This window comes from Oncorhynchus gorbuscha, linkage group LG15, assembly GCF_021184085.1.
Source record: "Oncorhynchus gorbuscha isolate QuinsamMale2020 ecotype Even-year linkage group LG15, OgorEven_v1.0, whole genome shotgun sequence".
NCBI classification, from domain to species: Eukaryota; Metazoa; Chordata; class Actinopteri; order Salmoniformes; family Salmonidae; genus Oncorhynchus; species Oncorhynchus gorbuscha.
In genome coordinates, this window is record NC_060187.1 from 54742079 (window position 1) to 54870795 (window position 128717).

The 128717-nt window shown below is 42.1% G+C and overlaps 1 protein-coding gene across 1 annotated transcript; it reads right to left on the reverse strand.

The window, feature by feature from the left end:
* Positions 1-41696: 41696 nt before the first annotated feature.
* Positions 41697-119940, reverse strand: LOC123997519 (2-oxoisovalerate dehydrogenase subunit beta, mitochondrial-like). The gene is made up of 11 exons (XM_046301851.1): positions 119618-119940; positions 114520-114597; positions 114328-114396; positions 111236-111369; positions 103955-104110; positions 102772-102880; positions 93859-93956; positions 92338-92448; positions 61656-61742; positions 47842-48003; positions 41697-42184 (listed from the first exon to the last, which is right to left on the reverse strand). Exons 1-10 carry the CDS (start codon positions 119811-119813, stop codon positions 47863-47865), a joined length of 1179 nt encoding a protein of 392 aa, XP_046157807.1. The 5' UTR covers positions 119814-119940; the 3' UTR covers positions 41697-42184; positions 47842-47862.
* Between the last annotated feature and the right edge of the window lie 8777 nt (positions 119941-128717).

Below are 128717 nucleotides of genomic sequence, written 5' to 3' on the forward strand. Positions count from 1 at the left end.
TGTGTGTGTGTGTGTGTGTGTGTGTGTGTGTGTGTGTGTGTGTGTGTGTGTGTGTGTGTGTGTGTGTGTGTGTGTGATCATGTAAATATTTGCATGTATGATAGAGTGGAGTGTGGAGAGGGCCTTCATCAAACTAAAATTAATTTTGTGGAATCAACACCACTGTTGGAAGATGACCTGAATAACCCTTTCCTCTCTTTCTCGGTTTCTCTGTTTCTCTTCATTTCTCTCTCTTCATTTTAATATATGACATGTACATTTCCTGAAGGGAAGGAAGATTGAAGAGATACTAACGAGAGGGAGAAAGAGAGTGCGCGAGAGAGAAAAAGAGAGAGCGAGGAGAAAGAGAGAGAGTGAGGCAGAAATAGAATGGTCTAAATGGAAAACCTAACCATTTTGAAAGTCTCTATGCAATAATACCATCAGAAGACCTTACTTTAAACCCTGAAAATAGGCAAGAAAAACTCAGCTCCCTAGAACACACAATTAAATACAACCAGAACCCAATTGACTACCAAATTACACATGCTGAACTTCTAAGAAAATACAAATAAATAAACCTGGAAAGGCATGTGCCCATGACAGCATCAAGAATGAGCTGCAAGTTGCCTTATTACAGTTTTTTTCAATTGCTAATATGCATTGGTCAAAACTGAAGTTACATTATCAAAACTCTTCACACTCTTCTTTTCTAGTTCATACTCCACCACCTGCAACACGATATATTTGCAGCACGTTTTCAAATGCTAACACACTGTTTCCAAAACTGTTAAAAACACATTCAAAACGGAATAATGGTAAAAATGTTGTGCACTTCTGCAGTTATCAGATTGAAACATATAGAAACACAGATGATTGCAATATCAGCTGATAGCCTACCCAAGTTTTCTGTTTTTAGTCTCGTTACCAAACAGACAAAAGAGGACATCTTCGGAATGATTTAGTTTGGAAACATGGATCAAGGAAGACAGGTTGGTGGGGAAAGAAGGGTGGCAGGGAGAGGGAGAATGTGTGGAGGACAAAGGAGAGGAAGACCAAGAGCGGTGGTCTCTGATGAGATAAGGGCCACAATTAGTGACCATGTTGTAAACCATGGTCTCTTTGAGAGAGTCCGGTTTAAGGGTGCAACCAAATCTGCAGCGTTCAACAGTTGCATCAATAGTACACATTTTCCAGCAAAACAACAGTTGAGATGTGCATCCTTCAATGATAAATGAACTACAGATTACAGTGCAATACAGTATGTTAGCATTTGTACATATACTAACATTTTGAAATAATATATTGATTGTGTTTTTCAGTAGGATCCAAGGGTTGCCTCCCAAAAGAGGGCGAGGCAGAATATTATCAGATGCGCAGGAAATTCCCATTGTTGACATGGTAATTGGGACAGGAAATTTGGGACAGAGTGCTGGCAGACAATATCACTTTTGGGAATGTGAATACGGTCAGCACAACGACAATTACCAGAGTCCTAGAGAAACATAAAATAAGGATGAAGCAGTTGTACACTGTACCCTTTGAGAGAAACAGTGAACGTGGGAAAGAACTCCGATATCAATGTCTAGGTAAGATGTCTGTTCAGTAACTTAACAGGGTACATACATAGCTATGCATAATGTAAAGTACTGTAAAACTGTGGATTTACTGTATTTTAATGGCGACGGAAGCCAGGCAAACTGCACGTACATTCATCTTTGTGGAAGAAGCTGGATTCAATCTAGCAAAAACACACCACAGGGGGAAGAAATGAGATTGGACAGAGTGCAACCGTGGTTGTCCCGGCTAGAGAGAAGCTATCATCACAATGTGTGCAGCACTGTCCAATGACGGTTTGCTGTTACACAAACCACTCATTGGCCCCTACAATACAGAGAGGCTCATTTATTTTCTGGATGACCTGCATAATTGACTTGTGCCAGCGGAGGAGAGAGGGGCAAGAAACTGCCATACCTTCATTGTTGGGTTGGATAATGTTGCATTTCACCACTCTGCTTCAGTCACAAACTGGTTTGCTGCACATCCCAGGATGTCAGTACTATTCCTGCCTCCAAACTCCCCCTTGCTAAACCCCATAGAGGAGTTTTTGTTTCCATGGAGGTGGAAGGTTTATGACCACCATCCACATGACTGGATGCCATGAATGTGGGGTGTGGAGATACTTATCCTGAAGGCTGCAATTGTTGGATTAGACATTCCAGAAGATGCTTTTCAAGATGCATCGCCAGAGAAGACATAAGATGTGATGTTGATGAGAACTTGTGGCCAACGCAGGAGAGAGGGATAACTAGAACCCTCACAATACTGTACAGTATGAGTGACTATACTATACATGTTGATGTTTTTTAAAATGATTATTATTTGTTTAATCTTTTTACTTTTCACAAGTAAATTACTATATGCGAAGATATAGAGAAAAATCAAGGCTATTGAAGCAAATTGCTGCATTTCTGATTCATTCTTGTTACATATACTTTAGTACAGTCAATAAAGTGAAAAGGTGTTATACTTATTCTATAATGAACTACTGATATGTGTGAAATCACTCAAACTTCAAAGAGAAGTTCACCATTTATGTAGTGCTCCCTGTTAGTTTTTTTTTAGGTCAGTGTGTTATTAGTGACAATGTATGCTTTCTGAGTGAGAACTGTTGCCAGTGTTATGGTCGAACGAGCTTATTTTGAGACATGTATGAAGTGGTTAGAGTGAATTATGGAGGTGAGATTAACTGTTTGGCCCAGATTCATGTTGGTAATGCAGACTGTGAAGAGTTTTGAAAAAGTGGCTTAAGTATTGAAATGTATTCAAATGCTTGTTAGCAATTGAAACAAAATGTACAACTATTCAACCTGGTTTTGGAGAGTGGCTGCTTTCCTGATTTTTAGAACCAGGGGCCTCATAACCCTATATATAAAAAAAGGTGACAAATTACACCCTGATATCAATATGGGAATGTGTCACCAGTAACATAAGGAAACTGTTCTGCTCTATTCTCAGTGACCAAACACAGACCTTCACACAATGCTCTCAGCAAAAAACGAATTGTCTTTCAACCCAAACACATGCACACATTACACACACTAATAAACCAGCATGTTCATCAGAAAAACAGAGGAAAAGTATTTGCATGTTTTGTTAATTAAGAATGCTTTTGATTACATATGGCATGATGGATTATATTACAAAACCCTCCAAAGCGGCATTGTGGGTAAAGTATACAGTCGTGGCCAAAAGTTTTGAAAATGACACAAATATACATTTTCAGAAAGTCTGCTGCCTATGATGGAAATTTGCATATACTCCAGAATGTTATGAAGAGTGATCAGATGAATTGCAATTAATTGCAAAGTCCCTCTTTGCCATGCAAATTAACTGGATCCCCCAAAAACATTTCCACTGCATTTCATCCCTGCCACAAAAGGACCAGCTCGCATCATGTCAGTGATTCTCTTGTTAACATATGTGTGAGTGTTGACGAGGACAAGGCTGGAGATCACTCTGTCATGCTGATTGAGTTTGAATAACAGACTGGAAGCTTCAAAAGGAGGGTGGTGCTTGGAATCATTGTTCTTCCTCTGTCAACCATGGAAACATGTGCCGTCATCATTCCTTTGCACAAAAAGGGCTTCACGGGCAAGGATATTGCTGCCAGTATGATTGCACCTAAATCAACCATTTATCGGATCATCAAGAATTTCAAGGAGAGCGGTTCAATTGTTGTGAAGAAGGCTTCAGGGCGCCCAAGAAAGTCTAGCAAGCGCCAGGACCGTCTCCTAAAGTTGATTTAGCTGTGGGATCGGGGCACCACCAGTACAGAGTTTGCTCAGGAATGGCAGCATGCAGGTGTGAGTGCATCTGCACGCACAGTGAGGGGAAGACTTTTGGCAGATGGCTTGGTGTCAAGAAGGGCATCAAAGAAGCCACTTCTCTCCAGGAAAAACATCAGGGACAGACTGATATTCTGCAAAAGGTACGGTGACTGGACTGCTGAGGACTGGGGTACAATCATTTTCTCTGATGAATCCACTTTCCGATTGTTTGGGGCCACCGGAAAAAAGCTTGTCTGGAGAAGACAAGGTGAGCGCTACCATCCTGTGTCATGCCAACAGTAAAGCATCCCGAGACCATTCATGTGTGGGGTTGCTTCTCATCCAAGGCAGTGGGCTCACTCACAATTTTGCCTAAGAACACAGCCATGAACAAAGAATGGTACCAACACTTCTCCCAACCAACCAGGAACAGTTTGGTGATGAACAATGCCATTTACACCATGATGGAGCACCTTGCCATAAGCCAAAAGTGATAAATAAGTGGCTCGGGGAACAAAACATCGATATTTTGGGTCCATGGCCAGGAAACTCCCCAGACCTTAATCCCATTGAGAACTTGTGGTCAATCCTCAAGAGACGGGTGGACGAACAAAAACCCACAAATTCTGACTAACTCCAAGCATTCATTATGCAAGAATGCGCTGCCATCAGTCAGGATGTGGCCCAGAAGTTAATTGACAGCATGCCAGGGCGGATTGCAGAGGTCTTGAAAAAGAAATGTCAACACTGCAAATATTGATTCTTTTCATCAACTTCATGTAATTGTTAATTCAAGCCTTTGACACTTATGGAATGCTTGTCATTATACGTCAGTATTCCATAGTAACATCTGACAAAAATATCAAAAGACACTGAAGCAGCAAACTTTGTGGAAATTAATGTGTTTGGCTATGACTGAACAACAAATACATTTCCTCAACAAAATAACACAGTTTTTTGCACAATGGCGAGGGGTGAGACAAGGGTGCAGTTTAAGTCCAACCCTGTTCAACGTCTACATCAATGAAGTAGCAGTGTTGTTGGATCGATCTGCAGCCCCTGAACTCACCCTCAAAGATGAGGATGCCAGATTCCTGCTCTACTCAGATGGTCTTGTCCTACAGAGCAAGGTCTTCAGGAACAACTTAACATTCTTTGTGAATACATGATCAACTAGGTAATCAACATTAACTTCCAGGAATCAAAGCAGCAGACACTCCTTCAAATGAGGAAATACCATGCTTAAACATGCCCAATGGGTTGAACATGCCCAACTACCTGGGACAAAAAACATTGTGCATCGGTTGGATTTGGCCTGGCAGTGAATGCACTAAAAGAAAAAGCCACAAAGCATTTATAGAAATACAATTCTAAATAATAATTCCCATGTAAAGGTTTTCCTCCTCTACTTCTGAAGAGGTGTAGCAAGGATCGGACCAAGATGCGGTGTGGTAAGTGTCCATGGTGTTTAATATGAAAAACTCAACATAAACACAAATACAAAACAATAAACGTGAATAAAACCAAAACAGTACCATGTGGCGAACAGACACGGAAACAATCACCCACAAAACAACAGTGAAACCCAGGCTACCTAAGTATGATTCTCAATCAGAGACAACTAACGACACCTGCCTCTGATTGAGAACCATACTAGGCCTAACACAGAAAAACAACCTAGAAACACAAAACATAGAATACCCACCCAACTAACGTCCTGACCAACTAAAACAAACAAATAACACAAGAACTAGGGTCAGAACGTGACATCCTCTCCAAATCTTGTGCATAATAGTCAATATTTTACCAATTGCACTACATGGACGCGAGGTATACAACCTGTAATTAAGATTATAAGCACATACAGAATTCTACAGAATTATCCTAAATTTCTAAAATAATGTATCAAATAATGCATGTCGAGCAGAACTCGGAAGATTCCCTTTAATTGTAAATATAAAGAAAAGGACACACAATTTGGAACCATTTGAAATGAATGGCCTGTCAAGTTCTTCCACACTGATCTCAACAAACCATTTCTGTACGGACCTCACTTTGTGCACAGGAGCATTGTCATGATGAAACAGGCAAGGACCTTCCCCAAACTGTTTCCACAAAGTTGGAAGCACAAAATTGTCTAGAATGTCATTGAATGCTGTAGCATTAAGATTTCCCTTCACTAAAACCAAGGGGCCTACCTTGAACCATGATAAACAGCCCCAGACCATTATTGCTCCTCCACCAAACTTTACAATTGGAACTATGCATTCGAGCAGGTAGCATTCTCCTGGCATCCGCCAAACCGAGATTCATCTGTCAGACTACCATTTACATTTACATTTAAGTCATTTAGCAGACGCTCTTATCCAGAGCGACTTACAAATTGGTGCATTCACCTTATGACATCCAGTGGAACAACCACTTTACAATAGTGCATCTAAATATTTTAAGGGGGGAGGGGGTGAGAAGGATTACTTTATCCTATCCTAGGTATTCCTTAAAGAGGTGAGGTTTCAGGTGTCTCCGGAAGGTGGTGATTGACTCCGCTGTCCTGGCGTCGTGAGGGAGTTTGTTCCACCATTGGGGAGCCAGAGCAGCGAACAGTTTTGACTGAGCTGAGCGGGAACTGTACTTCCTCAGTGGTAGGGAGGCGAGCAGGCCAGAGGTGGATGAACGCAGTGCCCTTATTTGGGTGTAGGGCCTGATCAGAGCCTGGAGGTACTGAGGTGCCGTTCCCCTCACAGCTCCGTAGGCAAGCACCATGGTCTTGTAGCGGATGCGAGCTTCAACTGGAAGCCAGTGGAGAGAGCGGAGGAGCGGGGTGACGTGAGAGAACTTGGGAAGGTTGAACACTAGACGGGCTGCGGCGTTCTGGATGAGTTGTAGGGGTTTAATGGCACAGGCAGGGAGCCCAGCCAACAGCGAGTTGCAGTAATCCAGACGGGAGATGACAAGTGCCTGGATTAGGACCTGCGCCGCTTCCTGTGTGAGGCAGGGTCGTACTCTGCAGATGTTGTAGAGCATGAACCTACAGGAACGGGCCACCGCCTTGATGTTAGTTGAGAACGACAGTTTGTTGTCCAGGATCACGCCAAGGTTCTTAGCGCTCTGGGAGGAGGACACAATGGAGTTGTCAACCGTGATGGCGAGATCATGGAATGGGCAGTCCTTCCCCGGGAGGAAGAGCAGCTCCGTCTTGCCGAAGTTCAGCTTGAGGTGGTGATCCGTCATCCACACTGATATGTCTGCCAGACATGCAGAGATGCGATTCGCCACCTGGTCATCAGAAGGGGGAAAGGAGAAGATTAATTGTGTGTCGTCTGCATAGCAATGATAGGAGAGACCATGTGAGGTTATGACAGAGCCAAGTGACTTGGTGTATAGCGAGAATAGGAGAGGGCCTAGAACAGAGCCCTGGGGGACACCAGTGGTGAGAGCGCGTGGTGAGGAGACAGATTCTCGCCACGCCACCTGGTAGGAGCGACCTGTCAGGTAGGACGCAATCCAAGCGTGGGCCGCGCCGGAGATGCCCAACTCGGAGAGGCTGGAGAGGAGGATCTGATGGTTCACAGTATCGAAGGCAGCCGATAGGTCTAGAAGGATGAGAGCAGAGGAGAGAGAGTTAGCTTTAGCGGTGCGGAGCGCCTCCGTGATACAGAGAAGAGCAGTCTCAGTTGAATGCCTAGTCTTGAAACCTGACTGATTTGGATCAAGAAGGTCATTCTGAGAGAGATAGCGGGAGAGCTGACCAAGGACGGCACGTTCAAGAGTTTTGGAGAGAAAAGAAAGAAGGGATACTGGTCTGTAGTTGTTGACATCGGAGGGATCGAGTGTAGGTTTTTTCAGAAGGGGTGCAACTCTCGCTCTCTTGAAGACGGAAGGGACGTAGCCAGCGGTCAGGGATAAGTTGATGAGCGAGGTGAGGTAAGGGAGAAGGTCTCCGGAAATGGTCTGGAGAAGAGAGGAGGGGATAGGGTCGAGCGGGCAGGTTGTTGGGCGGCCGGCCGTCACAAGACGCGAGATTTCATCTGGAGAGAGAGGGGAGAAAGAGGTCAGAGCACAGGGTAGGGCAGTGTGAGCAGAACCAGCGGTGTTGTTTGACTTAGCAAACGAGGATCGGATGTCGTCGATCTTCTTTTCAAAATGGTTGACGAAGTCATCTGCAGAGAGGGAGGAGGGGGGGGGGGATGAGGATTCAGGAGGGAGGAGAAGGTGGCAAAGAGGTTCCTAGGGTTAGAGGCAGATGCTTGGAATTTAGAGTGGTAGAAAGTGGCTTTAGCAGCAGAGACAGAGGAGGAAAATGTAGAGAGGAGGGAGTGAAAGGATGCCAGGTCCGCAGGGAGGCGAGTTTTCCTCCATTTCCGCTCGGCCTTCCGGATGGAAGACTGGTGAAGACTGCCACATGGTAAAGCGGGATTCATCACTCCAGAGAATGCGTTCCGACTGCTCCAGAGTCCAATGGCAGTGAGCTTTACACCACTCCAGCCGATGCTTAGCATTGCCCATTGTTAACCTAGGCTTGTGTGGTGCTGCTCGGCCATGGAAACCCATTTCATGAAGCTCCCGATGAACAGTTATTGTGCTACCGTTGCAACCGAGGACAGACGATTTGTACGCGCTACGCGCTTCAGCAATCGGCGGTGCCATTCTGTGAGCTTGTGTGGCCTACCACTTCGCGCCTGAGCTGCTCCTAGACGTTTTCACTTCACAATAACAGCACTTACATGTTACAGGGTCAGCTCTAGCAGGACAGAAATTTGGAGAACTGACTTGTTGGATAGGTGGCATCCTATGACGGTGCCACATTGAAAGTCACTGAGCTCTTCAGTAAGGCCAATCTACTGCCAATGTTTGTCTATGGAGATTGCATGGCTGTTTGCTCAATTTTATACACCTGTCAGCAACGAGTGTGGCTGAAATGGCTATTATTCCTACTCCTATTATTAATGTACTATTATTACTACTTCTGAATTAACTGTATTTCATTATCCTCATTGCATTGTAGTGCATTTACTAAAATGCTGTACCACTCTACTGCTTTGGTAATATCTACCAATTGTATTTCATGCCAACAAAGCAATCTGAATTTAATTTCAGTGAGAGAGAGAGAGAGAATAATGGACAGTGGCACAGCTGTATTGAGTAGCGTATCATACAAGGTAGGTTGAGATGGGGAGATGCTTTCTGATCTTGAAACAGTGCAGAGATAAGCATCAAACAAAGACAAACATGATGGACAATAGGGGCTTAAGAAGAGATAGCATGCAGCAGTGAAATAACATAAAAAGAATGAGACGAAGGTAGCCTACAGTATGGACAAGATTGAGCATAGCCTAGTCCTGGACTAAGACACATTTTTAGTCTAACCCTAACCCTAAACTTAACCCTAACCATGACCTAATCAAGCGATTACATATCAACCAGAGTTGCAGTGGATCGTTTGTTGATCGTGTGATCATGTGTATATCATCTATACGGGGCCATTCAACTAAAGTTACCAGCATTTTCCACACAAAATCTCGGTGAAACGTCCCTAAATGTATACTGCATACATGTGTGAGAGAGAAGTTTGTCTGCTCCCTCAATACCTGGAACGTAGCAGCAGTTGTTTCTCCCCTATCCAGGATTTCTTACAATCTCCTAACAGCCACTCTGACTTCTGAGTTGGCATTGCTGGTTAGGGAGGAAGGCTGTAATGTCCAGTAATTGAGTGTTATTAGGAACTAAGTGGTTAGCTAACACCCCTCACAGCTGCATTCTCCAGAATGCCACATTGCTTCCTAGAAGCACAGCATTCTTTGAATAATTCCTCAGGGAAAAGGGGAAATAAGCCATTCCCCCTAAATATTCACCCTGCTGGGAGATGGCTGGTCCGGGCTAGGCTCCGGGGGTCAAGGGGTGTTAGACCAGGGTGTGAGGGGCTACGTGAAGAGGGTGTGAGGGGCGTGATATTCCAGTGTCTATGCCTAGGGTAAATAGCAGGGTGAGTTCAGAGCCCTAATTACCAGCATGTTTATCCCTAAACATCTGGGCTGCCACGCTGTGTGTTGAGCGATGGCTTACATTACATTTTCATGATGGAAACTGTCGCCACCAAACCAGGGGGGGAAGCAAATGCAACCAAGCTGTATGGCAAGGGCCCCACTTCACATGACAATGTTAGTGGGTGAACGTGATCAGACCAAACAATGTTTTAAGAAGGGAAATTAAAGAACGTGTCTCAGCTAAGGTATCATTTAACTGCGTCTCTGCGTCTTATAGGAAATGAAAACTAAGTGTAGGCGAGTCACATCCCCACTGCAATTGCTTTATAATCTTGATATAGATCCACCTCAGTCTGAAAGTGGAGACATCTATCACCATCAGGGCTTTTGCTTTCAAAGGAGTCTGCCAAGTGAGCCAAGGGAAATGTCTCTCGGGCTCACCCACACTTCCTGTACAAGCCTGCCTTGACGGAGATAACGCTAAAACCAAATCGCTATCAGGATGAAGACATGGCTTTCTCACATCAACACCACCATAGATGGATTCTTATTGCCTGTTTATGTTCCAGAGCTGCTATTATTACACTGTAAATCACCATGATCATGTTACAAATGAGGGAGAGGGAGTTTCACTTGGTAAATGAAGAGTCTTGATTACAAACGGACACTATTCATAAAAAAATGTTCAATAGATTTAATTTGGAGAGGATTTGACTTATCTGATTCAGGCGTCTAGATATGAAAGTGTGTGGTAAGTCTGGAAGCTGATAGATAATTAACAATAAACATAAAACAGCAATCAGTTTCTTTCTCCAATGAGAGGTTGATAGCCTACATTAGACCTCAGATCTAGTATGCTGAGCAGGTCTGAATGTATCGACACCGTAGGCTAAATTAAAAAATCTCTTCCACAGGCATCGTTCCTCCATTGTTCTCCCCTCAGACTTAAATAAAGAGTCTCCCAAAAGCCACATGTCTCTAAGTATGTATTTCTGCTGTTCTAATTAGAGGCTCTCTCTCAGCCGGGCAACGGCCCAGCAACAGGAAGAGTTACATACACCCAAATTAAAACAAAACTCAACAAATTAAAATTATAAACATTTTGACAAAATAAATCACAGGCGAAACCCCAAATAAAACAAGATGGGGATTCTTTAAAACATGTGTGTCTGTAAGACAATGTGTGAGTTGCATTTTGGTTACTGAATTTGTTTGACTTAAGGCGGTGGAGGTGTCCTGTGCTATGTCCTCAACTGATCTATAGGTTCTAAAAACCACACTACTCTTTCTACAGTCCATTGGAGCCACAGACAATGTCTCCAATCTATTTCTATCTCTTGTTTTACTGACATTCGGATCTAATGAACTGAACGAACTCGGCTGATATGCCTTTCCTCTATTGTGATTGTCAGAATGCAAATAAGTGAGCCTATAATGTTTTTACTGAACTGAATTTTATTGGCAAACAGATCTAATGAACTGAACAAAATGGTCTGATATGCCTTTCTTTTGTTGTGATTGACAACTGCCAACTTGCAAAGTGAGCTGATAATGAGCAGCTTGTATAAGAATATCTGGACATTACGTTTCTTGCGTTTGGCTACTACAGTTTTTCAGATGATGACAGTAATGAGGACGATGATTGCATTGTTGTTGATATTATTATTATTATATCTATCATTAAACCTAATTATATTATCGTATTTATGAGTAATACCAATATTAGTATTAGTATTAATATTATTATTATTAATTGGTAAAGAACACAAGGGAATAATTGTTAGGATCTTGGTAGTGATTGGCTAAAATGTAAACTTTACAAAGTTTACATGCACCTTAGCCAAATACATTTAAACTCAGTTTTTCACAATTCCTGACATTTAATCCTAATAAAACATCCCTGTCCAAGGTCAGTTAGGATCACATTATTTTAAGAATGTGAAATGATAGTAGAGAATAATAGTAGAGAGAATGATTTATTTCAGGGAAAAAATCCAGGGATTGATGGAATACCAGTTGAGTTATATCAAACCTTTTTTGATGTACTCAAAAATACACGATTAGCATGTGTTAACTACTCCTATAAAAAGTAAAGATACACAGCAAGGTCTGACTTCAAAATTACTGAAATATTACTGAAATTGGACCCAGGTGGTACAGTTTTACTTCCTGTTAAAGTTGCGTCATACTGCAGCCCACCTTGCGGGCTGCTGCAGAATTCTATTGCACATTATTTAATTGTCAGTCATTGTTGCCGTTAATGCTAGTTAGTGCTAGTTTGACCACCAGAGGGGATCTTTGAGAAACATTTGATATTCTTTAATATTGGCTGTACTAGAGAATTTAAAACCTTTTTTGCAAGAACATAATACAGTGGGGAGAACAAGTATTTGATACACTGCCGATTTAGCAGGTTTTCCTACTTACAAAGCCTGTAGAGGTCTGTAATTTTTATCAAAGGTACATTTCAACTGTGTGAGACGGAATCTAAAACAAAAATCCAGAAAATCACATTGTATGATTTTTAAGTAATTCATTGTGTGTTACTGTATCAAATACTTGTTCTCCCCACTGTATATGGGATTGATTTTAAGAGATTTTGCTTAGTTAATTTGATAAATATTATGGTGTTTCTATTCCCCAAAAAATTAAAAACAAAACCCTAGGTTTTCCGTTTGGAAAATATGGTGCTGTACAACGTGACTGTCAGAAGTAGGGTACAGTACTAAGAGCATAACATTTCCACACCAATACCCAAACGGAGATTCAGTGAAAATAGAAATCTCATTGATTCATCAAGACCAGTCCCCATGCTTGTCTCAGAGCAGTGCGAAACTGTGCTGAAATAGTTGACCACACGCGGGTAGGCTATTGCTTCAAATCCTCATGCTTCTAACTTCAATATGTTTTTTTGAAATAAATAAGACCTACACCACTTTTAAAAGCACATTACTCAACACTAGTGAGACTCATGTCGCCTATAGTAGGCCTACAGTATATCTAAAAAAATACATTTAGATGATTGGAGTATTTTACATTAATATCTAATTGTTATGTTTTGTTAGGGCAAATCTGATCTGTGAGAATATCTGATGGGCTTTTATATTATTCGAAATTAATTAATAATAATAAAAATTGCTTTGTTTAAAAATAACTATATTTTGGAGATTATTTCATTTTCAAATAACCAAAAGTGAGTGATTGTACTCTGAATAAAGACCAAAATATATATTTTTGTTTTTAGAGGGAGAGTAACCAAATGCCCATGTGCCTATTCTTTTGGACAAGGACATCCCCGGCCAGCCAAACCCTCCCATAACCCGGACTCCCAATCACAGCCGGATGTGATACAGTCTGGATTCTTGCATTGAGATTCTGTGCCTTAGACCACTGCGCCAGTCAGGAGCCATGACCAATATATATTGTCCTGCTAATAGTCCAAACTAGAAATGATGTTTGCAGAATTCACAGCCTGTGATGTTTTTGAAAAACAGGATCAATAATAATAAGAATACTTTTCTCCCCTTCTACATGTTAAAGGGTCCAATTGATATTTTTAATCAATTAGTATATTTGAGTTTAACCACAATATTTGTTGTATTATTTGTTCTGTCTTTTCTGGTGGATTACACTGTAAAATTGCAACCAACTTCATATGGCTTGTTTAAAAAATAATGATATGTTGGAGATGATTTAACTTACAAACTGCTATGTGTTCCACAAATAATTCACTGTTGCCTCCTTTTTCAGCTATCGTGGCTTGAGATTTCTTTGATGAAGAAATCATCAAGAGATATACTGGACTCAGAGAGGTGTTTCTGGGACCAGATTGTTTCTTTCAAGGTAGGATTATAGCAATATTTTGTTATGTTTAGGCCTATTTACATGTATATTTCTAGTATAGTACCTAATGTTAGCTGTTAGTCTAAATGTATTTTTTTATTCCCCAAATGCAGACAATGACCCAAACCAAATTGGGTGATTTTCACACTTACAGCAGCTGGGTAATGAAGAGTTGCGTGTCAATTCATAAACCATGTGCCATGGAATCTCTTCCCAACTATTTTGCCATCTAAATGGCTCTCCGGCATTTTGCGGTTGCATGAGGTCTTGAGTTAGAAATGTAACACTTAAGCATCGAATACATTGCAAATTGGGGGATTGTCACGTCTACAGTAGCCAAGCTATGAAGAGTCTACTGAAAACATTGTTTGCATGATGGGCTACACCTGTTACAGTACTACAGTACACTCGTGTAAATCCATTTTCAAAATGCTTTCAGCTGTCCATCACTACTGTAAATAAAAACATAGCATCCTGTTAGCATTCTTTATTGTAACCACAATGTCACAAATCATTTGAATCTACCTTTCCAATTACATTTAGAGTTTGGGATTTACAAAAACCTTAGTGTAACAACAGTTTAGTAAGTAATATGCTACAGTCCAGTTACAGCTTGTTCTGATCAAGTAGAAACAAAAAAACAAGTGTATTATTTCATTGTTTATTTAGTGGCACCACAAATGTGAATTCATATTTACAAAACAATTTACGAAACAAAAAACATTATAAAATTGCAAAAAATAAAATATTTTAACCTTTATTTAACTAGGCAAGTCAGTTAAAGAACAAATTCTTATTTACAATGATGGCCTATCCGTGCAAAACCCAGATGATGATGGGCCAATTTTGCACCGCCCTATGTGACTCACAATCACAGCCGGATGTGATACAGCCTGGATTCAAACCAGGGACTATAGTGATGCCTCTTGCACTGAGATGCAGTGCCTTAGAACGCTGCGCCAATTGGGAGCAATAAGACCAATATATATATATATATTTTTTCTTCTCATTCTCGGACTGGAAACATTGTTTGCAGAGTTCACAATCTCATTTTCAGGCCCTTGTTTAAAAAATAACAATATTTTGGAGATTATTTCATTTAACTGAAAGTGAATGAGAAAAAGGCCATTCTTGAACATGGGGTGAGACATTCTTACTCATTTGTAACTAAAGCCAGTTTGTTATTACGAATGATTATTTTCTGTTTTTAGAGAGTGAGGCTGGCATGGGTATCGAACAAGCATTTGTAGCAACGCAGTTTGCACTGCGATGCAGTGTCTTTGACCGCTACGCCACTCGGGAGGCCCCATCCATTTTTTATGCTGATCAATTGCCTTGCACAAAGTATCTATTGCCCTTCTATTAGCCCATAATGACAGTGAACAACATGACCGGTTGAGAGTAGGCTACAGTACTACAGTAAGAGCAAAATAACCCTAGCATTTCCACACCCTAATTGTAGTCTAACCAATAACCAAACTGAGATTCAGTGAAAATAAAAATCCCATTGATTTTTCAAGAGCAGTCCCATGTTTGTCTTAGAGCAGCGCTGTCTTTGATCTCTGAATGCTGTTTTTTTCCACACGTCCATTAATTTTGAAAGAGTATTTTCCAGGAAGCATAATCAGTGCTCTACCTCCCCCTTGCGCTGGTCTGGAGCAGTAATGCAGTGATGCAGGGCACCGTACTAAACCACAAATTACCTCTAAATCCTGCAGCATAATCTCAAAACTTTTAGTTGAGCAACCACTGTAAGTATAAAGATCCAGTCCATTTAAAAAATGGAGGCCCTTCACACTTTAATGTTGTGATGCAGAAATCCTGGCAAAATGAAAAAGGTTTTACTGGATATTATTCATCCTGATCAGACAGGTTTTTTATATGGACGATACTTTGGAGATAATATAAGATAATTACTTGAAACAATAGAATACTATGAAACATCGAAGAACCAAGTCTGGTCTTCAAGGCTAATTTTTGAATGTTGAAAAGGCCTTTGATAAAGTACAATTTCTTTATAAATGCCTGGACTATTTTAATTTTGGAGAATCTCTTATACAGTGGGTAAAAGTTATGTATAGGTACCCCATGTGTAAAATAGTAAAAATGGTTACTTCTCAGAAAGTATTGAACTGTCAAGAGGAGTAAAACAAGGGTGTCCATTGTCTCCATATCAATTTGTTTTGGCCATCAAAATATTCAAATCAGATCCAACAATAATGTCAAGGAGTTAAAAACGAAGGGCTTACAAACAAAAGTGTCAATGTATGCTGATGACTCAAATTCTCTTTTAAGTCTGCAATCTGGATCACTGCGCAGTCTCATTGATGATCTAGATAATTTCTCTAGCTTCTCTGGACCAAAACCTAAATATGATAAGTGTACTATATTACATATTGGATCACTAAAAGACACAACATGTACATTACCCTATAGTTTGCCAATAAAATGGTCTGATGGTGTAGTAAACATAATTGGTATTCATATCCCTAAAAAATTGAATGAACTCACTATAACAAATTGCAATAGAAAGTTGGCTTACTTATTTACTTATGGCGTTGCCTACTCCAGACAAATTGTTTTTGAATTATATGAGCAAAGAATATTTCACTTTATTTGGAAAGGTAAGCCAGACAATTAAATGTGCATATTTATATAATTAATATGAGCTTGGGGGGGCTACAATTATTAAATATCAAAGCATCAAACCTCTTGCGAATAGCTTCAGTCATGCAAAAGTTATACTTAAACCAAAACTGGTTCTCCAGTAGATTAATAAAAAAATGCCTTTTTGCCTTTATCCAGATTACAACCTCTCACTTTCAGTTAATTGAAAATTCAACTTTTTTCAATGCACAGTTTCTTCAGAAAGTATTCATACCTCTTGAGTTATTTCACATTTGGTTGTGTTACAGCCTCAATTCAAAATGGATTAAATAGATGTTATTTTCTCACTCATCTACACACAATACCCCATAATGACAAAGAGGCCGATTCCGATTTAGAAATTTAAACCAACACACTTCTCAATATTTGGTATTCAGACCTTATTCAGTCACGTAATGGGTTTGCAGGCGTGGTTCCCTTGAGCTGAGCTGAGTACATTTAATTAAACTGCTGAAAACCCTCCCACTTGCTGGCCAACAGATTTTCACATGAATTTTCATTCAATAGTATTTTCAGTACAATTATCTTAAGCCATCGCTTTAAATATGGTGTATGTTTAATTAGAATTTTGACAAACAAACTAAAATACATAGAGAGAATGGGTTCAGAAAATTGGAATCAGTGAAAGAATACCATCTATGCAGCTTCGTCTCTGTTTCAGCACAGACTGGTATATTAAAACACTCTAATCTTGTAGATTATTTTGGCAAATTTTAGGTTTAGTATGTATGAATCATTAAAAAAACAGGTTTGGAGAGCCAACACATGCTAAGTATATTGATGAATAAAGATACAGTGGTTTGATTCATCCTGAAAGTTGTCATATTCAAGTTCAATCCATTAAATAATGGATGGTGGGAAAAAAAAGTAGAATAGGGCTGGAACAGTGGTCATAAATCTACCTTCACTAATCATGGAAATGTATGACGTTCCTGTCGTCGTGAACCGTGCGCCAGGCTCCAGGTTTATCCTGCTACGTGTGGAGTCCCATGATGATTCAGAGGTTCCATGTCCCAAATTATTTGAACAACATTAGCCTAATATGATGATTTGAACAACATTAGCCTAATATGATCCACTAATGCTAGTGACCCTCAGGAACTACTTTACACGGAGGCAACAGAGGAAAGGTAAACGGAAGAGAATGATTCAAAATGTAAGCTACAGTTTAAAGAGAAGCGCTAAAGTGACCGTTACAAATGTATGTGGGTGTTATTGACGGTGGCTCCCATTAATGGATAATATTTAAGATGATACAAATTGTCAAATAAAACTGAGAAAATCCGGGGCATAGGCTATAATTAAAACATTCTAAGGTGTATACTTCAACTGGGCAGGTTAAGCCCTACAGAAGCCTAGCTTGGGAGTTCATATTTCATCCACGCAAATTATGAGGGCACACAATAACAATTCTGAATAACGGCACAGCTATTTATAGCATATTCTATTGTGGAAAAGGAGGCACAGTACATGTCACATTGATATGATTTTCTGTATGCTTCATTATGGCTGGTTTCACATTCGTCTCCAGGGATCATAAAGATTTTTTTTTATAGTTAACAATTACTATGTGTATTTTACAATCCCCTTCTCCAAATAAATTACTCATTTACCTATCTCTTATCAGTAGCTATTATGCATTTATAAATGACAGTGCATGGAGAATGGGAAAAAAAATAAAGATGCTTTTAAACATTTTTTCTTTTTTTGTGGGTGGGGGTGGGTAGATCAGCTTTGATATTGCATATAGATTGTCTTCCATCAATGTAACTATCTGCATAATTTCCATGCCATTATATATATATAAATAACAATCCTTCGTAACAACTGTTGAACATCTGAGCTTGTGGTTGTTTGTGGAGGAAGGGTGTGTGTGTGTGTGTGTGTGTGTGTGTGTGTGTGTGTGTGTGTGTGTGTGTGTGTGTGTGTGTGTGTGTGTGTGTGTGTGTGTGTGTGTGTGTGTGTGTGTGTGTGTGTGTGTGTGTGGGCAAAAAAGTATTTAGTCAGCTAGCAATTGTGCAAGTTCTCCCACTTAAAAAGATGAGAGAGGCCTGTCATTTTCATCATAGGTACACTTCAACTATGACAGACAAAATGACGAAACAAAATCCAGAAAATCACATTGTAGGATTTTTTATGAATTTATTTGCAAATTATGGTGGAAAATAAGTACTACTAATAAATACTGTATGGACAGTACCAAGTTTTATAATTCAGCGTCATTTTGTGTATCAGTTCATAACCATGTGCCATGGAATCGATACATTAAAAATCACTTCCAAACTATTTTGCAATCTATATGGCACAGCTGTAAATTTTTGGTATAGTTTTTCCATTCATCACCATTTTCTTTAACCAATTTTGGTCTTTAATCAAATCAAATCCAATTTTATTGGTCACATACACATGGTTAGCAGATGTTAATGTGAGTGTAGCGAAATGCTTGTGCTTCTAGTTCCGACCGTGCAGTAATATCAAACATAAAATATAATCATTTCACAACAACTGCCTTATGCACACAAGTGTAAAGGAATGACTAAGAATATGTACATATAAATATATGGATGAGCGATGATGCAGTAGATGGCAAGATGCACCCAAATGTATATTTCTCTCGTGTACTTTCTCTGTTTCTCTCTCTTTGAAATCCCCATTTTGGGTAACACGCGTCATAGGGTGTTGGCCCGTTATACTAAGTTCTAATCAATAGCCTAGACTATGTTTTTGTGTATGTGTATGTTTTATTATAATTTTAGCTTTCTAGTAAATAAATAATTAACTAAAATTATTGTGCAGATTCCCAGATTATGAGCAGATTCCCAGATTCAGAATGAGACTGTAGAGGAAATTGATTCATTAGCGACTGTTGTAAAATTGATATTCTGATATTCTTTGAGTTAATTTGGGAAATAGAAACTCAATAAAACAAAATTTCCCATGGTGCCCCAGGTTAATGAGTTAATAATTGCCTGATTCATTATAAACCCTTAATCATTCAATGAGCAGCAGTCGTCACATTAACTAATACAACGTCACGACAATGCTGAGCTGTAATCGATGAACAGCATTCTTACATAGGTATTCCTCTTGTCCAGATGGGTTAGAGCAGTGTGATTGCGTCTTCTGTGGACCTTTTGGGGCAGTAAGCAAATTGGAGTGGGTCTAGGGTGTCAGGTAGGGTGGAGGTGATATGATCCTCGACTAATCTCTCAAGGATCATATCACCTCCACCCTACCTGACACCCTAGACCCCAATGCAGGGCCGACAGACAAGTTCCTTTCTTTCTCCCCATTCCACTTGCCTCCTCCATTTTTGTGGTAATGCTGCAATTAGTTGGTTGCAGTGTTCAGTAGAGCAGACTTTTCAATAAATGTTTCTTAGCTGCATGTGTGACATAACCCCACCAGTCCTTATTTATGATATAATTTACAAAGATTATACAATTTTTTGTTTGTTTTATTTTTATATATTTTTTTCAATTAGTATAGTTGAGTTGAACCATAATGTTTGCTGTAATATTTCTTTGTATTTTCTGGTGGATTAAACTGAAATGGCAATAAACTTTCAATGGCTTATTTTAAAAAAAGCAATATTTTGGAGATGATTTCATATTGAAATGACCGAAAGTGAGATGTTGTAAAAAGAAAAAGTACCATAATGATTGAGTGTCCATATAGCTGTACCATGGCATTTGCACAGTTACTGACTAAACCTCCAATTGCGTTCCACTATTCCACCCGCTAAAACCTCCCCCCATCCCAAGTTATAGACTGTCGTCTCAGTGACTGGCAGACCATCCCTGTCCCTCCTAGGTCCTCTTTTAAAAGAGCACACAGCGCCACTCAAAGAACAGAAACAGATAAACTGCCAAAAGCATTTCCAATGCCTTCACTTCAAATGTATGGTAACAATTAATTAAAAATATATATATATGCCTAAGAAAATCTTGCATATCTTAATTTAGTTCCACAATTATCAAATCATATGCATAACAATGTAAGCAGTTCATACGAAGGATTGTTATCTGTAACCAGGATTCGCATGACAAAAAAAATATTTTTGGCAAACAGTTATTGGGATTCATCCTTTATTATTGGGATTCATTGGGATTCATCCTTTGTCCCTAACATCATTACTCCATAGCAACAGATGTGGGATACACACACACATACGCACGCACGTTTGCACGCACGCACGCACGCACGCACGCACGCACGCACGCACGCACGCACGCACGCACGCACACACACACACACACACACACACACACACACACACACACACACACACACACACACACACACACACACACACACACACACACACACACACACACACACACACACCCTTCCTCCACAAACAACCACAAGCTCAGATGTTCAACAGTTGTTCCATCCTCGAGCCCAACTCAAGAGAAGACTTGATGAACAAATTCATATACCAGTGGAGACTGCTGTGGGGAGGACGGCTTATAATAATGGCTGGATTGGAGCAAATGGAATGACATTAAACACATGGAAACAATGTGTTTGAAGTATTTGATGCCATCCCACTTATTCTGCTCCAGCCATTACCACGAGCCCGTCCTACCCAATTTAGGTGCCACCAACCTCCTGTGGCATATACATTTGAAGCTGTTTGAGAAGGCATACAAAATTGAGCAAGAATGGGAAGATTTCATTAACCAATGTCAAGTCCTAGCTGATGGAGCTCAGATGCACCACACACGCTGGTCATCTGTTGTGAACATTTTACCACTCATCTCTGTGCAGTCAGAACTTTTGATTATTTTGTGCTTGTAGGGACAAAGGGTTCTGATAGTCCGAGCGTGACCTCCTCCCCATGGGTTACTGCAGCTAGTGTTGCCAGCACTGCCACCACCTGGGTTGGCCATCTCGTTGACATGTGTGACATTATTCGAAGGACAATGTCCCTGACGTAATGTTCTACACATACTGTACTAGTGTGTTGCATTCCTGTCTCATACTGCCACTGAGTTCTTTAGTAAGAGCGTAGTCCCATGCACACATGCATTGTGTCTTCATTTCCATTTGTATGTGAAAGATCTTTGCAATGCGTTGAATCTAGATCTCTGTATAAACCCGTCAATACTGTGAGAATCTTTGTCAAAGAAAACATGTTGATAGTATTATGACCATTCAGTGCGTTATAATGTTATACTGTCATACAGATGGATCTGTATTTTGAGGGTTGTCCAGCTGGCATTGATTACTTTAACTGATTTCCACACAGTCTACTGACAGACCTCTCCCTGACCTTGATTTGATGACTTTGTCAAATCTTGGATGATCCCTTACGTAGGGCAACAAACATGTATATGTCTTATCAACCAAACAACAGCTGTATTTGTCTCCCTGAAAATATGTCATATTTACTCACTATCTTTGCCTTCGCAGAGTTGACATAATCCTCTAAAGTGTTTCTGAAAGAAGTTCCCTGTGTGGATATTAGCAGGGGGTAATAATGTCATTCTTCTGTCCATCACAAATCTCCAGTCTGCTCTTGGGTCAATCAGTTCCCATCATTCCCAGCTGTATTTGGTAACTCTGTGTCTGCCCGTCTTCTGATTCGAGTGTCTGTGTTTCAGTCACCAGGAAAGTGGAATGTTTATCATGTACATACATTTCTCCCCTTCGCTGAACTCTGATAACTCATCCCTCTATGTTTTCCAAGCAGAAATCACATTCCTTTGGATCCTTCAGCACCATGACCAGTAAGTTACATCTGACAGAACTGTGGATCGGGAGTAGATCAAGGGGTCTGTCTCTACAAGGGTGTTTGAAAAGTGAAAGTACATAAGCGAGTGATAGGAGAATACAAGCCTCATGCCACAAGACCTAGACTGGCAATGTTCTGCAAGCAGTGGAAATATGAGACACAAGAGTAGAAGCAGAATGAGAACAGAGAAATACTTTTTTGAATGCAGTAGAATGCATATGTAGGGTGATTTGGTATAGTGTTAAATGGAATACAAAGTACAGTGCCTTCGAGAAAGTATTCAAAGCCTTGAACACAATACCCCATCATGACAAAGTGAATACAGTTTTTTAGAATTTTTGCACATTTATTACAAATAAAAAACAGAAATAGCTTATTAACATAAATATTCAGACCCTTTGCTAAGAGACTCGAAATTGAGCTCAGGTGCATCCTGCTTTGATTGATCCTCCTTGGGATGTTTCCAAAACTTGATTGGAGTCCACCTGTGGAAAGTTCAATTGATTGGACATGATTTGGAAAGGCACACTCCTGTCTATATAAGGTCCCACAGTTGAAGGTGCATGTCAGAGCAAAAACCAAGCCATGAGGTCGAAGGAATTGTCCGTAGAGCTCAGAGACAGGATTGTGTCGAGGTACAGATCTGGGGAAGGGTACCAAAGAAATTCTGCGGCATTGAAGGTCCCCAAGAAAACAGTGGCCTCTATCATTCTTAAATGGAAGAAGTTTGGAACCACCAAGACTCTTCCTAGAGCTGGTCACCCGGCAAAACTGAGCAATCCGGGGGAGAAGGGCCTTGGTCAGGGAGGTGACCAACAACCCGATGGTCACTCTGACAGAGCTCCAGATTTGCTCTGTGGAGATGGGAGAACCTTCCAGAAGGACAACCATCTCTGCAGCACTTCACCAAACAGGCCTTTTTGGTATAGTGGCCTGACGGAAGCCACTCCTCAGTAAAATACAAATGACAGCCCACTAAAGGACTCTCTGGTCTGATGAAACCAACTCTTTGCGTCACGCATTGAGGAAACCTGGCACCATCCCTACTATGAAGCATGGCGGTGGCAGAATCATGCTGTGTTTATTTTCAGGGGCAAGGACTGGGAGAAAATTCAGGACCGAGGCAAAGATGAACAGAGCAAAGTACAGAGAGATCCTTGATGAAAACCTGCCCCAGAGTGCTCAGGACCTCAGACAGGGGTGAAGGTTCACCTTTCAACATGACACAGCCAAGACAATGCACGATAGGCTTTGGCACATTTTAGAGAGGCCTTCTATTGTCACAAGCACAAGGTACATCTGTATATTGTTCATGCTGTTTAATCAGCTTCTTGATAAGCCACACCTGTCAGGTGGATGGATTATCTTGGCAAAGGAGGAAAGCTCACTAACAAGGATGTAAACACATTTGTGCACCAACATTTGAGAGAAATACGCTGATTGGGTATATGGTATGTTTCTGAGATCTTTTAATTTCAGGTCATGAAACATGGAACCAACGCTTCACATGTTGCGTTTATATTTTTGTTCAATTTACATCTGTGCATATAAATCATACTCAGATGACTTTGGGTTCAAATTAAAACAAACCCAGTGAGATCAAAGCTTGGAAGGAGATGAGATAGTCCTCCTCCTCCATTTCATCATCAACATCTCACAACATCCGACTGCTTCACTTGACCTCTAACCTCCCCTTGGCCACCCTTAAAACCTCTGACTCAGACTGCTGGAATGCATCAACGCTGTCCATATGCTGGACACTGATGCTCTGGCTACACAATACACACACTACACACACTTAGCAAGGTTTGCTCTGAACATACACTGTATACACTCTGGACAGCTGGAGAGGGATCGACATTGACTGTACACTAAACATACCACTCCGATCAAGAACCTAAAACACAAGCTGCAGGTCTTAGTCAACTCCTGCCTCAGACAAATCTTGCACATATGGTGGCCTGAGTGGATCTCTAATATAGACCTGTGGAAGAAGCCTGCCTCGAGCACCATTAAGGAGCGGAAGTGGAGATGGGTTGGTCAACAAGGACCTGGCGCAGGTGTAGAATCAGAACTGAAGAAGATCCACTTGTCATAGCCTGAGGCAAAGAATGCATCCCAAGACAGGCAACAATAGACAACTTTAGTACAGGCCTTATGTCCCTCCAGGAATGAGATGGATTCATAAGTAAGTAAGTAAACACCGCTAGTCTGAACACAAACTCCACACACAATACACACACCAGCTATGACCACACTCCACACACTACACAGGGATGTCATAGAAATGTACACTGTAATGCCTCACTCCTAGTCCTAGGTCTATGGTGTGAGGTGTATTTATTATCATAGGCCATAGAGAGTAATGCTGCTCAGTCGGACTTTATTATGACCAGTTTCCCAAAACTTCTTGAAAATGTTGTTTACTCACTAAATGCAATGAGTTGCTGTATACACGGTCAAACCAGTGCTTATGCTTCTGGCTAAACCTTTTCAAATGCTATGTTGCCTTTTCAGTCCTGCACAGATGGTAGGCATTTCTATTGTGTCAGCTGTCATACACAATGCTAGCTCCAGGCAAAGCGAAACATTTGAAAGCTTGTCCGTGGTGTAGAAAGATGTCACAAACTCTCTCTCCTCACTACCTCAGAGCCACTGGTGGAAACCTCACATTTTGTTGTTTGCCATTGGGCTTAACCCTTTGTGTGGTGTTCGGGTCTGTCTGACCCATTTTCAATGTTTGCTAAAAAATGATACTGCAAAGACCATTGCTGTAACGCACAGCTGTAACTATATATGTGAGTGAGTAAAATTTCTGAACTAAGTGTTTTCATCATTCTAGATGGCAGCCGGTAGCAACAAGAAGAGGTGATACGATGTGTGTGGACCGAAGAAAGACAGGAAGACACAATACACATGCATCAAGTGCAAGAAATATGTTTGCAACACTCACACAGTAAAACACTGTCCCTCATGTTGTGTGTAGACCGGCCTTAATTTGTGTTCAATGCGGCTCGTATCATTTCCATAAAATACTGTATGCAAAATTTGTCTATCCAATTTGTTCGGTTCAAAGCAATAAACATCAACAATGATGAAAACCTTGTTTCATTGATATTTGTTCAAGGTAAACGTGATTAATTCCACACGTCTTGAAAAATCAAATGTTATTTAAATAAAATTAATAGCACTTTTATTGATAAATGTGATCTAGCAGAGGTATTTTAAAGAAAATTGTTATGGCTGTATTGTTTAAAAAAAATCTATAATGTTGTGGGTCCATCAGATCGGCGAACATTGGGTGAATAACAAAAACATGAACACCACACAAGGGTTAAGTGGGCAAGTGTGGAGCATGACATGCATGGGTGCCTCAATTAGAGTTGGAAATACTTAATTGACACACAAATTAGTGCCACTTACGTCATGAGACTGACCTGCCCTCGGTCTCAAAGAGCACGTCATCGTTAGAAAAACAATCACCCAGTCAAACGGTCAGCCAAGCCAAATGAACTCCGCTGACAGTGTTTTTGAGTCCCCCTAGCAACCATTCATTAGGCCCGTCAGCCGGCATCACAGGACGACACACAAACGGACTATAGCTCAAGAAAGGAAGAACACAGCAGTGGTGGAAAAAGTACCCGATTGTCACATAGTGGCAAGAAAAAGTATGCGAACCCTTTGGAAATACCTGGATTTCTGCATAAATTTGTTTACATTTACATTACATTTAAGTCATTTAGCAGACGCTCTTATCCAGAGCGACTTACAAATTGGTGCATTCACCTTATGACATCCAGTGGAACAGTCACATTACAATAGTGCATCTAAATCTTAAAGGGGGGGGGGTGAGAGGGAATACTTATCCTATCCTAGGTATTCCTTAAAGAGGTGGGGTTTCAGGTGTCTCCGGAAGGTGGTGATTGACTCCGCTGTCCTGGCGTCGTGAGGGAGTTTGTTCCACCATTGGGGGGCCAGAGCAGTGAACAGTTTTGACTGGGCTGAGCGGGAGCTGTACTTCCTCAGTGGTAGGGAGGCGAGCAGGCCAGAGGTGGATGAACGCAGTGCCCTTGTTTGGGTGTAGGGCCTGATCAGAGCCTGTAGGTACTGAGGTGCCGTTCCCCTCACAGCTTCGTAGGCAAGCACCATGGTCTTGTAGCGGATGCGAGCTTCAACTGGAAGCCAGTGGAGAGAACGGAGGAGCGGGGTAACGTGAGAGAACTTGGGAAGGTTGAACACCAGACGGGCTGCGGCGTTCTGGATGAGTTGAAGGGGTTTAATGGCACAGGCAGGGAGCCCAGCCAACAGCGAGTTGCAGTAATCCAGACGGGAGATGACAAGTGCCTGGATTAGGACCTGCGCCGCTTCCTGTGTGAGGCAGGGTCGTACTCTGCGGATGTTGTAGAGCATGAACCTACAGGAACGGGCCACCGCCTTGATGTTGGTTGAGAACGACAGGGTGTTGTCCAGGATCACGCCAAGGTTCTTCTTAGCGCTTTGGGAGGAGGACACAATGGAGTTGTCAACCGTGATGGCGAGATCATGGAACGGGCAGTCCTTCCCCGGGAGGAAGTGCAGCTCCGTCTTGCCGAGGTTCAGCTTGAGGTGGTGATCCATCATCCACACTGATATGTCTGCCAGACATGCAGAGATGCGATTCGCCACCTGGTCATCAGAAGGGGGAAAGGAGAAGATTAATTGTGTGTCGTCTGCATAGCAATGATAGGAGAGACCATGTGAGGTTATGACAGAGCCAAGTGACTTGGTGTATAGCGAGAATAGGAGAGGGCCTAGAACAGAGCCCTGGGGGACACCAGTGGTGAGAGTGTGTGGTGAGGAGACAGATTTGTCATAACATTTAATATGATCTTCATCTAGGTCACAACAATAGACAAACACAGTCTGCTTAAACTCACAAACAATTATACGTTTTCATGTATTTATTGAACACACCGTGTAAACATTCACAGTCCAGGGGGTGAAAATGTTTGTGAACCCTTGGATTTAATAACTGGTTGACCCTCCTTTGGCAGCAATAACCTCAACCAAATGTTTTTTGTAGTTGCGGATCAGACCTGCACGATGGTCAGGAGGAATTTTGGATCATTCCTCTTTACAAAACTGTTTCAGTTCAGCAATATTCTTGGAATGTCTTGTGTGAACTGCTCTCTTGAGCTCATGCCACAGCATCTCAATCGGGTTGAGGTCAGGATTCTGACTGGGCCACTCCAGAGGGTGCATTGTATTCCGTTGAAGCCATTCTGTTGTTGATTTACTTGTGTTTTGGGTCATTACCTTGTTCCATTACCCAACTTCTGTTGAGCTTCAATTGGCAGACTAAAAGACTAACATTCTCCTGCAAAATGTCTTGATAAACTTGGGAATTCATTTTTCAGTAGATGATAGCAAGCTGACCAGGCCCTGAGGCAGCAAAGCAGCCCCAAACCATGATGCTCCCTCCACCATACTTTACAGTTGGGATGAGGTTTTGTTGTTAGTGTGTTGTGCCTTTTTTTCTCCACACGTAGTGTTGTGTGTTCCTTCCAAACAACTCAACTGTAGTTTCATCTGTCCACAGAATATTTTGCCAGTAGCGCTGGGGAACATCCAGGTGCACTTTAAAAAAACTTCAGATGTGCAGCAATGTTTTTTTTTGGACTTCTTCTGTGGTGTCCTCCCATGAACACCATTCTTGTTTAGTGTTTTACGTATTGTAGACTTGTCAACAGACGTTAACATGTTCCAGAGATTTCTGTAAGTCTTTAGCTGACACTCTAGGATTCTTCTTAACCCCATTGAGCATTCTGCACGGTGCTCTTGCAGTCATCTTTGCAGGATGGCTACTCCTAGGGAGAGTAGCAACAGTGCTGAACTTTCTCCATTTATAGACAATTTGTCTTACCCTGGACTGATGAATGTCAAGGCTTTTAGAGACAGTTTTGTAACCCTTTCCAGCTTTATGCAAGTCAACAACTATTCATCTTAGGTCTTCTGAGATCTCTTTTGTTCAAGGCATGTTTCATATCGGGCAATGCTTCTTGTGAATCGCAAACTCACATTTTGTGAGAGTTTTTTATAGGGTAAGCAGCTGTAACCAACATCTCCAATCGCGTCTCATTGATTAGACTCCAGGTTAGCGGACTCCTGACTCCAATTAGCTTCTGGAGAAGTTATTAGCCTAGGGGTTCACATACTTTTCCCAACCTAGACTGTGAATGTTTAAATGATGTATTCAATATAGACAAGAAAAACACAATAATTGATATGTTATTAGTTTAATCACACTTTGTTTGTCTATTGTTGTGACTCAGAAGATCAGATCAGAATTGATGACCAATTTATGCATTTATCCAGGTAATTCCAAAGGGTTCACATACTTTTTCCTGCCACTGTACATGAGTAAAAGTAAAGATACCTTACTAGAAAATTACTAAAGTAAAAGTGAAAGCCACCGAATAAAATACTGCTTGAGTAAATTTAAATATACTTAAGTATCACAAGTAAATGTAATTGCTAAAATATACTTAAGTATCAAAAGTAAAAGTATCAATTATTTCAAATTCCATATATTAAGCAAACCAGACAACACAATTTAAAAAATATGTTTTTATTAACAGATAGCCTTGGGCCCACTCCAACACTCAGTCATGTATAAACAAAGCAAGTGTGTTAATTGAGTCCACTAGATCAAAGGCAGTAGGGATGACCAGGGATGTTCACTTGATAAGTGCGTGAATTGCACAATTTTCCCGAGTACTTTTGGGTCAAGGAAAATGTATGGAGTAAAATGTACATCATTTTCTTTAGGAATGTAGCGAAGTAAAAGTAAAAGTTGTCAAAAATATAAATCAGTAAATTAAAGTACAGATACCCCTCAAAAAACAACTTAAGTATTTTTACTCAAGTACTTTACACCACTAAAACACAGTAAAGAGAGAAAGACCGAGATAGAAAGACAGAGACGGACCATTACGTGTATAATGTATGTATTATGAGAGTGTGTGTATTCAGTAGGGGTTTGATGCTGCTAGGAGACCTGTGTGCCCACTGAACCTCTTCTGTTGCTCTGCTCTGCCAGCAGTGTCCTAATGGGCTGAGAGCACAAAGTGTAGGTGTGTGTGTGTCCGATTTCAGGTAAATGTTTGATGAAGTAATGGAAGTTTTAATAATCAGGATAAGGACACACAATAAGTCCTCTGTGACTCCAGTCAACAAACGTAGAATGAGTGTGTGTGTGTGTGTCTATGTCTGTGTCTGGAGGGGAACAGATGAACAGCTGGTTAGTGGGTTTTCTCCTGTCAATGCTCATTTCACTGAGTTGAAAAGTATTTGCAATACCTTCAACTCCAAGAGGTTTCAGTCTTGGATCAACATCATAAGCCTATTTGTATCTCCTTAGGGGATGTAATGCCTCCATGTACATTGGAGACTGGCATGTGGATTTAACGCTGGAGTTTAAATGGTTGACCTCAAGAAAATATCTTAGCGTTCCAATTCTTTACTATTATATATTAGTGATTGAATAGGATATCGATGTCCACCACATTCTTTGCTTGATCCCAAGGAAACAATAAAACAATTCTTTTTTAAAAGGGGGAGAAAAAAAAACGTTTTCCGTTATTACATTGGAAAGATTGAACGAATCATGGGATGGATGGGAATGCGGAAGCTGAAGAACGTCTGTGTTGAACGTCTGAGAGCTTTGACCAATCAGAACAAGAAATGACTGGAATCTGAGTTTCCTTAAAGTTCAGCTGTAGTCTGTCTGAATGCACCAACAGGGATGGGGAAAGGGAACATCTAGTCACTATTGAATGCATTTAAATGAAATATGTCTTCCACATTTAACCAAACCCCTCTGATTCAGAGAGGTGCGGAGGGGCTGCCTTAATAGAAATCATCAGTGCCCGGGGAGCAATTGTTGTTGGGGGTTAAGTGCCTTGCTCAATGGCAGAACGGCAGATTTCTCCACCTTGCTTGCTCAGGGATTCGAACCATTGACCTTTCGGTTACTGGCCTAACACTCTTAATGCTGGGCTACCTGCCCACAGTCACAGAGGCATCTTACTAAGGCAGAGAAATAGGGAATTAATCAACGTCACAAAGATGCCAATGGTACATGATGTGATCATCACATCGTATCTTGAGAACACTTTGAATATTGGACAAATTGTGGACAGATATTGTGACAAATTGGCTTCTAGTTAATTATAAATAATACACAGGAGGGACTATAATGCCATTTTGTTATATCAAGTGCAAAGATTTTAACATGTTTCTTGAGGATGAGTTCACCAAATTCAATTAAAGTGGTAATGCAAGACTGACCTCACGACTGACCATGAGCATGTCTTCAGTGCTTTTTCATTAGAATCTGTTGCAACATGCAAATAAATGCACTATTTTATTGACTTTCTCAGTCAATTCAACATTTCTACTATATGCATTTGAAACACTCAGCATATTATAAAATATTACAGTGGTCCTTTGACTTTGAATAGGGGTGGTGAAGGCAGAGAGGAAATATGTGACAGTAAACATTTCGCAGAATTTTGTCATAAGCAATATTTTTTATTTTCAATGACACAGCAGTCATATAACACTGTACATGAAAAGCTTGATTTTTCCCCCGCAATAAACACAAGTTATAGTTGAAAAGGGACCACAGTGGATCCTTTCCCCCTTGCAGAGGAGGGATACACTGAACGGTGACCAGCCAGCCCACCGTGTGGTTTCGTGTTTCATGTAAATATAGTGCCTAATGACAGTGTCAGAGCATAGATTCTATTATACCCTTCAAACCAGAGGTCATCTCTGCTGCCTGCCACACCCTAGGGTGGGACCACCTCACCACCGCGGTTACAGGCCCAGCTTTTGCCCTAACCAAAATGACAGACATTTTATCATTACATTTTCTCTGGGGTTTCGTAGTCGGGGAGTGATGCGAATTCTCAGCGAAGCGAACATGAGGTTGGCCGAGACTGGGTGATTAGTGGCATTGTCTTATTTTTATTTTTTTACCTTTAACTAATAAAAGGTTCAACTTAATAGTTCAACGTTTGTTACTTTCTCAGTTTATTTGGTCGCCTTTGAAGACCAAAACCGCAGCTTCCTGTTGATGTGAACCGCAAGAACTTTAGGATAGTTGGTGTTGAACGATTGCGCAAGGCATTCATCTTACTTTGTAGTAACGTGAGAGACATCGTCATTAGAGGATAGATATATTTATCTCGGCAAAGCCCTGCTCAGAATCAGTCCAAGCCACTACAATACATCAACTAACGTTTAGAGTTCAACCTGCTTTTGTTTGATGTCTTCTAGAATTCTTCACCAAATAAATTGAGGAACGGCAGGCAAAGAAACAATTGCTCTCAACAACACGTCATTCCAATGTGTGGCCTACACCGTTGCAGTCAAGATGACATCCATAGAACACAGAAAGCGCCAAAAGTGCACATTGACTAGCGGTCACAGCCCTCTCAGAACAAAGTCCAACACATGTTGTGTTCCTGATTAAGCCCACAAGACACTTCCCCGGTGTCCAGATCTCCTCAGCCCAGCTGTCCTGGGCATCATCTGGACAAGGCAGACCAGCTCTGTCCTCTTTATTTGATCTCATATGGCGCTGGCCATGAGGAAAGAATTACTGTACGCTCAGTTCTTGTTAGTGCTGCTTTGATGTACGATCTACCTTTCTCCTCCAAAGCGTGCAGGTGGTTTGAGTTTTACACTTGGAGAGCAAATGAATCCTCGGGGATGAGACCTCGTACTGTATATTTGGCCGCGGCCACAACAGGCCACTCCTTTCATGCACTTAGTCCCTGTGTGTGGCTCTTAGTCCCTGTGTGAGGTTCCATCGTTGCAAAGTGTTTCAGATGATTAATCCTAACACACATACATACTTTTACACCCTGAAAATGTCAATCTTACATCATCTCAGGATGTTTCATGCATTCTATCCATTAATCTTTCCAAAGGCTCATACTTTACCTGTAGGGGGAAGTTGGCCCTGTTATTGGGGCCATATGTTTCATACTGTTGGTTAAAGGGATAGTTTGGGATTTTGTCAATGAGGCCTTTCATCTACTTCCCATACCATTTTTACGTATCGGTGTCCAGTATGAAGGAAGTTAGAGGTAGTTTTGCAAGCCAATACTAACTGGTGTTAACGCAATGACTGGAAGTCCACTGTTCCCATAGAATTCCAGTCAGTAAACAATCACTCGTTAGCAATTGCACAATCGCTAGAAAGCAAGTTCCTTCAAACTACACGCAGTGACAAAAGAAAATGGTATCCTCGAGTTCATTGGACTCTGGGTAAGTAGATAGCGGGCCTCATTGCCGAAATCCCAAACAATTCCTTTACTTAATCCAGGGCCGGCCAGAACAAATCAGTTGGACGGGCATATGATTTCCATAGAAGGGCACGTTTTTTTCCCCACAGGCTCCTACATTTAAATGGGTTTGAGAGTAAAGGTATGTAATTTAACTGTAAAAATGTTTTACCTTTTAAAGTGGCATGAACACAACCAGTCAAGATGTTTTCACCTCACTGTCAAAAAAAATCACTTCAAATAGTAGGTTACCTTTGCACGTTCGTCCAAAATAATTCTAGCATCCGAACAGCGCACTGTGCACCTGCCAACTTTCCTTCAATTCACAAGTGGCTGAAACAAATCTCACTGGAGAAAGCATCCGAGAGAGCGAAACAGCACCTCTCTGCCTCACTATATGTAGCAGATGTAAACTGCCAGAAGGGCACTGAGTTTCTCACTCTAATACTTTATCTAAGATTGATGAGTCTTTCTGTCGCTGTGCATCTTGGTCAAAACAATATTCAAATATTTTATTTGGATTGGCAAGGGAGGTACGGTAGGTTGGGCCAGGCCTCCTGAGGCCCAACCATAACTCTGGCTCTGAGCCTAGCCAACATCCAATAGACAGAGTGACATATTGAATAGCCGTGATCACTGACCGGTAGTACAGATTTTACTGCTCTCAACTAAACATATACAGTGCCTTCGGAAGGTATTCAGACCCCTTGACCTTTTCCACATTTTGTTCCGTTACAGCGTTATTCTAAAATGTACTACACAGTTTTTCCGCGTAAATCAATTTACACACAATACCCCATAATGACAAAGCAAAAACGTGTTTGTAGAAATTTGCTAATTTATTTTAAAAATGAGAACTGAAATATCACAATTACATACAGTTGAAATTGGAAGTTTACACACACCTTAGCCAAATGCATTTAAACTCAGGTTTTCACAATTCCTGACATTTAATCTGAGTAGAAATTCCCTGTCCTAGATCAGTCAGGATCACCACTGTATTTTAAGAATGTGAAATGTCAGAATAATAGTAGAGAGAATGATTTATTTTAGCTTTTGTTTCTTTCATCACATTCCCAGTGGGTCAGAAGTTAACATACACTCAATTAGTATTTGGTAGCATTGCCTTTACATTGTTTAACTTGGGTCAAACGTTTCGGGTAGCCTTCCACAAGCTTCCCACAATAAGTTGGGTGAATTTTGGCCCAGTCCTCCTGACAGAGCTGGTGTAACTGAGTCAGGTGTGTAGGCTTCCTCGCTCACACATGCATTTACATTTACATTTAAGTCATTTAGCAGACGCTCTTATCCAGAGCGACTTACAAATTGGTGCATTCACCTTATGACATCCAGTGGAACAGTCACTTTACAATAGTGCATCTAAATCTTAAGGGGGGGTGAGAGGGATTACTTATCCTATCCTAGGTATTCCTTAAAGAGGTGGGGTTTCAGGTGTCTCCGGAAGGTGGTGATTGACTCCGCTGTCCTGGCGTCGTGAGGGAGTTTGTTCCACCATTGGGGGGCCAGGGCAGCGAACAGTTTTGACTGGGCTGAGCGGGAGCTGTACTTCCTCAGTGGTAGGGAGGCGAGCAGGCCAGAGGTGGATGAACGCAGTGCCCTTGTTTGGGTGTAGGGCCTGATCAGAGCCTGGAGGTACTGAGGTGCCGGTCCCCTCAGAGCTCCGTAGGCAAGCACCATGGTCTTGTAGCGGATGCGAGCTTCAACTGGAAGCCAGTGGAGAGAACGGAGGAGCGGGGTGACGTGAGAGAACTTGGGAAGGTTGAACACCAGACGGGCTGCGGCGTTCTGGATGAGTTGAAGGGGTTTAATGGCACAGGCAGGGAGCCCAGCCAACAGCGAGTTGCAGTAATCCAGACGGGAGATGACAAGTGCCTGGATTAGGACCTGCGCCGCTTCCTGTGTGAGGCAGGGTCGTACTCTGCGGATGTTGTAGAGCATGAACCTACAGGAACGGGCCACCGCCTTGATGTTGGTTGAGAACGACAGGGTGTTGTCCAGGATCACGCCAAGGTTCTTGGTGCTCTGGGAGGAGGACACAATGGAGTTGTCAACCGTGATGGCGAGATCATGGAATGGGCAGTCCTTCCCCGGGAGGAAGAGCAGCTCCGTCTTGCCGAGGTTCAGCTTGAGGTGGTGATCCACACTGATATGTCTGCCAGACATGCAGAGATGCGATTCGCCACCTGGTCATCAGAAGGGGGAAAGGAGAAGATTAATTGTGTGTCGTCTGCATAGCAATGATAAGAGAGACCATGTGAGGTTATGACAGAGCCAAGTGACTTGGTGTATAGCGAGAATAGGAGAGGGCCAAGAACAGAGCCCTGGGGGACACCAGTGGTGAGAGCGCGTGGTGAGGAGACAGATTCTCGCCACGCCACCTGGTAGGAGCGACCTGTCAGGTAGGACGCAATCCAAGCGTGGGCCGCGCCGGAGATGCCCAACTCGGAGAGGGTGGAGAGGAGGATCTGATGGTTCACAGTATCGAAGGCAGCCGATAGATCTAGAAGGATGAGAGCAGAGGAGAGAGAGTTAGCTTTAGCAGTGCGGAGCGCCTCCGTGATACAGAGGAGAGCAGTCTCAGTTGAATGACTAGTCTTGAAACCTGACTGATTTGGATCAAGAAGGTCATTCAGAGAGATATAGCGGGAGAGCTGGCCAAGGACGGCACGTTCAAGAGTTTTGGAGAGAAAAGAAAGAAGGGATACTGGTCTGTAATTGTTGACATCGGAGGGATCGAGTGTAGGTTTTTTCAGAAGGGGTGCAACTCTCGCTCTCTTGAAGACGGAAGGGACGTAGCCAGCGGTCAGGGATGAGTTGATGAGCGAGGTGAGGTAAGGGAGAAGGTCTCCGGAAATGGTCTGGAGAAGAGAGGAGGGGATAGGGTCAAGCGGGCAGGTTGTTGGGCGGCCGGCCGTCACAAGACGCGAGATTTCATCTGGAGAGAGAGGGGAGAAAGAGGTCAGAGCACAGGGTAGGGCAGTGTGAGCAGAACCAGCGGTGTCGTTTGACTTAGCAAACGAGGATCGGATGTCGTCGACCTTCTTTTCAAAATGGTTGACGAAGTCATCTGCAGAGAGGGAGGAGGGGGGGAGGGGGAGGAGGATTCAGGAGGGAGGAGAAGGTGGCAAAGAGCTTCCTAGGGTTAGAGGCAGATGCTTGGAATTTAGCGTGGTAGAAAGTTGCTTTAGCAGCAGAGACAGAGGAGGAAAATGTAGAGAGGAGGGAGTGAAAGGATGCCAGGTCCGCAGGGAGGCGAGTTTTCCTCCATTTCCGCTCGGCTGCCCGGAGCCCTGTTCTGTGAGCTCGCAATGAGTCATCGAGCCACGGAGCGGGAGGGAGGACCGAGCCGGCCTGGAGGATAGAGGACATAGAGAGTCAAGGGATGCAGAGAGGGAGGAGAGGAGGGTTGAGGAGGCAGAATCAGGAGATAGGTGGGAGAAGGTTTGAGCGGAGGGAAGAGATGATAGGATGGAAGAGGAGAGAGTAGCGGGGGAGAGAGAGCGAAGGTTGGGACGGCGCGATACCATCCGAGTAGGGGCAGTGTGGGAGGTGTTGGATGAGAGCGAGAGGGAAAAGGATACAAGGTAGTGGTCGGAGACTTGGAGGGGAGTTGCAATGAGGTTAGTGGAAGAACAGCATCTAGTAAAGATGAGGTCGAGCGTATTGCCTGCCTTGTGAGTAGGGGGAAGGTGAGAGGGTGAGGTCAAAAGAGGAGAGGAGTGGAAAGAAGGAGGCAGAGAGGAAAGAGTCAAAGGTAGACGTGGGGAGGTTAAAGTCGCCCAGAACTGTGAGAGGTGAGCCGTCCTCACGAAAGGAGCTTATCAAGGCATCAAGCTCATTGATGAACTCTCCGAGGGAACCTGGAGGGCGATAAATGATAAGGATGTTAAGCTTGAAAGGGCTAGTAACTGTGACAGCATGGAATTCAAAGGAGGCGATAGACAGATGGGTAAGGGGAGAAAGAGAGAATGACCACTTGGGAGAGATGAGGATCCCGGTGCCACCACCCCGCTGACCAGAAGCTCTCGGGGTGTGCGAGAACACGTGGGCGGACGAAGAGAGAGCAGTAGGAGTATCAGTGTTGTCTGTGGTGATCCATGTTTCCGTCAGTGCCAAGAAGTCGAGGGACTGGAGGGAGGCATAGGCTGAGATGAACTCTGCCTTGTTGACCGCAGATTGGCAGTTCCAGAGGCTACCGGAGACCTGGAACTCCACGTGGGTCGTGCGCGCTGGGACCACCAGAGTAGGGTGGCCGCGGCCACGCGGTGTGGAGCGTTTGTATGGTCTGTGCAGAGAGGAGAGAACAGGGATAAACAGACACATAGTTGACAGGCTACAGAAGAGGCTACGCTAATGCAAAGGAGATTGGAATGACAAGTGGACTACACGTCTCGAATGTTCAGAAAGTTAAGCTACGTAGCAAGAATCTTATTGACTAAAATGATTAAAATGATACAGTACTGCTGAAGTAGGCCAGCTGGCAGTGGGTGCGTTGTTGACACTACACTAATCAAGTCGTTCCGTTGAGTGTAATAGTTTCTGCAGTGTTGCTATTCGGGGCTAGCTGGCTAGCTAGCAGTGTTGTTTACGTTACGTTGCGTTAAAAGAACGACAATAGCTGGCTAGCGAACCTAGAAAATCGCTCTAGACTACACAATTATCTTTGATACAAAGACGGCTATGTAGCTAGCTATGTAGCTAGCTACGATCAAACAAATCAAACCGTTGTACTGTAATGAAATGAAGTGAAAATGTGATACTACCTGTGAATGCGACCGGGTTGTTGAGTTCTATTCAGAAGACGTTGGCTAGCGTTGGCTAGCTAGCAGAGTCTCCTACGTTAAGGACGACAAATAGCTGGCTAGCTAACCTCGGTAAATTAAGATAATCACTCTAAGACTACACATTCTAAACCTAAACAACACAATTATCTTGGATACGATGATACGAAGACAGCAAAGACAGCTATGTAGCTAGCTAACACTACACTAATCAAGTCGTTCAGTTGAGTGTAATAGTTTCTCCAGTGCAGCTAATCAGTGGATGTTAGCTAGCTGGCTAGTGAAGACTACGTTAGGACGGCGAAATACGATAATTACGCAATTATCTTTGATACAAAGACGGCTATGTAGCTAGCTGAGAAGAAATTGCTAAGATTAGACAAATCAAACCGTTGTGCTATAATGAAATATAATGAAAAAGTTATACTACCCGCGGGAGTGAAGTGCAGATGCGACCACTCGCTCCAACCGGAAGTACCGGAATGCTTTTTCAGTTCTGCCCACAAATGTTCTATGGGATTGAGGTCAATACATTGACCTTAAGCCATTTTGCCACAACTTTGGAAGTATGCTTGTGGTCATTGTCCATTTGGAAGACCCATTTGCAACCAAGCTTTAACTTCCTGACTGATGTCTTGAGATGTTGCTTCAATGTATCCACATAATTGTCTTTCTCATGATGCAATCTATTTTAAAGGCACAGTCAACTTAGTATATGTAAACTTCTGACCCACTGGAATTGTGATACAGTGAAGTGAAATCATCTGTCCGTAAACATTTGTTGGAAAAATTGCTTGTGCCATGCACAAAGTAGATGTCCTAACAGACTTGCCAAAACTATAGTTTGTTCACAAGAAACTTGTGGAGTGGTTGAAAAACGAGTTTTAATGAGTCCAACCTAAGTGTATGTAAACTTCCGACTTCAACTGGAAGTATTCAGACTTGTTACTCTACTTTGTTACTCTACTTTGTTGAGGCACCTTCGGCAGCAATTACAGCATCGAGTCTTCTTGGGTATGAAGTTACAAGCTTGGCACACCTGTATTTGGGGAGTTTCTCCCATTCTTCTCTGCAGATTCCCTCAAGCTCTGTCATGTTGGATGGGGAGCGTTGCTGCACAGCTATTTTCAGGTTTCTCCAGAGATATTCGATCGAACTCCAAGCGGGCTGTCGTGTGTCTTTTACTGCAGAGCGTCTGGCCAATCCACCATAATTGATTGGTGCAGTGCTGCAGAGATGGTTGTCCTTCTGGAAGGTTCTCCCATCTCCACAGAGCAAATCTAGAGCTCTGTCAGACCATTGGGTTGTTGGTCACCTCACTGACAAGGACCCTTCTCCCCCGAATGCTCAGTTTGGCTGGCCGGCCAGCTCTAGGAAGAGTATTGGTAGTTCCAAACTGTATTTGGGGAATTTCTCTCTGTTCTTTGCTACTGTACGTTCATCTTTCCCTCAAGCCTGACTAATCTCCTAGTCCCTGCCACTGAAAAACATCCCCACTGCCTGATGCTGCCACCACCATGCGTCATTGTAGGGATGGCGCCAGGTTTCCTCCAGACGTGACTCTTCACATTCAGGCCAAAGAGTTCAATCTTGCTTTCATCAGACCAGAGAATATGGTTTCTCATGGTCAGAGTCCTTTAGGTGCCTTTTAGAAAACTCCCAGCGGGCTGTCATGAAGGGGCTTCCGTCTAGCCACTCTACCATAAAGGCCTGATTGGTGGAGTGCTGCAGAGATGGTTGTCCTTCTGGAATGTTCTCCCATGTCCACAGAGGAACTCTGGAGTTCTGTCAGAGTGACCATAGCGTTCTTGGTCACCTCCTTGACAAAGACTCTTCTCCCCTAATTGCTCAGTTTGGCTGGGCGGCCAGATCTAGGAAGAGTCTTGGTAACCTTCCCCAGATCTGTTTCTCGACACAATCCTGTCTCGGAGCCCTACAGACAATTCCTTCGACCTCATGGCCTGATTTTTGCTCTGACAGGCAATGTCAACTGTGGACCTTATATAGACAGGTGCGTGCCTTTCCAAATCATGTCCAATCAATTGAATTTTCCATAGGTGGACTCCAATCAAGTTGTAGAAACATCTCAAGGATGATCAATAGAAACAGGATGCAAAGGGTCTGAATACTTAAATAAATAAGGTATCTGTTTTGAATTTTTATAAATGTGCAACAATTTCAAAAAACCTGTTTTCGCTTTGTCATGATGGGTTAGTGTGTAGATTGCTGAGGAATTTTATTTAATCCTTTTTTGAATAAGGCTGGAACGTAACAAAATGTGGAAAAGGTCAAGGGGTCTGAATACTTCCCAAAGGCACTGTACAACCATTGCTATGCAATTTGTAAACATAGTATCTACTGCACTCTGAATTACTATTTTCTACTGAATATTTTGAACAATATAAACCTAAGAGTAAAAATCAAAGTATAAATACAAATTGTCTTGTGTATTTACATATTTAAAATTTCATATCAAATTTAAGATTTATGAATCAGTTTTGGCATGAACTTTATTGTATGCATAATTTAAAATACAATCTGTGCATATTACTGTATTAAACAAAAATATAAACGCAAATCCTCCCGGGGAAGGACTGCCCGTTCCATGATCTCGCCATCACGGTTGACAACTCCATTGTGTCCTCCTCCCAGAGCGCTAAGAACCTTGGCGTGATCCTGGACAACAAACTGTCGTTCTCAACTAACATCAAGGCGGTGGCCCGTTCCTGTAGGTTCATGCTCTACAACATCCGCAGAGTATGACCCTGCCTCACACAGGAAGCGGCGCAGGTCCTAATCCAGGCACTTGTCATCTCCCGTCTGGATTACTGCAACTTGCTGTTGGCTGGGCTCCCTGCCTGTGCCATTAAACCCCTACAACTCATCCAGAACGCCGCAGCCCGTCTAGTGTTCAACCTTCCCAAGTTCTCTCACGTCACCCCGCTCCTCCGCTCTCTCCACTGGCTTCCAGTTGAAGCTCGCATCCGCTACAAGACCATGGTGCTTGCCTACGGAGCTGTGAGGGGAACGGCACCTCAGTACCTCCAGGCTCTGATCAGGCCCTACACCCAAATAAGGGCACTGCGTTCATCCACCTCTGGCCTGCTCGCCTCCCTACCACTGAGGAAGTACAGTTCCCGCTCAGCTCAGTCAAAACTGTTCGCTGCTCTGGCTCCCCAATGGTGGAACAAACTCCCTCACGACGCCAGGACAGCGGAGTCAATCACCACCTTCCGGAGACACCTGAAACCCCACCTCTTTAAGGAATACCTAGGATAGGATAAAGTAATGCTTCTCACCCCCCCCCCCCCCTTAAAATATTTAGATGCACTATTGTAAAGTGGTTGTTCCACTGGATGTCATAAGGTGAATGCACCAATTTGTAAGTCGCTCTGGATAAGAGCGTCTGCTAAATGACTTAAATGTAAATGTTATCTCTAGTCTCCAGGTCAGAGCTGTGGTTAGACATGTTGATTAAAGTGAGTCAGGCTGTCTACGCGCCCCAGGAGTCTTAAGGAATTTTCTCATGTGTGCATCTAGCTGAGGGTTGGGACATCAGAGAGAAAGATTGATAGTGTACTTGAAGGCATTGGAGAGCTGATTCAGTCAGCCATTTCTGTGCTCAATCCGCCACACTCATGTTTACTGTCATTTATCAGTGTCGTGTTCATTAGGCAACCAAGTTTAAGGAAGTGAATTGAAACAGGGAGGGACTATTTGGACTTGTCCTATTAGAAACTAATTTGGGTTTTAAAACATTTTCCTTTTAGTGCCCTAATTGAGCACAAACCAGACTTATTTAACTAGGCAAGTCAGTTAAAATAACAAATTCTTATTTACAATGACGGCCTACCCCGGCCAAACCCTAACCAGGACGACGCTGGGCCAATTTTGCGCTGCTCTATGGGACTCCCAATCACGGCCGGTTGTGATACAGCTTGGAATCGAACCAGGGTCTGCAGTGACACCCCTAGCACAGATTCAGTGCCTTAGGCCTCTGCGCTACTCGAGAGCCCATGGAGGTATTCCACGACAGATTCAGTAGATCTTACTCAAATATTCTCAAAGGTCACCTCCATAGCTTCATCATACAAGTGAATGACCAGTATAAAAACTGCTATCTCAGCTATGAAAACCATCAAGACATTAAAGTGGCAATCAGCAGTCGAAACAATAAAGTGTACTCCCCGCCACTGTTTCGCCAAAAAGCTAACCACTCAATTTCATAGATAGAGCTATGGATGCAAGGACTGACCATCCATGATATAAAAATGATAGTAATCATATTTTGAGGCTATACAGAGTTTGTATACATTGACTGTGTTTGCAAACATTGGAGTAATACAAGCTTATATTGTGGGTTTTGATGGGTTACGACAGTTGAACTCATGAGACATTTCTAAGTTATATTCTTCAAGAATCAATGGGTACCTAATTATTAATTTCTAAGTAAAAAAATGGATGTAGTTACTTCAGATTGTCCCTTTAAAGAACTGTCAAACATAATGAGGCTGATGTACCACTAAGGTCAATTACTTTATTTTCATAAAAAAAACAGGTCCATTATTTTTAGTACAGTCAACGTGATGTGAAACAAAACTAAAATTAGAAAAGGCATAGAGTCATTCGAAGAGTAAAATTAAACAGGGAAGACTGAGGCAGAGACACATTCAACAATCGTAACAGTCAGAGTTCCTATAGAATAGCCCTTACTGGTACTCACATTAGTGTTTGTGAAATTGTCTGTGTGGATCTGATTTACCATGGAAGTTAGAAAGCGTACAGTAGTAAGAGAGACGACCAAGAGGACACCTATTCCCCATTTACAGAAAAGGTTCACTAAACCAGAAGTAACAGTCTGTGCTTGCACATGGAGGACCAAAAGAACAGTCTGGATTATGCTTCCTGATTGGATGGCCGACAAAGTGTATTTTTCTGGATAATGTCCATTGGTGAGAACAATGGCGAGTGGAAGCTCTGAGTCCAGGTCCCCCGAGACGTGGCTCTGGGAAGAATAAGGAGAAGGGAAAGGTTCAGTACGTCAGTCCAGATATCATATTTGAAATTGCAGAGGGAGAGCGAGAGAAAGGCAGGGGTTGACTCATGTGGAATTCAATTTACCATGCCTTTGGTGACTTCTTCCCAGGCTTGTTTTTACAACATGGTGCTCAAAACGACACAGGCAATTAAAAACACAGCCGATCGAGGCGAATGACGACGTCGCTCTCCAATTCACAGTGAATTACTCATCAACGCCGCCACAAATAAAAGATAATCATTTGCACAAACTATAAAAAAACAGCATGGAGCTACACAAGTTCAATTGGAGACATGAAGCATAATCATTAAATCTAGACGTCTTGTCAGTCAGCAGCACAGAGATCAGGATTGCGTTCAGTGGGTTGTAAATGTTTGATTTTTCAGATAGGAATATATCATCCAGAACTGGTCCTCAGTCATGTCAAATCATGTCAGCTCTACAAAATACAGTGGGAAGAAAATGTATGTGAGAACCCTTTGGAATTACCTGGACTTTTGCATAAAATGGTAATACAATTTTATCTGATCTTCATCTAGGTCATAACAATAGACAAACTATTGCTTAACTACTGCTTAAACTAATAACAAACAACTATACATTTTCATGTATTTATTGAACACATCGTGTAAACAGTGCAAGGTGGAAAAAGTATGCAAACCCTTGGATTTAATAACTGGTTGACCCTTCTTTGGCAGCAATAACCTCAACCAAATGTTTTCAGTAGTTGCGGATCAGACCTGCACAATGGTTAGGAGGAATTTGCAAAACTGAAACAGTTTTGCAATATTCTTGGGGTGTCTTGCAGAGTTCGACCGATTAATAAGAATGTGTTCTTAACTGACTTTCCTAGTTAAATAAAGGTCTAAAAAATATATATATTTTTTTTTAAATCAGCAAATCGGTGCCCAAAAATACAGATTTCCGATTGTTATGAAAATTTGAAATCTGTATTTTTGGGCGCCAATTTGCTGATTAAATTTGTATAGATTTTTTTAGACCTTTATTTAACTAGGAAAGTCCGTTAAGAACACATTCTGATTTTCAATGACGGCCTAGGAACGGTGGGTTAACTGCCTTGTTCAGGGGCAGCATGACAGATTTTCACCTTGTCAGCTCGGGGGATCCCAATCTTGCAACCTTACAGTTAACTAGACCAACGCAATAACGACCTGCCTCTCTCTCTCGTTGCACTCCACAAGGAGACTGCCTGTTACGCGAATGCAGTAAGCCAAGGTAAGTTGCTAGCTAGCATTAAACTTATCTAATAAAAACAATCAATCATAATCACTAGTTAACTACACATGGTTGATGATATTACCTAGCATGTCCTGCGTTGCATATAATCTGACTGAGCATACAAGTATCTGACTGAGCGGTGGTAGGCAGAAGCAGGCGAGTAAACATTCATTCAAACAGCACTTTCGTGCATTGAGCTGTTTATGACTTCAAGCCTATCAACTCCCGAGAGGAGGCTCGTGTAACCGAAGTGAAATGGCTAGCTAGTTAGCACGCGCTAATTGTCGTTGTGTTGCTGATTCCAGCCCAGGGAGGAGCGAGGAGAGGGACGGAAGCAATACTTTTACACTGGCAATACTAAAGTCCCTATAAGAACATTCAATAGTCAAACGTTAATGAAATACAAATGGTATAGAGGGAAATAGTCATATAATTCCTGTAATAACTACAACCTAAAACTTCTTACCTGGGAATATTATAGACTCACGTTAAAAGGAACCACCAGCTTTCATATGTTCTCATGTTCTGAGCAAGGAACTGAAACGTTAGCTTTCTTACATAGCACATATTGCACTTTTATTTTTTTCTCCAACACTTTGTTTTTGCATTATTTAAACCAAATTGAACATGTTTCATTTACTTGAGGCTAAATTGATTGTATTGATGTATTATATTAAGTTAAAATAAGTGTTCATTCAGTATTGTTGTAATTGTCATTATTAAGTCTCCAACTTCCGGCGCCGACAGAGATGGCCGCCTCGCTTCGCGTTCCTAGGAAACTACTTTTTTTACGTGTTATGTTTCATTACATACAGTCGAGAAGATCTACTGAATATAAGAGCAGCGTCAACTCACCATCAGTACGACCAAGAATATGACTTTTGCGAAGCGGATCCTGTGTTCTGCCTTTCACCCAGGACAACGGAATGGATCCCAGCCTGCGACCCAAAAAAACGACTTCGTAAAAGAGGGAAACGAAGCGGTCTTCTGGTCAGGCTCCGGAGATGGGCACATCGCGCACCACTCCCTAGCATACTTCTCTCCGATGTCCAGTCTCTTGACAACAAGGTTGATGAAATCCGAGCAAGGGTAGCATTCCAGAGGGACATTAGGGACTGTAACGTTCTTTGCTTCACGGAAACATGGCTCACTGGAGAGACGCTATCGGAGTCGGTGCAGCCAGCTGGTTTCTCCACGCATCGTGCCGACAGAAACAAACATCTTTCTGCTAAGAAGAGGGGCGGGGGCGGGGGCGTTTGCTTTATGGTTAACGAGACGTGGTGTGGTCACAACAACATACAGGAACTCAAGTCCTTCTGTTCACCTGATTTAGAATTTCTCAAATGTCAAATGTCGACCGCATTATCTACCAAGGGAATTCTCTTCGATTATAATCACAGGCGTATATATTCCCCCCCAAGCAGACACATCGATGGCTCTGAACAAACTTTATTTGACTCTTGGCAAACTGGATTCCACATATCCTGAGGCTGCATTCATTGTAGCTGGGGATTTTAACAATGCTAATCTGAAAACAAGACTCCCTAAATTGTATCAGCATATCGATTGGGCAACCAGGGCTGGCAAAACCTTGGATCATTGCTATTCTAACGTCCGCAACGCATATAAGGCCCTCCCCCGCTCTCCTTTTGGGAAAAGCTGACCATGACTCCATTCTGTTGCTCCCTGCCTACAGACAGACGCTAAAACAAGAAGCTCCCGCGCTGAGGTCTGTTCAACGCTGGTCCGACCAATCTGACTCCACACTCCCATGACTGCTTCCATCAGGTGGACTGGGATATGTTTCATATTGCGTCAAACAACAACATTGACGAATACGCTGATTCGGTGAGCGAGTTCATTAGAACGTGCGTTGAAGATGTCATTCCCATAGCAACGATTAAAACATTCCCAAACCAGAAACCGTGGATTGATGGCAGAATTTGCGTGAAACTGAAAGCGCGAACCACTGCTTTTAATCAGGGCAAGGTGACCGGAAACATGACCGAATACAAACAGTGCAGCTATTCCCTCCGCAAGGCAATCAAACAAGCTAAGCGTCAGTATAGAGACAAAGTAGAATCGCAATTCAACAGCTCAGACACAAGAGGTATGTGGCAGGGTCTACAGTCAATCACGGATTACAAGAAGAAAACCAGCCCAGTCACGGACCAGGATGTCTTGCTCCCAGGCAGACTAAATAACTTTTTTGCCCGCTTTGAGGACAATACAGTGCCACTGACACGGCCCGCAACCAAAACATGCGGACTCTCCTTCACTGCAGCCGAGGTGAGTAAAACATTTACGTGTTAACCCTCGCAAGGCTGCAGGCCCAGACGGCATCCCCAGCCGCACCCTCAGAGCATGCGCAGACCATCTGGCTGGTGTGTTTACGGACATATTCAATCAATCCCTATCCCAGTCTGCTGTTCCCACATGCTTCAAGAGGGCCACCATTGTTCCTGTTCCCAAGAAAGCTAAGGTAACTGAGCTAAACGACTACCTCCCCGTAGCACTCACTTCCGTCATCATGAAGTGCTTTGAGAGACTAGTCAAGAACCATATCACCTCCACCCTACCTGACACCCTAGACCCACTCCAATTTGCTTACCGCCCAAATAGGTCCACAGACGATGCAATCTCAACCACACTGCACACTGCCCTAACCCAACTGGACAAGAGGAATACCTATGTGAGAATGCTGTTCATCGACTACAGCTCAGCATTTAACACCATAGTACCCTCCAAACTCGTCATCAAACTCGAGACCCTGGGTCTCGACCCCGCCCTGTGCAACTGGGTACTGGACTTCCAGACGGGCCGCCCCCAGGTGGTGAGGGTAGGTAACAACATCTCCATCCCGCTGATCCTCAACACTGGGGCCCCACAAGGGTGCGTTCTGAGCCCTCTCCTGTACTCCCTGTTCACCAACTCAATCATGAAGTTTGCGGTCGACACAACAGTGGTAGGCTTGATTACCAACAAGGACGAGACTTTACAGTTGGGATGAGGTTTTGATGTTCGTGTCCTGTGCCTTTTTTTCTCCAAACATAGTGTTGTGTGTTCTTTCCAAACAACTCAACTGTAGTTCTGTAGCTCAGTTGGTAGAGCATGGCGCTTGTAACGCCAGGGTAGTGGGTTCGATTCCCGGGACCACCCATACGTAGAATGTATGCACACATGACTGTAAGTCGCTTTGGATAAAAGCGTCTGCTAAATGGCATATATATAAATGGCATATATATATATATATATATATATATATATATATATATATATATATATATATATATATATATATATATATATATATATATATATAGTTCCATCTGTCCACATAATATTTTGCCAGTAGCGCTGGGGAACATCCTGGTGCACTTTTGCAAACTTCAGATGTGCAGCAATGTTTTTTTTTTGGACAGCAATGGCTTCTTCTGTGGTGTCCTCCCATGAACACCATTCTTGTTTAATGTTTTACATATTGTAGACTTGTCAGACGTTAACATGTACCAGAGATTTCTGTAAGTCTTTAGCTGACACTAGGATTCTTCTTAACCCCATTGAGCATTCTGCACGGTGCTCTTGCAGTCATCTTTGGAGGGTGGCCACTCCTAGGGAGAGTTGCAACAGTGCTGAACTTTCTCCATTTATAGACAATTTGTCTTACCGTGGACTGATGAACATCAAGGCGTTTAGAGATACATTTGTAACCCTTTCCAGCTTCACGCAAGTCAACAATAATTCATCTTAGGTCTTCTGAGATCTCTTTTGTTCAAGGCATGGTTCATATCAGGCAATGCTTCTTGTGAATAGCAAACTCACATTTTGTGAGTGTTTTATAGGGCAAGGCAGCTGTAACCAACATCTCCAATCTCGTCTCATTGATTGGACTCCAAGTTAGCGGACTCCTGACTCCAATTAGCTTTTGGAGAAGTTATTAGCCTAGGGGTTCATATACTTTTCCCAACCTAGACTGTGAATGTTTAAATAATATATTCAATATAGACAAGAAAAATACAATAATTTATGTTTTATTAGTTTAATAAGCACACTTTGTCTATTGTTGTGATTTGGATGAAAATCAGATCAAAATTGATGACCAATTTATGCATTTATCCAGGTAATTCCAAAGGGTTCACATAATTTTTCCTGCCACTGTACATTTCTATTGTCAACGTTCCAGAACATTGCGACTCCTGAACGCATACCTGATAGAAGACTCCTGATATAATCTATATTGTTCTTTATGAATCATTGTTAAAAAGTGGTTGGAGGTGATTTTTGATTGGATAGAAAAATAAAATAATGGGGGGTTCAAAAAGGTGCACAGTTAAAAACTACAAACCCCAGAGAACAGACACATCTATTTCCAATGTGGTACTCACCTGGGGATCAATAGTTTGAGATTAGTAGCTGATCAACTTCTTGATGGCGTCAAAGCACTTCCACTTGTCTGGGATGTAGAAGGGTTCGAAGATGTGGGGGAAGGGAGTGTCGTAGCCGCAGACTCTAGCGATGGGCGCCTCTAGGTTGAGGAAGCATTCCTCCTGTGGACACACAACAGGTACGTGGTCAGTCTCATCACATCCCTCTGGACATGGATGACAGGCTCTGCGGGTGTCCTCACGGCAAAACGCCTCTCCGCTATTTGACCTAGAGAGTTTGTGTGTATGGTATTGATATGTAGGCTACGTGTGCCTTAAACATTTTTGATGTAGTTCTGTCCATGATCTGTTCTTGTCTATTAATGTTCAGTATTATGTCATGTTTCATGTTTTGTGTGGTCCCCAGGAAGAGTAGCTGCTGCTTTTTCAACAGCTAAATGGGTATCCTAATGCAATACCAAATACCAGAATAAACTCCAGGCCCCTGTTCTGTGCTAGACACTGAGCCAGTGGAATGGAATCAGCTTCACTGTCATGGCTGTAGCCACAGTAACACTAGAAGTGCTTCACTGAAACATTGCCAACAGGTTCAGTGAATTCACTACCACTACCCTTAAAAGTTGGGAGACAAATGGCATATTTAAAATCACAGCTCTGAGCTGGCCAACGCACAGCTTGTGTTTTGGCAGCACTGGAAAACAAGCCATCACTTGTCTCTATTGGCTTTTGACCTCCTCCCACAGCATCTGAATGCGATGAAGGGGCCAATAGCTTCCACAGGAGAGAAAAGCCATCGCTGAGCCAAATTAACCATAAGGTCTTAGCAACTAGCATTCACACACACAGACAGACAGGCTAGCCCTACTCTGTAGACATTGTGTTGTATTTGCATGTTTCTGCAGTAATATGTTTTTCATCTCCTCAAAAACATCTGGCAGTGTTCAGAAGAACGTCAGGCTCCATGAGAAAGCCTTTGTGCGTCTCCTTATTTCACGGACTGTAAAAACACAATAGAGAGCCTGCAGATGCGTGTCGGCTCCACGTCCCCAGTACCATGCCAGGCCCGCGGAGTCTAATTCACAGCTATAGCTTCAGCATTGCCAGCAGCGGCATGTCTCAGGATCCTTTGATATGTTAAAAGGGAATTAGCAGACAGACTAAATGGTCCTCTGGGCCATAAGGGTTTACTGTACCACGAGACGGGAATACATATGCAGTATACACTATTACCACTGTGGTTACAACAGAGGTCATAAATCGGTGTTAAAAGCAATTCATTTGTTTCTCTCCAGGTGTTAGGTTCTAAATGACCCTATTACCTCACGGAGGATTAGGAAAGCTTAAACCAAGTTAATCCACCCATTGGGTCAATACAGCTGCACAGACAAAGACATGTTTCCACCAGTGGTAGTATATATATATATATATACACCCCAATATATATATATATATACACCGCCTCTTTAAATATTACATCTTTATTGCTAGGCAAGAAGTTAAATGATTACGGGCCACAAACTGTTCCTTCCCCCTTAAGGTGACCTGACCTCGACCCGCTTCCTCACTAATTCACAGCTCTCCACCCTTATCAGTGCCTGCCAACATCTGATCGATTTCACTGCACTCAGCACATTCCAAATGTAATTGCCTCCACCATATACATTCCTCCTACAGATAACCATTAACTTCTGGTGTAGACCCTCGCTACCATAGCGTTCAATATTTCAATAGTATACCTGATCATTAACACTTTTCCAAGTTTAGGAGTCAGAACCCAGAATCCATCACAAGTTTACAGTGTGCTCATGTGTATGGCTCATGGCCCATTGCAGTGTATCAAAGGGGGGGTGGGGGTGTCATTACTCAGCCCACAACAGGCATCCCCACTCTGCCTCACCACTCTGCCCCACTCTGCAGTTAGTGCCAGCCAGCATCCCCTCCCATCCCTCGCTCCCCATCCAATCCTACCCCTCCTTGGCCATGTGGGCCAAACGGTTTCCGTGGATGAGTCCTTCTGTCCTCTCAAACAGTCTAGGGCAGAGCTGGGAAACTGGGCATGATGCATTGTATGTATAAGACCATAAGTTCACATTCTATAGTCAAATACATCGATTCACCTATTGCACCTAGTTGAGGCAAGAACATTAATCAATTTAGCCTCTGTAAGGTTAAAATCTTATAAGTCCAAAATTAGTTTTCACAGTCTTGAAGAACTTTAATAGCTCTTCAACACTTGGAAGGTGAAGATTGTCTTGATGCAGAACTCTCAGAAAGGACGCTCACAATGTCTGGCAATGGCATGTATGCCACTAAGGAAAATAAAAACATTTGAGCTGCTAATTATAATCTTTGACCAGTTTTCCTTGCCATGTTGCTCAGTGGAAAGCTATTCCTGGTCATGGGGGCTAGGAGTGTAACAGTGTAAAAAGGCAGACACGTGTGTGACAGCTGGAGGGGGCCTGCAGTGGACTTCAGTGACAGATTGACAGCACACTTAATCATGAAGATGAAGCTTAAAACTTAAGATGAGTCTGGTCAGGCCTGCATTTTTGTAGAGTTACATCAGAAGTGTGATAAATCCTGTCAGACTTTTTTTTAAAGAATGAAAACATGTAGCATAGGCCATGTAGCCTAGTCCATCTCTCCTAATTTACTGTCATGATTGAGGACCATCCATGTCTCTAGAGTGCAGAGCATTAAGGGAGAACGTCTCATGAGACAGTCTATGATCCACAGGCAGACAAAGACAGTACTAAAGGCTTTTTCCTGTCAGATTCCAAACTGTAATCTCCTCTAAATACACTTACTTACTGGAAGCAGCAGGAAGGAACAGCCTGGTTGCTTGTCACCACAGCTAAATGGTGATGTGCCACAGAACTCCGATTTCACTCAAATCGCTGTTTATCTTTGGAGAAAACACATCATTATATGCAATCTGACTTAAATGTCTGCATATAAATATGACAAAATGGCGGACTGCATCTCTCGAAGGAGGCAATATTGAAAAATGTAAAAAATACCAACTGGCGGGGGTTTAGATTTGCAGTTGTGCGTTTTGCCTCCAGTCACACGGAAAAAGTGTGTCAGCGACAGCCACAGATTGGGTGATTCAGTCACTCCCGGGTTATACCAATATTACCAAATGGGACTGCCAACAACAACAAATCACACACTGCCCCCTGGGCACACACTAGCTGAATCCGTATTGTGACTAGGAATCAATGTAGAAAATACATTGGATTTGAAATAAGTAATCAACCAGTTGTATGTTTTGATCTAATTTGAACCAGCATTTGTAAACATTGAAATTAGAGTAAAATGTTCACTTAAATACATTGACTTAACCTCTAACAGGTTGTCACAATCTAATTTCAACATAATCATCAGAACTATTTCATGTTGAAATGTCATTGAAAATGTCATAGAGAAACAAAAAATATATTTTTCATCCTACATTCAATTGGGTGGTTGAATTTAAAAAAAAAATTATGTCATTTTTAGGACTGACCCCATTTAGTCAACTATTCGATACTTTTTTATATTTAATCCCAAATATATTGCCTTTGTAAAGTACTCAGACCCCTTGATTTTTTCCACATTTTGTTAAGTTACAGCCTTATTCTAAAATGGCTAAAATAAATACAAATGTATCAGCAATCTAAAACAATACTCCATATTGACAAAAGCGAAAAACAGGTTTTTAGAAACGTTTGCTTATTTCTAAAAAATAAAACAGAAATACCTTATTTACATAAGCATTGAGACTCGACATTGAGCTCAGGTGCATCCTGTTTCCATTGATCATCCTTGAGATTGGACATGATTTGGAAAAGCACACACCTGTCTATATAAAAAGGTCCCATAGTTGACAGCGCATGTCTAGGCAAAAACCAAGCCATGTGGTCGAAGGAATTGTCCGTAGAGCTCAGAGACAGGATTGTGTCGGGGCACAGATCTGGGGACAAAAACATTTCTACAGCATTAAATGTCCACAAGAACAGAGTGGCCTCCATCATCAAGAAGTTTGGAACCACCAAGACTCTTCGTAGAGCCTTCTCGGGGGAGAAGGGGTTTGGTCATGGAGGTGACCAAGAACCTGACAGTCACTCTGACAGAGCTCTTAGAGTTCCTCTGTGGAGATGGGAGAACCTTCCAGAAAGACAATCATCTCTGCTGCACTCCACCAATCAGGCCTTTACGGTAGACTGTCCAGACTGAAGCAACTCCTCAGTAAAAGGCCAATGACAGCCCACTTGTAGTTCACCAAAAGACACTTAAAGACTCTCAGACCATGAGAAACAAGATTCTCTGGTCTGATGAAAGCAAGATTGAACTCTTTGGCCTGAATGCCAAGCATCACGTCCGGAGGAAACCTGGCACCATCCTTACGGTGAAGGATGGTGGTGGCAGCATCATGCTGTGGGGATGTTTTTCAGTGGCAGGACTGGGAGACTAGTCAGGATCCAGGCAAAGATGAAGAGAGCAAAGGACAGAGAGATCCCTGACGAAAACCTGCTCCAGAGTGCTTAGGACCTCAGACTAGGGTGAAGGTTCACCTTCCAACAGGACAACAACCCTATGCATACAGCCAAGACAATGCAGGAGTGGCTTCGGGACAAGTCTCTGAATATCTTTGAGTAGCCCAGCCAGAGCCCGGACTTGAACCCAAACAATCATTTCTGGACAGACCTGAAAATAGCTGTGCAGCAACGCTCCCCATCCAAAGTAACAGAGCTTGAGAGGAGAGGAATGGAAGAAACTCCAAATACAGTGCCAAGCTTGTAGCGTTATACTGGCTGTAATTGCTGCCAAAGGCGCTTCAACAAAGTACTGAGTAAAGGGTCTGAATACTTATGTAAAAGGTGACATTTCAGTTTACATTTTTTATACATTTGCAAAAATAAAAAACTTTTTGATTGTCATTATGGGGTATTGTGTGTAGATTGATGAGGATTTTTGAATAAGGCTGTTAGGTAACAAAATGTGGAAAAAGTTAAGGGGTTTGAATACTTTCCGAAATGCACTGTATATATATATATATATATATATATATATATATATATATATTTTTTTTTTTAAATAGCACATAAGACATCCATCATTCACACCTGACTAAGTGGACTAATCCATTGCAGAGGCTGTGGCAAATGGCACACCGGTAGTAAGTCTACATTTATAGTAAATTCCCATAATTTCTAATCTATGTTGGTTTGGTTACGGTCATTTCTGTTAATACATTCAATATATTATGACAGTCTTACCTTTCTCATTGTAGGAGTGGAAACCGTTTGCAGAACGCACAACCTAGGCTACACTTTCATTCCATTTACGAGTTGTCAATTTATAAATGATCTTTTGTTTGGAGCGCTCCTGTCAGTCTTGAGAAAGGAAACACACCTGATTACGTATAGAAGTAGGCCTAGGATTCCTGGCCTGCGAGCAAATGTAGGCCTATAAATGTGCCCAGATCTGTGGATCTGATTCTATTTCTGACTGTCTTAACTCACCACCACTGTGGAGCCTCTCAAAGTATGTTTTTCTTCTCCTCTAACAGCACGTAAACAAAGTCTGTTTATACATCCATTGAGAATGACAATAGTTCCTCAACACAGCCTATTTGAAAAATCTTTCCAGCTCGCTCTCCTTCCATAACCACTCAGCATGAAAGGGGAAGAAAATGTCATGCTCCATAAAATAGGCCTACCTGATTACTTCTTAACCCTTGCGCAAATAGCCTACAGCTGTGTGTCAGGAGATCACTGGTGTGGGAAACTGAGGGCCCAGAATATTTTATTTAATGTTGTAAGTTAGCTAGCACTAGCGTCAGGCTGGACCAAGTTGATAGTTGATACTAATGTTTCAGGTTCCTTGCAAACAGGCCATGTGTAGCCAATATGACTTATAGGATATTTATTTTTATCAGGATATTGGCTACCTGCAGGATGCTGTAAAAATCATAACCGGCACGCAGATCCGTAGAAATGGTACGATAACTTGGCACTCCAATTTGAAAAGCTTGCAGACCGCTGGTGTAGCCCTTCACCAGCAACCTCAGGAGCTTAACAGAAACAGTGGCAGCTGGAGGAGGTGGTTAGGAACAGGTTATTGTCTTCTAGTTAGGATATATTGAGGTCTGGCTCCCTCTTTGGTAATTTGTGTCTCCATTTTTAATTACAATGCTTAAAGCATCAGACAAGCTCAGTAGCCTACATATAGTTTATTAAAACATATAAAAATATTCACATTTAAAACTTTTGACTTGATCGATTGGCTGAAAGAACAGACGACTCTCGGTCGACTAAGATTTTTTTTTTAAAGTCAGGGACAGCCCGAGACATTTTATTTGAACTTGTTTCAATGTTGATAGTAAAATGGTATGGTTGAATCAACATCGTTTTAGTGTCATGCCTCATGAACCTAAATATAGAGGTATATTGAAATAAAATGTGAATCCAAATTCCAACGATTCCTGCCTGAACATTGACTCCTACTGGTATACAAGGCAATGCACTTCAGAGAGAACAAGTCTACCGTCCAGATGATTACTTCTATGTACCCTGCATAGATGATTTGGAAACAAGCTGTGTTCAATTCAGCGGACCTACCCTGTCAACACATTTAGACATCGATAAGCTTCCATACTAATTTGAGTAGACTACCAAAAATACACTGAATAGTTGAAAATAACTAACTTTTCTTACATAAGTTGTATGTGAAAGTCAATTTGGAGTAAGGTTGAGTTTATGTAGGCTACATTGACATCGGATTTGCTCAATAAAGGACACCATCATTTCAACATTTAGCTAGGTATACACTCATTCATCCATCTTAGTAAATTTAGAAATAGCTACCATTAGCCCTGTAAATAGGATGCCAAATTCACTACCAAACCATGAAAAACAGCCCCAGACCATTATTCCACCTCCACTAAACTTTACAGTTGGCACTATACATTGGGGCAGGTAGCGTTCGCCTGGCATCCGCCAAGCCCAGATTTGTCCGCCAGATGGTAAAGAGTGATTCATTGCTCCAGAAAACACATTTCAGTGCTCCAGAGTCCAATGGCCACGAGCTTTACGCCACTCCAGCCAACGCTTGCCATTGCGCATGATCTTAGGCTTGTGTTTGGCTGCTGGGCCATGGAAACCCATTTCATGAAGCTCCCAACGAAGTTATTGTGCTGGCGTTGCTTCCAGAGGCAGTTTGAAACTCGGTAGTGAGTGTTGCAACCGAGGACAAAGGTCTGAATACTTATGTAAATAAGATATTTCAGTTAAGTATTTTGTTTATACATGTGTGTACTTTCCTCTGCATAGTCTCTCAGCACCGATTAATCTGTACCTTTATCAGACGTACATAGGCTCTCCAATGACTGATTATCAACAAACATAGGACATTTAAACACCGCTCCGAGGTTGACAGCAGTCCATCAATTGTTTTTATCAGAGTTCTTATTTTACTGGGTTTACAAATAATATATGGTGTGGTCATTTAAAAAAAAGACATGGAAAATCCATTTTCATCTTTAAAGTATTTGTTTACTTCCATGGTTCCCATATGAACAATGGTTTCAGAGGGTTCAAAGACAGCCGCAGATAGTGTGTTCATAAAGACTGGAAGCTTTTAGAGACTGATTAGAGGAGTTAAAGACTTCCTGTGTACTAGTACTTACATATAATACTTACTAAGCAACTTCCTGGAAGGAAAAATGAGTCACACATTCTCTGATCATCCTATTGAAGGTCAAATTTAGGGAAATTCCTTGCAATTTAGATTAAAATCTACCTCTACGGGTAAAGGATGGACCACTATGGATGAATTAACACCCAAACTGGCCAAATAGTGGTTCATGCTAGGCTGTGGCCATTCAACCCACCAATTGTCAAAAAAGAGAACATGGAGCTTGGAGCGATACCTCATGTCCATACTCTACCACAGCCTGCAGGCTATCCAATTTCACTTTCCTCAGTGTGTGTGTAGCCTAACAGCCCTCTTCCATAAACACATCCCTTTGAAGGAGATTGGTGTATCCTGTGAGGGAGAGAGATGGGGCATCCAGCCATGGTTTTACAGTGGAAGGCGCAGGAAAACAGCGCCTGAGGAAAAAACCCAGCTTTCTTTAAAACAGCCTGACAGCCAAACAAGGGCTCTGCTTCTGATTCGGAAGGCATTTATGGCAGAAAAACACAGGCCTTCATCTTTGACCAACCCTAACTGGGCCGGAATGGAAGACGGCCATCCTTGATGTGAGGCCCGGACTAGTAATCCGGGCCTGACCACAGCTCAGTGATAACCACAGCTCAGCGATAAGCGTTGGGTTGGAGTTTGATGCTGGACTCCGCACCATTCCCATTACACACAAATAAAAGGAAGGAACTCGGCAGAGCAACCAGAGTGAATGATTCCAACGTGTCTAAAAGCTGTGGTAGGGCTACAGCAAAGGTTACGGGACCAAAGGCTGTGTATAATTAAGCATTAAGGCCCGAGGGCTTGTGGTATATGGCCGAAATACCACGACTAATGGCTGGTCTTAGGCACGACAAAACTATTGCTATTATAGATGGGTTACCAACTTAATTAGAGCAGTAAAAACATGTTTTGTCATACCCGTGGAATACGGTCTGATATACCACAGCTGTCAGCCAATCAGCATTCAGGACTCAAACCACCCAGTTTATAATCTGGGATTGGTGTTTGCAGTGACTGGGGAGATGCAGCATGAACTGTTCTGCTTCATCCCTAAGTGTACTTCCATGTATAGCGTGAAACAGACTTAAAGCCACAGTGTGGCTTGTAAACACAGCTTCTACTGTACAATCCAATACCAGGGGTCTAGCCTATAAATAGCCTATACAGTACCAGTCTTTTACACATCTACTCATTCAGGGACTTTCTTTATTTTCACTACTTTCTACATTGTAGAATAATAGTGAAGACATCAAAACTATGAAATAACACATATGGAATCATGTAGTAACCAAAAAAAAAAGTTATATCAAAGTAGCCACTCTTTGCCTTGACAGCTTTCCACACTCTTGGCATTCTCTCAAGCAGCTTCATGAGGTAGTCACCTGTAATGCATTTTTCCTTCTTAATGCGTTTGAGCCCATCAGTTGTGTTGTGACAAGGAATAGCTCAAATCAGAAAAGAGAAACGACAGCCCATGGGGCGGCAGGGTAGCCTAGTGGTTAGAGCATTGGACTAGTAACCGACTGAAAGGTTGCAAGTTCAAATCCCCGAGCTGACAAGGTACAAAATCTGTCGTTCTGCCCCTGAACAGGCAGTTAACCCACTGTTCCTAGGCCGTCATTGAAAATAAGAATTTGTTCTTAACTGACTTGCCTAGTTAAATAAAGGTCAAATTAAAAAATTAAAAACATTAAAATTACTTTAAACATGAAGGTCAGTCAATGCAGAACATTCAAGAAAGTTTCTTCAAGTGCAGTCAAAAAACCATCAAGAGCTATGATGAAACTGGCTCTCATGAGGACCGCCACAGGAAAGGAAGACGTTACCTCTGCTGCAGAGGAGTCATTAGAGTTACCAGCCTCAGATTGCAGCCCAAATAAATGTTTTAGAGTTCAAGTAACAGACACATCTCAACATCAACTGTTCAGAGGAGACGCGAATCAGCTCTTCGTGGTAGAATTGCCAAAATCAGTCAAATCAGCCAACAAGTGCTCAGCAGATGTGGGAACTCCTTACAAGACTTTTGGAAAACATTCCAGGTGAAGCTGGTTGAGAGAATGCAAAGAGTGCACAAAGCTGTCATCAAGGCAAAGGGTGGCTACATTGAATTTTTTAAAACAAAATATTGAATTGCTTTACACTTTTTGGGGTACTACATGATTCCATGAGTTTTATTTCATAGTTTTGATGTCTTCAGTTTTATCCTCCAATGTAGAAAATAGTAAAAATAAAGAAAAATCCTTGAATGAGTGGAGGTGTCCAAGTTTTTGACTGGTACTGTATGTAGCACAGCAAGGTCCATGTGTAATTGTCACAAAGCTGAACGCACAGTAGTATGGGAGAGGCTGCTCAACTTTACCATGGCACTCTTTGTATCCCTGAGGTCCAGTGTAAGTCAGCAGAGAAGCTCTGATATGAGTAGAGGTCAGCCAATGACAACGCCGTTTGTGAGGTGCAGCTAATCCACCGAATGGAAACTTTCATCCATCAACTCTGCAGTTCCAAATTTTAAAGAAAGTAAAACTAATCCATAATTGGACCGTGCTTACACTGCCCTGAGGCAGTTGGCTTTGACCCGATTATCCTTTAGTTTCACCCTCCTGTCCAGACATAATACATTGACAAAAGCATTATATATAGCCACTCCTGGAGTCACTTTAAAACATGGAAAGGGGTGGAAAGAGTTTTGCACATGCCTCAAAGCCAGATAACAAAACTGCTGAACATTGGGATAAGCCTACTGACGGCCTGATTTCAATTATTTATTCAACAACAATCCAAATTAAACAACAAGCTCCAGGGTGGGTAAATCAAGGCATTCTCTCAGCCCTGTCACTTCTAAGAAAATCTATTTGCACATTGTTCAAAGTATATTTCACACAAAGAATAGAATAAAAGTTGAGTCCAGGACTCTGACAGCTGAGCATGCACTTTGTCAATTGTAACAGTAACCCATACAAGAGTATAAGCCATTTGTATCACAAGCCTTCATTCCCACCATGTGCCCCTAAATAGGATATTCCAGGTCGAGTCTTGCTTTTGACTCTGGTGGTGAGGTGTGATACAGGGTCTCCCTCTCTGCTTTTGACTGGTGGTGAGGTGTGGTGCAGATCTCCCTCTCTGCTCTAAGCTCTGGTGCTGCAGGTCTTCCTCTCTGCTCTTGACTCTTGTTAAGTAGTGGTTTAGGTCTCCCTTTCTGGACGTTCCCTTGAGAGCACTTGATATGTTGTTGTTATGGTAGTTCCCAGAGGTTTGACCCAGGTCCGATAGCTCAACACCTTTCTGCTAAAAGCCCTATTTTTAGAGCCTTTTCCGTTTCATTGCGTTATCAGTGCAGAACCCACACCACATCCTCGTTAATAGCGGGTGAGTCAACACAGTCCGGCGAGTTGCAGTACTGACCATCACCCTTGGGCCATCTGGACAGGGGGCAAGTGGGCCCTCCAGAGCCAGTGCTGTCACGTTGCCAAGGGACCTTGGCCACGAGAGTGTGTGTGCCCTACTCTTGAGGGGGGACAACGTGGCACATGGCCGCAACACCTGGATACACTTAGACATTAGACATGAGGTGCAAGTGCGTGTGATCATGTATTCTGTCAGTAGTGGTTGAGGATTAATTTGGCGCGAGATGAAAGCAGTCTCAACAATACCTCATCATACACAAAGCTCATAAAGCTAATGGCTATACACAATAAAATCAAGGTATTAAACGCTACAAACAGTTAAATTCACCATATGCTATCTCACATTCAACAATGGTTACTTCGGGACACAAAACATGTGAAAACATGGGTATGACTCAGACCATTAATCCTACCAGTAAGCAGGTCTGGGGAAAACAACATGAGTGACAGCCAGGGAGATGAGAAGGACCAATTCCAGGGCTCTCATCTCAGCGCTAGACCAGCTAGGCATCATCCACTTGAGGTAATGCCTACACGGAATAGCATGCCATTATCCAGATACCTTTGAGTGTGGTCTAGGAAGAAAAAACAAAGCGATTGGCGGCACTGCCGACAAGGGTCATAATCATAACTCAGGAATAGCTCATGGAGTTGAAACTGTGGCTTATGCCCTCTCACATTCTCCCTGAACGGAACACAGCACATACTTTGATCATGCCCTCACCAGGCCAGAGCAGTCTTCACTAGACAGAGGGGAGAGGGAGGTATGGAGGGAAACATGGAGTGGGGGAGAGGGGATACATCTCCAGTCCAGTCAGTACAGTACAGTCCAAGGTTTGAGTATTAGTTTCAACTGTCTACTAATTTCAACTGACAAAGTCTACCAAGTTTGAGTATGACATATCTGACACACAGTTGAGGTCAGAAGTTTACATACACCTTAGCCAAATACATTTAAACTCAGTTTTTCACAATTCCGTCTTAGGTCAGTTAGAATCAACACTTTATTTTAAGAATGTGAAATGTCTATTTATTTCATGACATTCCCAGTGGGTCAGAAGATTACATGAACTCAATTAGTATTTGGTAGCATTGCCTTTAAATTGTTTAACTTGGGTCAAACATTTGGGTAGCCTTCCACAAACTTCCCACAAAAAGTTGGGTGAATTTTGGCCCATTCCTCCAGACAGAGCTAGTGTACCTGAATCAGGTTTTTAGGACTCCTTGCTCACACACGCTTTTTCAGTTTTGCCCACAAATGTTCGATAGGACTGGAGGTCAGGGCTTTGTGTTGGCCACTCCAATGCCTTGACTTTGTTGTCCTTAAGCCATTTTGCCACAACTGTGGAAGTATGCTTGGGATCATTGTCTATTTGGAAGACCCATTTGCGACCAAGATTTAACTTCCTGACTGATGTCTTGAGATATCTACCGATGTCTTCAATATATCCACATCATTTTCCTACCTCATGATGCCATTTATTTTGTGAAGTGCACCAGTCCTTCCTGCAGCAAAACACCCCCACAACATGATGCTGACACCCCCGTGCTTCACGGTTGGGATGGAGTTCTTCGGCTTGCAAGCCTCCCCCTTCTTTCTCCAATCATAACAATGGTCACTATGGACAAACCGTTCTATTTTTGTTTCATCAGACCAGAGGACATTTCTCCAAAAAGTACGATCTTGGTCCCCATGTGCAGTTGCAAACCGTAGTCTGGCTTTTTTATGACGGTTTAGGAGCAGTGGCTTCTTCCTTGCTGAGCGTCCTTTCAGGTTATGTCGATATAGGACTTGTTTTACTGTGGATATAGATACTTTTTGTTTCCTCCATCATCTTCACAAGGTCTTTTGCTGTTGTTCTGGGATTGATTTGCAATTTTTGCACCAAAGTACGTTCATCTCTAGGAGACAGAACATGTCGCCTTCCTGAGCGTTATGACGGCTGCGTGTTCCCATGGTGTTTATACTTGTTCAACTGTACAAACAATAGTACGCGTGGTACCTTCAGTTGTTTTGAAATTGCGCCCAAAGATGAACCAGACTTGTGGAGGTCTACAATTTTATTTTCAGAGGTCTTGGCTGATTTCTTTTGATTTTCCCATTATGTCAAGCAAAGAGGCACTGGGTTTGAAGGTAGGCCTTGAAATACATCCACAGGTACACCTCCAGTTGACTCAAATGATGTCAATTGGCATATCAGAAGCTTCTAAAGCCATGACATTTTCTGGAATTTTCCAAGCTGTTTAAAGGCAGTCAATTTAGTGTATGTAAACTTCTGACCCACTGCAATTGTGATACAGTGAATTATAAGTGAAATAATCTATCTTTAAACAATTGTTGGAAAAATTACTTGTGTCATGCCCAAAGTAGATGTCCTAACCAACTTGCCAAAACTATAGTTTGCTAACAAGAAATTTGTGGAGTGGTTGAAAAATGAGTTAATGACCCTACCCTAAGTGTAGGTAAACTTCCAACTTCAACTGTATCAGTCAGTGCCTCTTAAACTCAGATTTATTGCCTGACCGAGGACACCCACTGACAGATATTTGAATTTCATTTCACATTTCAAACAGAGAAAGTACAACCCCATACCCCAATCCACACAGATATAGATACCCTACTGTCTATCTGCAATCCATCCCACATCTCACCTCTGAAGGCCCCTATGGATTCCAATAGAACCCTCTGCATGCATGACCACACACACAAAACAAACTTACTTGCACTGTGGAGCTGATCTCGGCAGCAAAGCCTCCGGTGATTGGAGCCTCGTGACTGATAAGCAACCGTCCGGTCTTGGCCACCGACTGAAAAACACAACACACACAGTCTGATCCATACAGTGTGACATCAGCCATAGACAAAATCTATGGTTACTGTACACATAATATCTCTCCCCAGCCTGCCTGTGGTGTCTAAGGCAAGCATGTGGCAGGCAACGAGACAAGCATCGTATTATGGTATCATGACAAATGTATAATGAGGTAGAGGGTGAACATGATTTGAGTATGCAAACAGTTTGTAGCATGTTCTAACACAACCTTTAACCCAGAGGGACCCCTATTTCACATTTGATACATTTTAGTACAGTTAGTGCAGTCAGCCCATGAGTAACAATTCATCACACAATAGCTCCCCGGAGATAATAAATACTCCAACACACACACACACACACACACACACACACACACACACACACACACACACACACACACACACACACACACACACACACACACACACACACACACACACACACACACACACACACACACACACACACACACACACACACACACAAGCGCTGGCTTTTGCTTAAAATAGCCTCAGACTCATAGTTAGCTGGATACTTTTCCACTTAATTTACCAGGCTTTTTCTAATTTAAAAGTTTCAATTCGATAGCCAGAAAAGTCTATATAGCCTTCTCCCAATATAATGAACGACATGCATCTTCTAGTGATAGGACAGGCACCTGTCAGTCATGACAGGGACACTGCTGGTTTGTCAGTGTGCTGTCCGTCCCCCTCTCAGTATCTGTGTTATTTTTGTGCGTTCTGGTTGGCTGCAGTTGAATTTATTTTCACGGAGGAGGGAGATCCCATGGGACGTCCCATGTAATGTAAGTGGTAATGATGAGTTGAAATCCACGAAATTGTTCTGTGGCCCATTCATTTATTTTCTTTCGGATTGAAAACTATGTAACCATTTTAAAGTCACCATTGGCCTCATGGTGAAATCCCTGAGCGGTTTCCTTCCTCTCCGGCAACTGAGTTAGTCATCCTTCCTATCTTTGTTGTGACTGAATGTATTGATATACCATCCAAATTGTAATGAATAACTTCAATGTCTGCTTTTATTATTCTTACCCATCTACCAATTGGTACCTTTCTTTGCAAGGCATTGGAAAACGTTGCTGGTATTTGTGGTTGAATCTGTGTTTGAAATTCAATGCTCGACTGAGGGACCTTACAGGTAATTGATTACCTTACAGGTAATTAATTAATGTGTGGGGTACAGAGATGAGAGTGTTTAACATGATTTTTGAATGACTATTATTGCACACACAGTCAATTTATTATGTGACTTTTGAAGCACATTTTTACTACTGAATGTATTTAGCCTTGCCATAGCTGACATTTCAGCTTCCATTTTTTATTCATTTGTAAACATTTCAAAAAGCATAATTCCACTTTGACATTATGGGCTATTGTGTGTAGGCCAGTGACACAAAACCTCAATTTAATCAATTTTAAATGCAGGCTGTAACACAACAAAATGTGAAAAAGTTGAGGGGTGTGAATACTTTCTAAAGGCACTGTATATGGTATTATTTAATATATTGATGTAGGCCTAAAGATTTGAGTAAAGTGTAGAAACTGGAGTAGTCAACTGTTGCATTCGGTCTAGCAAAGCCCATTCATACCTGTAGGTCTATTCCAGTGGAGGCTGACGTGAGGAGCTATAAAAGGATGGGCTCATTGTAATGGCTGGAATGGAATTAATGGAACTGAGTCAAACGTGATTTCCAAATGTTTGATGTGTTGTATAGATTTCCATTGACTCCATTCCAGCCATGACAATGAGTCAGTCCTCCTATAGCTCCTCCCACCAGCCTCTGGTCTATTCATGGTTGCCTGACTTTGTATAAAACTGGGAGTGCACAACCTGGCAGGGCGTTTGGTGGTCCTTCGACTTTTTAAAACTTTTATAGCATTTTCTTGCAATTCTATATTATTTCTCAACATAGAACCATATTTGCTAGACGGAAGGAAAACCTTTATTCTCAGTTATTTTGCCACAAACTAAATTAAAAGAGTAGACTAGATTTAGTATTTTCCACAGTAAATTACATTTGTACGACTAGTTTTTCTAACTAGATCACTCATCTACCGCCTTTCCTCAAAGTCCCACCCACAGTGATTGATTGACAGGTCTGGAACCCTACCAACTGACTCACAAACATCCTTCCCTGACAATCCTACCCACAGTGATCGATTGACAGGCCAAACTGCTAAAGGGATAGTTCACCCAAATTACAAAAAGATACTTTGGTTTCCTTACACTGAATGTCCACAGCAGTAGAGCCAATACTATACATATTTTTTTTGTTTATTTTGGATGGAATCAAGGCATTATAACGTACCAGAGGCCACCAAAATAGAACTCGTACTGCAAAAGAAATTCCCCAGCCCAGAACTCCCTTGCTACGCCATGCACTTAGGGAAAACACTACGTGTGTGTGGGGTTAGCGGTGAAGTGCTGGAGGTGCTCTGTAAGGGGAGTGGGCGTATCACACACCACTGCTCTGCAATATCACTGTTCACAAGGGGGAATGAGACGGGGGTCTTATGTTATACTTATGTTATTGTGGGTGACATCACTGTGTAGGGTAGTGTGAAACTCTATGCTATGGAAACATACAGGCTAGCTAAGCGGAGCTTTCATACTCCTAATTTTAAGTCTCTTGTGCTTCCTTTCAGGGTCTCTTGTCAATTGTTCCCATAAATTCATCAACCAAATAATTACTTCTCATCAGAAACTGGGTCAGATCATATTTGGATTACAATTTCATGATCCAATTGACTAAATAAGATACAACCTTTGAAAAACACACAGCTCAAAGTATTGTGCAAATCACACAAAGCTCAACAGAGGACAATATCAAGGGTTGGAACATTTTCAGGGAGCAGGAGCAAAAAACTGAAAATATATATATTTTTTTCAAGGAACAGAATCAGAACCTGGAACAAAGGTGAACCATACTGTTCCGGAACAGAACCGTTACTTTAAAAGCTTGGGAACCGCGTAATAAAAGTTCTCACGTGCCACAACAATGTTTCCAGTCCCACAAAAAAACCCCACAACAAAGCACCTATTCAAAGCCCTCACCCTGTCACTCAGAACATCATTCAAGTGTCTGCCTACAAGCTGAAAATCTTTGCCAGTGTGTGTGCCGTGTGTTTAGGCTACCTGACACTCCGAAGCATAGGCTACTGTACTGTTGTACAAGCATGATTCAGAAGATAGGGAGAGAGATTTGAAATTAGTTAGAGAAGGATAAACTTTTTCAATGCTAGTTAGGGATACTATAGGCTATATCACGTTTCACATTGGATTTATTAACTACAAAAAGGTAAGATGTGTTTTTAATTCTGGTGCCGCTCTGCACACACAAGCTTCTTAGCTAGCTCGCAAGCTTGCTTAAGCTTGTTAGCTAGCTAGCTCAAAAAGACATTCAGAGTTCCTCCATAGAAGACACTCCTCCTAGATAGAATTCTGTGGGCCTAATTCAAATAATGCATGTCATAAGATGCCCAGTGCTTCAAGCCTCGTCTCAACACTCTCCCCCTCTTTCACCACCCGCAAAATTGCTATCGCATCTTGCACCATAGTATTAATTTGTCTGTCCATCACGCATGTAAACAACTAGCTTGCCTGCTCTATCCGTACTGACTGGTTAAGTAATTTAATTAGTTAAACTGTTTTAAAAAATATATGTAAAAAAAATCTAGTTAAAAAAGGAATGATATAAACAGAACTACTTTGTGGTCGAACCGGTTCAGAACTTTATTTTGCTGGTTGGAACAGAACGAAATGTATGTTTGCATGGCCAGGCTTTGTTTGCATGGCCAGGCTTTGTGTGGTATGGATGTTGGAGAGCAGTAGGATGTGTTCTTTTGAAATGCTACTTGGGTTTGATTTAAGCTGGTAGGTATAACGAGCTGGATGACATGCGGAGAGGCTCTTCATCTGGCTTTACTGTAAACCCTACTTTACTGCAGCAGCAGGACGAAGAATAGGTTGCGGTGGAAGAGGAAGATGCAACAGCGCACAACAGACCACAGCGTATAACTAACACTATCGTATAGTCTGATCTCATCCAAACCTCGTCCGTCTCTCCTTAACTCCATCGTCTCCAAATCACATCGCTCTATCCTCAATAGATTATATCCCAGACTCTTGATTAGGAGACAAATACCGGTATAGCAATTATAATTGACGGAAGTACAGTTAGCCTCCATCAATCCAGGCTGTAAAAACCTGCTAGTGTTGTGTGGTAGTAATGGACTGGTTCAGCTGGACTGTTTCTATTGGATCATGCAGCCCTGAGCTATAGCTATGAGTGAAGCGAAATTCCTTCTCCGGTTTGGAATGAGAATATTGTTTCCACAGAGATAATGGACTACACAGACAAAGCTGTGATTCCCTCATTCCCCTATACAAGAGGGTCTACTGCAGGCATGTGACACACTGCAGCTAGAACAGACAGGAGGAAAATTATCGCCTGGCTCCTCCACCTTCTAAACCACTTGGCAAGTGAACGCCCAATGTAATCACAACATGCCCTATCTACAATACCTTTTTGAGTAAGCACCGCAGCTTATATACAGCTTTATTTTCCATTTGGTATGGAGACTCCTGACATCACTCAAAACATACCATAGAAATATGCAACACATGGATATAGAATGATACAAAACTATAGCTTCATTTGCTTTCCACAAAAGAACCACAGATACAGTATCAGAACCAAAAGCGTTCTGGGTGTCGCTGATATTAAAGAGGCTGGTTGAGTGTTTGTTTACGTCGCTGGGGTCCCTGGTTTGGTTGCGGCACAGTGCTTCGTTGTGTGATCAGGAATACATTTTTGTCCCATCCCTTTAAAATAATAATTTCAATTATATTTGTATCCTTGTCTACTGAGCTTGAGTAACTGACTACCAGGTGAAATACCTTACAAATACCTTGATCACGTAAAACAAAAACAGCACCACAGGCTATATCATTTTGCTTTAAAGGGTTGGAAAGTGGGAGAACCAGAGGGTAACGGTGCCTGGCTAAAATGTAACGCAGATTGCAAATCAGGCAAGGGGTGAGAGAGGGCACCAATATCATGGTGTGACATGTTACGGAATATGACTCACAGGTAGATAAATAAGTGAGGCTTCCGCCCAATTCCCTGCAGCTAAATTGACCCCAGTCCTCCTGCTTGTTGTCAGAGAGAGAGAGAGATTGTGTTTAAATAAGCGTTTCACTTTACCTCTAAACACTAGGGGCTGCCTCTACCTCAGTGCCAGGAGTGGAGCTGCATACCATACTCCCAACACAAGCACATTCTTCAGATGCTTCTGTCAAAGGCACCAGCGCTGTTATTCTCAATATCATGAGAAAGAATTTCACCCCCCGGGGGCCAGGGAATCGAATGACCCATTTAGTAATCACACTCCAAATGCCTTCTGGATTTCTGCACTAATAGGTGGGATGGTGGTTTGGGAAAGCCTGTCCCTTGCCGACGGGTATTCTGATGTGTGATTGTGACTGTGATTCCAGTGCATGCTGTGACAATAAATGGACAAGACAAAATGGAGCTATTCACATCTGGCCCACACCGCAGGAGTATTGCTGAATGTAAAGCAGGGGTGCCCAAAATGTTGGACTATGTGGGCTAAATAAGAATTTGAGAACCAGGTGAGGCTTAGGCCAAGATTATGTGAGATCACACTCTTAATAATAGTCACAAATGTAATGTAATAAACACTATCAGATTCAAACTGAGGAGTAATTCCAGCTCCCAGATCTCTTGCCTCAAATGCTAGATCATACCCAGCAATCTTTTGTTATGAAGCAACTGACATTTCATTGTGAGCTCGACCGTTTAAAGCTATAATCACTGCTTACGTGTTTGGATAAAGATTTTGTGGGACAGACAAAAAAAACTACGGAGAAGAAACGGCTCTTACGTCCATCTGATCTCTACTTTTCCCTCAACCTCTCAAATATGTCCGTTTGTCTTTCAGTCTGTCCATTTTCCTGCTACCCGTTTTCTGTCTTGTGTCTCCTACTCGCCCGCCCACGTTTTCAGTCCGCATCTTCTGTCCGTCCGTCTGCCAGCCCCCCCCCCCCCGGTCGGTCCCCTGCCTGTCTGTCTGCGTCTTCCGCCTGTCCCACGCCTTCCACCCTGCAGGTCCCCCGCCTTTTCTTCGTATTCCATTTATCAGTGTCCCGTCTGTCTCGCTCTCTCAGTGTCTGGCAAACAACACTTTAAAAAAAGGGCAAATACCATGGCGGCCGCGGTCAGACCTCAGCTTATTTTAATTTTATTTAACCTTTATTTAACAAGGCAAGTCAGTTAAGAACAAATTCTTATTTACAATGACGGCCTAGGAACAGTGGCTTAACTGCCTTGTTCAGGGGCAGAACGACAGATTTCTACCTTGTCAGCTCGGGGATTCAATCTAGCAACCTTTCAGTTACTAGTCCAACGCTCTAACCACTAGGCCACCGGCCGCCCCAAATACTGCTGGCCGCAACACTGGCACTGTCCTACTCACTCATCTCAAATCACTGCCTCACCCAGGGGACAGGGATGGGCCAGACACTTTTCTTGGACACACACACAATGACAGTAGTGTACTCATTTACTCAAACATAGTAATTGTGGCCCCGACCTTTAACCCTGACTCTTCCTCTTCAGAGGAGCCAGTGACCCTTTCTCAGTAGCACACTACCGATTTATTTCACTCATCAAAACCAGTCTTTCATGTTGGTGAACATGGACCCAATGTCGTAATGTCAAGTTGCCTTATATAGACAGTGGTGGAGCCACAGCAGAGAGGGCCCAAATATGAGCAGTAGGCATTTTCCACATGAGAATTATACGCTTGGAGCAATGAGAGCACACGGACATGCCATGAATATCACTGTACACTCCAGCCTGACAAAAACAGGCATGCATATTGACAGGAGGATTTTATTGCTACGATTTAACTACTTGGACAGTGGCCTGATGAGTCAATGTGTGTGTGTGAGAGAGAGAAGACAGAAGGAGAGGGAGATGAGGAGGAGAGGAAGAGTGGATTGCGTGTAATCAAGACTCAAGTAGAGCTTTCAAAAACCTCTGAAACAATGAGTACGGAGCTAGGAGGCTGCACGATAAATCACTGCTCCACCTCCCATATGAAAGAGTAACGAGAGAGAAGAGCAAGACCAGAAGGTAATGGGGGAAATATGGAGATTGAAATAAGATAAGAGGAAAGAAAGCATGAAAGAGGAGAGGGCAATCTGAGAAAAGTGATGAAAGGCAGAAATGGATGGAGGAGTGTAGAAGGTAGGCAGAGTTGGGTGAATGGTGAGAACCCAGAGTCAGTCGGTGGATGGGGGGGGGGTGAGCAGAAAAGAGGAGCGGAGAGTCAGAGTGGTGTATGGTGGGAAAGAGGTTAATGTCCTCTCTGGAAAATATGGAAGACTTAAAAGAAAGGGATAAAAGGGGAGAGAGGAGAGGGAAGGAAGGGAAGGCAGAAAGAAGAGTTGACAGAAAGAGGGTGTCAAGAGAGCGTGAGAAAAAAAATGGATTTGAATGGATGTCCATTGTAGTCATTCTATTTCAATGGGTGTGACAGTGGGGTTAATGTCCACTCTGGGTCTGTCGCGTCGCAGTCCTGGCCTGGGAGTAGGAAGGTCCTGGCCATCGGGTGGCGACAGTGGTGGCTGCACTCTACTGCTCATTGTGCTGCAGGGCTGTCATTAACCCAGGCCCGCTCGCTGGAGAGGGAATGTCATGTTTACAGGCGTTCCCATACACACCCAACATAATGAGAAGCGCTCAGCTTCACTCTACTCTGCCTTGGAGTCCCAGGCCATGCAGCCTACGCTCGTCCCAACCGCACTACCACCAACCAACATGCAGCCAGCTAACCCAGTAGCACAGCCTTCAGGCCTGTGCCCATCCAGTCCAACTCTGCCTCTGACTCAGGGTCACTGGGTCCACTCATATAGACACGGTTGCAGGCTAAAATTCCTCTTTCGAATAGAAACTTTGTTGCAGTTGAACCTCGACTGACTGACAGTTCTATTATTGCCCAAGACCTGCCAATATTGCAACTCCACACGCTACACCTTTTCTGATTTCAGTTCAATTGATTTCCTGGCTGCTTTGAAAATCTTCAGAAGCCGATATTGATGTCTGCAGGAAAGCAGAATGAAAGAGACACAAAGTACAACCCCAAACTGATCATGGACTCTCCCTCTGTAGGACTATGTGCAGTCAGAGAAGCGAACAAACACTGCGGTTGAGTGGTACAGAAGAAATCAATGTTTTTCATATTGCCAAAAGTCCAACACAATAAGTTGTATATATTAGGAGAAACATTTTAGAAAATGTACAGGTGAGATCTAGCCTATACTTCACATGGCTAAGAAAGTACATAAATAGCAGGGTTGACAACAAAATCCAGCACACACGCTACACACACAAAAAAACATCCCGGGAGAGTCGCCAGAGCACCTGCAAGAAGCTCCCAGCGTTTTCCCCCAACCCTTCTCATCCACAGGGCACTCCGTCAAAACCCTGGGACAAGAAGTGAAGATGGTGAACCCTGCAACCAGCGAGGAGATGTGGCCCCTTTGGGCTTTGAGTCGCCCGGCCCACCCTGTAATCACCGCCGCCGGGTCCTAACTCACACCGCCGCCTTGAGATCGCAATGGCAAATGGTAGTCGCGGAGCAGCTTGACTCGTTACTCAGTCCTTTTAAGTGGCGCTGCACGATTAGCGAGAGGGGTGAGTGAGAGGCCAGTTAAAGCACAGAGAGTGGGAGGAAAATGTTTCAGGCACTGGGCCCTTGTCCAAGCCTGCCTACAGAGAGAGGAGTTAGGACACTGGGGGAGACCTCAGACAGAAATAACTCCCGACATTCCATAAAATTACACTACCTTTCTGCCCTTAAACCATAACGACTGGGAGCACAGACCATAGGACCTGACGAACAGCTCTGATAGGGCATGAGCAGTGGTCTGTAGACGTTGGGAAATGGATCAAAGGGGGAGTTTAACTTGTGTCATATGATCACGTTCTCTGTAGCCGATGTGAGTAAGACCTTTAAACAGGTTAACATTCAAGACAGCAGGGCCAGACCGATTACCAGGACACGTGCTCAGAGCATGCGCTGACCAGCTGGACAGTGTCTTCACTAACAGCTTCTACCCCCTCTAGCTATGAGACTCCTTAACAGCTAATCAAATGGCTACCTGGACTATTTGCATTGTCCCCCACCCCCATTTTTACACTGCTGCTACTCTCTGTTTATTATCTATGCATAATCACTTTACCTCTACCTACATACCACCTCAATTACCTCAACTAACCTGTGCCCCCTGCACCGGTACCCCCTGTATATATATATTTTTTTTAACCTTTATTTTACTAGGCAAGTCAGTTAAGAACAAATTATTATTTTCAATGACAGCCTAGGAACAGTGGGTTAACTGCCTGTTCAGGGGCAGAACGACAGATTTTGTACCTTGCACCTTCAAATCCCCGAGCTTGACAACCTTTCGGTTACTAGTCCAATGCTTTTAACCACTAGGCTACCCTGCCGCCCTATAGCCTCGCTACTGCTAATTTTATTGCTGCCCTTTAATCATTTGCTATTTCTCCATGTTCTCGTTTATTTTAGTAAATAGTTGAACAATTAAGGGCTTGTAAGTAAGCATTTCACTGGTCTATGTACCGGTTGTATTTGGCGCATGTGACAAATACTATTTTATTTGAACGTCCCCTGTTAAACAGAGCATTCCCTCCCTGTCTCTCACTCTCTCTGAGGCCGTGCTGCACCCTGGATCCCAGTACCATCCTCATGACTAACAGCCCGGTCTCTCGCTCACTATTTTTTCCACTCAGGCCTGCTGCTACCAGTCCATGCTCCAAGCTGACCTTAATGATCTTAATCTGTCCAGACCCTTATCCAATAGTTTCCTGTCGCCGACCCAGCAGCCCATCAAATGTTAAGTGGCTTACGCTTTCACAGGTTCAATCTCAAGAGAACACCATCAGCCCCTGCTGTAAGTGTCGGTTGTGCCAATTTATGAAAACAAAAACAGGGAAAACGCATCAGTGCAGTGGGGAATTGGTGGCTCATTATTGACCAGGCCTATTCTCCATCACTGTGTGTGTGCGCATCATTCCCAATGTGATGCCTCTGTAAGGTGCCAATGGCTGTGCATCACTCACTTGTACACAGTAGGGTTGTCTCACAGCACCCACACTGACTGTATGTCATGTCAACCCTGACCGTAAGCTTCCTCAGTGGCCAGTTAGACCACTTTAGATTCAATCTGCACCACATCCCTGAACTCCTCTAGGAAAAAGTGCCTCCAAAAAAGGATAAAGAGCCCCTTGTTACTCTCACCCTTTTTTTAATGCCTCTGTGTGGATTTAGCAAATGTAAGCCTGGCCTCCGCTAGAAGGTGACACAGGAGAGGAATTCTAGAAATCTCCATTGCCGAGGAATGTAGAACGCTGGCTGCAGCCTGGAAAGTCAATGGGAAAGCATTGTGAGAGTGATAGAGAGAGGAGGAAAAGGTGATGAGAGAGCCTGAATGAAGAGATATGCAGATCAAGAGACACCATATTAATCTCACAAACAGTGTTGAAACAAAGGCACTAAAAAAAAAACTTTTAAAAAAAATCAACAATGGGCTTAATATAACACTATGGATAAAACTTTATTTCACCTGAGTAAGTCCCTGTCGTCTGAAAAACTACTCACCAGTCCACCACAGGCTATGCCACTGGCAGTGTCGGGTCACGCCATAATTTCACCAGGCAGCGAGCGAAAGCCACCACCGAAAAACAACCATGAGTCATTTTCCACTGATATAACCGCCGAAACATCACCACAGTAAGGACACATGACAAGGTTATGACGTACTTGCCAATAAGCACACAACCCCACTAGGCCAGACCAGAGCATGTGTTAATATTGTAATTACAGACATTGGCTTCAACAATAAATATGTAGGGAGCCAGCCCCAAAAACCACAAGGCTCTTTCTTCGTGTGACATTTTCTCTAGTGATTGTTTCCAGGGCCTTTCGGCTTACGACGGACCAAAGATATTATAGAATAAGTGCGACCCAGTAAGCAGATACAGGCTCTAACCTTGGGCCTGCCAGGGGAGAGCGTCTGCTAATCATTAGCTACCAGCTGGATTAGCAAAACAAACTAAAAGCTGGTCACATAACCGGATATCCCAGATCCGCTCAATGTACGTGCATCATGCTATTACTGGACACTGGGCATTTCAACTCAGCTGCTCTTCAGAAGCAAAAAGGACGCAAAATGGGAAATAACTCAAAAAGCTAAAAGACCTGTAGGACATAGCGATGAAGGCTCCATCAGATTGACCCTCTCAAGGGCCGGACCCATAGGAACCAAATATCTTGCCTGAGCGCCAGATATGATAGGAGCTTTAGGTAATTCATACGCAGTGTACTCCGTTCCACTGTCCATAACCCCCGAATCGAGTTGCCATCTAACAGTAAAACCCATCGGGGAGCGGAGTGTTGACGTGATCACACTGCAGGGTACAACTGAACCCACGGGAGCACACTGACAATACATTGGCCTGACGTGGACACCCAAAAAGAATGGTTTAAGCTGTGAGATGAGACTAGGTGAGCAACTAGCACTCAGCACAGGAAAGGCTACAACAATAGCCCTAGGGGGGGGGAGCTTCTATCACAGAAGCCATCATCCCCAGTAGGCGTAGGCACTGCCAAAAAAGCACTGCGTGAGGCAGCTGAAATATGGCTAATCAGAGCCAGAATCTGGACACACCCAATGGAGAGAAAAGTGTCATTTGTGTGTGAGTCTCATTGGAGAATGGAATGCGGTGAGATTAAGTCTGACAGCTTTTTTCTGGTTTCCTATCAAGCCTAGAGAGACCAGTTTGTCCAGTACCAGTGAAAAGTTGACACCTACTCATTCCAGGGTTTTTCTTAGTTTTTTACTATTTTCTACATTTTAGACATAAAAACTATGAAATAACACACGGAATGATGTAGTACCCCCCAAAAAAGTGTTAAACAAATCAAAATATATTTTATATTTGACATTCAAAGATTCTTCAAAGCCACCCTTTCCCTCGATGACCGCTTTGCACACTCCTGGAATTCTCTCAACCAGCTTCATGAGGTAGTCACCTGGAATGCATTTCAATTAACAGGTGTGTCTTGATTTGTGGAATTTCTCTCCTTCTTAATAAGTTTGAGCCAAATCAGTTGTGTTGTGACATGGTAGGGGTGGTATACAGAAGGTAGTCCTATTTGGACCAAGTCCATATTATGGCAACAAGTTTTTGTCTTCACTATTATTCTACAATGTAGAAAATAGTACAAATAAAAAGAAAAACCCTTGAATGAGTAGCTGTTCTAAAACTTTTGACCGGTAGTGTACCTCTGCTGCAGAGGATAAATTCATTAGAGTTAACTGCACCTCCCATTGCAGCCCAAATAAATGCTTCAGAGTTCAAGTAACAGACATCTCAAATATCAACTGTTCAGAGGAGACCACGTGAATTAGGTCTTCATGGTCGAATTGCTGCTAAGAAACCACTTTGTTTAACACTTTTTTGGCTACTACATCATTCCATGTGTTATTTCATAGTGTTGATGTCTTCACTATTATTCTACAATGTAAATAATTGTGCAAATTAAGGAAAACCCTTGAATGAGTAAATGTGTCCAAACTTTTGACTGGTACTGTATGTGTGTGTGTAACACTGCTTGCCCCCAGCCAGTCGACTGTAATAATCGGTGGCTTGTGAGTATTCTGAATTCATAGACTGAGTGCCTTCAGAATGTATAAATACCCCTTGACTTATTCCACTTTGTGTAACAGCCTGAAATTAAAATATATTAAATACATACACACCCCGCCCCCCATAATGACAAAGTGAAAACATGTTTTTAGAAATAAATAATTTACATGCATGCACACACGTAATAAATGACAATTAAAACAATACTGAATGAACAAATGAACACTTATTTCAACTTAATATAATACATAAATAAAATCAATTGGTCTCAAATAAATAATGAAACATGTTCAATTTGTTTAAATAACGCAAAAACACAGTGTTGAAGAAGAAAGCAAAAGTGCAATATGTGCCATGTAAAAAAGCTAACGTTTAATTCCTTGCTCAGAACATGAGAACATATGAAAGCCGGTGGTTCCTTTTAACATGAGTCTTCAATATTCCCAGTTTTAAGTTGTAGTTATAAGATTTATGACGTGTCGACTATGTGTGTGTATTGATTTTTTAAGAAAGGCATGGATGTTTATAGCTAGGTACATTTGTGCAACAATTGTGCTTTTGTCACGAATGCGCTTTTGTTAAAATCACCACCCGTTTGGTGAAGTAGGTTGTGATTCGATGAGAAATTAACAGGCACCGCATTGATTATATGCAACATAGGACACGCTAGTTAACCTGGTAATATCATTAACCATGTGTAGTTAACTAGTGATTATGTGAAGATTGATTGTTTTTTACAAGATAAGTTTAATGCTAGCTAGCAACTTACCTTGGCTCCTTGCAGCCACAAGATCCTTTTGACGCTGCACTCGAGTAACAGGTGGTCAGCCTGCCACAGTCTCCTCGTGGATTGCAATGTAAATTGGCCATAAATCAACATCCAAAAAGGCTGATTACTGATCGTCATGAAAACTTGAAATCGGCCATGCCGATTAAAATCGGTCGACCTCTAACCTGGATTGTGCAAAATGTGGCCATTATTCTTTTCAAAATTCTTCAAGCTCTGTCAAATTGGTTGTAGTTCATTGCTCGACAACTATTTTCAGGTCTTGCCATAGATTTAAGATAAAACTGTAACTCGGTCACTCAGGAACATTCAGTCTTTTTGGTAAGCATCTATGGTGTAGATTTGGCCTTGTGTTTTAGCTTATTGTCCTGCTGAAAAGGAGAGTTTCCTCTAGGATTTTGCCTGTGTTTAGCTCCATTCGGTTAATTTTTTCTCCTGAAAAACTCCAATCCTTAACGATCACGAGCATACCGATAACATGATCCAGCCACCACTATGCTTAAAACATATGGAGAGTGGTATTCAGTAATGTGCTGTATTGGATTTTCCCCAAACATAGCACTTTGTATTCAGGACAAAAAGTGAATCGCTTTGGCACATACTGTCGCAAACAGGATGCATGTTTTGGAATATTTATTTATGTACACACTTCTTTTCACTCAGTCAATTAGGTTCGTATCGTGTAGTAACTACAATGTTGTTGATACATCCTCAGTTAATGGGGGTGAGAAGGGAAAACTATGTAATTGAAATCTCTGAGCAGTTTCCTTCCTCTCCGGCAACTGAGTTAGGAAGGACGCCAGTATCTGTAGTGACTGGATGTATTAATACACCATCCAAAGTGCAATTAATAACTTCCCCATACTCAAAGGGATATTCAATGTCTGCTCTTAAATTTGTATTTAATTTTGAATCTACCAAAAGGTGCCCTTCTTTGCAAGGCATTGGAAAACCCTGTTATTTGTGGTTGAATCTGTGCCTGAAATTCACTGCTCGACTGAGGTACCTTACAGATAATTGTATGTCTGGGGTACAGAGAAGAGGTAGTCATTCAAAAAAATCATGTTAAACACTATTATGCAACCTGTAACTTATGCATATTTTTCTGCTGAAATTATTTATGCTTGCCATAACCAAGGAGTTGAATAATTGACAAGACATTTTAGCTTTTCATTTTTAATTAACTTGTAAAACTGTTAAAAAAAATAAGAATATGTAATTCCACTTTTACATTATGTGTTATTGTGTGTAGACCAGTGACAACATATCAATTCAACCTATTTTAAATTCAGGCTGTAATGTGGAAAAAGGCCAGGGGTGTGAATACATTCTGAAGGCACTGTATATGGTATTATTAAATATAATTTAATCAAATCAGTAGGCCTAATATAAGTGACGAAATTGGAGTAGTCAACTGTTGTGGTCAGTGTAACATAGCCCATCGCAATTTAATACATTTTAAATTCTAGCGGTAACAACAAAATGTGGAAAATGTCAACGGGTATGAATACTTTCTGAACGCACTGTAAGTACAGAACAGGGGTAAAGTCTTGAATGCATTTCGGAACCAGGAAAGACCAGCTGCACCAGCCGTCCTGGATCCGACATAAAAAAACACTGATTGCCCACGCCTGGAGGCGAGAGGATATTATATCTCCCTCAAAAACAGGCACTGAATCCACGGGAACAGTTGGGGTGATGACCCTGCAGAAGCGTGGGGGGTGCGCAACAAATTGTAGCCTGTAACCAAAATCAAAGTTTAGTCACGTACAAAAAAATATTTTTATATGCTATCGCAAGGGAAGCGAAATGCTTGCGTTTCTAGCTCCAAAATTTCAGTAATACAATACACACATAATCCAAAAAGCTAAAAAGAAATAAATTAAGAAATATCAGAATGAGCAATGTCCGGAATATAAATATATGATGTTATCCTGGGTAGAATATAATTATGTTTGTAAATTGGTTTCCAATTTAGTTTGACTGAGAAACCAATAAAAACTCCTCATCCAGAACATTCCCTATTGATCCCCCACCTTCCCAATGCCTCCCACTCACATCACTTTGAGGAAGATTTTAACTCGCTTAACCACAAAAGTTTTCACCATCATTGTAAAGCCCTAGTTATATAATTGCTTTGACAAAGTCCTTTCTGAAGATTATTACATATTTTGTGTAATATTTTAATATGGTGAAAATATTCCTTGTTAAAATATTTTTTTTCAGAAGAAACATTGAACATTAATAGTCAAATCATAGTGTGAAAGCAGGTGAGCTGGTTTTACTCTTTTCTTTATTTTTTATTTTTTTCTGGTGTTTTGTGGTATAGAGCATAACACATCGACCCTGTAACCTATATAGATAGATAGGTGGACTAGGCATGTTTTAACAAGTAACTTTCTTGTTAAGCTTGCATGCAATTGCCCCTCCCTGTTGCACATTCCCTGTCACTAGGGGAGTTATGGCTGATTTAAGATATAATCGTCAACCCTTTTTTGGCACTTTTCTTATATTTGAGCTCTTGAGATGGAAAAATATGACTTATGAAATGGAACGTGCTCTTTACAACAGCATATTAAAATGAGGTGATATGCACACACACACACACACACACACACACACACACACACACACACACACACACACACACACACACACACACACACACACACACACACACACACACACACACACACCCTCACCCCGGTGAGACAAAACCGTGACGAGTCAGTGAAGAGCACTTTTTGCCAGTTCTGTCTGGTCCAGTGATGGTAGGTTTGTGCCCATAGTCGACATTGCTGCCAGTGATGTCTGGTGAGGACCTGCCTTACAACAGGCCAACAAGCCCTCAGTCCAGCCTCTCTCAGCCTATTGCGGACAGTCTGAGCACTGATGGAGTGATTGTGTGTTCCTGGTGTAACTCGAGCAGTTGTTGTTGCCATCCTGTACCGGACCCGCAGGTGTGATGTTACCAATCCTGTGCAGGTGTTGTTACACATGGTCTGCCACTGCGAGGACAATCAGCTGTCCTTCCTGTCTCCCCGAAGCGCTGACTTTAGCATCTCATAGTACTGACAATGCAATTTGTTGCCCTGGCAACATCCTCAGTTCTCATGCCTCCTTGCAGCATGCCTAAGGCACATTTACGCAGATGAGCAGGGACCCAGTAGAACGGCCTCTTTAGTGTCCTAAGTTTTCATAACTGTAACTGCCTACCGCCTGTAAGCTGTTAGTGTCTTAACGACTGTTCCACAGGTGCATGTTTATTAATTGATTATGGTTCATTGAACAAGCATGGGAAACAGTGTTTAAACGCTTTACAATGAAGATCTGAAGTTATTTGGATTTTTAGGAAGTACCTTTGAGTTTATATATCTCACACACAGTTGAAGTCAGAAGTATACATACACCTTAGCCAAATACATTTAAACTCAGTTTTTCACAATTCCTGAAATTTAATCAGAGTAAAATTCCGTCTTCAGTCAGTTAGGATCACCACTTTATTTTAAGAATGTCAGAATAATAGTAGAGAGAATGATTTATTTCAGCTTTTGTTTTTCATCACATTCCCAGTGGGTCAGAAGTTTACATACACTCAATTAGTATTTGGTAGCATTGCCTTTAAATTGCACAACTTAGGTCAAAACGTTTCAGGTAGCCTTCCACAAGCTTCCCAGAATAAGTTGGGTGAATTTTGGCCAATTCCCCCTGACAGAGCTGGTGTAACTGAGTCAGGTTTGTAGGCCTCCTTGCTTGCACACACTTTTTAAGTTCTGCCCAAAAATGTTCTATAGGACTGAGGTCAGGGCTTTGTGATGGCAACTCCAGTAACTTGACTTTGTTGTCCTTAAGCAATTTTGCCACAACTTTAAAAGTATGCTTGGGGTCATTGTCCATTTGCGAACAAGCGTTAACCTGACTGATGTCTTGAGTTGCTTCAATATATCCACATCATTTTACTACCTCATGATGCCATCTATTTTGTGAAGTGCACCAGTCCCTCCTGCAGCAAAGCACCCCCACAACATGATTCTGCCACCCCTGTGCTTCACGGTTGGGATGGTGTTCTTCAGCTTGCAAGCCAAACAGTTCCATTTTTGTTTCATCAGACCAGAGGACATTTCTCCAAAAAGTATGATCTTTGTCCCCATGTGCAGTTGCAAACCGTAGTCTGGATTTTTTTATAGCAGTTTTGGAGCTGTGGCTTCTTCCTTGCTGAGCGGCCTTGTGTCGATATAGAACTCATTTTACTGTGGATATAGATACTTTTGTACCAGTTTCCTCCAGTATCTTCACAAGGTCTTTCGCTGTTGTTCTGGGATTGATTTGCACACCAAAGTATGTTCATCTCTAGGAGACAGAACGTGTCTCCTTCCTGAGCGGTATGACGGCTGCATGGTACCATGGTGTTTATACTTACAAACAATAGTACACACAGATGAACGTGGTACCTTCAGGCGTTTGAAAATTGCTCCCAAGGATGAACCAGACTTGTGGAGTTCTTGGCTGATTTCTTCTGATTTCCCCATGATGTCAAGCAACGAGGCACTGAGGTTGAAGGTAGGCCTTGAAATACATCCACAGGTACACCTCCAGTTGACTCAAATGATGTCAATTAGCCTATCAGAAGCTCCTAAAGACATCACATTTTCTGAAATTTTCCAAGCTGTTTAAAGGCAGTCAACTTAGTGTAAACTTCTGACCCACTGAAATTGTGATAGTGAATTATAAGTGAAATAATATGTCTGTAAACAATTGTTGGAAAAATGACTTGTGTCATGCACAAAGTAGATGTCCTAACAGACTTGCCAAAACTATAGTTTGTTAACAAGAATTTGTGGAGTTTTTGAAAAACGAGTTAACTGTATACAGATTTCAACTGTATACACATATACACACACACACACACCATTCAAAAGTTAGGGGTCACTTAGAAATGTCCTCATTTTGGAAAGAAAAACACATTTTTTTGTCCATTAAAATAACATGAAATTGATCACAAATACAGTGTAGACATTGTTAATGCTGTAAATGACTATTGTAGCTGGAAACTGCAGATCATGGAATATCTACATAGGCGTACAGAGGACCATTATATGCAAACCATCACTCCTGTGTTCCAATGGCACATTGTGTTAGTTAATCCAAGTTTATCATTTAAAAAAGAATAATTGATCATTAAATTCTAACCAGAATTGAAAGAGGAGTGGGAGGCCGCAGTGCACAACTGAGCAAGAGGAAAAGTACATTAGAGCGCCTAGTTTGAGAAACAGACGCCTCCCCAAGTCCTCAACTGGCAGCTTCATTAAATAGTACCCACAAAACACCAGTCTGAACAGCAACAGTGAAGAGGCGACTCTGGGATGTTGGCCTTCTATGCAGAGTTCCTATGTCCAGTGGCTGTGTTATTTTGCCCATCTTAATCTTTAATTTTTATTGGCCAGTCTGAGATATGGCTTTTTCTTTGCAACTTTGCCTAGAAAATTAGTGGATTTGGCTAGTTCAGCCACACCCATTGCTGACAGGTGTATAAAATCGAGCAAACCGGTGTGCAATCTCCATAGACAAACATTGGCAGTAGAATGGCCTTACGAAAGAACTCTGTGACTTCCAACGTGGCACCGACATCGAATGCCATATTAAAAACTCAGTTTGTCAATTTTTTCCCCACTAGAGCTGCACTGGTCAATTGTTAGTGCTGTTATTGTGAAGTAGAAAAGTCTAAGAACGATAACGGCTCAACCGCGATGTGGTAGGGCACACAAGCTCACAGAACGGGACTGCCGAGTGCTGAAGCGTGTAACAATCACAACCGAGTTCCAAAGTCCCTCTGGAAGCAACGTCACCGCAAGAACGGTTCATCGGGAGCTTCATGAAATGTGTTTCCATGGCCGAGCCTATGATCACCATGTGTAATGCCAAGGCATCGGCTGGAGTGGTGTAAAGATCACTGCCATTGGACTCTGGAGCAGTGGAAACGCATTCTCTGAAGTGACGAATCACCATCTGGCAGTCCGATGGACAAACCTGGGTTTGGCAGATGCCAGGAGAATGCTACCTGCCCAAATGCATAGTGCCAACTGTATAGTTTGGTGGAAGAGGAATAATGGTCTGGGGCTGTTTTTCATGGTTCGGGCTAGGCCCCTTGTTCCAGTGAAGGGAAATCTTAATGTTACAGCATTCAATGACATTCTAGACGATTCTGTGCTTCCCCAAACTGTTGCCACAAAGTTGGAAGGCCCTTTCCTGTTTCAGCATGACCATTCCCATGTGCACAAAGCGAGGTCCATACAGTAATGGTTTGTCAAGATCGGTGTGGAAGAACTTGACTGCCCTGCACAGAGCCCTGACCTCAACCCCATCGAACACATCTTGGATGAATTGGAATGCAGACTGCAAGCTAGGCCTAATCGCCCAAGGTCAGTGCCCGACCTCACTAATGCTCTTGTGGCTGAATGGAATCAAGTCCAGCAGTAATGATCCTACATCAGTGGAAAGCCTCCCCAGAACAGTGGAGCCTGTTAGACAGCTTCAAGTTCCTCCAAAATCACTAAACTTAAAATGGTCCAAAGACAGACACACAGTCTTGAAGGCGCGACAGTGCCTCTCCCCTCAGGAGGTTGCAAAAGTTATAACACATTGTTATTGAATATTGTATTGTTGGGTTTAGAGTTTGCAATAAAGGCATTTTACTGTACTTGTGCATGTGACATTAAAAGCACATTTTGAAGGACAAGCCAAGTAAAAATGTATTCAAAAGTTTAAAAATGTACTACCAAAAAACTACAGTACCACCACAGCAATGAGGAAAAGCCTGTTACTTGTGACATTGTATCCAAAAAACTCCACCAATCCTAAAAAGTGTTTGCATTTCGCATTGCTTCCAACCCAGTTCATGACAAACAAACAAAGTCTGAACACTCCGTTCCACTGCCGGTACAGTATATTTGCTAGCTTTCTTTGAGTAAGACAGCACTTAGTGTGTGAGGCACTTAGCGGGTGAGGTGGGCCAGGTTGGTAAGTGGTAAGGCTTATCTAAAGCAAGTGAACAGGCTCCAGAGCTCCCTATACAGTCAGCAGCACCACTTCCCAGAAACACAGTGCAGGCCACGCTACCGAGATTGCATCTGTGCCCCCCCAATTCTCATACCATCATCTATTTCTCTCTCACAACAGACACATCTTCATTTAGCAGAGAGATTGGCGTGTGCAAAAACACAAAGACTCTTGCCTCTTACGGGTTAAGCAAATGGGTTGCGTCACCACGAGGGCAGAGGCCCAACACTTTGAGTCAGTCTAACTGAAGGAAACACAATTATATTAAGAGGAACCATTTTCTAGGAAGTATACATATTAAATCAAAAAAGGAGCATTATGAGCTTTTCACACTATCGCACCAAAAAGGGTAGCCCCTACCCGTGTCACCAGCGGGCCTATAGGCAGACAGACCTCTCCACTGATAATTTATATGCTTCATTAAATAGTACCCTCAAATCACCAGACTCAACGTCAACAGTGAAGAGTTGACTCCGGGATGCTGGCCTTCTAGGCAGGGTTCCTCTGTCCAGTGTCTGTGTTCTTTTGCCCATCTTTTCTTTTTATTGGCCAATCTGAGAAATGGCTTTTTCTTTGCAACTTTGACTAGAAGGCCAGCATCCTGGAGACGCCTCTTCACTGTTGACGTTAAGACTGGTGTTTTGCGGGTACTATTTAATGAAGCTGCCAGTTGAGGACTTGTGAGGCGTCGGTTTCTCAAACTAGACACTAATCAACTTTTTTTTTGATCTTCAGTTTCTTTGCAACTTCTCACATGGAATAGCCTTCATTTCTCAGAACAAGAATACACTGATGAGCTGCAGAAGAGAGTTGCTTGTTTCGAGCCATTTTGAGCCTGTAATCGAACCCACAAATGCTGATGCTCCAGATACTCAACTCGTCTAAAGGCCAGATTTATTGCTTTTTAAAAATCAGCACAACAGTTTTCAGCTGTGCTAACATAATTGCCAAAGGGTTTTCTAATGATTAATTGGCCTTTTAAAATGCTAAACTTGGATTTGCCAACAGAACGTGCCATTGGAACACAGGAGTGATGGTTGCTGATAATGGACCTCTGTACGCCTATGTAGATATTCCATTATAAAATCAGCCGTTTCCAGCTACAAAAGTCATTTACAACATTAATGTCTACACTGCATTTCTGATCCATTTCATTTTATTTTAATGGACAAGAAACATGCTTTTCTTTAAAAAACAAGGACATTTCTAAGTGACCCCAAACTTTTGAACGGTAGTGAAAATTCTAGGCCGATACGGATATTTGCTTGGTCAAGATATGGCCAAAAACCGTACACACAGTCTAACGTCTTCCATTCACTGCTACAAATTAATCTATTGACAAATGGAGTGACTGATGGTAATCCACTATGGATAATATACAGCTTCTGTAGTGACAATCACACCTTTTATATCCACGTCTTGAAGTACCCATGCAACCCTGGGGCTTTTCAAATTAAAATGTTCCACTTCCGGTGAACTTTGAATAAACTAATGAAACAGGGTACGGCCAGCCAGCACCTGCCAACACATCTCTGTTACCATGGCAGGTGTTAGCCCTCAGTGTGAAGTGCCGACTGCCGGGAACACCAGACCCTCGGGTAACCAAGTTCAGAAAACACGCTATGCCCACACCACTCAGAGCAGACAGGGAGAACATATCACTGGCTGTTTCATGTTTACACATCCCTTTCTACTTGTCAAATAGGACACACCAGCAGCTATCTGTGGCAGCGGTGCTCTGAGGTAGCAGAAGGGTGAAGGAGTGGAGTTTCCTCCATGCTGCGGAGAGTCAGTGGTCTCGGTTAAGTCTTCGCTATCCTTTACTTTTTGCTCTATTATAGTGGGTGTTCTGGCTTTTCTTTGGCAAAGTTCTACATATTTCTGGAGAGGAGGAGGGAGAAGTGAGCACACACACACACACACACACACACACACACACACACACACTTCCAGGGGTCATTAAGGGACACCACATGATGTGGAATGTGTGCCAAGTATGGGGCTGGGGAAATGGGAACGGTGTGTTTTATGGGAGCAGATAGGACTTGCAGACTCCCAAACCAGCATGGACTTGCTGCCTGAGAGGAGGACAAATGCCAAAAAGAAGAAATATTGTGTGCGATAACAATAGCGATGTTGAGAGAGGGGAGAGTAAGCAAGTGAGGCCAAGAGAGGTAAAAGAAGTCAAGTAAAAGGGGATATTAATGACCAAGAGAGAGTTAACAGACCATGACCAAGTGTGAAGAGAGATGGGAGACAAGGAGATTTCTAAAATAGCATTTCCCAGCCGTGACCGAAGGGATATGCCATCTTATTATAAATGTCAGCTCCATGCCCCTCTGCTGTGAGAACAATCCCAGGTGAAATAAGCTAATCTTGGTCGTTCATAGTGGAACAACTTATTTCCTCAGCGCTTTAGTGACCTTAAAATGAGCCTGAGAAGAAGTCTTTAAAAAAAAAATCTTTCAACCCACTGACTTAAGGCAATGAGGACACCACTAAATTAAACAGTACATGAACTCTGCCGTCTGGATACTAAAGAATTGAGCATGACCCCTCCAGATGCCTAGCGCACAGACTAGGGCCGGGGTACAAAACACCTTCCCAAGTCTCACTGTAAAATCAAACAAATGCATACGTTTACCGTGAATTTCCTCAGATGCATTTTATAGTGGACCTGCGCGCATGGAGCTTGGAACCTCAAAGCATGAGCCCGAGCCACATCTTGATCATGTTAGCTAGTTTCTTTGCTTTGGAAAGACCCAGTCTGGAAGGGTATTGTGTGTCATGAGGACGAAGCAGTCAAAATAGCTATATTTCAATGGAGAGAGCTGAAGGTATGGGTGGAAAGTATTAAGAGGTTCATTGTAGGGAGAGGGCCTGAGCTCTTCAAGGTCTTCCAGCTCCCAGGCCTTTTGGCTGACGGGTCTGGTTTGTGCGGCATGGGAAGAGACATCTCCAAATCACTGCTAACTGAGCCACCACTCTATTACTGACTGCACACCCTCAAAAGGCGGTTTCACACTGACCAGAGCGGAGTCTGACCAGGCCTGGAAAATGGCTCTGAATCACTGACTAGGCACTAATACGAATCTGGGCTAAGTATTGAATATGGACAATGAGCTGTACAATGTGGTAGAAATGTCGGATCAAAATTAGATTGCACAAAAGCCAGCTCAAGAGCACTTTAGATGTAGGCAACTCAAAACAACAAGACTGAAGGTCTGTCAAAGAGGATGATATGGGTTTTTAAATAAATTACCACACTGGCTTTTGACCCAGGAGCAAGAGAGAGGGAGACTTTCCACATTATATCATTTGAGCCTGTGGGTCTGGCAGGGCCAAACCAGTCATTTTGTTTATCCCTTAAATGAACGACTATTACATTTACTGGACTGCCGCAGACAGCGGGACAAAATACAGTTTCTCTCCATTTCTACAGCAATTTCTGTCTATTCCTTTTGTCAACAAGAGACTTGACTGTATATTTAGATCCCTGTGTCGCCGCCGGTTACCACCGGGGTGGATGGCTCCGGATGGAGGGAACAGGAAACCCAGAGCTATCGTGTTAATGATCACATGTACTAAGAGACACACACGGACACTGCTCTATAAAGACCCACCAGGCTCAAAGAGATAAGAACTGATTGAACTGACTCATATGGACATCGTGGTCAATCTGGGCATGGATGTCCGCTGTTGAAAGACTGAGGAGAGACGCAGGAGCCGACTGTGACTCATAGATGTATATGCAGTCCTAATTGAATGTGCGTCCGTGTTTGGATGTGCGTCCATAGACCAACAACCTGAGCGTGTGTGTACACACACTCCGTCTGCTCATGAGCCCATCACCCATTTACTGCAAGCCGATGTGAAAGCACGTAGGTATTCCTGGAAACGCTGGAGATCAAGCGAACAACCACTGAATTAAAAAGCAGACTGAATTCTTTCTGACATGTACTTGAAACCAAGAACAGCACTGACAATCAAAAGCAATGGATCAGAGAATAATACTATTTACTAGCCTCTGATGGTTCCAATTGTACCATTTCCCCCCCTTACCTCAGCATATAGACTGGCACATAATGAATCCTAGGAAGTCACAACGGAGAAAGCCAACTCAGACGGAACAGGATGAAGGTCACAATGCTCTGAGAGTGATTCCTCGGAGCAATCCTTTCATGAAATGTCACATCGCCCCTTTAGTAGCAAAAGATCTAAGGCGAGAGAGGGCTGTGTGACTTGTGTAATTCTGGCCACAGTCGTCCCCTGTAAATCTAAAATAGCTGGTCTGTCAGAGAGTTCAGTAGTAGGGCGAGTCAAGAGAAGGAGAGAAGAGGTTTGTGACAATTGTGCCCCAAACAAACACTTGTAGGGCCGGCTGACCCTGAAACAATATACAAAAAAATGCTAAATGTAAATGCATGTGGACATTCCTGCCATAGCTGCCTTGTGTGAATGCCCCAGTGTCTGTAAAAGGCTCAGCATCAGCAGTAGTTCTGGGCAGGCAGGCAGGGCTCACTCAGGGCTAGCCTTCTGTCAGTCTGCAGTCAGTCACGGTGACCAGGGGCACCAAGGTTTGACCTCACTCTCCACCTAACCTTTGAATATAGGATTGGAAGTGGAGGATTCTGGGTAGTCAGAGTTGACAGAAAGAGTAGCGTAAGCACACATAAGGGGTCTGTTTCACAGAGATTAAGCAGGGACCTGGACTAGATTGCATTTTTAGGTAGGATGAATGATAATTTAGTTTTGTAGACATATTCCTGGACAGCAGTCCATATGATTTAAAAAGGTTCCACTCAGACTCGATAGTCCTGGCCTGATGTCTGAAATCACAGTTACGTCAATGCTAATGAAATAACATTTTTAGTTCTCCGTTACTCTTGGATCTATTCAATATGGGTTAGTAAAACCAACCATAAAAGTGAAATATTTTCCCTATCGTCAGGCAGCTATGCCCCCCTAAATTGCTATGCAATGAGAGTACAATCAGCTTGCTCTTCAAATGCAGATATGGAAAGGGAGACTCGTTTCAAAAGGCAACCTTCATGTGCTATACATTGTAGCGCTCAAGGGAACCTACACTGGTCAAAACCTGTAATTCAACCGCTCAGCACCAGCACTTCCCAACGAAGACGACAGGAGTATATAACAAAAAGAATCCATTATTTCACTCAGTGGATGAATACTTGTGTCTAGTCTTCACACCAAGACACACAATCATTGTAGAGGCAGACCATTGGCCACAGGTGGGAAATTAAGTATACACTCAGTTAGGGGTGACCATTTGCAATGATGATACTGAAACATGGGCCATTTGTTTTATTGTGCGTTGTGACAAAAACAGGCACTGCTAAGACGGACAACATTTTAAAAACACAGTACTTCAGCATAGCCATGTCTGGGTAACGGAACCCCATTTCCCTGTCCACTAACCCACCTTTCGTGCAAAAAAGGAGACAATATTCTATTTCATGTCAGGGTTGTTTTCATTAGCTGGCCCCAATGTCTGAAAACATCATTTTTACAGAGACTCGCATTTGTTCCTAATTTGACATCTGGAACATAAAGTTCTTTATGCTTCAGATTTATTAAAAGATAAAACAAAATATTTTAACGTTGCATTCATGACAAAAATCGGGTACAAAGAACATGGGGATTATTTTGCCTGTGGTTAATTCATCCTCTCCAGTAAATTGCACGATTAAAAGGTTCTCTACTCAACCACAACCTTCAAATAATGCCACATGGGTCACATAGGGCAAGACGCCGAGGATGAGAGACAACAACACATTCCCAGGCAGTGTTGTCGGCATTTGAATTGTATGGCTATAGGACTGAGTGAGGACATCATTCAAGAGAAAAACAGAAGAATACGTAATAAGAGAATGAGGAGATTGGAGGCTATAAACGGACAAGGAAAGGGGAAATGTAAAAAAAAGGTGTGAGGACAGATAATCCACAACACGTTTAGCTAAAGGAGAGGAGAGAAAACAGTGGAGAGGAAGACAAGTGTTGTTGGCAAGGTGGAGACGGCGGCCTTGCCCCCGAGAACCATAAGCGGTATATAAACACACTATTCAATTTCATAGAGCCGGTTTAATGGAGCGGCCAATGCTGAAAATCACCCCGTTTATTTGAGAAAATTGTCTCTGAACAAACAGCCCATAACAGACTGTTGCTCACTTCATTTGAAGCGCCCCTGGTGCCAAGAAAATAATAATATATGCCACTGATTCCAATTGGGCTCCCTATTAAATTACCGGCCTGTGACCACAATTTTCATCTTGTGCCTTAACTGTCAGTTGTAAGATTTACTTGGCAGCGCCAGGCTTCGCAGAGCTTACCAACTGTGTCATGTGCTTCACCAGAGGGACTTTCAAATTGCATGATAAAACAGGCAATATAAAAATCAATCCGGTATCGAGTCACCAGTGGCTTGCCACGTCCACAACAAAACAGTATGTGGCACGTTTGAAGTGGGCCATTTTAAATGAATGGCATTGGCACATCTCGGGAGGTGACAAAATACAGTGCCTTCAGAAAGTATTCATACTGCTCGACTTAATCCACATTTTGTTGTGTTAGATATCTCTATCTATAGACATTATTATTTATTTCCGCCCCTCACCCATCTGCACACAATGCCCCCTAACGACAGTGAAAACATGTTGTTTTCAGACATTTTTGCAAAGGTATTAAAGATGAAATACAGAAATCTCATTTACATAAGTATTCACACCCCTGAGTCAATACTTTGTCTAAGCACCTTTGGCAGTGATTACAGCTGTAAGTCTTTCTAGGTAAGACTCAAAGCTTTTCACACCTGGATTGTGCAACATTTGCCCATTATTGGTTGTTGATCATTGCTAGAGAGACATTTTCAGGTCTTGCCATTGATTTTTTTTTTACCCTCTAGGATTTTGCCAGTGCTCGGCTCTATTCCGTACATTTCTTCTCCTGAAAAACTCCCCAGTCCTTAACGATTACAGGCATACCCATAACATGATGCAGCCACCACTGTACTTGAAAATATGGAGAGTGGTACTCAGTAATTTTTTATATTGGATTTACCCCAAACACAACACTTTGTATACAGGACAAAAAGTGAATTGCATTGCCACATTTTTTTGCAGTATTATAGTAGTGCCTTGTTGCAAACAGGATGCATGTTCTGGAATATTTGTATTCTGTACAGGCATTCTTTTCCCTCTGCCAATTAGGTTAGTATTGTGGAGTAACTACAATGTTGTTGAGTCATCTTTATTTTTCTCCTATCACAGCCATTAAACTCCTTAACTGTTTTAAAGTCATCATTGGCCTTATTGTGAAATCCCTGAATGGTTTCCTTCCTCTCAGGCAACTGAGTAAGGAAGGAGGCCTGTACATTTGTAGTGACTGGGTGTATTAATATGCCATCCAAAGTGTAATTAATAACTTCACCCTGCTCAAAGGGATATTCAATGTCTGCTTCTTTTTTTACCCATATACCAACAGGTGCCCTTCTTTGCAAGGCATTGGAAAACCTCCCTAGTCTGTGGTTGAATCTGTGCTTGAAATTCACTGCTCGACTGAGGGACCTTACAGATAATTGTATGTGTGGGGTACAGAGATGAGGTAGTCATTAAAAAAAATGTTTAATGTCCATGCAACTTATCAAGGGACTTGTTAGCAAATCTTTACTCCTGAAATGATTTAGGCTTGCAATAACAAATGGGATGAATATTTATTGACTGAATACATTTCAGCTTTCATTGTTTTATTAATTTGTTAATTTTTTAAATGTTTTTATTAACTTAATTCTACTTTAACATTATGGGCTATTGTGTGTAGGCCATTGACAAAAAATAAAATAAATTCAGACTGTAACAACAAAATATGGAAAAGGTCAAGGGGTGTAAATACTTTCTGAAGGCACTGTATGTGGACAAAATACAGGCCTCGTTTACCTCCTTTCCCCCCATTCCTCTAGGCTTGAATGGACCATAACTTTAAACTCAAGACATCATTAGAATACTTTGAAAGGCTAACAAAACAGTTTCTCTCCTCCATTACATAATAACACGAGTGAGTGCTACGGTTACTTTAATCGCACAGCAAAGTAGAAATACAGCCCTAATGAAATCATACCAGCTGTGGGAGAATAAAGTTGGAATTCAATCAATCAGGAACGGCAGAAACTGCACTATAGAGAGAAATAACATGGTTTCTGTGCCACATTGAAGGGAAATTTATGTGCTAAATTACACAGTCTACTGCAGGGATCATCAACTATACTGAACAAAAATAAAACGCAACATGCAACAATTTCAAAGATTTTACAGAGTTACAGTTCAAATATGGAAATCAGTCAATTGAAATACATGAATTATGTCCTAATCTATGGCTTTCACATGACTGGGCAAGGGTACAGCCACCTGGGAGGGGATATCAATCAACAAGAGTTTTATTAGACAGAAATAATCCTCAGCCATGTTTTTTATTCCGCCTGAGGAAGTCTGACCTGAGACCACTATGATGACACACCAAATGTGTTTGAGGGATCGCGGGAAAAGAGCAGGAATAAGATTTTGTAGCCTACTGTCCAAGCCATGTCTTCCAATAGTGCAACCGCTGTCGGCATCCAAAGATTATCCAAACAAAATAAAAACGCTACGGGCAAGGACAACAGCAGTGATGTAGCCTACGGGCTACATATGATTGATATCTACATAACGCATTGATGTAAACCACACTGCTGCCCTCTCATTTAGCCATTTGCGCCTTCCTTATTGTGGCAATTGTGGATGGCTGTTCACAATTGGATATGTATAACTCAAAATGGTTGAATTGAAGACGTTTAAGCTGCATATCAATAATTTGAGGCCAGTGGACATCCTGTGAAAAATGCGCTCTTGCCTCAGCTGCATAGTGCGGATCCCAGCCTATGGGATAAAAAAGTTGAAAAGATTTGGCATGGGATCTCAGATCCACAAAACCTTGTACAGCTGCACCACTGAGAGCATCTTGACTGGCTTCATTACCGCTTGGTATGGCAACTGCTTGGCATCCGACCGCAAGAGGGTAGTGCGTATGACCCAGTACATCACTGGGGCCAGGCTCCCTGCCATCCAGGACCTCTATAGCAGGCGGTGTGAGAAGAAGGCCCTATACATTTACAAAGACTCCAGCTGCTCAAGACAGACTTTTCTCTCTGCTACAGCATGGCAAGTGGCACCAAGTCTGGAACCAACAGGACCCTAAACAATTCTACACCAAGCCAGAATACTAATCACTAGTTAACCAAACGGCTGCACGGACCCTAATTGACAATCTTTTGTACTCTTTTGACTCGTTACATATGCTGCTGCTACCAGCGTTTATTAATTATCCTGCTGCCTAGACACTTTACCTCTACCTATATGTACATATTTACCTTGGAACCCCTGCACATCTACTCGGTACTGTTACCCTGTTTATATAAGTTATTATTACTCATTGTGCATTTATTCCTTGTGCTATAATCGTTTCTATATATTTCTCTGCATTGTTGGGAAGGGCCTGTAAGTAAGCATTTCACAGTTAGTCTACAAAGGTTGTTTACAAAGCATGTGACAAATACAATTTTATTTTGATGTTTGAGGGAGTCATGTCTAATGTCTTAAGGGGAAAGCAATCTAAAAGTAACTGAAAGTAATCAGATTACCTTACTTAAGTTACTGCTAATAAATTGGACAAGTAACTAAAGTATTACATTTAGAAAGTAACCCACCCAGCCCTGAGTGTGTGTGTGTGTGTGTGTGTGTGTGTGTGTGTGTGTGTGTGTGTGTGTGTGTGTGTGTGTGTGTGTGTGTGTGTGTGTGTGTGTGTGTGTGTGTGTGTGTGTGTGTGTGTGTGTGTGTGTGTGTGTGTGTGTGTGTGTGTGTGTGTGTGTGTGTGTGTGTGTGTACGCAATTTTACATAGCCTATCATGCGTCTTACCTTGCAAACAGTCTCGGTGTCCCAAGGCAAAATGGTCTGTAGATCTATGAGTTCGCAGGACACACCCAGCTTCTCCTGAGCCATGTTGGCCACTTCCCTCAGCACATGGATCTGCAAGGCAGGAGTCAGCGATCAAGGCCATGTATTCCATTCTAATCCAGAATGGATTTTAGAACACTTCATAATACCATCAAGAACCCCCTTTTAGAGTCAGTAGAAAACCACTGCACAGCACCCCTTATTAACTTTTCAAGTCAGTTTGGACTAACAGAGAAAGTTGCTTGGATAGACTCCATGTTTATTGGCAGATTAGACTGCTGTGCCTGTGAATCACCGGCAATCTAACAGCAGGACATACTGGCTCCATCGTTATCCCTAAACTGTGCATCAGGGCTTTGAGTTAGTCTATGAATGTGTGTGAGGGTTAATGAATAAAATCTATTAAAGTTTGGATCTTGTGTGATAGTCATGAGTCATAAATCAGACAGGCAATTGATAAAAGAAAAGAACACAGCAATCTACAGGCTTCTAGCCCATATAGACACGAGTCTACAATAAGCAAATTAAAAAGATAAATATTCTATTCTGGTGTTAGTCAACCTTGCTAGAGATGACTAATATACTGAATATTGCTGAAGCAATGATATAGCCTAGTACTTCTGTCAAGATATGAACAGGTTTAAAGTGTGCAATAAAATGCCAACGGTCCTCTGAAACTTCACAATATAAACAGTAGGGATTTTCAGGACTGGCAAAATGAACCCCTCTGTTACGCTCATTAGCAGGCCTTCACGGCAGGATCTAGGCGCGGTTCTGACCGCTCCACTTGCTGGGAGTTATTTTCTTTTCACTCGTCCATGGAGGGCTGATGGATTACCGGAGTAATGGGGTGGCATTTTAAAAAGCCCCGATTTCCACTACTTGGGTGGATTTTTCATCTTTGCAAAATGACCGCTTTGAAGGAGTTGATTTCCCAGTTATTCCAGGCCCTCAGGCTTAGACCCCCTCTGCTCTTCAGCTGTACCTACATTAGTCTCCTTCTCTGGGTGGGTTAAGCCCATTAAGTGGGCTAGCGTAATCTTTGTAAGGGGCAACGACACCAAGAGCGCTATAGAGACCATAATCCTCTCCTGAGGAAAATAAATCAGGGGGACAGGAGTTGAAGACAATGGAAGGCCTTGTGTAGACGTGGACTGTTAACACTGTGGAGCAGCATCGGTCCAACGGAGTCGTCAGTGTAGACGCGATAAACCACCAACCCCTGGTGAGAAAGCCCCTGTTGAGAGGCGTGGGCTTGTGATGGAGCTAGGAGGTAATCCATAGCTCATCCGTGTCGGCTTAAAATTGTCAAAGACCCAAGATGTAATGCGGATGTCCCTACTCTGCCCGCCTCCATACCATAAACAATGACTTCTGGCTAAGGTCATGACTCATGCACAGTCATAAATAGATATATAGCTCCATCTCCTCTATGGCTCGAGTACGTAGAATCAACCCATGGCTCCTTCTTCCACGTCTCACCTGTGTTCCCCAGGCGACCAGAGTGACGTCACTTCCTTCCTGTATTACCTCGGCCTTCGAAAGTGGGATGGTGTAGGCCTCTGTAGGGACCTGCTCCACTGCAAAGCAAACAAAGAAAAAAACAAAACACGACCTCTGTCTCAATTGTTTCAAAACCTGTACTCTCATCTCCTCCCTTTCATCCGCACTGATTGTAAATTAGTTGACAGGTGAAACCGTATGATTGGAAGCTAATCTTACAGATCAGTGCAGTGAAGGAGAATATATGTATTTTTTTAGAAAGAGCCCAAGTATCTTATCAGTACGGCCAGCATGACCTGGTGCACATACGCAACTACAGTACTACACACGCTAGGAATATAATTGGGGGTCAAAATCCGAACACACATTAATCACTGTTATGGCCAACTGTGGTTGCTCTGTCAAACGATGGTCCATAACCACCCGTAGAGCTCAATGATGGAGTGGATGACAAAAAGGGAAATAACCGGCACACTCACAAATGAAAGCCTAAAATCTGTGCTTCCAGTTAGGAACAAAGTCTCTGGCCCATTTGAGATGCTTTTCCCAGACCTCATCAATCACAAGGAGCCTTGTGTGCGCGCGCCTCTCTATGGTCCTCTGCTGCTATGTTTGTAGAGCATGACGCTTGCAACACCAGGGGTAGTGGGTTCGATTCCCGGGACCACAAATACCTAACATTTATGCACGCATGACTAAGTCGCTTTGGATAACAACGTCTGCCGAATGGCATATAATTATTAATAAGAAAATAAATCTATGCGCTAACAATATCTAGTGAACAACTATAGGTCAGTCACCCTGATCAATGTGGACAACAAAACATGTGCGGGACAGGATATAGTTCAAAATGTGTTCCACACACAAGGGACATTATATTCATGCATCTGACCCTTTGGCACCCTATTTGTAGTAATCTTGGAGTTCCTAAACACGTGGTGACAAAAAAAAAAAAAAACTGAGGCACCAACATAGCCTATTATGTAGTTATTTGGTAACAACATTACACACGTCTTTGGCGCTCATCATACACAGCTTTGACAAGCAAGATAAGACCTTCAGAAGGTGTGTGTGGGTGTTCAGTGGGGAGACTGGTGCTCTTTAAATAAAAGTCTCTTGCAAGGTAACATGAACTGCAACAGCCACTGGGCGTATTATTGATACTCGAGGGAGACATTACGGTTTCCGACTCTACTCTTCCTGGAACAGTCGGGATGACTTCCACCCATTCCCCCTTTAGAGGTTAAGAAACAGGCTGCCGACATCAATTTCAAACGAGTCAAAAGAGCTACCTCTGGCAAGCCTTTTCCCAACCCAATCCTGAAGTCAGTGTGTGTGCTGGTACATGGTTCAAATGAATCATAGATTCACCTATAGGCCACATGGGACATTTATTTACAATTAAATGGCTTCCAAATTTAAGTGATGTCAGAGATGAGAGGCTGCTTATTTTGGTTAATCAGTATCTCTCAGAGCAAGTCATCTAATCCTCAGGGTTATTTAGAAAGACGTGGAATTGGAAAAATAAAATGCAATCTCTCTCGGAACATCTTGAGATACTTCTAATACGTAAGCATACAGTAAACTACTAAGTTAACCTTACACAGAAAGCCACAACAGGCATCAAGTAAAAAACCCACCCCTGCCACCAACGAACAAAACAGTAAACTACTGTTGACTGGATTCAGGGATCTTTATATAGTGTAATTTCATCAACCTCCTCTGGTGTACATAGCTTCCCCGTTTCAGACCGTGACACAGCAGTCATTTTATAGTAGTAGTGACCGATCTTACTCAAGAAGACCAATATCAGGCGGTGAGTGCCTTTTTTCAGTCCCCAACTCACTTAAAGGAAGTCCAGCTGTGAGATCATAAGCTCACGTGAAAATGGTGATGTATAACAGTCTTCATAAAAAAATATTCTCGTAATATTGGGAATCTATCACTAACTAGCCTACATTTAACTACGGTCCTGATAAAGCCAGCGCTTGTGGTTCCATCTCCTTTGGCTTGGTAAGAAAAGAAAATGACTGTTTCAATGAAAAACATTACATGACATCATCTAAACAAGCATCGCTCAGGGGGATTAGGACCCGGCACGAGGTAGTGCTTTCTGCGCTTTTCGGAAATTAAAGTAATTCCCTAACTGCTACCAGTTCTGAGAGCCCTGTGGGAAACAGACGAGGGATTGTTGACACAAAGTTCGGGGGGAAAAGGAACAAAATTGAGCCATTTCGCTATGGGGAAACATAGCTAGGAGATATTTTCAGAAAAGGAATGGAGAGAAATATCCATTGGGTGGTATGCCATGGAACTATTTCAGTCAGACAAGAGTTACTTCTCAAAGAGACGCACCGAATCTCTCCCTCTCTGACGTGGTTTCATTAAGTCATAGACACTGTACACAATTTGGACCTGCATATCCCACTGTACTTCCAAGTAACTGGGTTTAGTCCATCTGAAAATGAAACAAACCTCACAGAAAGACCTAGGGTTTTGTTGAGGGATATATAAAATGGAGGTGCTATTCCATTCACATTTTGAGAGACAGACAGTAAGTGTCATGGCTCATATGATTTTTACTCTGCAGTGGGATAAAAAGGCTGCTCTTGACTTCCTGAGAAGCATCAAACACAATTTGACATCCAAAATAAAGATAAGGAGTGGAAAAATACATGTGGCAACTGCTTTTCTGTGCCAAGAACATTGCAAACCTGAAACATATCCTTGCAGGCCCTAAAGAGGCAGAATTCAACTTGATTGTTAAACTATATTACTGTGACTAACAGTTCACCTCACTATATTACTGTCAGACTAGAGCTGGGTTATCCCAAAAGGCTGCCCACAGGCCAAATTCGGCCAGCGGGTGATTTTATTTGTCCCCTCCCTAAAGTCCTTATAGCATAAAATCTGTAAATAAAAATCACCAGGAAAATCAGCTAAAAGTTATTTTAATTTAAGAAGTTCACTACTATTCCCACCCATAAATAGAAAGGCATATGTGATATCGCAATGTAATCAAGGTTTGAAATTATTGTTTTTGTCAAATACTATATCTGTTTGGGATTCTTGCGGTCAATAGGCAGTGTATACATTATTTATAAGTATGTTCCCTCTCTCCGACCATCCGCTCAAGGAAAAATCAACCCAGGGTTGAATGTAAATGGAGACACCTGCAGTTTATGCAATAATACACTTCAGACATGCATAGAAATGGCAGAGGTGCACAAAAAAAACACAAAAAAAGTCAACACTGCCACATATCCTATATTCTGCCATTTGGAAGCATACACTCACGCTAAGTTAATGACTACATTATAAACTGCACACTGATGACAGCATAGCTTTCCACATTTAGCAGAATGTTGCATAGTGTCACGAATTCCCTGACATTGCCTCTTACTAGCACCTCACAACCCTTTCAAGTTGCACACTCCACTCCCCATCCAACCAGGAGTGGTGCCTGAAAGTCTATGGGTACCATAAACTGACCTCTCAAACTCTCTCGGACCTGTGTGACCTGGCTCTTATTGGTTGCCAAGGAAGTAGCTATGGCAGTTGCTAGGGGGCCAAACACCCTTCTGACTCTCCAGGTCTCAAACTACACAGTCTCCAAGCAATTGCAGAAAGGGGAGCAAGCTCCTACACCTCAGCCCTGCCCAACAACTGGACTCCTCCATATCTCTGTGGACTTGTGAGATGGTGTGAGTGCACCAAGTGAGTTGTGACATCTGTACGTTGTTCTTCATAGTTAGTCGTATAACTGCTGCCTATTATGCGTTGCTTCTCTGTTTACTTTGTTACGTAATCTAGGGTTGGCCGATGTCAACCTTTGTCCTATCGTGACTATGTAAATGATATACGATGGTATTGCTCCCCATTGCCCCCCCCGCAATTAAAAAATAACTCAGCTAAAACAACCATTGGGCTATGGCGCCAAATCACATGCTAAAACTGGACGAATCATGACGAAAGATAATATTGTTGAAAACCTGGGCAGAGAAATCAGGGAAATCTTTTCTAATATTAATTTATGGTGGAGCTTCATCGAGGAACCGGTTTGTTTATGTGTGTGTGTGGCGCTTACCATGATGGAGCACAATTCCCCGAGCTGACAAGGTAAAAATCTCTCATTCTGCCCCTGACCAGTTAACCCACTGTTCCTAGGCCGTCATTGAAAATAAGAATTTGTTCTTAACCGACTTGCCTAGTTACATAAAAAGGTCAAATACATTTTTTTTGAAAGTGTCAGTCACACAGGCTGTCTTGCCATATTAATTCTGTGAGCTGCTCCACACAACTACAAGTTGAGCACTGCATGCTCTTACTACCAGACAGATTATTCCGCTAGGCTGTGTGTGGCATGCATGTCATAAATAATCTACATAATGACCATACAGCTTCGGGAATTTGACAGTTGTTTGTTTTTTCATCAAATACATAGATTGAAAATAGCATTATTACTACAATATTACCCTCCAAGCTAAATCATTAAGCTCGAGGCCCTGGGTCTGAACCCCGCCCTGTGCAACTGGGTCCTGGACTTCCTGATGGGCCACCCCCAGGTGGCGAAAGTAGGAAACATCACCTCCACTCCGCTGATCCTCAACACTGGGGCCCCACAAGGGCGCATACTCAGCCCCTTCCTGAACTACCTCTTCACCCATGAATGCGTGGCCAAGCACGCCTCCAACTCAATCATCAAGTTATCAGACGACACAACAGTAGTGGGCTTGATTACCAGCTATGACGAGACAGCCTGCAGGGAGGTGGTGAGGGCTCTGGGAGTGTGGTACCTGGAAAACAACCTCTCGCTCGACGTCAACAAAACAAAGGAGATGATCGTGGACTACTTCTGGAAACAGCAGAGGGTGCACCCCCCTGTCTACATCAACAGGACCACAGCAGAGAAGTTGGAATTCTTCAAGTTCCTTGGCATACACATCACAGACAAACTGAACTGGACCACCCACACAGACGGTGTGGTGAAGACGTCGCAACAGAGCCTCTTCAACCTCAGGAGGCTAAAGAAATTTGGCTTGTCACCTAAAACCCTCAAACTTTTACAGACACACGATTGAAAGCATCCTGTCGGGCTGTATCACCGCAAGGTTCTCCAGAGGGTAGTGCGGTCAGCCCAATGCATTACCTGGGGCAAACTACCCTACCCGCTATCATCCAGAAGGCAAGGTCAGTACAGGTGCATCAAAGCTGGGACAGAGAGAGAAGCTGTTTTTCAATCTCAAGGCCGTCAGACTGTTAAACAGCCACCATTAGCACATGAGAGGCAGCTGCCAATAGGCATAGACTAGGAATCACTTGCCACTTTAAGGAATGGAACGCTAGTCACTTTAATAATATTTACATATCTGGCATTACTCATCTCATATGCATATACGGTTTCCTATACTATTCTACGGTCTATCATTCACTTAATGTTTACATATCTTGCATTACTCATCTCATATGTATATACTGTTTTCTATACTATTTTACAGTATCTTAGTCCGTTCCTCTCTGATATCGCTCGTCCATAAAGTCTTAATTCCTTCCTACTTAGATTTGTTTGCATTGGGTTGAAGACGGAAGTTTACATACACCTTAGCCAACTACATTTAAACACAGTTTTTCACAATTCCTGACATTTAATCCTATTAAAAATTCCCTGTCTTAGGTCAGTTAGGATCACCACCTTATTTTAAGAATGTGAAATATCAGAATAATAGGAGAGAGAATGATTTATTTCAGCTTTTGTTTCTTTGCATACACACAATTAGTATTTGGTAGCATTGCCTTTAAATTGCTTAACTTCGGTCAAAACGTTTCAGGTAGCCTTCCACAAGCTTCCCAGAATAAGTTGGGTGAATTTTAGCCAATTCCTCCTGACAGAGCTGGTGTAACTGAGTCAGGTTTGTAGGCCTCCTTGCTTGCACACACTTTTTAAGTTCTGCCTACAAATATTCTATAGGATTGAGGTCAGGGCTTTGTGATGGACACTCCAATACCTTGACTTTGTTGTCCCTAAGCCATTTTGCCACAACTTTGGAAGTATGCTTGGGGTCATTGTCCCTTTGGAAGACCCATTTGCGACCAAACTTTAACTTTCTGACAGATGTCTTGAGATGTTGCTTCAATTTATCCAAATAAATTCCATCCTCATGAAGCCATCTATTTTGTGAAGTGCACCAGTCCCTCCTGCAGCAAAGCACCCCAACAACATGATGCTGCCACCCCCGTGCTTCAAGGTTGGGATGGTGTTCTTCTGCTTGCAAGCGTCCCCCTTTTTCCTCCAAACATAACAATGGTCATTATGGGCAGTTCTATTTTTGATTCATCAGACCAGAGGACATTTCTCCAAAAAGTATGATCTTTGACCCCATGTGCAAACCGTAGTCTTGCTTTTTTATGTCGGTCTTGGAGAAGTGACTTCTTCCTTGCTGAGGGGCCTTTCAGGTTATGTCGATACAGGACTCGTTTTACTGTGGATATAGATACTGTTGTACCAGTTTCCTCCAGCATCTTCAAAAGGTCCTTTGCTGTTGTTCTGGGATTGATTTGCACTTTTCGCACCAAAGTACGTTCATCTCTAGGAGAGAGAATGCGCCTCCTTTCTGAGCGGTATGACGGCTGCATGGTCCCATGGTGTTTATACTTGCGTACTATTGCTTGTACAGATGACCGTGGTACCTTCAGGCATTTGGAAATTGCTCCCAAGGATGAACCAGACTTGGAGGTCTACAATTTTGGGCTGATTTCTTTTGTGTCTCATGATGTCAAGGTAGGCCTTGAAATACATCCAAAGGTACACCTCCAATTGACTGAAATTATGTCAATTTGCCCATCAGAAGACTCTAAAGCCATGACATAATTTTCTGGAATTTTCCAAGCTGTTTAAAGGCACAGTCAACTTCGTGTATGCAAACTTCTGACCCACTGGAATTGTGATACAGTGAATTATAAGTGAAAAAAATCTGTCTGTAAACAATTCTTGGAAAAATTATATATGTGTCATCATGCACAAAGTAGATGTCCTAACGGACTTGCCAAAACCTAGGGTTTAAACCTAGTTTAACCTCTAGGGTAGGGGGCAGCATTCGGAATTTTGGATGAAAAGCATGCCCAAATTAAACAGCCTTCTACTCGGGCCCAGAAGATATGATATGCATATAACTGGTAGATTTGGATAGAAAACACTAACGTTTCCAAAACTGTTAAAATAGTGTCTGAGTATAACAGAACTGATTTAGCAGGCGAAAATCTGAGAAAAATCCAAGTAGGTTTTTTTTGGTTTTGTAGTTTTCTATTCAATGCCATTACAGTATCCATTGATTTAGGACTCCAGTTGCAGTTCCTATGCCTTCCACTAGATGTCAACAGTCTTTAGAAATCGTTTCAGGCTTGTCTTCTTATAAATGAGGGAGTAAGACCAGTCTGAACGAGTGGAACCTAACGTGACGCAGAGTTTTTTCAGGCGCATGTGCATTTCTTGTTTACCTTTTATATTGACAACGTTATTGTCCGGTTGAAATATTATAGATCATTTAGGCTAAAAAAAACAACCTGAGGATTGAATATAAACATCGGTTGACATGTTTCTATGAACTTTACGGATACAATTTGGATTTTTTGTCTGATTGTTTTGACTGAGTTTGAGCCTGTGGATTACTGAAGAAAACACGCTAACAAAACGGAGGTTTTTGGATATAAAGAGACTTAATCGAACAAAAGGAACATTTATTGAGTAAATTAATGTCTTCTGATTGCCACCATATGAAGATCATCAAAGGTAAGGGAATAATTTTATCTCTATTTCTGAGTTTTATAACGTTTCTGCTTGGCTGGTTACGGTTTGTAATAATTTGTCAACTGGGCTATGTTCTGGGCTAGGTATGCTTTCGCCGAAAAGCATTTTATAAATATGACACTGTGGTTGGTTTAACAAGAAGTTCATCTTTAAACCTATGTAAAATATATTTTGTTTTCTGAATTTTTATAACGAGCATTTCTGTAATTGAATTTGGCACTCTGCAACCTTACTGGATGTTGGCCAGATGGGACGCTAGCGTCCCCTATACCCTAGAGAGGTTAACAAGAAATTTGTGAGGGGTTGAAAAACAAGTTTTAATGACTCCAACCTAAGTGTATGTAAACTTCCGACTTCAACTTTGTTAGATATTACTGCACTGTCGGAGCTAGAAGCGCAAGAATTTCGCTACACCCACAATAACATCTTCTAATCACGTGTATGTGACCAATAAAATTTGATTTGAACACAATCCCAGAAGAGACAAGAGGGAAAAAACGGACATAAGGATGGTTTGGATCGAGTGGTTTTAATACCTGAGAAGAAAAAGAATGTTCTGGGCATGACAACTTTCTAATGCCTTAATCAAAACAATCTCACAACTAAATTGAATAGACTTATCACCCAAAGCTGTGTGTGGAAATTATAGGCTTTGTTGAAAGGGATAATAAGAGGTCATTCTGTCGTGAAGGCCGTCGATCCCTGCTCTAATAGCCAAAAACGATGTAGGCCTGAGGCAGGCACCCGAGCCAGCATGCTGCCAGTCCTGCCAGAGCTAGAGTGGACAGCCAGCCAGAGGACAGGACACAGGCCAGGCCAGAGGCTGTCAGCACTTTACGGCCCATTTGGACCAGCTGGTTCACACTTGCGATTGAATCTGTTGAACTCACTCACACTCAGTCCAGAGCCAAGCAGCCAGGACATAGTTTGTTTGCTGTTCTGTTCTGGCACAACAATAACAAGCCATCTGTCACCAAGGAGACAAAAAGGCTGACAGAAGGTCATTGAGAATGCTTGAGGAAACTTGTTGTAAACACACCTCGTCTACAAACACACATCACCTGGGTCAGATGGGCTCTTTAACTCACCCGCTGCTCTGTAGAGGATCTTGGGCTCGAAGAATATGCAGGGGTTCTGATCTGCGATGCACGACAGCAGCAGTCCCTTACACTGGACCGGACCTCTGGGTATTACAACCTGGAGTGATATACATAGTACAATATTACCTTTTCCACACTATATATCGTGCCAACCTGAACTGTACTGGCTCGGACATTTTCTTATAACGTTGTCCTTTTTCAGCACGGTTACAGCAACTATTAAGGCAGTGTACCCAGGACAACAGTACAGCCTTGACTTAGTAGTGCAAACAGGGTGTATCTGTAACAGAACAGACCATACTTATTCAACTGATACGCACACAAACAACCCAGATCCAAACAATGTGCAATTGGGTGGAAAGCAGAAGCCGGCTTCCTCTATATCTGAACAAGACATTTGAGCCTTCTCTCACCCCTTGCAGTGTTTATTACCTTGACCTTTGAAAAAGACAACAGAGGATGTTTACTGAATTGACTATGGCTGTAAAGCGCTAACTGGTGCCGTGGTGCTTGGCTGCGTAGGAGAACTTTAGACTTTTATTCCTTTCATGATGGTGTGTGGTGAGGGGAGGGGGAGGGGGGGGTGAATCATATTTGACATTTTTAGCACGCACTCGTTTCCCTCCGAGCGTACGTGCCTTAAATGCCAGCTTAAATCACACACGCTCACAGATCAGCCGGTTGAACCCCAGGTGACAGCACACGGCGTACAGCGAGTCAGGTATTTATTTGAGAGTCTGTGCTTAATTTCCCTTTCATTTCTATGGATGTAAAGCACTATGCAGCAGCCAGCGAGGTTTGGAAATGAAGGGAGTGGGTGCATGAATAGGTCAACAGCAATTTGAGGTAGATATTTTTCTACCCTCATCAAATCAACAATCCAAACAGTCCAGTAGGTGTTTTAGCAAGGTATATACACAGAGATCAACTGCACCAAAATATGTGTAATAAGTGCAGTGAAGTGAAGGGAGAGGTTGGCTAACTGATACAAAGAGAAAGATGTGTGTGTGCCTTAGACCATAAAGACAGGCTCATTAAGGAAGGGTCAAGCAGTGCAGAAGTAAATAGGTTATAAGGTGCTTTAAACGTACATGTGAGGTGGAGAAGTGAGTGAGTGGAGGATGGGATGGAGGGAGGGAGGGAAGGAAGGAAATAGGGATGACTGTCTAACCTTGATGCCTGGGCAGTGGGCGAAGAAGGCCTCTGGACTCTGGGAATGGTAGAGCGAGCCGTGGCCCACGCAGCCCCACGGCGCCCGGATGGTGAGGTTCCCGCAGTCAAATAGGTTTCCGGAGCGATAGCGGTACTTTGCGGCTTCATTTACAATCTGAGGGCAGACAGACCGAGATACATAAATAGTAACATCACCACTCATCAAGTTGGTCAGTCACAGCTAGACATTCATAACAATACCTCAGTCCCCCATAAGAGAAAGGCTTGGACCTGACACGATTTTGTAGGCTCGGCCCTAATTTATGCCCAAGGACCAGTACGCCCTTCCCACCTCCGAGGGGCCAAAACTCTCCAACAGAAACCAGAGAATCGACTACTGAAATGTGTGTAAGAAACCAAACATGGCTGACAGACAACAACAAAAAAAGTGTCTTCAGAATAGAACGCTATATGTATGATCTCTATGGTTACTTGCAGTTGTTCAGAGTCTGTCGACACTGTATAAAATTGTACTACCCAGCTGTCGTGTCTTTACTATCATTAAACTGAAGATTTCGTTTTTAATCAAAGATTCTCTGTAATTAGTTACTCGATTAAACTGAATAATAATGTAACTGTAATTAACTAGGAAGTTGGGGCACCAAGGAAAGTATTCAGATTAAAGTTATAATTTCCCAATATAACCATTCAGATATTTTCATATCTGATCAATAGTCTGATGAATGATTTATTTTACCTCACGTTAGTCTCATTTCAAACGTCGTAAATTGTTGGTTATCTGCACGAACCCAGTCTTCACTATGAGTCATCCATACATCAATTGTCTTAAATCATTTATTTTTTACTAACTAAGTAATTCACAGAAATGTATAAACAAACAGTAAATATGGTTACATGAAATGATGGAATGTGCCCTCGTGGGCTGACCCGGCATGGTGGCTTGTTTGACAAAAGGGGAGTGGGGGTTTTACCAAGAAGTCACTACAGAGTTAATTATAACAATTAAAGTGCTAATCCTTTACACATGAACGCTCACTCGTTCGGGAACAATTGCAATCAATATATATTTACGCTCAGTGTGTCGTCTTGATCGCTGGTGAAAAGTCTTTCTTTTGTAGAATTGTCCGTCTCTCTCCTTGTCTTGGTTAGAGGGGATAGTTCAAAGTGACATTCGTTATAGAATGGATGTTTCGGCGGTTGTCGTTCTTCGCGTTCAATCATACCGAATTCCTCGCTGCAGACTAGTAATTAATATCAAGACTTGTTCTTATTGTGTCGGTATCGAAAGACTTGTTCTTATTCTGTCGGTATCGATAATCTAAGAGTTTAACCACGTGGTATGGTTAAAAGATTCTACAACCTTTAGCCATCTCGTAATTGAGGTAAGCTTGGTCCCGTGATAATTTCTCAAAGTTGGGTTTTTATTTGGAATGGCAGAAAAGGGCTGGACCAGGATGTCTGACCCTAACTGGGCTCAGGGGCGGTCCTCTGATTTAGTTCAAACCAAAAGGGAATGGTATTTTTCTTCATTAAACAGTCCACAATCATACAAACCGTATCATCAATCATTCATCTTATACAACAATTAGATGTAAACCTCATATTATATAAACAGCGTTATGGTAATGTGGCCACACCGTCACTCTTGAGCTTCCCAAGTTGTGCCAAACAGACCAGTTCGTAGCTGGATTCTTCACCGTTCTTTTACACTTTCTCTGGAACATGAAATGTGTTCTCTGTGAGGTGGAAGGATTTTCTTTGTCTCCATGAAAAACTACTCTGTGTGTCCATGAGGAAAGGTTTTCTTTAGGAATTTACAACCTCACTCTGCCCACAGCAGTCTGGTTGTAGAAGCAGAGAGGGGGGGGGGGTGGTGCTCGCTGTACTCAGAGGGCAACATCATGACACAGCCCACCCACTCAGGTCCTCACACATAGAAATGACCCGCTTCCTAGAGGATTTTGGCTGGTTAGTTTTACTACCTTTGGTTTAGACAGTGGATTGGGCAACAACTGAATTTTGAATATATCTGGTATAAATGGGATGAAGGTCTGTTCTCGCTCTTCTCCTGTATCCTGCCCATGGAATAAGGTTGTAGAGACAAGTCAGTTAAGTACAAATTCTGATTTACAATGACAGCCTACCGGGGAACAGTGGGTTAACTGCCTTGTTCAGGGGCAGAATGACAGATTTTTACCTTGTCAGCTCGGGGATTCGATCTAGCATGGTTACTGGCCCAACGCTCTAACCACTAGGCTACCTGCCACCCCGGTATTGCCTTGTAATGTAAGTTTTATGCCTTGTATGTGAATCCATTCATTTTTTTTTTACCTTTATTTAACCAGGCAAGTCAGTTAAGAACATATTCTTATTTTCAATGACGGCCTGGGAACAGTGGGTTAACTGCCTGTTCAGGGGCAGAACGACAGATTTGTACCTTGTCAGCTCGGGGGTTTGAACTCGCAACCTTCCGGTTACTAGTCCAACGCTCTAACCACTAGGCTACGCTGCCGCTGCTACACAGTTATTAAATAGTTATTAAATAATACTTGCTTTGATATTCATTTATGACAATTCCATAATACTTGATTCCACATCATTTAACATTCTAGTAAAACTGAGTCAGATAAAACATTTGAATTAGGCCAATTGCATTGTCTTATTACAGGTCGCATGTGTGCACAAAATAGAGAACACCTGCTCTTTCCATGACAGACTGACAAAGTGAATCCAGGTGATGTCACTTGTTACATCCACTTAAAAATCAGTGTAGATGAAGGGGACAAGTAAAAAAAATATTTTTAAGCATGGATTGTTTATGAGTGCCATTCAGCGGGTGAATGGGAAATACAAAATATTTAAACAGTTTGGGATAGGTGGCGGTATTTTCACGTCCGGATGAAAAGCGTGCCTGCTACTCAGGCCCAGAAGCTAGGATATGCAGATTTGGATAGAAAACACTACATTTTCAAAAAAAACTGTTAAAATAATTTATGTGAGTATAACATAATTTATTTGGACAAACCATCCAGGAAAAAAAATAGAGGTCTTTTGGGTTTGGGGTTTCTATGGGAAACTAGATTTATGAGGCACCTGGTTGCAGTTCCGATGGCTTCCACTAGATGTCAACAGTCATTAGAAATTGGTTGATGTTTCTCCTTTGAGAAATGAAGTAGGGCTATTCAGTCTGAGTGTCAAGCCAAGTGGACTCGTTTGGTGCGTGGAACCTGGAGCTCGCTCAACTTTTTATCCGCTATTGAACACAGTATATAGTCTTAAATTTGATCGTTTATTTACGTTTTAGGATACCTAAAGTTTGATTAGGAAAGTTGTTTGAAATGTTTGGACCAAGTTTACAGGTAATTTATTAGATTATTTGTAGTCATGTTGGGCGAGTTGGAACACGTGTATTTCCATAATCAAACGCGCCAAAGAAATGGACATTGTGGGGATATAAAGAAGGATTTTATCTAACAAAAGGACCATTTGTGATGTTTCTGGGACATATTGGAGTGCCAACAGAAGAAGATCTTCAAAGGTAAGGAATTAATTATTTAGTTATTTCTGACTTTCGTGTCGCACCTGCTTGGTTGAAATATGATTTTCATGTGTTTGTATTTTTACTTTAATTTAACCTTTATTTAACCAGGCAAGTCAGTTAAGAACATATTCTTATTTTCAATGACAGCCTGTTCAGGGGCAGAACGACAGATTTATACCTAGTCAGCTCAGGGGTTTGAACTCGCAACCTTCCGGTTACTAGTCCAACGCTCTAACCACTAGGCTACGCTGCCACCCCAGTGTTTGTATGATGGGGTGCAGGTTTGCTTTCATCGCCAGAGGAACGTCTAGACGTAACAGGTTTTAAGTGCCTCTGAACGGGGTATGGTAGTAATTGCCAGGTGCATCGGTTTATGTCAAGACCTGCAATGCTGCTGGGTTTTTCATGCTCAACAGCTTCCCGTGTGCATCAAGAATAGTCCACCACCCAAAGTACATCTAGCCAACTTGACAACTGTGGGAAGCATTGGAGTCAACATGGGCCAGCATCCCTATGGAACGCTTTTGACACCTTGTAGATTCCATGCCCCAACAAATGTAGTTTGCCGAGGGCAACTCAATATAAAAAATGTGTTTTTAATGAGTATATACACACACACACAGGATTCAGAAAGTGTTCAGACCAATTTACTTTCTCTACATTTTTCCCCCTCATCAATCTTAAAATCTAATTTTATTTGTCACATGCACTGAAGATAACCTTACAGTGAAATGCTTACCTACAAGCCAACAATGTAGTTCAAAAATAGCTAAGAAAATACTTAAAGTAAAAAATAAAAACAAAATAACAATAATGAGGCTATATACAGGGGGTACCGGTACTAAGTCAATGTGCGGAGTACAGGCTAGTTGAGGTAATTTGTACATGTAGGTAGGGGTAAAGTGACTATTTATAGATAATAAACAGCGAGTAGCAGCAGTGTAAAAACAAAGGGGTTGTCAATGTAAATAGTCCAGGTGGCTATTTGACACACACAATACCCCATAATGACAAAGCAAAAAGGAGGTAATTTGTTTTGTAAATGTTTTAGAAATAAAAAATTGACATATGACATTTACATAAGTATTCAGACCCTTTACTCAGTACTTTGTTGAAGCACCCTTGTAGCGATTACAGCCTCAAGTCTTCTTTGGTATAACGCTACAAGCTTGGCAAACCTGTATTTGGGGATATTTCTTCTCTGCAGATCCTCTTAAGCTCTGTCAGGTTGGATGGGGAGCGTTGCTGCACAGTTATTTTCAGGTCTCTGTAGCGATGTTCAATCGGGTTCAAGTCTGGGCTCTGGCTAGGCCACTCAAGGACATTCAGAGACCTGTTCTGAAGCAACTCCTGTGCTTTTTGGTTGTGTACTTAGGGTTGTTGTCCTGTTAGAAGGTGAACCTTAACCTGCTCAGGAACTCAGACTGAGGTGTTCATCAAGGTTCTCTCTGTACTTTGCTCAGTTCATCTTTCCCTTGATCCTGAATTGTCTCCTATTCACATGCCGCTGAAAAACATAACCACAGCATGATGCTGCCACCGCCATGCTTTACCATAGGGATGTTGTCAGGTTTCCAACAGACGTGATGCTTGGCATTCAGCCCAAAGAGTTCAATCTTGGTTTCATCAGACCGAAGAACCTTGTTTCTCATGGTCGGAGTCCTTTAGGTGCCTTTTGGCAAACTGCAAGTGGGCTGTCATTTGTCTTTTCTGAGGAGTGGCTTCCATCTGGCCACTCTACCATAAAGGCTTGATTGGTGGAGTGCTGCAGAGATGGTTGTCCTTCTGGAAGGTTCTCCCATCTCAACAGAGGAACTCTGGAGTGTTGTCAGTGACCATCGAGTTCTTGGTCACCTCCCTGACCAAGGCCCTTCTCCCACGATTGCTCAGTTTGGCCGGGTGGCCAGCTCTTGGAAGAGTCTTGGTGGTTCCAAACTTCTTCCATTTAAGAATGATGAAGGCTACTGTGTTCTTAGGGACCTTCAAGGCTACAGAACGTGTTTGGTACCCTTTCCCAGAAAGCTCGGAGCTCTACGGACATTTCCTTCGACCTCATGGCTTGGTTATTGCTCTGACATATACTGTAAACTGTGGGACCTGATATAGATGGGTGTGTGCCTTTCCAAATCATGTCCAATCTATTGAATTTAACACAGGTGGCCTCCAATCAAGTTGATAAAATATCTCAAGGATGATCAATGGAAACAGGGTGCATTTGAGCACTTTTGAGTCTCACAGCAAAAGGGTCTGAATACTTGTAAATAAGGTATGCTTTTTTGAAATATACATTTGCAAAAATTTCTAAACCTGTTTTCTCTTTGTCATTATGGGTTAGTGTGTGTAGATTGATGAGGGGGAAAAAATAGTTGATCAATTTCATAATAAGGCTGTAACGTAACAAAATGTTCAAAAAGTGAAGGGGTCTGAACTTTCAGAATGCACAGTAAATACTTTATATAGAATATTACCACGCTACAATTGACCTTTAACACCACAAAACAACTATTGAACACCACAGCTTCTGAGGGGTCTTTTAAGTCTGTGGTTAATATATTCAAGCATACTTCATTCTTGTCAATACATTCTGACTATCATATAAACAGGTGAATAACTCCAAGTCCCTAGGAACCTGATTTCAGAACCATTTCCCCCCCTACGTATTCACGGTTGACAGAACCTGACCCTTCCACTGGTGGTGTCCAAGGCTCTATTTCATCTAATATTCAGGTAGACAATTCTTTCTTGATTTTATGCATCTCTGGGGGCCATGTTGGATTCCCTCATTTTAATTGAGAGTACAGAGAGAGTAGCGTGTGTGTGTGTGTGTGTGTGTGTGTGTGTGTGTGTGTGTGTGTGTGTGTGTGTGTGTGTGTGTGTGTGTGTGTGTGTGTGTGTGTGTGTGTGTGTGTGTGTGTGTGTGTGTGTGTGTGTGTGTGTGTGTGTGTGTGTGTGTGTGTGTGTGTGTGTGTGTGATTCATGTGTATGCCATTTTGCTCTGTAGCAATATGGCAGCAGTCTGAAATATCTCATCATTATCAACATTCAGCAGTTTTTCGGTTGCCTTGACAAGGGAGGGAAACTCATTGGTCTTTGGGATGCGGATATGCTGCCTGGAAACGAGTGCCAGCATAACAGACAAGGCCGGATAGTGAACCCGCGCACGATTTCCAGGTCAGTGCATTAAAGCCCCATTGCTATCTTCTGAGGTAGACTCACTACCCTAGTGTTATCATTGAGCAAATTTTTACAGTGAGGGAGGCATAGTTCGGGCAGATTTCCGGTGTCAATTTCCTGTCTTTCAAACACCAGCTGTGCTATTTAGAGTGGAAATGCGTCAGCAGATCGTGTTAAAAGCTAGTGTGTGGTTGGCATCTGGCCAAATTGCACCTCAATTATAATGTTTTGCTTTTTTGACATCGTTTGATTACAACTTGATTGTGTGGAAGCCAAATCACTTATGAGCAGAGAACTCACTAGGGGAAATATTATATTTACACTAATTACACAAGATTGACATGGATGCAGATGAGGCAGGTGTTTGTTGGTAGGTGAAAACATATGCACGAGGTGAAGCAAAAGTGGGAAATGGATCCCAGTAGTCCCTGATCAAATCTGTTCCCGTCACACAAGAGGCTGGGCTATGACAATAACAAATAAAACCATTGGCGTAAGTTAACAGGCAAAACAAGTGACTGAGAAATTACACTTCATGCACAGCGCGCAGTCAGACTGGCTCACCTGGTCGAAGGCAGGGTAAATGTAGTCGGCAAACTGGATCTCAGCGATGGCCGTGGCACCGGCAACTGCCGCACCGATTCCAAATCCCACAATGCCTTGCTCACACAGAGGAGTGTTGAAGACACGGTCTTTACCTGGAGAGAGAAAGAGGGGGAGAGGGTTACTCTTTTTTTTCTTCTTTAAAAAAAAAAATTATTAACATCAAATCAATACATAAAGCACATGAGGGAACACAAGCATACATAGATTACAAACAATGGACAATCGAGCTAGGGGGGTACAATATCACATTACAATTACACAAGGACCTTAAGGGACATGCATATACTTACAATTCTAACAGCTTTTTTGTTAGTAGAGCATTTAACAGTCTTAAAATACAGTTCAATTTATTTTTGTAGGATACGAAAATGTGGTTTTCTGTTTGTAAATTTACATTTGTGTATATGAAATTTGGCCAAAAGAATAATGAAATTAATTACATAAAAATGTTTCCGCTTATTTCTATTGTATGTAAAGAATCCAAACAGTACATCTCTCCACAATAGTGTAAAATCTTCATAAATGTGTTCAATTATAAACCTACTGATGTCTTGCCACAGTTTTCTTACATGCATACAATGCCAAAAAAGATGCACAACTGTTTCTGGGTGGTAGGGGAGAGGGTTACTCAGTTATCTACCAAGGGGGCTGATGACGACAAATAACAGCACACCCATATCAACCAAAGGAAAGAGTTAATGCTGTGCATTGCTGACTAATCACTTCAAAAACATCCACTCATTCCTTTTCAATTAGGGATGAAATCCAAGCAAAATACAGTGTAATAGGACAATGATGGATGACAAGGTTTGTCAGTCACTCCCCTACCCAACACTTGCTTCATAAGTGTGTTAATTCATTGCAGTGTCTCCTTAAAATAGCATCCGGACTTAAAATAAGTGACATTCAGAGAGAGAGAGATGACTCCACCTCAACTGGAGCAAATTAGGCTGTGATGCGCTAAAAAGCCCTAGTCTGAATAATAAACAAAAACTATTTTTCCATCCTGCACTCTATAATCTTCACCGGGAGCCGCAGGACTGGGGCTCTACATTTTGGGAGGAATGTTATTTTTGTTCCTTTGCTTTGTTTAATTGCCAAGAAGCAAGTATTTTCTTTCATTGGTCCCTCCAAACCTCTTTTCTGTCCTTACCACAAGTGCCCACTTCTCACCAAAAACCGGACACCATTAGAGCCCTACAAGCCCTCAGAAATGAAGAATTAGGCCAACCTGTCAGTCAAATCAGAATCCTGTGTACTTGTTGTATACTCTGGCTGTATTTTACAAATAAATCTGGTGGTCAATGAGTGACACAGTGAGCTCCAAATGTGTTGGGGAGTGAGAATGCTTTGTCGTCGTTTTGGCTCTGTAATCCAGAACTTTGTATTTGAAATGATACAATGACTATGGTGTTACCGTCTGCACTTTATCTTCATCCATATCAGGTGAACTGTTTAGAAATGACAGTGCTTTTTACAGTCTCCCTATTTTAGGGGCCCACAAGTTCACTTGTGTATTAAAGTCGTCAAAAGTTTAGTATTTGATCCTATATTCCAAGCATGCAATGATTACATCACAGCGTGACTCTACAAACTTGATGGATGCATTTTCTGTTTGTGTTTGGTTGTGTTACAGATGATGTATCGTGTCATTTTGGAGTCACTTCTACATGAATGTGGATGCTACCATGATTACAGATAGTCCTGAATGAATCGTGAATAATGAGTGACAATGTTAGACGCACAAATATCATACCCTCAAGACACGCTAACCTCTGACCATTACGAAAAGAGGGGAGGTTTTTGTCACTTAATGTGGAAGTGTTCATAAACATTCTATTCTTATTTACAATAAAAGTGACTCCAAAATGACACAATACATTACTTACCATTCATTTCGTTTGGGCACAAACTAATCTGAAACACGATCAAAACATACAGCAAATGCATCCAACAAGTTTGTAGAGTCACAGGCCTGATTTAAACATTGCGTGCTAGGAATATGGGATCAAATACTAAACTTTTGACGACTTTAATATACATAAGTGAATTCGCCCCAATACTTTTGGTTACATAAGTATTGTGTCACTGTCCAAACACTTTTGGAGCTCACATTTGATGAATATGCACTGCACTTGCACATGTTTCAGGCATCTATTAGCTAGTCATTCATGATACTCATTTTCATGTAGGAGAAATAGAAAGACCGAGGTCGAAGTGGCTAGTCGTTTCCAGGTGAACGGCGCAGGAGACACTTCCTGTGCGCACGCTACGCAGTGGAGGAGTAATGCATCACTGGGGTGAATGAGTCAGTCAGCCACACAAATAGAGATCAGGATACTGCCCATAAACCTGCATGTAGTATAATGGTAGAGAGAGGGGGATAATAAAAAATAAAAAAATCCCTTTCCGCCATCTACCTCCCTCAGACGAGATTAAAAATAATGATCCCTAGCAGAAGGTCAACACATCTGACGTCAATGACAACAAAAGACAGCAGAGAGGGAGACGTGCATTGGCTTTTCCAAAACCTAATCATACATTTCCACCTAGCCAGGGGTGAACCACGACTGGTTTCCACATTATGGAGTTGAGGGTAAAGAATTCTACATTATGAGGAGGCAGCACACAAAAGATATAATGGCCATTTCAAAACCCGCACATTTGTAGCAGCAGTACACCCGCACAAGTCAATCCATCATTTCATATTAGGATAATAAGAGAAGGAATGCATGGGCATAGCTGACAAAAATGATTACTACTATATGAAAAAAATAGTTTCTGTAGAAATGAGTCTCCTTGCCATCAACAATTGTAAGCAAGCACAGCTATGTCAGGACTATCACACACACATGCAAAGTAACACACACAATGTTAGAGTTTTGGCCAATAGGTGTAAGCACACACACACTAGGAGTTTTGACCAACAAGGGCATGAAAACGATCCTCAGCTGCCATCTGGTGGCATCACAATGTCATTAAAATTAATCAGCACAAGCATACTGATTTATTTGTCTAAAATGGTAAGGGGAAAGGATTCAGCCTCTTACCATATTTGTCTCGGAGACCCACGGTACAACGAAATACTCCACCAAAGGCGACATCCTCCCCAAAGATGACTGAAGCACAGATAAAGCTCATACTGATTGACACGGTAATACATAAACCTAATATTTCTAAATTGCATGTCTTCCAAGATATTGATGAATACATGAAATGACTACCCAGACCAGTTTAATTACCTGCAGTGGGGTCGCTGGCGAGAGTGTTGTCCAAGGCACTGGTCACAGACTGAAATAAGTTCATCTTTGTAGTGGGGCCTAGAAGAAGTTGGGAGAATTTTATTGAACGATTAAAGTGCAAACAGAAACGATTTGAATGCCATATTTTTTAAATATACATACACACAGTATATATATGAGATAGAGAGAATTTGTAATGGAATCGTTTAATTCATAAATTTAACTTGTATTTAATTTGAAACTGAATGAATATTGCATTCAGATTTCAAATTAGGTTAGTATTAAAATTCTATATTTATATAATCAGTTTCAATATGGTAAATATCACATTCATTGTATGTGTACCAAGTTACAACTATAATTTCCAATTTTACCAAAGGTTTATATATTCATCTTCTCAGACACATTTCAAGATTCTACTCTGACCTTTTTACAAGGAACACATGAGTGCCTAAGTTGACAAATGTAGGCACACAAAAAGGTATTTAGGAGAACAATGAAAAATACATTCTAGCCGCACTGGCACTCCCTAAATTTTTACATCAGGATGCACAGCAAAATATTTGGCACATATGCGAGTAACCATGTCGCACTTCAGCATTCAGATTGGTTATTTTAAATTAATTTGGAGAACTGAATTTACAGAGACAACATTCTGGTACTTTGCCAGCAAAGAATGCTAGAAGAGAACAGACAGAATCAAACGCTGTGTTAAACAGGTTTCTGGCAGTTTCTGAAGCCAATGTTGCCAATTATTTGAATGATTACTTAATTGGCAAAGTGAGCAAACTTAGGCAGGAAATGCCAACAACAAACAGTGAGCCATCATACTCATACATAAAAATAAATATTGAAAGAAAAGCAATGTAAGTCGGAATTTTAGTAAAGTCAGTGTGGGAGAGGTGGAGACAATATTGTTATCGATCAATAATGACAAACCTGGCATTGACAACTTTGATGGAAATATGCAGAGGATGGTAGCACACTCTACGGCCACTTCTGTGTCATATCTTTAAATCGAAACCAAGAGGAAAGTCTTTGTCCTCAGGCCTGGAGGGAAGCCAAAGTCATTCCGCAATCTAAGAGTGTTAAAGCAGCCTTTTCTGGTTAACAGCAGCCCTATCAGCTTGCTACCAACTCTCAGCAAACTGGTGGAAAACATTGTGTTTGACCAAATACAATTCCACTTAACAACAGACTTTCAGCATGCTTATAGAGAAAGGCACTCAACATGTGCTGCACTGACGAATGACTGAAGATTGGTTTGTTTGAAAGAAATGTACAATAGGAAGATTGTGGGAGCTGTACTGTTAGATACATTTGTGGTCCTTCTGTAGCTCAGTTGGTAGAGCATGGCGCTTGTAACGCCAGGGTTCGATCCCCGGGACCACCGGGGATCGACCACCCATACGACCACCCATACGTAGAATGTATGCACACATGACTGTAAGTCGCTTTGGATAAAAGCGTCTGCTAAATGGCATATATTATATTATTATTATAAAGTCAGAATTTACATACATCTTAGCCAACTACATTTAAACACAGTTTTTCACAATTCCTGACATTTAATCCTAGTAAAAAGTCCCTGTCTTAGGTCAGTTAGGATCACCACTTTATTTTAAGAATGTGAAAATTATATATTTCAGCTTTTATTCCTTTCATCACATTCCCAGTTGGTCAGAAGTTTACATACACACAATTAGTATTTGGTAGCATTGCCTTTAAATTGTTTAACTTAGGTCAAACGTTTCGGGTAGCCTTCCACAAGCTTCCCCCAATAAGTTGGGTGAATTTTGGCCCATTCCGCCTGACAGAGCTGGTGTAACTGAGTCAGGTTTGTAGGCCTTGCTAGCACACGCTTTTTCAGTTCTGCCCACATATTTTCTATAGGAGTGAGGTCAGGGCTTTGTGATGGCCACTCCAATACCTTGACTTTGTTGTCCTTAAGCCATTTTGCCACAACTTTGGAAGTATGCTTGGGGTCATTGTCCATTTGGAAGACCCATTTACGACCAAGATTTAACTTCATGACTGATGTCTTGAGATGTTGCTTCAATATATTCACATAATTTCCCTTCCTCATGATGCCATCTATTTTGTGAAGTGCACCAGTCCCTACAGTAGCAAAGCAACCCCACAACATGATGCTAACACCCCCGTGCTTCACGGTTGGGATGGTGTTATTCGGCTTGCCAGCGTCCCCCTTTTTCCTCCAAACATAACGATGGTCATTATGGCCAAACAGTTCTATTTTTGTTTCATCAGACCAGAGGACATTTCTCCAAGAAGTACAATCTTTGTCCCCATGTGCAGTTGAAAATCGTAGTCTGGCTTTTTTATGGCGGTTTTAGAACAGTGGCTTCTTCCTTGCTGAGCTGCCTTTCAGGTTATGTCGACATAGGACTCGTTTTACTGTGGATATAGATACTTTTGTACCCGTTTCCCGTAATCTCTAGGAGACACAACACGTTTCCTTCTTGAGAGGGAAGACAGCTGTGTGGTCCCATGGTGTTTATACTTGCATACTATTGTTTGTACAGATGAACGTGGTACCTTCAGGCGTTTGGAAATTGCTCCCAAGGATGAACCAGACTTGTGGAGGTCCAATTTTTTTCTGAGCTCTTGCCTGATTTCTTTTGATTTTCCCATGATGTCAGGCAAAGAGGAACTGCGTTTGAAGGTAGGCCTTGAAATACATCCACAGGTACACCTGCAAATGACTCAAATTATGTAAATAAGAAGCTTCTAAAGCTGGGACATCATTTTCTGGAATTTTCCAAGCTGTTTAAAGGCACAGTCAACTTAGTCTATGTAAACTTCTGACCACTTGAATTGTGGTAGTGAATTATAAGTGAAATAATCTGTCTTAAACAACTGGTGGAAAAATTACTTGTCATACACACACTCTTTTTGGTTACTACATGATTCCATGTGTTATTTCATAGTTTTGATGTCTTGAATATTATTCCACAATGTAGAAAAGAGTAAAAATAAAGAAAAACCCTTGAATGAATAGGTGTGTCCCAACTTTTAACTTGTACTGTATGTGTTATGGCTTTTCAGAGCTTTTTTCAAATGGAAGCTTCTCTAATGTCAAACATGTAAAGTGTGGTGTACCGTAGGGCAGCACTCGAGGCCCTCTACACTTTCTATTTTTAGCAATGACCTGCCACTGGCATTAATCAAAGCATGTGTGTCCAAGTATGCTGCTGACTCAACCATATACGCATCAGCAACCCCAGCTAATGAAGCCACTGAAACCCTTAAAGAGTTACAGTCTGTTTTGGAATGGGTGGCCAGAAATAAAACTGGTCCTGAACAGCTCTAAAATTAAGAGCATTATATCATTCCCTAAGTTCTAAACCTCAGCTGAATCTGGTAATGAATGGTGTGACTGTTGAACAAGTTGAGGAGACTAAATTACTTGGCGTTACCTTCGATTGTAAACTGTAATGTAAAGAATCAAATCATGGACAGTCTTACTGACAGTTGTGGATGCTTCTCGCCATGTGTGTTTTGTCCTATATTTTAATACCAGCCCCCGTCTGCGCAGGAGGCCTTTTGACTTTTGTTAGGCCGTCATTGAAAATAAAAATGTGTTCTTAACTGACTAGCCTAGTTAAAAAAAAAAAAATGTTTTTATTTAAGGGTGACCTACTTTGAAAGGACAGGAAGTGTTGGCTGTGCACTTGACCAGGCATTCCACATTTAACCATCTAAATATCAAGTTGTTTTTTTTGGTTTTATATTCTCAAACTAATAACAGGCCGTTTTAACTCTGAAATCAAACAATCAAAACGTACACGAACCCTAATCTTTACCTCAGGAATCTTGATTTAATGTTGTCCACGTAGTAGGCTAATTATCTTGACCGCCCCAGACACAAATGTTCTGTCAATCCTTGAGATGAACATTAATTCCCGCACTTTGGCTTTTGTTAAATTGTGTGCAGTATCACACAAGGTCTTTATCACTTGTCATTCAAAAAAATCCTTTCCTGAATCAGCTGATGTTGTGCAATAATGTCTCCACTTAACAAAAACAATTATGAGTAATTATTGAAAAACCCTGTTAATGACAGTATCAATTAGTTTTTTATTAATCATATTAAAGTACATCTTTATGGTTTGAAGGATATAATTTTTTGCAATCACATAAACTTCATGTATGTGAGCCTTTGAAAACTTCACACTGTAACATTGGGAGATACGAAATGTTACAGTACACTTCTGAGGTCTCCACACAAAAAAAAGTGAGTCACAGCAATATCCAGGAATTTCCCAGGATCAATGTCAATGTATAATTCAATTGTAAAATGCATATTATATGATAACAACAAACAGTATCAAAATCACATTTTATGTCACATGCAGCTTAGTGAAATGCTTACTTACAAGCCCTTAAACAACAATGCAATTTTAAGAAAAAAATATAAGTAAAAAATAAGAAACAAAAGTAACAAATAACTAAAGAGCAGCAGTAAAACTGTGAGGCTATATACAGGGAGTACCGTTACAGAGTCAATGTGTGGGGCGCCGGTTAGTCGAGGTAAATATGTGCATGTTGGTAGATGTATCATATACATGTAGGAAAGAAAAGTTGTGTTTTATGTCACTCGATTTTGTGCCAAATCTGAAGACTCCAAGCACGAGAAAGGGTTTAAACATAGATGTTGATTCAACTCATGAATTAGCTGTATTGAATATGTCCCCCTTCATATATTAATGTATTAACATGAATAAATAAAAAATTATGAATTACTTTCTAAGCAGCTCCAAACAGCTGTCCACTGCCAGAAATGCTCACTGATACCATTGAAAGAGCCATGTGACGGCCATCTCCATCTGCCAAACAAAAGTATGGGCATGCAACACAGCCAATTTGCCAACAGAAAAAGCAAAGCAGGAATGCAGCTGGAATAACGTTATAACCAACTAGCTAATGTTATCATGTTAGTTAGATAGCTAGCTAACTCATATAGGAAAAAAATGTACAGACCACGAATTGAAGATATTTTCAAATGATCTTTACCATTTCAGCAAAGATAGTTGGCTATATGAGAAATTATTTTAGAACGCAAGGGCATTTCACTTACCATACTCTGTGGGGACAGGGTCAGGGTGGTAGGTGAAGTGCGCAGCATTCCTTCTTTGTGTTTTAGTTTTGGATGAGCAATTCGGGGATAACCTCAGCAGTGTGATCCCAAACGAGCTCTGAGCACCGACATTTACATTCGCGATGGAGGCTTTGGAGACTGCACCTCTGAGAAGAAACCGTGCAGCAGCCGCCATTGCTGTTGTGAGTGGACTGAACAGGAAGAAGATACTAATGACAGCGTCCCTTTTTAGTCGAAAGGGACTGTAGTTGGTTGAAACAGTGGGTGGTGTCAGAGGGTTAAGCCTCTTGTCCAATCGACCCTGAATACTTGAGGGACCTATTTTAACCTGGCCCGCGTTGAAGTGTCCGTCACTTCGTCTGGCGAAAGCAGGTAGGGAGGAGCGCCTCTCATATCGAACAGTAATCTGCGCCGATCGGTTGATGTTGTCAACAAGGCAGCATGGTATCGTCCAGAAACATACAACATACATTTTCCATAAAATATATGTTTTATGTTTGTTTTATTGGATGTCAAATAAAGCATTTGTATCAAAAGCAATCACTTTGCATGGGAAAACACAGAATCATACTCATTACTACACGTGCTTTTTACATCACTTTTATTTTGAGCCAACTTCGCCGTCCGACAGAGCGGGCACCCGATTCTAGCCCGAAGTCAACAATCAATTTTCAGCCGGTGCAAAACACGCCTAGTCGGGCGCCCGGGCAAAATTAATCGAACATCCACCTTGACTTTTCGACATTGCATCCAATTTTAAAAGCGAGTCGAGACTGACTGATCTACACATCAGTAAGTCAGTCACAATTTAACAATGATACATCATGGTTTTGACGCTCTCGAACGCAGTCTTTGACTAAGGTAATGAAGGTGTGCCAAAGATTATGGATATACTGACAAGATAGTCTCTCCGCCCTGGCACTGGGAATCGTTATCCACCAAACGGCACGGCGGGCTTGTCTAGCTTCCGCTCATCCTTTCTTTGGATTGGTGGATACATCTCATTACTGTAAATCTGTTTTTGAATATTCGATGTAAAATGATGTAATAAGCACGAGGGTTGTTGACGTCACCCACCTGTATTCAATGGATAGAGATGCATAACCAATATGCATAACCATCTCGAGACAACTCCCTTATAGTGTTTTTTCTCTCAAAGTTGCCGTGCTGGGCCTCCTGGCTGACGCAGTGGTTAAGGGTGCTGTACTGCAGCACCAGCTGTGCCACCAGAGACTCTGGGTTCGCGCCCAGGCTCTGTCGTTCTGCCCCTGAGCAGGCAGTTAACCCACTGTTCCTAGGCCGTCATTGAAAATAAGAATTTGTTCTTAACTGACTTGCCTGGTTAAATAAAGGTCAAATGAAACATATCTCTCAATTGCTTCTTCTGTTAGTGTTCACTACCTGTAGATCGATGGGCAGTGGTGGACAGACCCCTAGATAAGGTTATAGATCTCAAAACTCAGCTCACACAGAACTGGTTGGTGTATCCATTCTTTCACATACTCAGTAATCCTCTTTCACACTGGAGCTCGTCCCCTGACAGCTCTCATTCACTCTGTACAGTCAGCTTAATATCTACATTTCAATCTCTTAATGTCTAAATTTCAATCAATCATTTTACTATCCAAATTTCAATGAGATTAACACCCACATTTCAATCAATCAACTTATTATCCAAATGTCAATCAGCTTAACACGTCCTTTCCACACTCACACAACCATACACAACTTTCACATCCACATTCACGTAATACAATTCCAAAACACACTCCGTAATCTCCCTTATTACCACGTGTAATTCCAACGATTCTCTGTTACCTCCTATGCACCATATGTATATTCACTATATATATATATATGATAGCACAGAGGGCACCTTATGCTGTTCTATACCAGTGGCTGCAGACCACGTAGACATCTCTATTATAAATGCCTAAAGACAGCTGTCAGTGTGGTACCGTTACTTGTCCTCGCTCTAGTCTTCTCTCTAAGACTAGCTCAAGCCTTCTTCCACGTCATATGTATCTTCAACGGTTCCTTCAACGGTTCCTGGGAGTCCCATAGGGTGGTGCACAATTGGCCAAGTATCATCTGGGTTTGGCTGTTATTGTAACTAAGAATTTGCCTAGTAAAATTAATAAAAATGAATGGTCCCTACAGCATTCTACAGTCCCTCAGCATCAATAGTTTATATAGTCATACATTCTATAGTCTTGCCGTTTACCATACATGTAAATAACACCCCGTATTCAAAAACTCCTTGTGTTATTTTGTAGGCTAGTGGTACCCTCCTTCTACATCTTTATGTTTAATTTGATTGGTTATGTACTTTATTTTTATACAGATTCATTTTAATTGAATCATGGGCAGTTCACAGTAAGGGTCTGTTCTGGGCGGATCTCGTCGTCTTTTGGTCAGACGAGAATTTCCCTCACGCTTCCCAAAATGTGCCACCAGTTTTCCATACAGACTGCCACTGGAAAGCTCCCCGGGCAGAATCAATAATGCAGTTTGTGATGTCGAATTGTCATGGAAATTCTTAAATAGGGACACTCCAAGTCAATCTTAAATTAATCATCCTTTATTTGTCAGCGAGCTGGAGAGGTTCCAACCAACTCAATGCACCATAGTACATATGTCAATCAGGAGCTCTGCCTGGGCAGTCCCAGCTGTTGTCTTATATATGGCTCTACACAGATGGTATGTTTGCATGATTTAGCATAATTCATTAATAAATTACCATTTTGTTTCATTCACGTGACCGTCCAATACTAGTTCATAACATGTGACAGACCAATACCTCACGGGGCTTCTTCTCTCTAAGCTGAAACGGATATATCTGTAACGAATGTCGTCGGGATAAGGAGAAGAGGACCAAGGTGCAGCATGGTAAGTATTTATAATACGTTTAATAAATATTAGCACAAAAACAACAAAGAGTTCCGCAAGGTGCAATACACAAAACTACCCACAAACACAGGTGGGAACAGGCTACCTAAGTATGGTTCTCAATCAGAGACAACGATTGACAGCTGCCTCTGATTGGGAACCATACCAGGCCAAACACATAGAAATACAACACACAGAACAAAACAGAGAATGAAAAACATAGAATGCCCACCCCAACTCACACCCTGACCAAACCAAAATAGAGACATAAAAAAGGAACTAAGATCAGGACGTGACAATATCATAGGCCCCCATAATCCACACCCTGACCGTAGGTCTATTATGAAAAGACTGAGACTAGAACATAGTGCCCTATTTATCAATTATATTTAAACAGTAATAATCACAATGAGCTTGGTAACCTCTCACTGGCTCAGGGGCCACAAATGCAACCATTTAACACTAGGAAAGCTTTACATTGATTCAAAGCTAATTACATTTTTGAATTACTCTGCCAAAAGTAATTTCAAACATATAACAATAGTTAGCTGATAGACAAGATTACATTTACAATAGCCTGATGTGTGAGAATTGTATCAGTTGTTTATATTGTATATGAAGATGCAGCTTGGAATTGACACAGAGGTAGGGGAATGAAACAGAGTGCCAAAAAGTGACTTTTGAAAATTCTCCTACAAAGTAGTGCCTTCAGAAAGTATTCACATATCTTTACTTTTTTTCACATTTTGTTGTGTTACAGCCTGAATTTAAAATGGATTCATTTGAGATTGTGTGTCACTGGCCTACACAAAATATCCCATAATGTTAAGTTGAAATATGTTTTTAGAAAGTTTTACAAATAAATACAAAGTTAAAAGCTGAAATGTTTTGAGTCAATATGTATTCAACTCTTTTGTTATGGCAAGCCTAAATAAGTTCAGGAGTCAAAACGTTCGTAACAAGTCACGTTTCATGGACTCACTTTGTGTGCAATAATATTCTCTGCACTCCACACGTACAATTATATGTATGGCCAATCAGTCGAGCAGTGAATTTCAAACGCAGATTTAACCCCAAAGTTCAGGGAAGTTTTCCAATGCCTCGCAAAGAAGGGAACCTATTGGTTGATGGATAGAAATAAAAAAATCTGACATTGAATATCCCTTTCAGCATATCTCAGACTGGCCAATAAAAAGAAAAGATTAAGTGCACCGGGGCCTCCCACTCCTCTTTCTATTCTGGTTAGAGACAGTTTGCGCTGTTCTGTGAAGGGAGTAGTACACTGTGTTGTATGAGATCTTCAGTTACTTGGCAATTTCTCACATGGAATAGCCTTTATTTCTCAGAACAAGAATAGCCTGATGAGTTTCAGAAGAAAGCTATTTGTTTCTGGCCATTTTGAGTCTGTAATCGAACCCAGAAATTCTGATGTTCCAGATACTCAACCAGTCTAAAAAGGCCTGTTTTATTGTTTTTTAAAATCAGAACAACAGTTACATTTACATTACATTTAAGTCATTTAGCAGACGCTCTTATCCAGAGCGACTTACAAATTGGTGCATTCACCTTATGACATCCAGTGGAACAGCCACTTTACAATAGTGCATCTACATATTTTAAGGGGGGGGGGGGGGTGAGAAGGATTACTTTATCCTATCCTAGGTATTCCTTAAAGAGGTGGGGTTTCAGGTGTCTCCGGAAGGTGGTGATTGACTCCGCTGTCCTGGCGTCGTGAGGGAGTTTGTTCCACCATTGGGGAGCCAGAGCAGCGAACAGTTTTGACTGGGCTGAGCGGGAACTGTACTTCCTCAGTGGTAGGGAGGCGAGCAGGCCAGAGGTGGATGAACGCAGTGCCCTTATTTGGGTGTAGGGCCTGATCAGAGCCTGGAGGTACTGAGGTGCCGTTCCCCTCACAGCTCCGTAGGCAAGCACCATGGTCTTGTAGCGGATGCGAGCTTCAACTGGAAGCCAGTGGAGAGAGCGGAGGAGCGGGGTGACGTGAGAGAACTTGGGAAGGTTGAACACTAGACGGGCTGCGGCGTTCTGGATGAGTTGTAGGGGTTTAATGGCACAGGCAGGGAGCCCAGCCAACAGCGAGTTGCAGTAATCCAGACGGGAGATGACAAGTGCCTGGATTAGGACCTGCGCCGCTTCCTGTGTGAGGCAGGGTCGTACTCTGCGGATGTTGTAGAGCATGAACCTACAGGAACGGGCCACCGCCTTGATGTTAGTTGAGAACGACAGGGTGTTGTCCAGGATCACGCCAAGGTTCTTAGCGCTCTGGGAGGAGGACACAATGGAGTTGTCAACCGTGATGGCGAGATCATGGAACGGGCAGTCCTTCCCCGGGAGGAAGAGCAGCTCCGTCTTGCCGAAGTTCAGCTTGAGGTGGTGATCCGTCATCCACACTGATATGTCTGCCAGACATGCAGAGATGCGATTCGCCACCTGGTCATCAGAAGGGGGAAAGGAGAAGATTAATTGTGTGTCGTCTGCATAGCAATGATAGGAGAGACCAGTGAGGGCAGTTCTCAGCTGTGCTAACATAATTGCAATAATATTGAAAGGAGACATGCTGGATGGGTGGGGTTGGGGGAATGGGGTAGCAGGTTGGGGTGAGGCTCTCTTTCCCCCCCTTTCTTTACATACTAAAGTGTGGTTAATGCTTCTGCAGCATTGAAGATCCCCAAGAACACAGTGGCCTCCATCATTCTTAAATGGAAGAAGTTTGGATCCACCAATATTCTTCATAGAGCTGGCCGCCCGGCCAAACTGAGCAATCAGGGGAGAAGGGCCATGGTTAGGGAGGTGACCAAGAACCCAACGTTCACTCTGACAGAGCTCCAGAGTTCCTCTGGGGAGATGGGAGAACCTTCCAGAAGGACAACCATCTCTGCAGCACTCCACCAATCAGGCATTTATGGTAGAGTGGCCAGACAGAAGCCACTCCTCAGTAAAAGGCACATGACAGCCCACTTGGAGTTTGCCAAAAGGCACCTAAAGGACTCTCAGACCATGAACCTATTTTCTCTGGTCTGATGAAATCAAGATTGAACTCTTTGGCCTGAATGCCAAGTGTCACGTCTGGTGGAAACCTGGCATCATCCCTACGGTGAAGCATGTTGGTGGCAGCATCATGCTGTGGGGATGTTTTTCAGCGGCAGGGACTGGGAGACTAGTCAAGATCAAGGAAAAGATGAACGGAGCAATGTGCAGAGAGATCCTTGATGAAAACCTGCTCCAGAGTGTTCAGGACCTCAGGCTGGGGTGAACATTCACCTTCCAACAGGACAACAACCCTAAGCACACAGCCAAGACAAAGCATGTGTGGCTTGAATGCTCTTGAGTGGCCCAGTCAGAGCCCGGACTTGACCCTGTTCGAACATCTCTGGAGAGACCTGAAAATAGCTGTGCAGCGACGCTCCCAATCAAACCTGACAGAGCTTGAGAGGATCTGCAGAGAAGAATGGGAGAAACTCCCTAAATACAGGTGTGCCAAACTTGTAGTGTCATACCCAAGAAACTCAAGGTTGTAATTGCTGCCAAAGGTTCTTCAAGAAAGTACTGAGTTAAGGGTCTGAATACTTATATAAATGTTATATAAATATATATATATTAATATATATGTATACATTTTCAAAAATGTCTAAAAACCTGTTTTTGCTTTGTCATTATGGAGTATTGTGTGTAGATTGATGAGGGGGGAAAATATTTAATACACTTTAGAATAAGGCTGTAACATAACAACATTTTTGAAAAAGTCAAGGGTTCTGAATACATTCCGAATGCACTGTGTTTATTAGACTGCTAGCATGTTGAAAAGACACATCATTAGCCCGAAAGGTGGGTCCAGAGAGGGCAGGCTTTTCTAGTGTTAATCACTGGCAAGAAGGCCAATCAAATTAGATCAGCTTTGTGTTAGGTTACATGCTGCATATTAAAACACCATTAAAGGAAACTTAGATAATAACCTAAGAGTATGCTAATACACTTAAGCAATAAGGCACGAGGGGGTGTGGTATATTGCCAATATAACACGGCTAAGGACTGTTCTTGGCATGACACGCAGAGTACCTGGATACAGCCTTTAGCCATGGTATATTGGCCATATACCACAAAGCCCCGAGATGCCTTATTGCTATTATAATCTGGCTACCAACCTAAGTAGAGCAGTAAAAATAAATGCTTTGTCATACCCGTGGTATACGGTCTGATATACCATGGCGGGCAGCCAATCAGCATTCAGGGCTCAAACCACCCAGCTTTTAAATAATAATAGGCCATAGCCTTTATAGACTAGAACAGTGGTCAACGACCTTTTCTTAGTCGAGATCAAAATGCAAGCCGAGCGCAATTGTCTGCTGGGCGCAAGAGATCAAGTGCACCGACGATGTATTGTGTGATATCAATTAAATTATCAATAGCCTATAGGCCCTAACTATAGTGCATTGGTGGAAAAGCACAGGGCAAAGATATTTCCAATTAAATTGCATTACAAATGAGCTATTTACATTGACTGGAAATATTGTTTCATGCACTTTCCTAATTTCAATTGCAATAAGAGGTCTGATTGTAGGCCTAAAGGATGTAATGTAGGCCTTCCCCTTAATATAATGTATATATTATATTTCGAAACTTGAGTATCAAACTAGGCAATATGAAAACACTGGTAATAGGCCAGTTGATGTAGCCTATTACCTGTGAGGCAAATCAGAGTAATTTCTCCCCGAGGGAGGGAGTGCAAGTCGAAGTGGAGAAGAGTGTTTCATGATTTCTAAAAGTGCTGAATAAAAACAGCATTGTAGTGCTGACCATTGCCTCTGAATGTACTGAAACTGTCTTTAAGGCCCTCGATTAGATCAATGCAATCAGTGATTGATATAGAGGGGGACTGGAGGCCCTTCATGGCATGCATGCATACATACATACATACATACATACATACATACATACATACATACATACATACATACACACACAGTTGAAGTTAAAAGTTTACATTCAATTAGGTTGGAGTCATTAAAACTCATTTTTCAACCACTCCACAAATGTTTTGTTAACAAACTAGTTTTGGCAAGTCCGTTCGGACATCTACTTTGTGCATGACAAGTTATTGTCATGCACAAAGTTTACAGACAGATTATATCACTGTATCACAATTGCAGTGGGTCAGAAGTTTAAACACACCAAGTTGACTGTGCCTTTAAACAGCTTGGAAAATTTAAGAAAACGATGTCCTGGATTTAGAAGCTTCTGATAGGCTAATTGACATAATTTGAGTCAATTGGAGGTGTACATGTGGATGTATTTCAAGGCCTACCTTCAAACTCAGTGCCTCTTTGCTTGACATCATGGGAAAATCAAAAGAAAAAAGCCAAACAAAAATTGTAGACCTCCACCAGTCTTGTTCATCCTTGGGAGCAATTTCCAAACGCCTGAAGGTACCACAGTCATCTGTACAAACAATAGTATGCAAGTATAAACACCATGGGACCATGCTGCCGTCGTACCGCTCAGGAAGGAGACATGCTCTGTCGTACTTTGGTGCAAAAAGTGCAAATCAATCCCAAAACAACAGCAATGGACCTTGTGAAGATGGAGGAAACGGGTACAAAAGTATCTATATCCAATGTGCGAAACAAGTCCTATATCGACATAACCTGAAAGGCCACTCAGCAAGGAAGAAGCCACTGCTCCAAAACCGCCATAAAAAAGCCAGACTATGGTTTGCAACTGCACATGGGGACAAAGATTGTACTTCTTGGAGAAATGTCCTCTGGTCGGTCTGATGAAAGAAAAAATATAACTGTTTGGCCATAATGACCATCCTTATGTTTGGAAGAAAAAGAGGGAGTCATGCAAGTGGAAGAACACCATCCCAACCGTGAAGCACGGTTACATCATGTTGTGGGGGTGCTTTGCTGCAGGAGGGACTGGTGCACTTCACAAAATAGATGGCAAGGAAAATTATGTGGATATATTGAAGCAACATCTCAAGACATCAGTCAGGAAGTTAAAGCTTGGTCACAAATGGGTCTTCCAAATGGACAACTTCCAAAGTTGTGGCAAAATGGCTCAAGGACAACAAAGTCAAGGTATTGGAGTGGCCATCACAAAGCCCTGACCTCAATCCTATAGAAAATACGTGGGCAGAACTGAAAAAGCGTGTGCGAGCAAGGAGGCCTACAAA

Bases quoted from the DNA above. Each gene is read 5' to 3' on its own strand.
- LOC123997519 (XM_046301851.1), bottom strand. From the start codon at position 119,813: ATGGCGGCTGCTGCACGGTTTCTTCTCAGAGGTGCAGTCTCCAAAGCC. The intron at 93,957-102,771 runs GTGAGTTAAAGA...TTTGCTTTGCAG, and splicing joins GATCCTCTACAGAGCAGCGG to TGGAGCAGGTCCCTACAGAG. The intron at 92,449-93,858 runs GTGAGACGTGGA...CCTGCCTTGCAG, and splicing joins TGGTCGCCTGGGGAACACAG to ATCCATGTGCTGAGGGAAGT.